Source organism: Microchirus variegatus, assembly GCF_963457635.1.
Source record: "Microchirus variegatus genome assembly, chromosome: 10".
Lineage (NCBI taxonomy): Eukaryota > Metazoa > Chordata > Actinopteri > Pleuronectiformes > Soleidae > Microchirus > Microchirus variegatus.
The window spans coordinates 7,497,330-7,641,508 of record NC_139811.1 but is presented as its reverse complement, the minus strand read 5'-3'; the positions used below and the strand labels follow the sequence as shown (position 1 = coordinate 7,641,508).

Genomic DNA, 144,179 nt, shown 5'->3' with positions numbered 1-144,179 from the left:
AACTGGAGGAGTCGACTGTCTAGAAGCTAATATACAAAATCTATGTTATTGAAATTAAACTGAGAACACAAACTTCCATTATCATTATTATTATTTCAGGTGTACTCTCTATGGTTTGTATTGGCAGAAATAGAGCTTATTTGATCATCACTTTTTGAATCCTAGACAGTAAATATTTAATGGAGCTGTATGTGGGAAAATGTCATTGAAATACTGACTTGACTAATATAATAAGGGTACATACAGTGTGTTATATAAGCCTGTGAATTCTATTTATGTTTATGTTGTGGAAAAGGGTGTAAGTGTCTTGTGAGAGGATGTTTTAAACTCTATATCATCATATACATACTAGCCCCCTTTTAATAGAAAGGAAAACACTTTTAAATGATGTCACAGATGACTGATATAGTAGTATATAAAATCCTCAGTTGCGCAAAGGGCTCTGACTTCAATCATACGACTATTTTCCCCTCAGAAATATGTATTTTATTCACTTTACAGTCATTTAAGTTGCGTCAAATGGCAGAAAAAAAACAAAATAACACATGAGGTGTGAGTGATGTCTTGTTTATGGGGAATGTAAAGTGCTACTCGTGCATGAAAACAAAACACGTGAGCTGTTCTCGACAGTGCTACGTGCTCGTACTCCACCACTCTCGCTCTCTCTCTTCAGTCGTGTAGATGACGACTTTTATTCTGTGCATTAGTCTGTTGTTAAATCTGTCTGTTGTGATGCTGTGCCGTGCAGCTGGGTCTATAATAGAGGATAACATTGTGCCGAGTCATGATAATAATAACAATAATAGTGAATGTAACTTAGGTTTATCAAAGAGAAACCACTGGCCTGTACGTGTACAGTATGTGATAATGACAATGGAAGGTGAGCTTAATACCGGAGTTCAGACAGTATTCACACCAGATAAGTGGTTTGATCATCATCAGCGCTCTGTGGTTGTCGGTCCTTTTATAATCGTGTCATGTCATTTCTAGAGCGAGACACTGTTAGATGTAAATGTTTTATTATAATGTAACACTGGTTTGTGTGAGTTATGGTCAACTTGATGAAAAAAAACGAAAGTGCTTTTCTGTGCTTTTCTTTACCTTCTCAATAAAGACATTTCCAAATGTCATCCTGAGCCTGTCGCAGTTTTTTTTGTTTTTTTTAGTTCGACTGAACTTTTGTGGCCGAGCCTCTGATAATAGACGATGATGATGATGATGATGATGATGGTGCATTTGTAAATGTGACTCTTTATGGCAGGAAAATTGATGGGTAGCTGTCTGTAAGAGGAACACATAATAATCAAAGTAATGATGAGCAAGTTCATGCTGGGTCACTGTCTCATTGTCCTGAAAATGTATATACATATACATATATACATATATACACACACATATATCAGATTATATAAATGTTTTTCTCTATCCATTTGCTGTTTTGCAACTGTTTATATTATCCAGTCCAGCTTTTTCAAACATTGGGAAATTAACTTTACATAATAATTTAAAAGTTGGTTGTCTTAACTTACTCTCTGTCCTTTAATTTAACATATAACTATTAAACTCTCTCATTGTTATACATACAATATAATTTTTAATTTAAATTAATGTTTATTTCATGTTTCTTTTACTACTTCTGGCTCTTAACCGGTTGTAGGCTACACTTTGCTTGCATACTTTCAACAATTTCTCTGGTACTTTAAGGTACTTTAAAGTCAGTATTTTTTCACTCAAATGCAAAAACACGTTTACATTAGAGTCAGACAGCTTTAAAGGTTGTTATAAATCTACTTAAGGATGGGACGATACAAATTTTTTAATGTCTGGTACGAACTTGAGTATCTGCTGATGCTGCTGCTATTAGTCCAATATGGTGTTCACAACACATTTGTGCCGAGTCATTTCAAAGACATGATTCTCCAAATGTGTGACAAATATTGTAATATATATAATATTGTACTATATCTAATCCAGAGATAGTTCAGGTGAGTGGATTAGTTGATCTTTAAATGTACCTGCTACTCAGTGCCTGAAATAATAATAATAATAATATTATATAATAATAATAATAACATTCACAGCGAAAAGCCTGTGAAGTATAATCTACTTCAAAACTGCAGTTGTTCAAGGCATCTTTCAAATACCAATACCCTCGTTCTGAGCAGAGCCGTGTATGAATGTCTCTGCATTATGAATCGGAAACCTCACCGTTCTATTAATGGGTGCACTATATTGCAGATATAGCTTCACGTCCTCTGTTCTTTCTCTTGTTAAACTGCTATGTTGCACACAAATATCAAAATCCACAATACCAAATTTTGGGATAAGAATGATTATCTTCATGTTCAAAACACGGCCACTGCACCTCTGAGTATGAGAGCAGACAGTGTCTGTGGAGTGTTTTCTCACCAGTGTCAGCCTCCACGTTACTGATCCACACTGACTTGCGTGTTTACTCCTCCCGGTTGACAGCCGTCACTCAGGCTCACCCTTCCTGTCAGAGAGAAATTCAAATGTTCTTAGATTCAAATAGGTGTCAGGGTGGTTTATTTTAAACACAGTCAGATTTTCAGTACATGAGCCCTTTGGGATTTTGAGACAGATTTTAAGTTCCTGACATTAGCCGGCGTCGCGGCAAATGAACTGACAAGCAAGACTCATCGTTTGTGCCTAAAGACACACAAATAATGTGCAAATTAGCCAGGATACGGAACACAATGTGGCATACATCTCTCTAAAATGACCTAATTAAAAATGACTAATAGATGGAGTTGTGCTTCACAGAGGGGGCAGTGTGTGCCCTCTGCAGGCGGAAACGCAGCAAACACAAGCTCTACGTCTCCTCTGTCTGTTCAAAGGCGACACAATGAGGTACAATAAGTGGTGTGTGTGTGTGCGTGTGTGTGTAGTGCAGCTATTTTTGTTATCAGCTGGTTCTCCATGATGTGAAATTACAGGCTTACGTGTTCTCTTTGAAAGTACTCATCACAAAAAAAAATGCCAGAGTCGTGCAGAGGGTCGCAAATTAGTGTCATTTTGCACAAACACACACACACGCACATGCACACACACGTTACCTATGATGCCTCTTGGTATTACTGTCACACCAAAGAGGAAACAATCGTACAGGAGACAATTCAGTCCATATGTGGAGAATACTGTGTGGAAAATATAACAGTATTCTGGCTTCACTACACTGGCTTCCTGTCCTGATCCTGCCCACAGGATCTAGTTCACAATCGTAATTGCTTGTTTTTAAACCATAACCATTGCAAAATGACGTGCCATCCTCTCTGACTGAGTTGTTGCACGACAATACAGCAGCTATTGGACATTCCTAGTTCCTAGCAATGGCTACAGTTCTTATTTTTCCTCCATTGTTGTTATGTTTTGTTTCCATTGCTGTGTTTTTACTCATTTTATTTGCATTCCTTACTGTATTTTATTACTACATTTAAGCATGCAAAGCACTTTGGGGGGCAACATGGGGTTTTTAAATGTGCTATATAAATACATTTGACCTTGAATGCCATTTTGCATTTGGTTAGACATTTCAAAGAAGCTGCTAAGCTGTAGTTTTTGGTGAAAATGGTGGAAAAAAAGGATTGTGCAGTGATGAAAACTGAGCAGAGCTGGCCCTCAGGCTCAGTCCATTATGTATTTGACAGGAAAACTCTCAGTGAAAAAAGGTGCATTAGACCAAAGAGTGGTCATTTTCAGAGGTAACTGGTAACTGCTGGGGGGGGGGGGTTGCTGTTGATGAGAGGACATGATGGTTTTTTTTCCCAGTGAGCAGGTCATAGTATTCTGCCAGACAGCACCACCTACTGGAAGAACTAGTAACATGTACTCATAATGAAACGAGTACATCTCTGCAACCACAAGTCAGTAAAATGGAGTATCTCTCTGAAATGATGCAGCTGCAGCTCTAAAATCAATCAAATAAAAGTACAACATGTGAACATCATCTCTGCAAAGTTTGACATTGATCAAGTGAAGCAGAACAAAACTATAGAGGTTTTAGTACAGAAAATACAGACATTTGGCACATTTTAGCAACATCTGTGCCATTTGTATTTTCCTCATGTATTAAACTACTTATTTCACTTTTATATCACTATTAGTGTTCAATAAAACAGTTCATGGCTTTATGGCTCCAGCAGAATTTTATATATTTTCCATTCCAAAAACCGACACCAGGTGGTGCAATTGAGCTGTGTCTCTCTTTATTGGCCTGTATCTCAGCAAGGGATGGGTTCTGTTGCAGAAGGGAACTACTCAGCTACTCAACTAGCAGTGTTGTCGTGAAGTTAGTCGGCTCTCGTGTACGAATTCAGACTGCTAAAAAAAGGAGATGATTTCCTCGTACTACACCAGCTTATCGCCTATTAATAAAGCAAGTTTTGCTCGGAAATTAACCTTGGTGAATGGGATAAAGCTTGATGACACATATGATTTAGGCGCCCGTGAGTGGATTAATGACTAGACGAAGTTGCCCCGTCTACAGTGGCCCGATATCCACTCGTACCTGATCAACACTAGTCGAGACTAGTCGAGTCTTTATTCCAAGGAGAACTTAAAGTCCTACACGACTCTGGATGCTTACGAAAGTGAACGGTTACAGTTATAGCAACACAACTCAGTGAACTACACTCCGGGTAGGGCGACCAGAACAAGTACGGCGGACAACTCGAGTGTCTTTAAGAGGTTTTATTCTAAACACAACTTAATACACTACTTAATAGGTTATAAACCGACAAAGCATACAGGTTCTGATGAACAGTTACAGATGAAAAACTGGAAATAAAAGATTAGCATGCTAGCAAAACAACCGGAGTACATTAGCTTCTAAGCTACGGTACTTTGAGTTAAACCCAAGTTTAATTACGCTGTTGCTCTCGAACATTGTTTTTTTTTTTTAACATTGTTATGCATAGTAATAATTACTTAATTCATGTTAGCTTGTTACCTGGGGCCAAAAATTATCGTAGCGTTACCTGATACAAGTGAGCACTGACAATTCTTCTTCTTTCATCATTTGCTCGTTCCAGTCACTCCTCCTGATGGCTTGCAACCAAAGACCGTATCCGGTAAAACTTCAGACTTTTGTCTTGTTTGTTAAAATGATTTGTGCAACAAACGACAACACTGTTGCTCACACTAGCGCTTTCTGCAACCGACATGCTCAGTAGAGAGAAGGATCTCATTGGCTCGAAAATTTGATTGACAGCTTTGTTAGCCAATGAGAAGCAGCAAGAACACCCGGCTGTGACTCGACTGGCTGCTGCCTTTGGATATGAGACACCCGGAATGTTTTGAGTGCAACACAGGAAGTCCGTTTGTATAGTAGTGTAGTATGAAGTTTTTGTCAAATTTTGGACAAAAAAAAATTTCAAAACAATTGTGTAATAAAATGGCATAACTCCCTTCTTCTCCCTTCTCTTGAATGGTTCTTTAAATATCTTTTCACACACAAAGACAAATAAAACACTTAACACAAGTTCTCAAGATCCCATTTATTTGTAGTGCAAAAGTAGAGCAGAGAGGACTACAAATGTTTGCCTTGCCTCAGATCCCTGTGTGAAGTACAGTATGCTATAATCGACTAGACCGTTATGATACAATAACCAAAAATGTTCAACCCTTCCAGCCATGCAAATGTGCAGCAAAGATAATGACACACCACCATAAATATGAACTCAAAAAGAATGAAACTTGAGTAGAAAAAAAAAAAAAGCATGTGCACACAACAGCAGGATTCTGGTCTTTGTGGATCATAGCACACATGTTAACAGGGACAAAACCAGCAGCTCTGACATGGGACACACAAGTTACTACATCAGCTGAAAAGTAAAAGTACCAAAAGTGGATAAAAACTGATAAGAGTGCAGATAAATGAGCCATCTATTACAGGCTCAGCCTTTTGTGTCTGCCGCTGACTTCCTGTCAACAAAGATCAAAAGAATTCCAGTGTATTGATGAACGTAATCCTTCCACTTCAGTTGAACTATGAATGAGGTTAGCCATTAGCCACGTTTTGATCATTTTTAGTCTGATTAAAACAATGATATGGTGTTTTTCCAGCTTTTGTGATAAACAAAGAGGTCTTCAGTTGCCTCAGTGTAAAGTGGAGAATAAAGTGGTGAGTGCCATTAGGTCCAACCCACAACACCCTGCTTCAGTCTTTGGGAAGAGGGCACGAAAAGAAAAAAAAAATCAAAATAAAATCCAAATCATTAGCAACAAATGAGAACATTGTTGAGAAAACCATTCATAGAAGTCACGTTAGCACTCGACATGATGAAAGTGACCCTAGAATCTTTAAATAAAATGACACAAGAGTAATGTATGCAGTGAGGCAAAGGTCAAACCCACCCAATCTAGAGAGAAAGTGCTTTGGTGTACCTTGTAAGATTCTAATTAAATGTATTATTGTGAATAATCCATTAGAGAAAAAAAATATACGTAAGTATAAGACTAAAGCCATTAAACAAACCTCCTGGTTTTGATATACTATCAAAGCAAAACAAAACACACACATACAACTAAACAAAACCAAAGAGGTGTGTGCTAATGGCTAATGTCCTCAGCTTAGTTCAAATACGCCTTGTGTAGCTTTACAGCATTAAATATACAGTAGTAAATGTATTGCCTCTACCTCGTCTACCACATTTCACCTGTAACCTTGACAAAACTAATTCACATTTCATTGTGTATTTAAAAAAAAATTATTAAAACAATAGGAAAAATTAAAACAATCGGAGTGTTTGTGAAGCTAAAGAGGAAACAAGTCACCTTAAAAGGTGACAGAGTCTCTTTTTAAGGCTATGACTCCTACTCCTCACTCACTCTCCTCTGAGGCTACGCAGAGGTTAAAAAAGAAAATAAAAAAACACATCTTGTACCATTACGATCCAGCAGGGGGCAGCAGCAGCAAGGAAACATTCTCTTTGAGGTGCAGCAACCCAGTGAAGGCATTAAGGCAAAGTTACAAAGGTTCAGGTGAGGATTGCTGTATCTCCAGTCAGTATCAGCTCTGTGTTTATTGTTTTGTTCACCTGCCAGAGCGTTGTTTTTTATTTTGTTTAAATTTTTTTTTTTTTTTTACCCCATTATCTTGGGTGGTTTCGAATCAGGCCTCTCCTGGCGTTGGTGGACTGTCTCTGCTGGGCGAGGAAGGACATGGCCTGGTTCGACTGTCCCACGCGCTCGCCGGTTACTTTCTGATGCAACGCCATGCCCTGAGGAAAAAAAAAAGAGAGTGAGGTCATACCAAGTGTCAATCAAAAGTCTTTCATTACAGCACATCTGTTTTCACACAATATAAATCCACCAAATGCTTTGAGAGGGCATTCAAATGCATCTTTTAAAAAATGCTCAACAAGTCATGTGATTTGACTTGAGTCTGACTTAAGTCGCAAATTTCACATTACATTTTGTCAAATATTGAGCGGTAAGTATGGATCAAAAATGACAAAACAATAAATAAATAAATAAGTGTAAAAATACAGAAATAGCCCTTTTCATAATGAAAATGTATTGTTTTTTAATGTATTTATTCATGTATTTAAATATTTATATCTGCATTTATTTATTTATTGTTTTGTCATTTTTGGTCCTCCATAGGAAACATCACAATTTGAATACGTCTGCTTTTTTAGCGGCCTCGCGTACAAACCCGGCAACGCCGCCACGTGAAATTCCACTCGAGACTTCAAATCCCACAAAAAGGGGAAGGTAAGACAGGAAGTCAGCCGGTTGCTATTTTAAACCAACGCTAGTTAACGTCTTGGTGGGACAAAAGCTGGTTGTGGGAAGTGTGCGGAATGAGCATTTTTCTGACCGACTAATATTTGAAAAGCATTTCCGTGGTTTAACGTAGGCCTAACGTCAGTGTTCTTTACATTTTAGGCTCTCTAGTTTTATTTATATTCATGTTTTTGGGACCATGAAGTAGTCCTTCGATTGTATGAGTAATACAGTGCCTTTTTTTAGCATAATAAACTGGAATATTTGGAAATCATCATCTTCTACATTCAGGCACCTCGACTTGTAACTTCCTTGATTTGAAGCAGTGACTCGACTTGACTTGCTTGATTCTTGCTAGAAGGACTTCGGACTTGTTGGAGACTTGAAGGTTAAAGGCTTGAGACATTTGCGTATGTGTGACTTACTCCCATCTGTTAGCGAGCAACAAAAACCTGGGAGCTGACGTTGACCGTAGGATTTCCCCTCACCTGCTGTGCAATAACACATGTATGGATTTAAACAAAAGAAAACCTTGCAGCTTCCAAGTGAATACGTCTCCTTCAGCGACCGATTCATGAGCCTCATCTGGACGATGGACGCCTTTGGCCTCATTATTAAAAGACCATGTTATGTGCTCGTACGCTGGCTTACCATGTTGTACCACGCACTGATGATGAGCTTCTCCTCTTGATCGTGTCGGACTCTGCTCTTCTCATGGTCGTGCTGAGCAAAGAAACATCACATACACATTAGTGAGATCATTTTTTTGTGTGGATATACAAGTATATACATATAAATAAAATGTAATCACCTCCAGGTGATGGATCCTTCTTTCCTTCTCCGTCAGCTGGTTCTTCAGAGCTTGAATGTCAGGAGCACCAGTCACCGGCTGCTGCTTGGGATCCAGGGTTTTGATCACCTGCACACAAGACAGCTTTAATGCTTTGACATTATATTTAATGCAACTCTGTCACACTCATGAAGGACAGTTCTTTAAAAAAAAAGGTCAAAACTAATGCAGCACTAGCACTAATGACTTTTGGCAAGATTGGCGGATAAGAGTTTGACACTACTTGATCACAAAACTTCTTCATGTAGTAGCAAAAAATAAGCAAAAGTCCACTTAAATAAATGCATTTTTGTACAGACATTGCATATAATTACCCATGAGCATGTGTGTACAAGTGTTGAATAGCTTTAATATAAAGATCGTTTGGTTTGGTTTTCATCAACTTGGAATAAGTCTTTGATGAATGTGCATTTCGCGTTCTGAGGCATAAGCTTACCAATGAAATGAAGAACGGCTCTTGCTACATAAACCAACAAAGAAGAAGAAAGAAACAGCAGAAAGGGAGAAAGAATGGACAGGAAAGGCCACCGTAGTTCCCTGATGTGCTTTGGAAAGGACTTTGTTGCACTCACTAATTCTTACACACTTGACCTTTAACTCACTGAAAAAACACCTTCTTCTTTTAAATTTAGAGCTACATGCCGAGAAGGACGAGCTGTTCAGTGAAGGCGTACTGACCGTTCTCGCCTTCTCCACATAGCGCTTGTATCGCTCCTCCATCTGCTTCATGTCGGCGTCCTTTTTACGCAGGCTCTCCTGGAGTTCGTCGATCTTCTTCACCACTGAGAGGAAGGAAAATGTTTTTAAAAAAACGAGCGTTTAGAGGAGAAGGAAGCAAGGACAGAGCAAGACGACGACGAAAGAAGAGCCAACTTACTGTTGCCGTCCACTTTGGGCTCGAGGTCATCGATGACCTCTCTTTTCTTTTGGAGGTCGGAGTGAGCTTCGTGGAGCTTCTCCCTGCAACGAGCACAGAGCAAGTGAATGTGATTGTAACTCACATGATGCACGACGCATAAGAGAAGTACGGTACTTACAAATGCTCCTCAAGCTTCTTCTTCAATAAGGAAGACTAGGTGGGGAAAAAGAACAGGGAAAAAAACCCTATTAAAACCAGCAAGGTTTTTGTTTAAATAGCACACAAACACAAATGAACAAACATGGTACATGAAGTGAGGGCCAGGCTGTTAAAGAGTTAAATCACGGGCCAGTTGGACAGAGGGTGGGCCGTACTTACGATAGCCTGATTTTGGCAGAGTTGACCGACGGGGGCAGGTGGAGAGAGACAGACAGACAGAGAGGGGCAGGCGTTAACGGTGAATCACCACAGCAGACTTGGGTTAAAGTCCCACACAACATGTATTACAAGGAGAACAGACACGCAAAACTTTGACAGGTTACTCACTCGGTGTACTGGCATGCAAACAAGTGTGCTCACACAAAAAGAGGACGGTTAATAGGGATGGGTATCATACATGTATATGTATCATTTGATGCTCATGATGCCTGAACCAGGGGACGGGGTCTTCTTTTTTAAGGTTGTTTAAAAGCTCCCATGTTGTGATGGGCTTTACATCTTTTACAATAAACTTGTACTTGTTCTGAGGCTGCTGCTGCTTGACCGATGTTATCTCTGGGATTATTGAGTAAATGAAGTTCTCATAAAGATGCCAACAGTGTCTAGATAATCGCATTAACTACAGGGAGGCTTCACGGAGGACGCTGCACGTCTGTGAGCAGCAGCACAAACGTCAAATATGCCGCGCTAACCTCATGTTTATAGACCGCTGCAACTCAAATTTAGCAAAGTGAGCCCAAATCTTATAAACAAAGAAGTGCAAATTGGATGTCAACAATTTCCAATTCCCGCCTTTATATAAGCCAAATTAGACGTAGAGTAAAACAAGTATTAATTTGTCCAGACACTTATTGATACTTCTGTACCAATTTAAAGCCAGTTCTCAAAATCCATCCCTAACAAATACTGTAGCAAAAGCACTTCTAATATGATTTCTACTTCATCATAACAGCAACTATCTGATGAAGACAAAACACACAAGCTGATCTAGTTGATTAGTTGCAAGAAAAAGCAAAACTTTTCCACTTGACAACTGTTTATCTGAACTAGATCGTAGAGGACTAAGATTAGTGATGAGGAAAGTTTTAAAAGTGAAGAAGGACGCAGGTCTTTCTCCTTCTCTTCTGATCTCCGTCTCTCTCTCTCGCTCTGTCCACTCACGTCTTCATTCTTGCTGTCCTGCTCCTGCAGAGCTTTCTGGAGCTCCTCGATCTGAGCGCGCAGCTCTGAGATCTGCTGCTGGTTCAACCTGGGACACAGAGAGGGGTAAATAAATAAATAAGAGGTTATTAAAAAGACACAAAAACGTACGGTAGAAATTTAAATAAAATGGTGATGTCAGGGGTGAGGAAGAGAAGGACTTTGAAGTCAATGTGTTGTGGGATGGGGTACCGGAGGACGTTTTAGAGGACAGGATGATGTGATGTCAGCAGAGAAGAGAAGATACGAGAAACGGTGGCGATAACGAAATACAAAAAAAGGAGAGGACACTCGAGGATGTGAGCATGTGTCAAACTAGTGGCTCGCGGGCCATATGCGGCCGTCCAATCGATTACAGCGATTCTAATCATCGACGATTCACAAACTTCAAAAATCTTTTTTTTTTTTTATTATTTAAAGTTTCTCGTTTGTGTACAGTTTATTTTTGTAACTTCAGGGAGAAAAAGGCAGCTAGCCTAAGCTTTTATTTATGCAAGTTATTTTTTGTACAGTAAGTAAGTTTTTATTTGTTTTGAATGAATAAATGTTAACTTTTGTCTTAAGTTTGCCTTTGAGTGATCACATGATCACATTATCTTATACAAATTGTATTGTTTTGATGCCATAATTTGCCTTAACACACTATGCCTTGTATCCATTTTTGAATCCAGAATCGATTTTGAATCGAATCGTGACCCTAAGAATCGTAATCGAATCGTGAGCCACCCAAAGATTCACATCCCTACTTGACACATCAAAAAGTTGTCGAAATTTGTTTTTTCCACCAATTTTTGTGTCTAGGCCAGCCCCCTCCTGACCACACTAGACTCTCGTTGGCCCCCAGGTTTGACTTTGAGACAAATGCATTAGAACGAAAGAAGAAACCTAAGGTTGGTAAGTTTGGTCTCATAGTGGAAGATGTTTGCATTGTATCACATGGATCCTTAGCGAGCGAGCTGCCTGGCCAATCCCAGCTCTGCTCCGCTGAGTATGCTCCCCTCCACTCCCCTGCTCTCCTCCTGTTACTGTTGCTGAGGATGCTTCCCACACCCTGGGCCTGGTGTTGTAATACACACGCACAGTCCACCCACATGTCCACATGCCCACAGGCATGTAAACACACACACACATATATACACACACACGCGCACAGTCAAGGGACAATCTGGCTTTCTGCTGTCTGTCCTCCAATGCAGCCCACACAGCGCAGTTGAGCACACAGTCCAGAGGGTGAGTTGACATTTAGGCAGACATCACTCCTACTATCAGCCAAACAAGCAGCTTAATGTCCAGGAGCACACAATATGGCAAGAGAGAAGTGGAATGATTATTTATTTATTCATGTTGAGGACACACACACACACACACACATATACGCTTTCCTACCTGTTCTGAGTTTCCAGAGTGTTCCTGCTGCGCTGAGCTTCCTCTAGCTCGGCCTGCACCTCCACTAGCCTCTGTCTGTAGCTTTCCTCCTGTGCACAGAGCATCTTGTTTTCACTCTGAAGGCGCACAACTGTCTCTCTGTTGAAAGAATGAACAGGAAAAGAAAGTGGAGGACAAAGGAAAGAGGTCAGGGAGTGGTGAAAACGCACACACAAAAAAATAAAACATGCTGTGACGAAGCCTTCTATCTGACAATGCCCAAACCAAATGTGCTGCCATGTGTCGCTCTTTCGGGGGCCAATTGCGCAGATAAGGTCTAAAAATAAACGTATGTGGCTTTGGTAGAAGGTCTGAGTAGTTTATATCAAGACTTAGGATAACTATAATAGTTTGAGTGGGCTACTGGTGATTCAGAAGTCTAATAAACCCCTCAACGTCACACACATACAGCTTTGGAATGATAGTAATAAATAATAACAGACATACTTGAGCTCAGTGGGCATGATCTCTGCGGCAAGGTTCCCTACAGTGACACCAGGGTCAGACAGGCCTCCTGTGGAGACAAAGACATCAATGGAGAATTTGACAAAAGAGTTTCATAACCCTAACCCTACAACAAATGGTCTTGATGAGTACTGTTTTAATTAATTCATTTATTTGAATCTAGAGTACAAGTTGTTTGCTTTACAGCCATTTCAGTCAACAGCTTATATATATATATATATATATATATATATATGTATATGGAAATTTAAAACTAGCATATTGCATGGCAAAACGTTATAATGTGTGTAAAGCAAATGCAGAGATTTTCATCTTCACACATTATAAATGTCGAAGAGTAAAAAAAAAAAAAAAAGAAATTCTTGGTGATGCCATAGTTAGCATAACTCCTCAAATGCTGTTATGATATAAAACCCTCAGAGTGCTTCATCAGTGGTTTACTCTTCACTCTTGAGTAAATGTTCCTGCTCCCATTCGACTGCCTTTGGTTTGCTAGCTAGCTAAAATGCCAGCACAGGACACACAGACACATCTCCTCTATATCTCCAAAGCCTCCAAAGATGAGGACATGAAGTGCACAAGTGTTTGTTGTTTAAACTGCAGACAAAATGGTGAGAATGTCGCTTACAACCATACAGGTTTGTTAACTTTGAGTGTTTACGTTTATATTCTGTACAAACACTGAAGAACGGCGACGTTGACTGACGTTGGTCCCCACTAAAGTGTAGGTCAGTGTGTGTGTGTGTTCACACCTATTAAACACTTCATGACATTTTGAAATCATTAATCTTTGCTAAGGTGGTTAGTAACACAATTTCCTGTGGGAAAAAGTTAGAAGAAATAAAATATATACTTTATAGAGACTTCAATGTACAATTTTGTAAAAAATTATTTAACCAGATTGTGACTCATTTATTAAGATTTACGTCTAGACTGAGGACTACCAAGACTCACCTGCTCCACTGAGGCACCTCTGCTGGACTTGTGCACACCTGAGCTCGTCATTCGTCTCCCGAAGCGTATCTCTCTCCGAGATCAGACGCTAAAGAAACAAAGCACAGCACCAGTTCACAGGGTGTAGAGATTCAGTGGGAATAAAAATGAGGGTGAACCCATCTGATGTTTGACCAAAAAGAAAAAACAGTCCTTTTGTAAACATACACATGGGATATGGAACTTATTTCTACATCATGTACCAGGGAGTGCGGCGTTTCCTGGACAGGATTATTATGAATGTACAGTATATGTAGACACATTAGTGCAATGTGTATTTCTTAATTGCTCCCACAACTCACGAGGCAACATTTATCACTGCTGTCAGATTACAGAAGGTGCTAGAACTGACACTGGACGTGGGAGTCCACTGAAGAATAGTATGATATTTGCCTGGCAACAGTTTCTCCTGACGCATGTGTGTGTGTGTGTGTCGTTGTCATCACAACAAGACCTGGTATATGGTGTATGGACAATGTGAAAATGGAGGACGCAATTGAAAACTGTTGAGAACAAAAACTTTATGAAGTATGAGAAGGAAGTTAAGTTTGCCCCAATGTTGCCACATGACATAATACAAAAAATAGCTTTAGTCATTTCCTACTTCCTGTTCGCATAATATCCAGTATTTTGATGCAACATTTGCTGCTTTGAACAGGAAATATCTTTTTTTAGCAATGTCGTATGACAATATCAAAATATGTGTAATGTAAACTGTGCTTTGATAAGGAGCTATATTTACTTGTAACATAATCACTCAGCCAGCAAAGCTTGAAGCTCATTCATTCACATCCATGTCACCTGTCACGCGTGTCATAAGTGAGAGAGGCGTCTGCAGAAGGAAAGGCTGAACTCATGGCCTGTAGAAGCAATACTGGGGAGTATCTTCTATGAAAGTGGCTAAAATGTGTGGTGTTGCTCTGCGCTTATTTGAAAAAAGGTGTTCAATTTTGTAAAATATACATTCTCCTGACATATTGTGATTTCAATATAAATTTTTAAGGTATTTTTCATGGATAAAAAAACAAAAAAAAAAACGGGCATCACCAGAGGATACCATTGACATTTTAAATAGTCAACAGCAAAGATAAGAACTTCAAGATACGATTCTCTTCTAAAATTCTTGTGCTGCATTTCTTAATTGAACGTTAATAGAACAAGGTTGTTTTTTTGTGGAATAGAAGTTTCAATTGCAGCCTTTGCAATTTAGCCAATTTAATTGATAATTAATAGTTCAGAGTCATGTTTGGACTGTTTGTTTCTTCTTCTTCTTTGGGAGAACAACAATTTGTTACACAGTTGGAGAATTATATCTTTGAAATAACTGCATTGGTAACATCTTAATAGTTCATAGATGGTCTAAAACGACTGTATTGGACTAATATCGGTAACTCGAGTTTGGGATAACCGTATCAGACATGAAAACGTGGTATCGTCCATATGACAAGACTGTAGTGTATGCCATACCATAGACCATACACACAGATGCTACACATTGCTAAAGCATTACAGTAAAAGCACTGTGCACCCCCTTCACAAGAGAACTTTTATTTCCTGACGGTTTTCACCGACTCACTTCTTTCTCCTTCAGCTGTGCGTCATACTTGTCGTGAAGGTTCTTGTACTCAAACTGCCACTTCTCAGCTTTCATGGCCTCTGCTGAGTGCTTGGTGTGAAGCTCATGAGCCTGCAAGAAAAGGAAGCATAGCAACAGTCTGGTGTTGGCGGGAGCTCTCCATACAAACTGCGACGTTTCCCGAAACACGCGCAGAAGCCAAGTGATGTGTTTAACACCACTTGGACGTCAACATGACAGCAAGTATCTGACGCCCTCTCCCCTCCTTGCCTGTCTCTTGTAGGTGTCCAGCTGGTTTCGGGCGGCGTTCGCCCGGCGTAGCTCCTCCTCCAGCTCACAGGTGCGCTGCATGTACACAGTATTGCGCTCCTCCAGGAGGCGCACCTGTCTTCGCAGGTCTCCCAGATCCTCTAGCTTCCGCTTATACGTCTCCACCAGTGTTTCGAGCTGGTTCACGCGATTAGACGAATGCCTGAGGGGGAGATGTGTGGGATGTGTTGAGCCCCAAGCACAGGAATACGGAATTTCAGTAAAACACAATTCAATACTGTGTGGGTATGTACTCAACTGCAAACCAACAACTGTGGTGGCAAGCCAGAGTCCATGCATAAAATTCATATTATCAACACAGATGCCTGAGAGGAGCTAATGGACGTCGGTGTGTGGGAGTTGTTTCTGTCGAGTTAATTAATTATAATACTGCTTAAAAGATGAGGCTGGGGATTTGTGTTGATGGTGAGTCTGTAATTTTGGTGTGTGACTTTTACCGAAACCATAAATAAAAGGCTACAACCACCATGACAGTCAGAAAATTGCAATATTCTCTCAGGTTTGATCAATATTATCTCGGGCTCAGTCATGGGCAGACTCACTCTAATGCCAATTATTGTAAAACACCACCAACTAACCACTAATTAATTGCATTTTGAGAAGCTCCTTGTCCCACCATGCATGACCAGGGTCTCTGCAGGTTTCAACAAGTCAAATTTAAGACTTTTTAAGACTTTTTTAAGACCATAATGAATACAATTTAAGTCCCATTTCAAATCCATACTGGCAAAAAAGTACAAAAGACATGTACTTTTCCTTCCGCTGAAGGAAAATTGGAGCCACAAATTGTTGAACTTGCACTTACTCATCTTATGCAAGCAATTCCGCTTCGCTTTCATGAAGTTATTTCAGCTGCTATGCTGAGCTGTAACACACCGTGACGCGCGCACACAGCACACTAGCTAGTGGTGCTCGATAAATTCTCACTGGGCAGCACAGGTGGCCTACTTTAGTTCCATGTTGTAGTTATGTTATCGCATCATTGAAAATAGAAACATTTCAAAGCGAGACTGAAGTTTATGCATGTTTTGAATAAAAGTAACATTAATAGATTTTTAAGACCTTTCAAAATTGTACTTAAGACCTTTTAGGAGATTTTAGGAGAATTTAAGACATTTTAAGGCCTTAAATTTAAATTAGTGGATTTAAGACTTTTTAAGACCCCACGGATACCCTGATGACATTGTGAAGTTAAACAGAGTACAAAGTTCAATTTGAATGTCATTTTCAAGAAAAGGTTGACTATCATAAATGCAGCTCAGCGCTAGTTCTCTCACCTGAGGATGTCCATCTCGTCTTTGAGGGCCTGGGCCTCCTGCGCTAGGCTGGTCAACTCTTCATTACGCAGCTGCAGGTCGGTCACCTCCCGCTCCAAAATCTCTTCTCGCAGATGCAAGTCATCTCTGCTGTTCTCCAGTCTGAGAGATAGAATAGGGGAAAACATGGGTTCATTATATGATTAAAAAGAAAGAAACCATACACACTACACTTGTATTATGTACATAAGTATGGGTCTAGTTGTCCAAGTAAAATGTTTTCCAAAACAAGAAAGTGTGTGTGTGTTTGTGTTTGTACCTGTAGTTTTCTTCTTGCAGCTGCTCCATCTGACTCTGCAGCAGCAGCAGCTTTTTGCCGGTGATGGAAGTGGTGGTGGTGTCCAGGGAATCACGGCGGCTCAGCTTTTCCTTCAGGGCGCGAGCCTCTGCTTGCAGGGTCAACTTTTCCTCCAGCGCCACCGACAACTGTCGGTGAAGGGGAGTGGGGGTGAAATGAGGCGGAACAGAGGATATTAGAGAGAAGCGATGAAGGCTCACAAAATAAAGATCTATAGCTGTATGAAGGAATAAAATACTAGAGGATAAAAGAGTTCTCAATCCAAAAAAAGAGCCACAGAACTGGCATTCAAGTAAGTCAAAGAGGTAAAGAAGACTGACCACCATTAATGCAGGGACTAGGACCTCCAACACATGCTTGCTCTCATTTCACATGCTCAGTCATAGTCAGTCAGCTGGTGTGATTGCTTTCAAACAAATGGAACTTTCTCAACAGTGCTAGTTGTTAGAATTAGCCTTAGGGTCCAACCCAGCCTCTCGTGATATAAATAGAAAAATATACATAGCTTGGGAGCTTTAGTGATACTGGTTGCACTGTTACAGTAGGAGAAGAGAAACGTTCTGAATTCGGGCTGAAGGTTTTGGACGGAGACGTAGAGAGAGGGAGACTGTGCTCTTCAGAGATGCATTACTTTGAGTCAGGCTGAGCTGAGGTTACAGTTAGAGAAGCTCGCAGTACACTATTCAAAAGAGGAGCGTATATTTACCTGCTGGACATCTTTTTCCCGTTTTCAAAAACATCCACTGAACTTCAAGGACAGATTGCATGCTTTAGCACAGGACCAGTAACGGTAAATAGCTTTGAAAACAACACAAATGACTAATCCCAAATGCGTGGGCGTGATGCAAGTAAACAAACAGGTGGGCTGGTAGCGGTACAAATTATTGTTGGCTACTGCTCCATCCCAGGGCAATGTGTCAGTTTTATCTTGATGTTATGCAACTATTGACAAGAGTGTTGGAAAAAAAAAAAAAAACTAAATGAATCCTTTCTCGGTCAGTACAGCAAAAACAAGCAATGGGAACACAAAGTCTCAGGCGGGATAATCAATAAAGACCATAGCAGAAAAGCTGCAGGCAAACTGCAGTCAAAGGTTCAGCAACAACTACAGCCTCTAACAATCTGAATGCCATGTACGTACACTTTAAATATCTTTTATCGCCACAAAAACCATAGAACACTTGTGCTGAACACATAAATACCAACTCATCACCTCCAAACACCTCTGTGGTCTGAAAGGTACTGGATTCCTGCTCTGCATAGCTCAATAGGAAACAATGCAGCATATAATCCCGTTTTCTAATTGACATAAGACAGCGATTGTTTGCTACAGCCACAGTTGCTGCCAATGCATACCAAACATTTCCTGCTTCTGCCGTTTCACATCAACAGCATTCAGCCAGTGAAACATGTGATACAGAATGGGACTGACTTGACAATTATCTTTTATCATAAACACATTATTCCACAACATGATGCCATGGTAATTGTCTGCTTTTTTTGTTTGTTTCGTTTCTTTACGGTGGATTATAGTTTTTCCTTCAGCAGATGATGATTCAGTTATGGGGAATTGTGGTCTGCAGAGGACAGGCTGCATACCTGCAACTCCTTAACAAGCCCACAAAACTTTTACTGAATTACTGCGAGTTTGTGTGGCTGCACTGTAAAATAACACACAGTCTGGGACAGCTTCCTGCTACTAGAGCAGGGTTCTGCAACCTCCAGAGCCTCATGTGGCTCTTCAGCCCCTCTGCAGTGCAATGTATTGTACAGATAAAGGCATATATAAAAATGTTTTGAAAGCCATTAAATTACAGTAATGTGTACATAAAGTAGTACACATTTGAGGTCCTGTGCATTTTTAGATCCATGTACTTATGCCAGGCAGGTTTTCTCCAGCATAAACTACATTAAATAGTTTTATTTCATTTCAAAGTCTTTTTTTTTTTATACACTTTGTAAGAGGTGGGGTATAAGCAGCAATGAAATGTCAACAGTTTTCTTTTTGTAGTTCTAAAATGTCATAAATCGAACAAACTGTAGTTCTTTAAATATTGTATATATATGTACAACTTTATACATGACATTAACTTAATTTTAAGATTCAAATAGGTTTTTTTGTGGCTCCAGATTATTTGTATTTAGGTGGAGGAGTGACAATATGGCTCTTTTCATTCTAAAGGTTGCAGACCCCTGTACTAGAGTAACTCAAATCAACAAAATCAAATCATAAGATCAAGGTTGCAAAAAATCCTTCCAAAACATGACATTTACTACATATGCCAAAGTCTCAGGCCACCATTAGATGTGTTGCTTTAACAATGCTATAATGATCATACAGTATAATTATCTCTTAATCACTTTATTGGAACAATAAATCACCAATATTCCAGGAAATTGTGACCTGATCTTAAACTTATAGTATGGTCCTGGGCAGTGATCACAGAATTTGACTTTTGTACAGTACTGTAAACCAACTTAATTAAAACCAACCTGATGTTCCAGGTTTTGACAGCGCTGACTCAGGTCCTCCTTCTCATCTGGCTCCTCACTCAGGAAATAGTACTTCCTGGACTGCAAGCATACAGCATATAATGTTGAAAGAGACCAGTCAGTAATATGGAGTAAATATAATTAAATTAAAATTAATTTGTGACATGGGTTTTCAGTAACAGAAATAAAAGTTGTGTCACAACATGCCTGATTGTTCGGTCTTCTATGCAAAACAAAAAAGGAACTAGTACATGGTAGGGATGAACAATTCATGGAAATTGAATCAAAATGGCATTATGGCCTTCTGTAATTTTCAAATCGTAGGAGGAGCAATATTTCTTATGTGCAAATATTGTCCTGACCGATACATGGCTAAGCCCTAATAGATGGTAGAAAACATTAAAACCTTTAAATGCTCATTCTCTCAGAATGTAGAATAGTTAATGTGTGTTGTGTGGTTAATATTTAATGATTTTGGCAAGGAAACTTAAGTCTACCAACTAATCTCATCTATGAAATAGGGAAGTATAAGGGAATAGTTTTCATAGATTGGCTGTCTACTACTCAGGCTCTACTTTTTTTTCTGTTAACTGCATTAATGTGAATTAAACACAAGCCTTGCCATGGTGAATTGCAGAATCAGAACTCTACTGATGTCTGCTAGTTTTATTCACTGACGACTGAGCACCAATGATCGGCTGCTCTACAACGGGGGGGAAACGAATGGGATCCATCACTTCAGAAATCAATGAGCAAGTAAACACCAACTATACAGAGAAGGAACCAAAGTGTTCAGGTTTTACCTGGTGGTCAAAGTCTCCGTAGGTCTCTGGGCTTCCTGGTTCAGATGAAGGTTCCTTTGACAAAAGCTAAAAAAAAAAAAGGGCAAGAGAACACAAGATTATTCCCAAAACCGGGATTATTGATTTCATGCCTAGCTTTGTCGGATAAAGAATGACAAACTTCTTTTTTGTGCAGCGTTTTTTTTCCATAAATTTGAGTGCGGAATAGTATTAAAGAACTATTAAAGATTTGGATGTTATCCATTTTCTAAGATTACTTCAAAGGAGAGGATAAACAAAAGGCTCACTCACCTCCTGAATGGCTGTCATCACAACATGCTGGACTGATTCCTCAAGTGTCATTATTTGTTGTATTTGTTCTGCGTTTACAAGACAATAACAGAGTACAATGACGGCGCTGCCAAATACAGATCGACACGAAAACAGCATGTGGTCGTTTCAAAGCGATCTTTGCTTTCAAGCCACAAGTGACATTAAACAAGAATCATGTGAGCTGACTTTTGAGTTAATCCTGTGTGTTTTCTTCACAGATGGCTGCATCTGCTTGGTTCTTGGTTCTGTCAAAGCCGACAACTTACCTTGTTTTTTCTCACAACTAACAGCACAGCCCAGTACGAGCTGCACCAGCTTGCCCAGCTCAGTCTCATCGCCCATCTCTCCGATGAGGTTAACATCTGGCAAGTGCTCATCTGACACATGATGACCGAGCACCTGTTCAGATAAGACAGAACTGAGTGTAAGTATAGCAAAAAACAAACAAACAAGAAATTCATACAACTGCAAATTTAATTAAAAAAGATTACTATGTTCTTACATCATGATAATACTCCATCATACTCTTCAGAATCTTCTTCAAGTTGCTGACCTGAAAGAACAAAACAACAGTTAAGACCCATATTCTCATCAGGGGAAGAAGTAAAAAATAAAAACCTGGACATCTTGCGCACTTTTAGTTGCTGTACAGTTTTATGTCACATCCTGTTGTTTCACAAATTACCTTGAGGCGCCAGTTGGCCCCGCTCTCCTCCTTGATCCTGCCCAGCCATGTCACATTAAACCAAGAGGAGTCTCTGTTAATGAGAGCACAAGAGAATTCCAGTGACAAGGACAACAAGTCTCTGGACATCAGTATTCACAGGAGGCCACAGTACGACGGAGTTTGAATAAGAGAGTTCAGTAAAAGTCACACATCGCACAAAGGAATAACGCTCAATAGGCAATTAAATTGACCTAAAAAGTAAAATAATTGTATGTGGGAGGGCAACGTTCATTAGGCCTGGACACACTGGTTTACTTTGGAAAAATAAAAGTATGGGTTTCAAGGCTACAGCTGGGTAAATTCACTCTGAGAAAACAAAGATAACCTAAATAATCCAGCCTGTATCAAAATGAGATTTAAAATTTGAATAGCTAATGGCTGTGTGCAGGTTTGAAATCAGTTCAGTGCAAACCACACAAGATAAGCAAATCTATGTGAGCATAGGGCAGGGCACTTTGACCAAAAAGGCTATCATGAATTAAATTAAATTATTGCCCAGCGCCAGGCAGATTGGAGAGACATGCCTAAGCAATTTTGTGTACCATTTGTTGCTATTAAATAGCATCATTATCATCCATCAGCTTCCCTGCTTTCTGAAGATCGACACGTGCCACAGAATTACCAGAATTCATCGGGTTCCATTCTTAATAATACAAAGCATGCATGTGTCCTTACATTCTGTGCAGCACATGAGCAATGGCCACGCCGCTCATGAGGTCCTGCTTGCTGCCGCATGACGGCACCTGAAACGTCTGCAACTGAAATTGGGAAGAAGAAGTAAAAAAACAACAAGAATGTGTTCATTATTTGTGTCACAGATCACATGTGGTCCATAATTGATAAAATTGTGATGGGACCAGCACTAAATCACATTGCAGTAGAAGAGTTATGAAATTATAGGTCAGATACTGACACTAAGCCCTGATAACAGCCCAATTTAGCAACCTATTAATATGATAGGCTGTCTGTGTTTTGAAGCACCAAACAAGTGGATTTTCCCTGAGCTTCAGGAGTGACTATTTTGGACAGCCTACCATTACTGCATAAGACTGCGAGCTTACACTGAGCTATGTGGGCTTGTTTTTGTCCCAGCCAACGTTGCTGACCCTGCAGTCAGTTTGTCAACACAGATAACAAGCTAACAGACCACAAAGGGCAAACTTTCAAGCTGGCTGTTTAGCTTGTTAGCTTGGCCGGCTAGCGACCCTAAGCTACAAAACACACAGCATTGACGCCTGGCAACTGCTTATATGTTCACTTCACATATGCAATGAATTGCGTGGGTGTGTGTTCACCGTGTGAAGCTTTAACTCGCAACAACAACGGTGTTTTACCGCTTACTTAGCGTCCACCTGCTGTCACCTGTTAGCCCCGGCTGTTAGCCAATGCTACTAAGCTGCCTAAAATCAAACTTACCCAGGTAAACAGTGAGTCACAGAGCTCTGCTTTATCCACACTCATTGTGTTGTGGTCAGTGGATCCTGGGCGAGCTGACAGAGAGGCCGAGACTTTTTTATTCCCACGAAGTTTGTTACTCACTCCTGACACTGTCCACGTCACTCAATATCGAGCCATGGCCTCCTCCTCCTACTCCTACTCCTCCCGCTGCTGCCTGCTCCTGGCTGGTGCTGCTTCGCGCTACGGCTCCCGTTATCGGAGCGGGCTTCCGTATTAATAGTGTTACCATGGAAACGCATTATTTTATGCGCGAGCTTCCCGGGTTAAAATGGGAAGAGGAAGTAGACGGTAAGCTAGTCGTTTAGTGTTGTTGCACTCTTTTATTGTTTTGAACGTTAAAACAACATATATAAGATATAACATTTAGAACGTTCGAAATGTAAAATGTTCTTATCACTCACACAAACTGAAATTAAAGGCACTGCATACATACATATAAATATAAATATAAATATAAACATATATATATATATATTCAATAGTAAATATATACACATTTATTTGAGTTATGGTCTGGTATATTTTATTCATTATAGTCCAAACACTTACGTATACTTATATATGTGTATATATAAATAGCTACAGAAAAAGGCCTGATGTAAAACTGACAGTTTAAAAACACTGAACCTGAATATGTGTATATATATATAGACACACACACATATATACACACACATATATACGTATATATGTGAACGTGTGTGTATGTGTGTATATATACACACACACATATATATACACATGTGTGTGTGTGTGTGTGTATATATATATATATACACACACACACACATATATACACACATATATACGTATATATGTGTGTATTTATATATATATATATATGTGTGTGTGTGTGTGTGTGTGTGTGTGTGTGTGTGTGTGTATATATATCTCCTATTGAATACAACTGTGGAGTATGTTCTACATAATCCAATATATAGCATATAGATAATGTTCCATCCACTTGCAGTTCCTCAAAGCACCACTGGATGGCTCTAGTTGACAAATAGCTACAGAAAAAGGCCTGATGTAAAACTGACAGTTTAAACACACTGAACCACAGGTGTTTGCGGTACAGTGAATAAAATACACCAGACCATAACCCAAATTTATTTAGATTTTTGTTGTATTTATCTTTATCAAACCTTTTTGTTTGCGTATAATTTTCCTTTTTTTTTCTTGTTGCAATGAGGCCAACCAGACAGTCCTCAGTGCAAATATACAGACCAACCTCACACTGGTTTGTGACTTAACGTGTTCCTGTCAGAAGGCGCTCTTATATTATTAACATGCCGTCATACACGTACACTTTTTTCCTTGGTAATCTCCATATCTCCCTGTCCAGAAAGTCTCCTCCTCCTCTCCCGTGTGATTTGTCACTGTCACAGATCAAACTGAAATTGGCCAATCGCAACAGAACACTGCCCACTGTTTCCAGTTCAATCCCAGTCCCAGTGTAGTATACGGTAAGTCCACCTATACCTATGTTGAGCACCTGCACGACATGAATTCTTCACTATATGTTCAAAAACCAGTCCAGTCACCTGCACGGTGCCATCTGTTTTTTACTGTGACTGGAGTTCCTGTTTTTCTGGATGTTTTTCTATAGCCAAAGGGATGCAACATGTTTACCCACTCCTTCCACTGTCAATATTGTAAATCATACCACAATTACACAGACAGATGTTATCTCTATAGGTTACTGTGCTTCACCTTTATATCTATAATTGGAGTCTAATTTATCTGTTTGTATACAACAATCTTATTCCTGTCTCTGTATAACTTGAGGGGAGATTAAAGCTGGGCCGGGGGGGGGGGGGGGGTCTCCAGTTGAGTAACCCTAGTCTAGATTTAGACACCTCGGAGGAAGTGAGGTTCATGATATAGGGGGTTCAGCGGAGAACTTAGTCACCCACTGAGGGATGGGTCAGAGCTGACTAATGTTTGAGCAGCAGGAGGTGTGGTAAAGGGGCTTTGGCAAGAAAAGAGCGGAGGCTGACTATTTTTGGACGGCTCCTCTTCCTCCACTCTAATTCCTCTTTTCACCCGTTCTCTTACTCCTTATTCCCCAGATGTGTTTCCTTCCTGAAAGTCAAAAAGCTTTACTTCTCCTCTTTTCCAACCCAGCACTGACGCACATACATCTCTCTGAGGGGGGGGGGGGGGACTAGAAGAAGGGAGGAGGAGGAGGGAGGGCCAGAAGCTAAGATTGAGTAATTATTCCTTTTTTTGAACCTTGTGGTTTACTTGAATGGAAAAAAAAAACTGGAATAGTTCCCTTTTTTCTGATAAGTCTGTAAGAGCAAAGTGTCTGTATTCTAAACACAACAAGGTCATAGTTTTTTGAAATTCCTCCTATTTATTTACAAAACTCCAGATTCTTCACATTTAAAAAAAGAAAAGAAATCTATTGAAGCCTTCCACTCAGATATGTGTTTTGCTTACTGTAACGTCACTTGACCTTCGTCGGAAAATATGAGCAACATTCGATGCTCGAAGGCTGTTTTCATATTCATCTGATGAAGGTGAAAAGTTCCACTTCCCATCTTCAATCTCAACTTATGACATGGATGAATGTTGACTTCTTTGCGGTATCTCTTCGATGTTCTTTTTTCCGACTACATCTTTGTTTCACAACAGCCTAATTTCTCATTTTTAACGATGTGGTTTTCGCGGAGACAAAAAAAAGAACCACTGCACCTTTAAATGAATGAAAGAATGCCAGTGATGTGCATCTGTGCCTGGGCATTCAGAGCAGGAATGTGTTGGAATGCTGGCAGCGGTTTATTTCCTCCCTCAGCTTTCCCAGGTGTTACAGGGAAAGGAAAACAACAAAACCACGGGGCAGAGATGGACAGGCCTGGAATAAAAGAAAGGGGGGGCGTGGTGGAGCTGTAGGTGGAAAAAAACACTAAGCAGTCTGATCAGAAAGCCCCATTCTAGACATGAGGTCACGCATATGTAGGTACACGTTGTCAAGACTTGTAAACCATTGGGGAAAATGAAAAGCAGATTTTACAGCCCTCTGTACGTTATCAGCCGCCTCCTCCCTCTTGCTTTCAAAGCACATATTTATGTCTTTGGTCATGACAGGTAGTCAATAATAAACTCACCCTATGGAACCTGACAGGGAGCGGTCAGGTCAAGTTGTTGACAAACACCTTGACGAGGTTGTCTTGTAATTGTCGAGCACGTGTTGGACACATTTCCTCAACACGAGAAGAAGAAAATATGAAGCCACTCGTTTCAACTGTTCTCCGGTGACTCAGTGCTTGTTGTGTCTGTGTGCCACTCCAAAGACAGTAACACTTTACACATGTTACGCAACACAACACCAAGTGACCCTCACACTTATTGATCTTCGCATGAGTCACGGCGGCGGGAGCCGCAGCAGCACCAGTAAAACAAAAAAAAGCCCACGTTGACTTGGACAAACCAGAGGAGGATGACGATGGTGAAGAGGAGGAGGAGGAGGGATCAGCTGTGATGAGGCAGCAGACACCCTCCATCACTGTCACAGTATCTGTCAAACAGGTGTGCTTTGGCCTCTTTTACTCTCACTCAGAGGCGCAGTTTGTGAACAGCCAAGGCAGGCAACTGCTTGGGGCCCCCAAGCCGATAGGGGGCCCCCCGACACTCGGAGCCTGAGGGCTGTTTTTACTGAAATGTGCAGTGACCAGACGCCTCCCCGTCCCCCTTAAACAACAATGGGCGATTTGCGATGACATCTCAGTAGGAAACCTCCCTAAAGGGGCCCCACCTCACTTTAACCTGTGTGAAGTTATCGTTCTGCAAGTTGGAAAATGAAGAGGATTTATTTTATTGTTCTTTACATCTATATTTTCACATACTTTTTAATTACAGGGTTTTTCCATGTTATTTCATTCATTTCAGAAAAAAAAAAGTATTTTAACTTTTTCGTTATTTATAACATAATGGTGATGAACACTGGTTGGAAGGGCCCCCTGGGAATTTTTGCTTAGGGCCCCTACAGACTCTAGAATCGCCTCTGCTCTTACTGTGCAAATTCAGGTCGTCTGCTGCCTTGCTTACTGTTCAGACGCCTCACACACACACACACACACACACACACACTGGCAGCACATGGCCAGCGCGAGTGAGTCACAATAGACTGGTAACAAGTGCCTCTTCTCAGGGAGAGTCCCTCCGTGTGTCCTTGTGATTAAGGCCAATCCCCCAGAGTGGATCAGGTGCACAGTTTGCTGGGCAACGTGAGACTCCGGTTCCATTGTCGACCGGTTGACAATATCATTCCGCTCATGCGACGACAAAGCCTGTGACAGATGATAAATGCGCAGCACATTCAGCCGATGCGATACAAAATGATCCCACTTGAAAACCCGGCCGACAGTGGAGGTGCGGTATAGCTTTGTTTCTTTTTTGTTTGCTCGGTTTTGACATTAGACTCGTGCGTATCTAAAAAAAAAAAAAAAGATATTCCGAGGCATATTCTACGAGACAGTGAAACTCCACAGGATTCAGTTATTTCTCCAGCTATAGCTGACTGGACTCAACGGCAGTAGTCTATATATGACCTGTCAGGCACTGTGCCTGCTCCACACAATATAATACAATATATAGTACAGTAGTTTATAATGAGACACAAACATTGGGCCAATTCCTATCTTAACCCTCAACCTTAACCCTCAAGCTCAACCCAGGGTTATTTTGTCACTTAGAAATGGGACACCCCTTAAATGCAGATACGTCTTCAGACTGTAGGGGGCAGAATAACGCGAAAGCTGCGTCCAGTCTGTCAACTCCAAAAAAGAAGAAGAAGAAGAACGCATTTTTGTCACGATTATTTATTACGATCCGTTTGTCAGTCAAGTTATTAGGTTGTCAGTTAGTTATAAGATGATACTCATACAAATACCACAACCACGGACATATTCAGCTGACAGTTACCACACACCACGGCTTATTGAAAAGTAAACCATAGCAAACCATCGCTTGTCCGCACCGGCCGACTATTGACAAAAGAATGTAAAATAAAAATAAATGTTACGCAACAATGACGTCAGTAATCCATAATATGGGCCTAAACTAAGATAATACAATGGATTTTTATATCTCTATTAACAAAGAAAATACTTCATTTGTAGCGTACTCGTTTCGCTGCTTTCGGCGCCATCTTTGTTATGAGAAAACACGCAATGCATTCTGGGTAGCCCTTGCTCCCAAGGGTGGTCTCGGAAAATCTCAATATTGAGGGCGATACAGCCCTTAAACTTGCCCCTCAACTTAATTTTTCAGAGAATCAGGACAGCACTTGCACTAGAGGGAGTGTGCATTTTTGAGATTGAGGGTTAAGCAAGGAATTGGAATTCACCCATTGAGTGCGTTTACATGCACACTAAAAAAAAAACGATAACTGGCATTGATCGGGTAACTGTAATAAACCATTTAAGGTGTATACATGTGTCTCAGAAATCAGATTATTGACAGTAACCTAGGTGTGTTAAACAGGTTTTTCAAAAACCGATAACGGCAATAAACCCGATAATCGTTTTTTTAGTGTGCATGTAAATACAGGCGAAAAAAACCCCAATCTGTATTCTGCTTATGATCATGGTCGACTAATTCTCAGTCTACGATCTAGTGGAAGATCGAGTGAAAGTGAATCTTCGGGTTTCTAATTGACAAAAGGTTGTGAAAGTGTGAAAATACTGTAGAAAAACAGAAAAGGGGTTTCACATCACGTACCTCCACAGTGTTTTAATAACAACATTTGATAAGTTACACAAATGGAGGAAAAACTAACCAGAGGCTATGGTGGGAATGTCATTACTTTCCAGGTATTTGTCCATAAATTAAAGGTCCACTGTACACTACCGGTCAAAAGTTTGGGCTCACTTAGAAATTTTCTTATTTTTGAAAGAAAAGCACTTTCTTTTCCAATGAATATAACATTAAATGAATCAGAATCTATACATTGTTAATGTGGTAAATGACTAGTCTCACTGCAAACGTCTGGTTTTTAATGGAATATGTACATAGGTGTATAGAGGCCCATTTCCAGTGTTCTAATGGTACACTGTGTTTGCTAATGGCGTTAGAAGACTATTGGATGATTAGAAAACCCTTGTGCAATGATGTTAGCACAGCTGAAAACAGTTTTGCTGGTTATTTGACGAAAGGGCAAAATTATTATTTTTGAATAAAAATCATTATTTCTAATCTTGTCAATGTCTTGACTATATTTTCTATTCATTTTGCAACTCTTTTGATGAATAAAAGTGTGACTTTTAATGGAAAACACAAAAAATTGTATAGGTGAGCCCAAACTTTTGACCGGTAGTGTAAGATTTGGGACGGTTCATTGGTAGAAATTGAACCTTTGACAATTTGACACTGGATGCGTCATTTACATTTAAATAGTTAAAATGCCTCTCTGTACGCAAACTAAAAACTCAAGTACTCGCACACACGTTACACAATGAAACCTTGTTGAAGAAAAACAGAATGGAATCAGGGAACTGAAACACTCCAGCGCTTTTACTTTAAAAACAGGAACAGGAAGTGTTGTGCTTGTGGCAAAAAAGACAGAGATATACATGCGTAGATGATGAAACTGGGAAGAAAGACGGTTTTTCAATGTATATTTAACCCTAACCCAGCATGCATTTTGCATTTCAAAGTACAGAAAGTTCCCTGTCTCACCTATAGATGTCACTAATTCTTACACCATGGACCTTTAAAGTAGTGGAGAAATTAATTTCAATTTGAACTATTATAAAGGAGATTCAGAATAATAATTTCTGTACAAAATGTCACAGCCAAATCCTGTTTATAGACTCGCGTGACGAGACAGACGCTGCAGTTCATATAGAGTTAACCGCTTATTATAAATAAGTGACATGTCTGCGACAATGGAACATCTTTTCTGTCAACACGGGGTTACCGATAATCATTTCTGCAAGGCTTGCGACATTTTCAAATTGCTGCAAATCCCAAGGCCTCCGAGTTATTTGTCAAAATCTAGTTTGCATTTTTTGCACCGCCGAGCCGTTTCACTGCGGGTGTTCTCGTTTGTGCTGTGTTTATTTTATTGACACGTGGGAGATTATACATAAGACTGTCCTCAGGTGCTGAAATATGAAATGATGTTTGCAACAAAATAAGAAGAAAATCACCTCTTAGTAGTGTGGTTTAAAAAAAAAAAAAAAAAAAAAGTCGTCTGAATATGGTGTTATTTTGTGGTCATGAATGCAATAATTACCGTGCAGGTCTAATGACAGGCTAGATGCCCAGTACTTAGCGCACTCCTCCCAGCACATGTTCACAGACGATCGCAAACACACCTCACACACCCACGGTCGAACTTTTAACAATAGAGGAGTGTGCACCCGACACTCCACCCTCCGCCCCCATCAGCGCAGGCAAGCCAGGTGTAGCCTTCCTCCACCCTTTACCTGTTTGCTTTTTCAGGTGTGCTCCACACGCCCTGCACCAAAATAGTACGTCCGTGCATGGGTGCTGCAGATTTGGTAGCCTGGTCATGCCAGTGGTGGGTGGCTTGGATTTACTCTGGCAGGGTGTGTGGTTAACAAGACGAGGCCTGCTGACAGGCCTGTTGGCCCAGTTTGACTGGTCCTCAATGTCAATACTGCGAAGATCTTAAGTCAGGTGTCTCTGTGTTCTGCTCCGGTGTGTAATGGGAGAACTGTGTACAAATAATAATTATGGCGCTCTGTATAAACGTTAATTAAAAGCTAATATTAAGCTTGGGAAAATGGCAGGAATTAAACTTACATTAGGCACTGCAACCAGGACGATGATAATGGCAGCCGCTGATATTTGTTTCACTGTACACGGGCATATGAGACAGTAAAAGCTAAAGATTATCAACCTTTTTGAAAAACAGCAGTTGTCACGAACCACTTTTGATAGACCTGTAGGGGAGGGCGGCACCACAGAGCCGATGGTTAAAAAGAGTAATTCAGCCCTAATCGCTTCACACAAAACACACAAAAGTCAACACTGAACTCACCATCGGTGCTGAGTCTCCAGCCTGCAGCGTTATGTTGTGTTATGTATGTAAGTGATAGAGTTATAGAGACTCACGCACATCGAAAGTTATTATATCTTTCATGTGAGTTACTGTCTGTCTCAGCAACATACAGTCCTAATGATTTAATTTGATGTGCCACAAGGAAGAGCCTAAGACCTCATGATTTATGAGGATCTGAATTATTCTTGTTTTTCCGCACTTAAAAATATTCATTACAAATGATCTACATTTATTTTTTATATGTTTTTATTTAAAATGACAATATTTTGCAACATGCTTGGTACATGAACAGCTTTTTCTCATATAAGTACACTCTTAGAAATAAGGGTTCCAAAAGGGTTCTTCTACAAGGGCTGAGGTTCTACCTGGAACCATTTGCTTCTGAAAAACCCTTTCCCGAACAAAGGGTTTTTCAAGGGTTCTTGGTAACACTAATGGTTCCAGTAAGAACAATTTTGATCCAGAGAACCCTTTAAAACCCCTTTCCTGAATAAAGGGTTTTAAAAGGAAAGGTTCTTGGTGGAACCCTCCAAAAGAGCACTTTTATTTTTTAAGAGTGTACACTCTTAGAAATAAGGGTTCCAAAAGGGTTCTTCTACAAGGGCTGAGGTTCTACCTGGAACCATTTGCTTTTGAGGGTTCTTGGTAACACTAATGGTTCCAGTAAGAACCATTTTGATGCAGAGAACCCTTTAAAACCCCTTTCCTGAATGAAGGGTTTTAAAAGGGTTTTAAAAGGGTTCTTGGTAACACTAAGGGTTAAGGTTCTACCTGGAGCCAAAAAGGGTTCTGCTATGAGGACAAGCCGAAGAACCTTATATGGTTCTACTTAGCACTTTTATTTCTAAGAGTGTACCATAGTTAATCTGTTTAAAAGAATGTCTTAAGCATATCATTACAATTATGTTAATAATATTGTATGAATTGCTTCTATTTTGAGTGACAGATACATAACCCTACTAACAGCAGGTTTTAAATATCCGTTCTACTTGAGAGTCTTGGTTTGGTTTAGTGCTTTTGAATTCTGATAAAATGACCTGATGACATGCAATGCAAAGTTTTCCAGAAATTAATAGTATTAATTGCAAAACACAACGTGTTGGTAACACGATGAAAGCAATCAATTTATATCCGACTTTATATCCTCACTGTGCTCCTAGCTAAACCTCACATAGGGTAAGGACTGAGTTCAAGGGTGCAGAGTTGAAATATATACGCCATTCTCCTGTTCGTGACCATTACAGTGACCAGGATTCTGTTATTTTAGCATAGAAAAGGTGCCTCGTTTTTGCTATAATTTGTCACTCATCTGACAGTTTGCTGGGTGTGAGTTGTAAACACAAGCCAAAAAAATAGCAACCACACCTTCAGACCTTGCACAACTTCCCGATTCTTTTCACGCACTCGCTCCAAGCAAACACACCCAAGGCGATCCTCACCCTCCAGTGGCTCGCTCAGTGTTCTGCAGCCAGCCCCTAATTGATGCCCTTCCCTAGAACAGCCTAAATTACACAGCTGGTTCTTTTTGAGGCCAGAGAGTCGCTTGTCAACAAGTGTGGCCTTGGATGAAGCTGCGGCCCCCTTCACCCAGAGTGACACTCGGCCTGACTCAGCAGCACCAAAGACTCTGTTTACTGGACCTGTCCACCGCAATCAGCTCGCCCGCATCTGCTCTGACTCCACTGTTACCCTCATCATCAGTGCTGAGAGGAGGAGGAGGAGGAGGAGGAGGAGGAGGAGGAGGAGGAGGTGATTGCACTCACCTTCCCCCCCATCGCTCTGTCCTTCCTCATTCATTCATCCACTCGGGCAACACAGAACAAATTAGGCGCACACTGAAAGCATCTTCATAAATCATCTCGGCACAGGAGGCCAAATTGAACAAAATTATATCAATTCAAATTATGGTCAAAATGGTAATAAAAAGTGTGCATATTTTACCATATATTACAAAACATGCCATTTTGTTTATTACTGAACAGTTAAACTGGGAGACAGTTTTTCCTCACACATTCACAAATGGAGTAAAGTAATTGAATTCAAATGCAAAATACATATCACAGTATTTACACTAATAAATACACCGTTCAAAAGGTTGGGGTCACTTAGGAATGTCCTTAAAAGCACTTTTTTTTCTTTGAATATAACTATTCTAGCTGCAAACGTCTGGTTTTTAATGGAATATGTACATAGGTGTATAGAGGCCCGTTTCCACTGTTCTAATGGTACATTGTGTTTGCTAATCGTGTTATTAGGCTATTGGATGATTAGAAAACCCTTGTGCAATGATGTTAGCACAGCTGAAAACAGTTTTGCTGGTTCTTTTGACGAAATACAAATCTTTATTTCTAATCTTGTCAATGTCTTGACTATATTTTCTATTAATTTTGCAACTCTTTTGATGAATAAAAGTCTGACTTTTAATGGAAAACACCAAAAAATGTGTATAGACTTTTGAACTGTAGTGTATGGCTCTTCAGCCACTCTGCAGTGGCTCCTTGTAGCTTTAGAGATCAAGGCGACAAATAAAAGTGTTTTAGTATCTTGTGCAACATCCAATGTCGACGTAAAATGCAATATTCAGTACATGTTTGGATGTGTCCTGTCCATCTTTGGATCCACATACCGTTTTTCTTGAGCACGAACAACATACAATCCAAATATTTGCTTCATTTATTTCAAAGTGGGTTCATTTTAATTTCTTTAATTTGCCTCAAACAATGAAACAATGGAAGAACCAGGTCTACGGGGTATAGATGTTGGGTATAAACTGAACATGTTGTAGTTCTTAAATGTCAGAAATGAAAGAGACTATTACTATTGTATATAGTTTGTCTGTATAAAAACCTTTATATGTGTTATTATCTTCATCTTGTGGGTTTTTTTGCGGCTCCAAATGAATTTTTGGGTGGAGAGACGACAAAAATGGCTCTTTTCATCCTAAAGGTTGCAGACCCCTGTACTATACTGTACTTTATGTACTTACACTGAATGGTCACTTTATTAGGTACAGAAAACACCTACCCATGTGGCAAAAGGGGCATCTGGTGTGGTCTTCTGCTGCTGTAGCCCATCTTCTTCTTCATTTTCAGACCATTTAAATACACTCTTAGAAATAAAAGTGCTAAGTCGAACCATATAAGGTTCTTCAGCTTGTCCTCATAGGAGAACGCTTTTTGGACCCTTTTCGAGGTTTCCACCAAGAACCCATTTTTTTAATTCGGGAAAGGGTTTTTTAAATGGTTCTCTGGATCAAAATGGTTCTTTACTGGAACCATTAGTGTTGCCAAGAACCCTTGAAAAATCCTTTCTTTGGCAAAGGGTTTTTCAGAAGCAAATGGTTCCAGGTAGAACCTCAGCCCTTGTAGAAGGACCATTTTGAAACCCTTATTTCTAAGAGTGCACACTCTTAGAAATAAGGGTTTCTAAAGTGCTAAGTAGAACCATATAAGGTTCTTCGGCTTGTCCTCATAGAAGAACCCTTTTTGGTTCCAGGTAGAACCTTTTACCAAGAACCCTTTTAAAACCCTTTATTCAGTAAAGGGGTTTTAAAGGGTTCTTACTGGAACCATTAGTGTTACCAAGAACCCTTGAAAAACCCTTTCTTCCGGAAAGGGTTCCAGGTTAAATGGTTCCAGGTAGAACCTCGGCCCTTGTAGAAGAACCCTTTTGGAACCCTTTTTTCTAAGAGGGTGGTGAAGTACCACACACTGCCATTCTGTAACATCACAAAATATGACCTTCTGTGCAGTCCATTCTGTTTTCATGTTTATGTTTCTTTGAGTCTTGAATCCTCTGTGTCTTAAAATCGACTCAGATGTACAAATTATGCCCAAAGTCATTAAAAAACCTTGTTTGCAACATACAAACTTCTCATGGCGACTTAATAACAACTGAGCCAAGGAGTCAAAAGGAAGTAGTAGAGGCCAAACTGCTCATGTAAGTATGCATTCATAACACTAAGACTGGACAGTGTTTGTAAGTGTTAAGTTCATATTTTATAGATTTTATGCAGAGACATTTCTTTTACTGTGTGCGTGACAGTGCGTGTGTGTGGGAAACCTGTGTCACAACACTAAAATCCCTGCTGAACTCCAACTCTCTCACTTCGACGTTGAGTAATAATTCAAGCACGCAATCCAGATTAGCTTGCTCGGCATGTATAACTCTGTTTATATTATATCAAATAAAACAGCGCTCACTATTTAAAGTGAAAAGATGACAAACATATGTTGAATTAAAATGTGTTATGGAACAAATCATATTTGATTATCTTAATTCCTGGTGTTTTATAGTTGTATTTAATATTGAACACTTTTACTTTATAATTTAAATGACTAATTATTCAATAGTAAATGTCAGTTATTAACTGCCTTTTTTTTTTTTTTTTTAAAGCATGTTATTATTTCATCAGCAACAAAATCCAGTGTGATTATGGGGAAGTTATCCCACAGATAACAGTAACCGTGGCGTAACAGCGATGCTGGGAGTGCGAGCATCTGGCTCTTTGTGGTTAGGGAGAGCCGCCGCTCGACGTTCTGAAGAAGAGGCCGATCCACTCTGACCTGAAACGGTTGAAAGGTCGTCGGAGCGATTGCTTCAGCGCGGCTCTAATCCCACATGACAACTCCCTTTTCAAACACCTTTCAAACTGAACCTTTATTCACTCTTCTTCTCCTATAATTATCTCCCAAACCACAGGTGCTGCTATCGCTGCGTCTCTTGTGTATGGATCTCTTTGTAGCAGCAGTGTGTGTGTGTGTGTGTGTGTGTGTGTGTGTGTGTGTGTGTGTGTGTGTGTGTGTGTGTGTGTGTGTGTGTGTGTGTGTGTGTGTGTGTGTGTGTGTGTGTGTGTGTGTGTGTGTGTGTGTGTGTGTGTGTGTGTGTGACCGCTAACATACCTCTTTGCTGTGTGTTTACCTTGTGATAGCCATCTCCTCTTCAAAGGAGGTCTGTGGATTTGTGCTCCGTGGTCTGGCTCAGCTTCTCACTCAGCAGCAGACTGCAGGTTTTGGGAGTCGCGACGACGACGCGTTCGACGCAGCGTTCAGCGCTGGATGATGACGGATCCTGAAGAAATGAGACAAAGTGTGGGGTCAGCAACTTTCACTCTCTCAGGTCATCAAGCAGCCAATCGGCCCTGTGTGTGTATATGTGTGTGTGTGTGTGTGTGTCACATCCATAACTATTGGTGTTGTCTGAAAAGATCAGTCTCAGCATAACATTGACTTTGTGCTGACGGTGCTGAAGAGAGAAGGGTTAGCAGCGACTAAAGCACAGTGCTATGTACTGTATGTACGCTCACTAACCACTTTATTAAGCACACCTGTTCACCTGCTCGTTAATTGAATGCATCTAATTAGCCAATCACGGGGCAGCAAGTTAATTGATTTAGCCGTATATGGGCGAGACGACCTGCTGAAGTTTAAACCGAACGTGAGAATAGAGGGGGAAAAAAAATGAGTGTTGATCTACTAGGATTATCAACACACAACCGTATTCCCTACTTTCTTAGAAATAAGGGTTGGGTTCTATGAGGACAAGCCGAAGAACCTTATATGGTTCTACTTTGCACTTTTATTTCTAAGAGTGCACACTCTTAGAAATAAGGGTTCCAAAAGGGTCCTTCTACAAAGGCTGAGGTTCTACCTGGAACCATTTGCTTCTGAAAAGCCCTTTTACCAAAGAAAGGATTTTTCAAGGGTTCTTGGTAACACTAATGGTTCCAGTAAGAACCATTTTGATCCAGAGAACCATTTAAAAACCCTTTCCTGAATAAAAAAAAAAGGGTTCTTGGTGGAACCCTCCAAAAGGGTTCTCCTATGAGGACAAGCCGAAGAACCTTATATGGTTCTACTTAGCACTTGTATTTCTAAGAGTATGACAGCCTTCAGGAAGACAGTGTTGCAGTCAAGGTAAGTTTTAGTCTGTGTGTTGAAGTTTGATGGAAGATGATGCAGCTGCAGAGTCTGCTCATGTTCCTGTGCCTCAGTGACACGAGGAGAAAAAGTGGCACACTGAAAAATAAAGTAGTGGATGACATCATCACGACATCACTCGAGGACCCTGGTCAAGAGAAGTGAGGGACGATATCGGCGAACAACTACAGTCTGACTCACAGGTTGTAGTCTGTGGGTATGTACAGTCAGTGCTGCACGTCCCATGAGACGCTCTCCTCCCCCTCAGCTTCCTGCCTGCTACGGTTTTCAAAATCCCCCTTTTTTTCGCTACAAGTAGCAACAACAAGCTCCAATCTTAGGTTTTGATGAAGATTTTTTTTTTACTTTTTTGGATTGAGCAACCACACTCTAATGAAGACCAGGGAACGCCGTACAACAACCATGACTGCAACAATTGCAAGAGTGTTTAGAATGGGTGCAGCCATTTTGACCATTGAGGCACCAACTGGTAACACAGAGGTCAGAGGTCATCACCAAAAACCATCTTTATACATGTAGACACACTTTACTTGCTCATTATTTCATTAGCTGATGAAAACCAAAGCCCTGAAAAGGCTATTAAGCAGATTGAGTATCAGGTTTCACACCGGGCGTGTATTTTACTCGATTAAATTACCGTTACTGCTTCTTTAATGTTGTCCCCGCTCTTATAGACGTGCACATACACATATAGATATTTACCAGACCTCTGTACAATTTCCCTATTCGTTTGTATATCACTCTTTTTAAGATAAGATAAGAGAGTCCTTTATTCGTCCCGCAGTGGGGACATTTACAGCGTTACAGCAGCCAGACAGTAAAGATAAGGATAATAAATAACAACCATACATTAACAAGAAAAGATATTAACACTGAGACTACATTAAAAAAAAGTTAAATAGAGTTAAATAGAATAGAATGTATAGTGTACATAATAAAAAACACAGCAACAGGGCAACAACAAGCATAAGGTTTATTTAATGGTCCCATATTATACCCTATGAACCTAGTTCCCTGGTGTCCTAATGAACATGCTTTGGTCAAAACACCTAAATGATGAAGCACCACAGCAGTTCAATCACCCTGCCAAAACAGCCCTGTTCAGAACCCTCTGTTTAATAGTATCTCTTTAAAAGAAAAGAACGAAACAAGGGACAGAAAATGACATCAGCCACAGAGGCTACTGGGAGCTAACAGCAGTTAGCATTTGGGAAAAGTGATCATTTGCAGGCTCTAGCAGACACATTGCCGTCATATATAACATGTATCCACTGGACAGATAAATCCTCTGAGGTTTGAAGTTTGTGTAGAACTCTGTGCTGCACTGTGGAGCCAAGAATAGAACTTTTTGCAGACTTGCAGTCGTTGCCCTTGCCGGCACTCTTGTGTATTTTACGGACAAAGCAGAGCTCCACGAGACAACAATTCCAGGACCACAAAAACACGACTGAGTCGTCTTTTTTCACACTTTGTCGACTGATAGGGCCTCCAGAGTATCAGATATAAGGGTTAAAATGATTAAAAAGTTGATTTTGCATAATATGGGACCTTTAAGAGTAAAACAGCTAAATAGTAGCACGAGCTGCTGCAACAGGCTGCTGATGTTGGATGTTAATTTATTGTTCTTTGTTGTTGTTGTTGTGTTCTTTCGAGTTCAATGTTTATGTTTAAAGGTGCCACATGTAAGAATGTGGCCAAAAACGGTAACTACATTCAAATTCAAAATACCGAGGTCTTTTAGGTTTCGTTTTCTGACCTAACTGGCAACCCGTGGTTGCTCGGCAGCTGAGACTCTACTGGCTGAAATGACTGGTAGACGGCGGGAGGTGGCGCCACATGCCAAAACATGATTTCAAAACATAAACATGATTTGCAGTCTGCAAAATATTATTTTTAATGCAAATATTTTGTCTGTACTGTTGTTGTTGGTGAGTTCAGTTTGTTATATGAACATTATTCCTGAGTCTCTGTCACATATTAGGAGGATTTTATGGCCAGTTGCTTTAGATTTATTACATAATGTACCTTTAATGCACAGCATGTGCAAAGAAAATCAAAGATCATTGTATGTGTCCTCATACTTGGCCAATAAAGCTAATTCTGAAATATTCTCAATGGTTGTGTTTCTTCCTGAAGGAGCTCATGAGTTTGTCTGTAAACAGCAGCTTATAAAAAAATCCCTTAAATGGTTTTGAATGGAAACGTGTGGTTTATTAAACTCTCATCAGGAAACGTTTTACACCAAACAGCTCCTTGCCCCTCCTCCCTCCAATAATCCCTGGGAGATTAACAGTGAATTCCTTTGGCGGTTGGTAAATCCCAAACTCACCGAGTGTAAATCATTGGCATAAAAGAGGTGGTAAACGTGGACGGAACAAAGGCTTATCTGTGAACTCCACGTCTATTCACGCCCCCCCCGCACGGCACAACAAACTTTCAATAATCGCCGCTGCCACCATCTCATATAATTAGCCCCCGGTTTGTCGGATTGGCTCCCGACAGAGAGAGCGATGGAACGATCCCACAGACAAACATTAACCCAGAGGCTCTGACCTTGCTGCCTGTCAAGAAGATGAACGTTTGAGACGAGGGAGAGAGAGAGAGGGAGAGAGAGGGAGAGGGAGAGAAAAACAGCATTCCATTTCCCGTAAGCCAGGATGGGGGAAGGGAGGGGGATTTTGGGAAGTTTGGTGAGTCATCACTTTTTCTTTTCTACCACCACCCACCCCCTTGGCATCACAACTTGCAGCCTGAATACCTCCATTGCAGATTGCCGTGTCATACTTTTTTCAAATCGGCCCCTGTGGACCGTTGACAAGCGTCTCTCCGCCAGAGTCGCAGCTGTGTGGCAGCGTGAAACACGAGGAGATAACACGTTAAGACCTGCAGCATTAAACAACAAAAAAAAAACAATAAGCACGCAACAACTTGAACCCTTCACTTCATCACAATTGAGTTTGTTCTTGTGTCAATGTGTGTTGAAGTGAGCAGGTCAGACGCAGAGGGCTGGGATGAGTCAGCTGATATCTGCAAACACGGCTGAAAGTGTGACATTAACCTGCTGACGAACGTGATTTTACAGCGTCCGATTATGGAAAGCGCTTAAAATTCTCATCGAGTCAAACCCGCTAGACTTTTTTATTGCTCTACTTTCTTTTCCTTACGTCAGCTCTTTTTGCCTGCGACCGCTCGTTCAGGCCTGAAAGTGCCTCCGTCTCACTAAGCGATCGTCAACATCGTTTTTGTGGTCGGGGGACTCTCCCCAGAGGGCCCCCCCTGCACGCCGCACAATAACACCCTGGATGGAAGCCTCCATCAGTGGTCGTTTAAGTCCTCTCAAATCTCTCTCTCTCTCTCTCTTTCCACTGTTCAACACAAGTTATTTATCACGCTTTAATGACAGACTTCACACAAGATGATGTCACCCCCCTTCCTCCTCCTCCTCCTCCTCCTCCTCCTCCTCCTGCCGCAACAACAAAACAACGCTCAACAAAGAGGCGGCCGCCCCACTCTCCCCTCTGTTGGACCACAGTGACCTCATTTGATTGATAGGCCTCAGTCTTACTGGGCTCTTTGTGCCTGTGCAGCTGTTGTGGTATGTGGCACATGAGGCCTTCAATGCTGCTGCCGCTGCTGCTGCTGCTGCCGCTGCTGCCGCTGCTGCTTCTGATGACTAAGAGTGACTAATGAAAACAGTCGCAGAAACCAGCCTGCTTCACAAAGACGGTTGTTACCATTAAAATGTCTTTGAGGCCTTGATATAAGGCAGTGTTTACTCTTGTGGAAAAAGAAAAAAAAAAAAAAAACGTCTTATCGCCTTCAACTGTGGCACACGGCCCATTAACTTCTGAGACTTTTTAACCCATCGCGCACTGTGTACACGCAACAGGTGCTCGTCTCAACCGCCTCCCTGTCTGTGCTCTGTGTGCGCGCGCTTAACAAAGTAACGATAATCAGTCATAAAAATCCCCTTTATACACAAATATTATCCGTAATAACTGAAAGTGAAAAAATGAAAATCAAGTTCAGTGGAAAATGCTTGAAATAATTCTCTCTCTCCCTCTGTGTGTGTGTGTCTGTGTGACACACAACTCACCACAGGCCCATTGACACACACACACACACACATCATAGTTCATTTTTGGAGTTATTACATAGACTTACTCCAACACTAACCACGTCTTTATTTCCTCACAGTAAATTTAACCAATGACCCGGCTACCTGTACCTTAATGTGGACATAAACTGTGCAACCATAATTACTACTGACCTAATCCTAACCCTAACCCTAACCCTCAACCTAACCTGAAAACATTTATTCACCTTAAAATATTATTAATTAATATAAATTATTTACATTGTGGGGACAAGTCCCCATATGTGACTGTGTAAACAGTTTTAGGTCCCCACAACATTAGTAATACACGGGCACACACACACACACACACACACACACACACACACACACACACACACACACACACACACACGCCCGCCACTGACCCGGCTACCTGTACCTAAGTGTGGACATGAACTTTGTTCTTATTTACGTGTAATTTTTTTTTCAGCAGGAAATGTGTTCCCAAAGACCGGCTGTGACACACACACACACACACACACACACACACACACACACACACACACACACACACACACACACACACACACACACACACACACACACACACAAAATCCACAAATCCAGTCACACAGCCATTACCAAAGCTTCCTCCAGTTTCCAGTAAAGGTAAATAAGATCTAGAGCGTTTCTCTGTGAAAGCGTTCCCTTGTGCATAAACACACACATTTTTAACTCGCTCTCTCATCAAAGACCTTCCGCCGTTAATATATGTGAAGAAGAAAAAAAAACTAACAACCTTTACAGTGATTTATGAAAAACAAAATCCATTACTTATCCTGCTTGTGGTTTTTTTTTTTTTTTTTTCTCTCTCTCTCTTCAAATGAGTGCTTTGCTGGCTGACTGACTCACTGGCTGAAGTACGGCGGATTTCCACTTCCACTTTGGCCCATTCATCTGAAACGCTGCAGAATAACAGCAAGATGTGGGAAGCGAACACAGGGAAGAGGAGATGGATCTGGAAGCCATTAGACGCTGGCAGCTGCAGCACTGGAGAGGCTGATTCAGAAGAGGGGAGAAGGGAGGGGGGGTTATACTGCACATCAGTGCCATAATGAATTCAATATCTGTGCCATAAATGAAGAGTCTTGTGATTTCACAGCAGGGGAAGATTCCAGGATGTAAATGAAGTTAAAAAGAAGTGTGTCCTTATCATCACGTCTACTGCTTTGCCTGCATTTCCTCCTGAGAGTATTATCACGCTGTTTATCCATCGTCCCAAATCGCTCATCTGTCTTTAACCAGCTTCCTTCCTCCTATCACACACACACACACACACACACACACACACACACACACACACACACACACACACACACACACACACACACACACACACACACACACACACTGAGGACCAGCATTTCCACTTTATAAATCCAACACAATTATTAATATCTACTTCATGAATGACATCTATAAAGAACTACTGGGTGCAGTACCATAAATTGTCTGTAGGTGGAACCAGGTTTTGTACCAAATTGAGGACCAATGTTAAAAACACAGAGTATAGCATGTTTACGACCTAAGGAAGTGATTTTGATGAAAACAAAGTGAGGACCGGCCAAAATGTCCTCACTTTGTTGGTTAAAAACCCTCACTGGTCCTCAGTATGCCACAAGTACAAGAACACACACACACACACACACAGGTCCTTGTACACCAGGGGAGGGGAAAATCAGCATGTGACTTTTCTTGATAATTTTAAAAATAGTTTTCTGGAAGTTCTGTTCTGTATCGTTGTTTCCTGTAATCCAGGGTTTTAGAAAATACTTTTTTTTTTCTCAGTTTCATTTGAAGCTTGTACTCTGTTCCCTTGCTCTGAGAGGCTCTATTTATTTTTGGCCCAGTATTTTATTTTATTACTGGACTGGCTAAAAAAAAAAACACTTCCTGATTTGGCCAGATTGTATTTTATGATCTGTTATTATAAGCAGGTGCAGCAAATGTTGCAGATAACAGATTCAAAACATTCCGTTGTTCGTGTTTTGTACACTCTTAGAAATAAAAACTCTTATTTCTAAGAGTGCATGAGTCAGGTAGGGTAGTGATGAAGACAGCACTGTGTGTGTTTGTGGTGTATCTATAACAGATGCTCCCCCAGTGGAGGATCAGGGGAAGTCACATTGTCTCCAACAGGGTTGTGAATGTCCTCTGCTCTGGAGATAAATGCCATCCCATAGTAGGTGTGTGTGAGTGTATGTTGTCACACACATTATCTACATGTGTGAGTCTCTGAGTGAGACACATGATCTTCATCCTCAACTTGTGTGTGGATGAGTCACAGGTAAAAAAAAACTAAAAAAAAGCCCACAGTCTGATTGTTGGCCTCCTGTCACATCTCCATGGGCTTTTTGAGTTGGAAATGTCCCTGCACGTGGAACATGTCTGCGTTCTGTCTCATGTGATTCTCTATCATAGTAATTATAATATATATATATTATGCCATCTCTTCTCCCACAGTGCAACGTAATTGACCGTAAAGTGAATTCTGGATGCTGTGAAGTCATTTTCTGACTTCATAATGATGTCATGGTGACATCATCTCAAACCACACGGTTATAAACTACACGTGTCGATCTATAGGTTGTGTTTATAGCCGGACAAGAATCTCAATCGCATGCGTGACGATATTTATTTGACTCCTTTATTGTCATAATTTCTTCACTCATCACATTATATAATTTTCCTATCAATCTAAGCTGTTTGAAAACTAAAAGTTGGGCAAAATACAATGTCATTTTTAGCTCAATCAACAAATCTCAGACTTTGGCCAATCAATTGGTTCAATTGGTCTTTTTGCATTTGTCGAGATTTACAAAAATAAGACTTTTGGGGCCATACTTTTTGTTGACAGTGAACTTTTAACATTTCCAAAACGTAATCATATATCAATCAATATGTCAATATACCTGCGTTCATGACTGTAATTACATGAACGCAGGGTAAAATACAGGAGTTAACTGTTGACAATGTACTCATTTTAGTTGTAGTATTTTTTTATATATTTAGGTGCCAATTTGATTTGTATCACGATTCTGATTTATTGAGATTCTACAAGTATTGCAATTCAGTGTCATAAGATGTGAAACTTTATTTTTATTTTATTTCTTGAGATGATAAACCACAAATCAGGTTTCTAAAATGACCGCACATCTCAAGACAGACAGTCAATCAATCTGACATTTATCTAAACTAAACGAGACAGTGGTACACTCTTAGAAATAAGGGTTCCAAAAGGGTCCTTCTACAAGGGCTAAGGTTCTACCTGGAACCATTTCCAGAAGAAAGGGTTTTTCAAGGGTTCTTGGTAAAACTAATGGTGCCAGTAAGAACCATTTTGATCCAGAGAACCCTTTAAAAGCCCTTTCCTGAATAAAGGGTTTTAAAAGGGTTCTTGGAGGAAACCTTTTGGAACCCTCCAAAAGGCTTTATAAAAAAGGTTCCACCTGGAGCCAAAAAGGGTTCTCCGATGAGAACAAGATGAAGAACCTTATATGGTTCTACTTCGCACTTTGATTTCTAAGAGCGTATAAGCAGAATTGAATATTGTTAATGAACTCTCTCTATAAGTCACTGTCCATAAAAATCAAGGATCTCCACAGGAGATGGATCAGTGTTTGTCCCTCCTGAACCACTTTCTGCACGGCTGATTTTCAGTTACAGCCTCTCCCCTATCGCCTCTCGCCTCTGTGATGTTGAACTTCTCCTCTTTAACATCTCTGGTGGTCTCACATCATCACCACTGAGGTGGTCCGACACACACCCGTGTGGTCCTTCAGGTCATCCAGAGGAGCATAGACAGTGATTGGGTCAAAGAACACACGCACAGAGAGAGACAGAGGGATGAGGGTATTATGTTTTTTTTTTACCTGCTTGGGCATGAATCACTTTGTTGGCATAGAGGAAGAGTCCTCATGCTTGTTAGGTCTCATCTATATCAAAGCGGTTGTTTTTTTAACAGTCCATTTAATCTTTAACACTTTAAAACTGTACTGAGTAACTTATTTGAATACAAATAAATGTCTTTTAGAACCCACTGTCATGAGTACTCATGTCATCCCTTTAAATTCCTGCGTTTCATTTCATTTCAGTGATTTTAAAATGCTTCCATGTTACTCTGTTGCTCTAAAATCTGTCTCGGATTCGGAGGAAAGAGAGAGAGAGAGAGAGAGCAACAGTCTCAGTGCCAGAGAATCTGATATTTCTGACAGCAACATTTGAGAATTTCTTGTTTCTTGGCAGAAGCTTCATGACTCTCCTCTAGGGTTAGGGTTAGGAAACAAAAGGTCCTGGGTTAAGGTCAAGAAACATTCTGGTTTACGTTATATTACTTTCCTAGAGCTCACTCACTAACCTTAACCATAATTACTACTGGCCTAATCCTAACCCTGACCTCAGCCTAATTTCAAAAAAATGTCTTCACCTTAAAATATAGTCATTTACATTATGGGAATTCGATTTTTATCCCCATAATGTGACCGTGTAAACAGATTTATGTATGAATACCAGGTAAACACACACACGCACGCACACATTAACTATGTAATATTAATTATATTTCCACAAGCAGTGGATAAACATAGTATGTAGCCGTGTTGACAATGGAAAAAAAAACAAAAAAAAACAAACAATGAATTGTCACAAACTAGTTTCAGATCCTAGAGTGATTTGCATACAACAAACTTGGCATTTACAGAAACCTGCTGCTCTTTTCTGGAAAGTAAAGTACTGTAAATCACTGTATTTTTCGCCTAAAGGAAATGTGTATATATATATATATATATATATATGTATATGTATATGTATCTATATCTATATATGCATATATATATGTATGTCTAATAAACATATATACATATATATATATGAACAAATATATGTATATATGTATGTTTATATATATACATATATATATTTCCTGAATTATATATATATATATATAAATATATATATATATATATATATAATTTCCTGAATTTCAAAAATTCATTAAAATTATTCCTTAAGATGTATGCAAATATTTTCAACGGATCCTTGTTCAGGGCGATGCCGACTATTATGATGGTAAATTTCAAGTCATTCAGAGACACTTTTTGTTTCTGAGAAGAAAGTCAGCTCACTATCAAAGTGGCAATATACATATACATATATATACACATATACACACACATACACATATATAGACATATATATACATATGCGTCTATATGTATATATGTATATATATATATATATATATACATATATATATATATATACATACAGATACACATATATACATACAGAAATATAAGTCGCTTGAACACAACAGCGGAGTCGACAAAAAAGTTTATGAAAGACCAGGAAATATTAACAAAACTTGATTACGACGTAAACCGGAAATACAAACTCCAAGCCACGTCTGCAGTGGTGTATTATTTCACTTCAATTCGATTCCCTGACTGCAGCATTGGAACACACTTCTACATCTGTCCAGTTTTTGAAAATGCCACATATTATACTCATTATATACTATACATAATACGTTCATCTGCACACGATGAGAGGAGGTTGGATGATCACAGTGTAGAATTGAAGAATTGTGTTTGTGAAAGAAAGGCTCAGCACAAAATTATGAAAATCTCAGCCAGATTGCGTTCAGTGTTTGGATTCATGAGGCGATCTTTACTCTACACTCCACATCGATCATGTGTCATGGGTGGACTTATCTCGACGTTGACGTCGGAGCTTAAAAAAGGAAAGATATCAGTTCCTTTTGCGATTATTTTTAGAATGCGGTCATGCAGCTTTGCCAAAAATAACCCTCGTTGTGGTCAGCTTGACGGGTCAGATAGTTTGTGCGTGTGCTGACGAGGTTTATATACTAAATATGTGAAGTTTTAAACGTACAAAACTCGATAAATATACACATTCAAATATATCAAAGTTGCGGCGGCTGATTTTCAGCGTTTCAGTAAACACAAGAAAACCTCTTTCCATTAAATGTGCGACTTCTTCTTCTGATTTCCAATGGAAAAACAACACAACAGCTTCGTGACTCACATATAGGATGTTCTTCTTCTTATCATTCTGTTTCTTTTAGGAAAATGTTCAGTTTTGCACGTCGCCCCCCATATAGATCTCCTTCCTTGGTGTTTTTGCACAAAACCTGAGGTCACTGCCTCCTTGGCTTGTGGTTTGTGAAATGATTGAGCAACCTCTTTCATTGACGTACGCGACTTAAGACTTGATGAGTCAACTATTGAAAACTCCTGCTATATTGCATTATGTGTCAAGGAGCGGAAACCGACTCCAGTAAAAGCGCGACGGTTGAAGAATAATTCCTTTAAACACAGTCCGGTTGCATCAGCCCGGACACAGATAACCTTCACAAGCGTCGCCCACAAAATGAACAGCGTAAATAACAACTCCTTCACAATATTTACTTACTTATCTTTGTCAAATCTTTGAGCAGCTCGAACAAAATTTTATTTATACAGCCTAAAGAGTCACAGTCACAGTTTGCTTTATAATGTGTACATGCATAGAACGTAAGGAACAACTCCCATAAAACAACTTGTAATTTTCATGGAAAATCACAGCAGAGAGATCCTTGTGCAATTGATGTGGCGTGTGTACACAATTATGACAATAGTATTTGGTATGTGAAGATGTTACACAGTACACATACAATACTGTTACTTTAATATATATATATATACACATACATATATACACATATACGTATATATACGTATGTATATAGATATATATATACACACACACACACATATATATATATATATACACATATGGTTGATTGCCATTTAATTAGAAAGAGACGGCACTGTCCATCTCAACATGAATTGGCACCACCGTCACATCAGACTTTTAATTTGTTAAATATTTTTTGGTTTTATGAAAATTTTATTTGCCTGAAATTTTATTTCAGGCAGGGGTAGCCTGCCTGAAATAGCCTTGGCCACCCCTGGCCACCCCAAAGTTAAAAGTCTAGCTCCGCCACTGCTCACATACAGTTACTGAAATTACCTACACTGTTCTTCATATTAACTAGTGCTGTGCACGTAAGAAGTATGTATTCCTATAGTGGGAGCTGAAGAAGATTTTTCAGTTATGGCAATGCATGATAAGAGGCTAAAGTAATGCAAACACTCTGCAACCTCATTAGGCACAATGCAAATTTTGCATTGTGCTGGCTACGCTAATGCTAATCGAAAATGAAAACATTTGCGTTGTGCCTAATGAGGTTGCACAGCGTTTGTATTGCATGTCAGCCCTACGCTTATGCTAATCATCGAAACAGGTTCGCTAGGCTAGCCGCAAAGTAGTAGCATGCCAACTCCAGACAGCGCAGCTGCTGCCGATGAGCCGCTGCCTGCCTGGTGTGGTGTGATAAATCAGCAAAAAATAAAAATTCCTGAAAACCAAGTGCGCACACCCTTGGGTCATGCACAACCCATATTCAGTCTTAGGGCGATCTGACTAACGGTCAGCGAGATATGCCCGTCACAGACACACAGACACACAGACGCAACTTGCTTTATAGATAGATAACCTCAGCTTAAACAATGTTAAAGGGCCTCTGGGGGAAAAATATGTCTGATGTCAACTGCAATTCTGGATGTTTGTTTCAATGGCAAATGGAAATAGAAGTGGTTCATATCCAATTAAAAATAGTTCCTCTGCTCTTCACAGCTGGACACCTCTACTGGTGATGTGAGAAAGTCGACGCGGGGGCTTTCCAAAGCTGTTTGACCACCCAACAACAACTTTAATCCGACAGCTTTGTGTGACAGCCCTGCTGAAGTGCACTCTGCCTCTGCCTGCGCTCACGGGCACAGTGAGAGAGTCAGTATCAGACCTGGCAACCTGCCACTAAGAGCTGCTGCTAGCCCGGGCCTTTCTTGTAAATTCCACTGTAAAGCTTTGGCAGCACTGACCCGGACAATGAGGAGTGAAAATGAGAGGATGTGTCCACTGACTCTGAGTTCACAGGAAAATCTGTGTGAACTTCTTCAGCTCCTGAAGGCAAGAAGACAAATAATCTGACTGAAGGACAGAGGCGCAGCTTGTGAACAGGCAACTGCTTGGGGCCGCGAGCTGATAGGGGGCCCCCCCGACACTCGGAGCGTGAGGGCTGTTTTTACTGAAATGTGTAGCGATTTGCAATGACATCTCAGTAGGAAACCTCCCTAAAGGGGCCCCACCTCACGTTAACCTGTGTGAAGTTATCGTTCTGCAAGTTAGAAAATGAAGAGGATTATTTACAGTGTAATGCATATATTTTTTACTCAGTTTATATATGGTTTATTTTTCAGTTATTTACAGTATTTTATTGTTCTATATATTTATATTGTTTTATAATGTGGGTTCTTTACAGTGTAATGCATTTTTAACAAGGTTTATATAGTTTTTTTTAAAGCTATTTACAGTATTTTATTGTTCTTTACATTTATATTTTCACATACTTTCACATAATTACAAGATTTTTCCATGTTATTTCATTCATTCCGGGGAGAAAAAAAATTTATATTTTGAACTCATACATTTTTCGTTGGTGTCAGATTATTTCTAACATAATGGTGATGAACACTGGTTGAAAGGGCCCCCTGGGAATTTTTGCTTCGGGCCCCTACAGACTCTAGAATCGCCTCTGCTGAAGGATAACTGTTCGTCTATTGTTCAACAGTGATAGTTAATACAGTTAAATGAAAAATAATACATGACACAAAGGTCTGACATATGGCATCAGATGAAAAAGTATTCGACATTCCAGGCTGCGCCATTTGCCTGTTCTATTGTTTGCTGTCCCTGTCCTGTATGTGTGTGTGTGTGTGTGTGTGTGTGTGTGTGTGTTCTCAACCACGGAAAGCTTTAAAGTGGTTACCTCTTGAAAGATTCCTGTTTGTTTTCTCTCCGTGCGCGAGATCAAAGTCAGGTGGCCTCACAACTACAGCTCAGAGAGGTTTGCGTTTCATGCCACCGCTGAGCAAAGCCCAGGGGGGAGCAGCTCTTTAATGTTGATCCAAAAACCAGACTTTCCTCTTTTGTAACACCCATTTCACAGGTGAGCGTCGAGTCGGCCCCGCACGGAAACTAATCCCCTCGGCGAAGGCCTTGTGCCCGCCGCTAATATAATAAACGAAAGGCTTCACCTTGCTAATTCGCATTGCTAGGGAAATTATGAGAGGCCTGTCGAGGCAAAAAAAAACAAAACTATTCTCAGCGAATCGGATTATGTGGCAATCCGTATGCAATCACTGCCAGAGGAGAGACGTGGAGGGGAAACGGCGAGAGAGAAGATGAGACGCAGAGGTGTGGGGGTGTGCGAGCGAGCGAGGAGAAGGAGGCAGAGGAAGAGGAAGCGGCAGAGGACGATGGGAGTGAGAAATAGCAGCGTTGCCAGGACTCCAAAGCTTGTCTGTCATTCTGTGCGTCAGTCAGCCTATTCCCAGGCTCACACGCAGGTACAGTATCTGCGCAAACCAGAGTGTGTAACCACGCGCAGAACACACATTTTCTCACTCTGTCAACGCAAGCTGGAAATATCCCTTTTTTTTTTTTACTTTTTTTTATATCCGTTGTCACAGTCTAATTAGATTCCACCACCACAGCGATCCTTTCCCCCCCACCCCTCCACATTTCTCTCCCTTTTCTTTCCTCACACTGTAACACTTCAGACCTTCTGGCTGTTTCCCTGGTAACAGCTGCTTCCTGTTTGTCTGTCTGAGTTGCCATGGAGGAAGGCTAAAGGGGGGGGTTAGGTGATGGTGGGCGGCTAATGACAAGGACATTGGCCTGAACTGGACGTCAACTTTACTGACCTCCCTGATATTATACATGGTAGACATTGCTCAGAATAGAAGCAGAGTGAGGCTATTGACACATTAACCCATTAAGGTCTGAAGCACCTGGAAAAAATGCCTCAAAAACCTGAGCTTCAATGGCGACTAAATGACTGATTTCTCAGCCTCTGTAGCAGATATAGGAACACCATTCACAAATAAGTATTTGAGAGCTTACACCTGTGGCTCTCCTGTGAAATTGAATTTATTTAGACACATAAATGTAAAATTAAAGTGAATAACTATTTTCAATTAAAAAACAATGACAGCTTCTGAAAATGGGCTGTCAAGCAAAACTATCAGCCCTGCCTGAAGGAGCATTTGTGTGTAAATAATAACCAGGTTTTACTCCAACCTGGGCATATCACGCTGATTTATCATGATACACCAGCACCCTACGCCAGGCAGCGCATCTGACAGCCATTTTGCGGCTAAATTGGCGAACCTGTTTCCAATGGTAAGCTAGCAAGGCCACGATTAGCATTAGGGCAAGTGGCTTAGCAGGGCCAGTGGCTGACAGTCACAAAACAGCTAGCTATGCTAATGCTAATCGAAAATTATACAATTTGAGTCGTGCCTAATGAGGTTGCACAGTGTTTGTATTATGTTAGCCTTTATCGTTCCTTATCACGCATCACCATAACTGAAAAATCTTCTTCAGCTCCCACTATAGGAATACATACGGGCACTGCACTAGTAAAACATAAAAATGACTTCCTGTGTGCAGTGCAGGAATGTCACCAGACAAGGAGAGAGATTTCAACACCAACACGCTGCGAAACAGAGACAGAGTCGTGTGGAGTCGAGAGGCTTCATCGGCATTGTGGGTACTCAACTGACGATGGTTGCATTTAATAATTGTGTGCTGCAGATTTAAAGCAGAAATTTCAACTTAAACTTGTTATTATGATGTTACAACTTGATGGAAAAACAACACCATCTGCATCCCCTATAAGCCTGTTTTTCGCCTGTGTTATTCTCTTGGCTACTGTTTTTTTCCCCCTAATGCATCACTGTAAAAAAGGAAACCATGCACCCAACGTGTGCAACATTTGTGCAAAGGTTCCTCATGTTGTTTTTACAATGCAATTACAACATTTTTTTTTTTTTTTTTAAATCAAAAATTTTACTTTAGCTGCAGGGGTTGACAACTTTCCCAGGAGTTTAAAAAGAACGGGGGTGGTGTTTTTTGACAGTGGTGCTTTTTTTTGTGTGGCACAGACTCTGAGGAAAATTCCTGGGAACCCTCACGGTGCTGTATCAAGTTCTGGTTATGTGTTGGGATGTGTTTACAGTTGATCCTCTGCGGTTAGGATTGATAAGGTTAGATTCAGGTTAAGATTAGTGGGGAAACCTATCTCGACAAAACACCTGCATTAATCAACTGCTGGGGAAAACGGCAGGTGCATGTTGGGATGTCTCTGTAACGGAACTGACTCTGTTATTGCAGCTGTGTCGTCTTAATCCAGTTGGGATTTTTTACTCAACACCCTTGTTCTGTGGAAACAGTCGTCCGAACGTTGCAACATCTCCATCACATGACATGTTTAATTTCTTATTAACCTATCCAAGCAAAACATGTGTTGTAACGCTCAGCTCTGAAATGGGGCCCCCGTCAGCGTCAGTGAACTGTTTGGTCTTGCACTTTTTAAAGGGAAAGTTTTTTTTTGTGTGTTGTCATCTCCAATTGTGCATGACTCTCATGTGTGTGTGTAGGTGATTAGCTTAAGTCTTCGGCTGCAGCATCCAGTGCTTTGAAGTGATTGTCTTTGTGGAGCGAAAGGGCCATTATGACACCTGGCATGTTTGTCGAATGAATTCCAGACATAACTGAGTGCTGATTCCTTCTCGGTGTTTGATAAAGGAACCTGGAACAACATCAAAACTTTTGGTCTGCAGGCATTTGTTTAAAGAGGAGCTGCTCGCCGAAAGCAACCGCAGTGTTTTGGCAGGAGCTGGTGGTGGTGGTGGGGGGGGGGGATATACCATATCTCACGAAACACAATAGGCCTCTATTGTCTGAACTTCTCAAGTTCATAGGTACAACATGCGGTAAATAGTGTATATGGGGTGAAGTATCTTGTTCCCTTTACCAGCCCTGTTTTCCTCACAGCTCGCACACACACACACACACACACACACACACACACACACACACACACACCGTCTGAAGATAAAAGAAGAAGCGCAGCAGAGAGAGAGAGAGAGAGTGGGAAACACAGAGCGACTTCAAAGCTGCAGAAGAATTTCTTTAAACATGGCTCTCCAAAGACCACATCAAACACGAGGGGGGGGTGATGGGAGGGAGAACCCGGGCTGGTTTCGTGTGTACGCACAATCACGGATGGCATGTGCACACACACTTACACACACACTTACACACACACAAGTGTCCGTGTGTGAGGGCATCATAACACGGGTCATAGAAACGCACGGAGGCTCAAACTTAGGGAAAAAAAAAGAGCTGTCAGTTTCAATAAAATATCTGGTGTGTGTGTGTGTGTGTGTGTGTGTTCTTGTGTTTGTTATCTCTTTTACTGACCTTCTCAGGACCAGTAGGACCAAAAACCTGGTCCTAATGAGGCAGAATGAGGTCATTACAGAGGAACTGGTTAAAGTTTAGGGCTTTAGATTTACATTGTGGTCAAGTTCAAGGTTATGGTTCATGCTTTGTTGAGGCCGTCCTAAGACAAATCGCTACACAAACCTGTGTGTGTGTGTGTGCGTGAGTGTGTGTGTGTGTGTGTGTGAGTGTTTGTTTCTTCTTGTTCTGGGAGGCCTCTTCAGCACCCAGAGAGCACTTCAGCACAGCGGCTGCCAAGGAGATGATCAGATGGTGGCCCCGCAGCCCACACACACGCTCACGCATCCTCACCCTGCCGCATCAGAGCTCCCATCATCTAAGGACACGGACTCACACACACACACATGCATACACACACGCGCACACACACACACACACGCTCTTTTATTGTGTATAAACCCGAAGTGGGTATTGATTGTTTTAAACAGAGCATTTATGACACAAATGCTATTCCGAGGGCTTCAAGTACACCCACACACTTTTTTTTTTTCATCCACCATGATGTGATGCACACACACTGAGGCAAATACGAGCACACGCACACACAGAATCACACACACACGCACAAATAGCAAACATTAACACAGACATTCTTGACAGCCTTGTAAAACACCCTACTATCATCACTATATCATCACCTCTGACACAAATGCCCGCTGAATGGAAGAACACAAACAAAAACAATAAAAGACTGTGACCTTTGCCCCTGCAGAGGCTACATAGATATATATTTTCAGGACTCACGCGCTAGCAATGACTTTGAATAATAATAATAATAATAATAATAATAATAATAATAACGGCTTCTTTGATGGCGAGAGTGCAACAGTTTTCCAGTGTCAAATCAGTTTTCCGTCTGAACCTGTGGCAAATCTGTGGTTCCTTTCCTTCCTTTCTTTTCATGCTTCTTCCTATTTCTCTGTGATTCTGACTCTGTGGCAGACAAGCCTTTGTGGCCCTGTATCCTTCCTGTCTGCCTGCTTTCATTGAGGTCTGTGCCCGTCTGCCTGCCTGTCTGTCTCCATTTCTGTCTGTCTATCTTGCATTGTTTTTTTTTTTTCTTTCTACTCTCTGGTAATCTGTATGGTGATGTTTCTACCTATTTTATTCTGAGTGAATGCACAGCATATGGTCCAATTAACTGATATGCACAAAGTCACCAGTGAAAACCTATTGAGAATCATTTCTCGGGCACTGATTAATCTGATATAGAGCAAAATATATCATCATATCATTGCCTTTATGCACAATATATAGTGCTTTTTTTCAAAGTGACTTAAAATTAAAGCTACACACTTAGAAATAAGGGTTCCAAAAGGGTCCTTCTTCAAGTGCTGAGGTTCTACCTGGAACCATTTGCTTCTGAAAAACCCTTTCCAGAAGAAAGGGTTTTTCAAGGGTTCTTGGTAACACTAATGGTTCCAGTAAGAACCATTTGGATCCAGAGAACCCTTTAAAACCGCTTTCCTGAATAAAGGGTTTTAAAAGGGTTCTTGGTGGAACCCTCCAAAAGGGTTACCTGGAGCCAAAAAGTGTTCTCCTATGAGGACAAGCCGAAGAACCTTATATGGTTCTACTTAGCACTTTTATTTCTAAGAGTGTACAACACAAAGGCTTCAGTGCATTAGGAGGCAGAAATGTAAGAAATTAGCAGGCGCTTGGGCTAAATGCCCCATAGAAATATATGACGGGAGCTTTTAATGACCCTGTAAAGCCCGAGCAGGAAATGTCCAGCTATAAGCATCAATCGCAGACACAAATCCTGTCCCTTCCATTGTGTTCTGTACATGTATAAAGTATCTCAACTAAACAAAATGAAGTAGAAAGTGGAGAAGTGCAGATGAAACACATAAACATGACCGAAACAGTCACTTTTGATGGTCTCACATAACGAAGTCCGAGGGCTCGACCTTCACCCTTGTGCCTTTACACACCAACATTTAGCCTGAATTACACCCTGACTTATTTCACAACATCACCAACTGGAGATGGTGAAATTCCTACATTCTTTGCAATCTTGAGATCCTGAGATTCTTCGTCTTTGAACTGACGGACAATTCGGTAGACGATCCGTTCCATTCTGTTACGACGAGTCAACCTGATTATTGTGGAATCTGCCGCAGCAGCATTACTTGCATAACCTATGGTTTTGCTGGATGAAAACGCTGACAATCTTAGGTAAAGTAAAGTGGGCTGAGGTAGTTTAACAGATGACATATTGAGGACTTTATTGCATTTCGAGAAAGGGGCATAAACTTTCTGGAAATGGGATTAACAAATATGTACAAACACCGCACCATGCTGTGAGAAGACAATGTCCAGAAAGTGTAAGCTATGATGGCGTGTGGAGTATATGCTTACGGTCTTCAATTTGCAGGGTTCTTTTGTGATGAACTGGTGGGCGTTTGGAAAAGCTGACTGGCGGAAAAGGCGATGTTAATAATCTGTAATCTCTAATGGCAGCGATGTCAGATGGTGGAACTTATTACAAGCACAACCAGTTCACACATTAGAGGTTATGTCTTTTTCTTTATTAAATTTACACCAAGTTCCCATAAATCGGACGTAAACATGAATACACACAAACACACACACGACCACAGGATGCGATCAAAATTCAAACATCCCCCCCCCCCCCCCCCCCCAAACATCCTGTGTTAAACAAAAAAAAAATGACTTGCTACCACAGCATCACAGGAAGTCACGTTTGAAAGAAAAGGACACAGGGGTTGAATAAGGATATGATGGGGTCTAAACTGCAGCGAGCTGAGCTGAATGAAAGAGTGACGCAAAGATCGCGAGCGACGGCGTGAGAAAAGTGTTTAGGTTTGAATGCAGCTTCCTTTCCTTTTCTCGCCGCCACACACACACACAATCCGGGAGCTTGAAAAGTGACTGACGAGCGTTACAGATAACATCCGTTCATTAGCGCCCGGAGACACTCGGGGGTGGGGGGGGGAAACCGGCGGAAACCGGCGGAAACCAGCAAACGCACCGAAAAAAAGACTCTGTTCCAAAGTGATCAGGTCTGATGGTGCAGATGTTTTCCTCGAGGACATTGTGTTTGCTCTCTGATCCTCCTTTAATTGATATACACGGATGTGGGTGGAAGGCAAAGGATGGCTGAAGCGGATGGGGAGAAAGGGAGGAGGAGGAGGAGGAGGATGAAGAGGTGGAGGCAGTTGCGTGTATGCAGAGGAGAGAGGGTTTACAGAGGCACCTGCTGAGTCCACATGGCCGCGTTTAAGTGGCCGCACTCACGCACGCATCGGTCCGACGCGCTGCTCCCGCTGTGAGGAAATGTGACGGTGAGCACATGGTGCCTCTGATCAAGGCTATTGGCAAGATGGTTTGTGTTATCGGGGGGGGGGGGGGTGAGAGATAGTGGGCACGACTTTTTTATGTTGTGATGAAGCACAGGTGCACGTTGTAAAGAACTGTAGTTACGAGTGGAACAGGCACAGAGAAGAAAGGAACGAGTAAGTAAACAGAGAGATCGGGGAGGGCGAAAAAATCTACAGGTGTGTGCCAATTCTGTGCTTTGTACAAGATCGGTACATCGCAAAAAAGAAATTGTATTTATTTATTATTTCAGGACAATGCAAATTAATGAACATATACAAAAGTACATGTAAATGTGCCAGATTATAGCCCAGGGGCTAATGTCCATCTGTAGTCCATATTAGGCAGGTTGATGTTGGAATAATTGAATAATTGAATTACAGTTGATAGTTTTAATCCAGGAGCTACAAAGCTTGTGAAATGTTTATTGGACATTACTGGATACAGACCAGTGTAAACAAAATTTTTGGGTATATACCTGGTTTCTATATGGTGAATTTTAGTGTATTATTGGGTTATAAGAAGGTAATAAGCAGGTAGCTACAGCCCCCAATTACTAGCTATGTACCCAGTAAATATATGGTAACAGAAATGTGTTACTTGATATTAACCTGTAATTAGAAGGAAGAACAAGGGCCAAAATACTGGGTAATTACCCAGTAAATTATAAAGCGTTATTATATTAACGCTTAAATTACAATATATTAACGCTAACTTAACACTAAACTGCAGAACTGCAATCTGGTCATTAAAATTATTACAAATGGGGTTCTTTCTTTTTTCCTTTGGCGGCCCTCAGTCCAATGTTGGGTTCCTAAATTGGCCCTCAGGTATCAAAACTTTGAGAACCCCTGCTTTAATAGATAGTACACTGTGGCTGAAGGAGGTTTTCCTAAATGGAACCTCAATAAGGCGTGGTTGAAGTTATGGAAATATTAGTGTAGCCTAAGGTCAAAATGGACAATAGCTATGGTGTAGTTCTATAAATCTGAATAACTGAGTGACTTTGAAGTAGCAGGAGTCATTATTTTGTCTGCTGCAAAGTTGGCAGTTGTTAGCGTGCCGCGTTAAGAGTTTTTAGCATTTTCATGATCTTAATTACAGCAGTGAACGTGGATCAAATGCAGGTTGTAAAAAACCCAGAAGTTTGAGCTGGAGGATAAAGTACAAAGCTCAGCGGAGCTGGAGCTCACTTGCAAACATGTGGCAAATAATCCCTTTTTCGCATGCAAGTAGTCATGAGAATATAACGACGACAACAACAACAATAACACACGTGCGTCTAATAATATAGCGTTCTTTCTCTATGGAGTTTCAGCTGACCAAGACTCAATGTTCACCTTTCAGTCGTTTCTTGAAATACTCAACTCTATAACACCTAGTTAGTAAGATCATTGTTGTTGCCACCATTTCTCATTTCAGATCACTTCCTGTGTTTTTCCCGCCTCTTTCTTCACATGCTCCTCCCCCCATTCGTTTCAGCTGTGTTCAATTACTCACCTCACTATTTAGCCTCTGCTCACCTTCCAGTTTCTGTCTCGTCAGTTTCAGTATGTGTACCAAGCGGTTCTTTCTGTCTGATCACTTCCTGTGTATGACCTGTTTATTTATTTTTTTTGGACCTCGTCACCTTTGCTATAGTTTTGACTGCCTGTCGTTTACGTTGTTGCCTCATCTACTTTCTCTGGTGTCTGCATTTGAGTCATCTGTCAGTTGTTACACGAAGAACTGTGACACCTTCAATGTATGGGAAAACGTACTGTTTAGTGATTATAAATTAAATGTACATCTAAAAGTGATTGATATATATAGTTTTAAAAATAAAAACATATTTATGATGCAAAATGAATCTGTAAATAACAAAAACATTCAATAACATAAATAACATGTAGACAATAGTAATTAAAACACTAGACAATGATTAACATATACAGTAACTAGTGCTGCGTTAATGCATGACGCGTTTCCATGACGACTGACCGGAACAAGACGCGCGCAACGTCATGTTTACGTGACTTTGGATTGTTATAATGAGTCTCTAAGGTAACGCTAAACTTTAAAAACAGAGGCACACATACGGAGTACACAGGTACGCTAGTTATTTGTAGCGCTGCTCTTTTGGTTTAATAAACAGGCCGCTCCAGTACGACTGTTAACGGAGCTAATGCAGCTAACGGAGCTAACTGGTAAACGGTGCCTGGACTCTGGTGTGGCGGCACGTAAACATGGCGTCACGAGCGTCTTTTTCTGGTCAGTCGTCATGGAAACGCGTCGTGCGTTAAACTACATATAACCTAATGCAGTGTTTTCCAACCCTGGTCCTCAGGGAACGCGGCCATGCCATGTTTTAGATGTTGCCCTGCTCCAAAAAATTAATTTTTACAAAAATTTTAACTTTTTTAGATTTTTTTTTTGATAAAATATATTTTTGTATTTTTTTTTTTTAACATAAGTTGAAACATTACATTTTTGAAAAAAAAATAAAAAAAAATATATATATATAAATATATATATATATTCTCTATATTTTTTAGTAAGACAAAAGTTTAAATATACATTTTTTTTTTACGAAAGTTGAAATTTCTGATGTTTAGCTGAGGATTCAGGTGTTTTTGGAGCAGGGCAACATCTAAAACACGGCAGGGCAGTGTTCCCTGAGGACCAGGGTTGGGAAACACTGACCTAATGTATTATTGCTGTTTTTTTTTATTTTAAAACAAGTATAGGGCCACAGGACATCGACTGGGCCCACAGGCCACGCTTTAACTGGTTAGGATTAGATATAACACTTTGTTTCAGGCTTTCCAAATAAATGAAAGTCAGAGGAGTCAAATCAGTGTCCCAAGAAGAACAGCTGCACAAACCTGTGTGTGTGTGTGTGTGTGTGTGCGTGTGTGTGCGTGTGTGTGCCCGCCAGGCAGAGAGGAACATCTGCGCGTGAATCCACCTGCATGCAATCATCTGCCGCACTCGCACCATCTGCGCTTATCCGTCACAAAGAAACACATCTATGTGTCCGTATATCTCTCACTTAAACACAGACTTTTGGCTTCTCCGTTTCAACACTGTGCCACCATACACACGTCCACGTATTCAACATCAGATACACACAAGTGTGTGTGCGCCTGAGTCACACACACACACTTGTGTGGCGCTTGTGATCTTGGCAGAGATTTACAGCCGGATTACATCAAATGACCAAACACACACACACACACACACACACACACACACACACATGCACACAAACACAATCTTGTGCTTCCATCAGGACCTTAATGTAACCTGAACATAAATCCTAACTCTAACCCTTACACTTACACAGAAGGATCCTCACAAAATATACACACAATAACACACTCACACTCTGCATGGGTGGGCTGAGAAGTCAGTGACTGAGTATTATGTGCTAAAAAAGACAGAAAGAGATGAAGGCATCTGAAGACACCAGCTCTTAAAGTTCCTTTTACATCTAACACTGAAAACTCTAAGAGCTGAATGAAGATACTCTCAACGAGTCAATTGCAGCCGCGTCGTCGTCTTCACGGTGTCAAAAGGGACGAGAGTGCGACTCCTGCTATTACTCACAGCGGAGGAGAAAGTCGACGACTCTCTCTCTCTCTGCAGCTGCTCCGCTCAGCTCGGTGAATCCTGTGAGTGAGAGCGACTTAGATGAACTGAGATGCATGAATAAAAATGTCAAACTTGTTAAACGCGTAAAAGTGACACTGAAGTCCAAAAAAAACCCCACAGTGTCGATTCAGAAATAGAACCAAGAATCTTTTAGCCAATTAAGATGCATTTCCACCGAGCACTTCAGTGTATTTCATGCATTACAGTGCATTTACTATGTAAATAGCGTGATATAAAACTAGCATACAAGTATAATACTAGCTACGACTGTTAATTTATTCCAGGAAAAAGGAAACTTATGGATCAGGAGCCGTTCACATCGAGCGTGAAGCCCAGAGGCGTCTTTGCTTTTGAGGTTGTTTTGCGCGTCCATCGTTGCTAAGCGACCAAAACCTGGGAGCTGCTTGGACGACTGAAACTGCTGCACAAACACAGACAACACATTTCCAGTGTTTGCTTTCCCCTTATCCCAGCTTATCCAAGGAGTTTGATAAGCCTGTGTGTGTGTGGGGGGGGGGGGGACCAAAAGGGAAACTTGCTGTGTCTGCGTCATGCATCCTCTCTGTCGTTTCTCATTGTTGCCTGGACGTCTACTCTCTATCAACCCATCAAAAGACTGCAGAGTCTATAGGTCGACAGTTTAACCCTGGGTTTCCACTGGACGTGTTACAGCAGCGTCCCAGAAGCGGCTCGCCGCGCCGCAGCGCTATCGATAGGTAGCAGTTCTATTTTTGCCGTTGCCGCTGCTGAACCACGTAAATTTCAACAGAGCAGATCGCACCAGACAGGAAGTGCGACACAGAGCCAAAGTGAAACATTTCCGCCCCCCTTTCAAAATAAAACACAATACGCAGGTCATATAGCCTATCACAACTTCACATCAACATTACGTTGTGACCGGTGCTGCTAGGTCAACAGTCAATTAATCAAAGCGTCTCGGAGAGTCATGATGTACGACGATTGTTGAAGTGGAGAAACATTTATGACACCAGATCAACAGTTCTTTCACGTCGGAGAATGAAAAGAAGCTGTGTTGTTGTTGTTGTTGTTGTTTCCTTTATACGCACAGTCTATCCCGGAATCTCGCAAAATCACGTCCGTTCGAGATTATTGCGCGATCTTACGTGAATACCGCTGGCTCCCAAGGCACCGTGTCGCTGCTGTAACGCGCCCGGTGGGGATTGCCGCCATGGATGTATTATATGAACTTGATAGAGCTCCGCCCCTTCCCTTCCGTTCATTTCTATGAAGCTGCTCACCCAGCGCATATGCCAAAAAAGTTTTTTGACTTCCTCGTTTATTTCTGGGTAATGGGGCCCATAGAGCATGCGCAGTAGTGTCACTACCATATAAAGATCTATAAAAGTCCGTGTCCATGTCTCCAGGTGTCCTGTGGACACTTTTACAGGCGTCTCTTTTACTATTGCGGTCAATGGGAAAATTGCTTTTGGGGCTTTTGGGCTTTTATGGGGTTTTCTGTTGCAGTACCCACAGTGGCCACCATGTAAAAATTGTCTTCAAGGCAGAGGGGGCGGGTGCTCTATCCAGTTCATATTATACATCCATGATTGCCGCCAGGCAGAGGTCGAAGCAGAAGCCGGTAAGAGCTTCCTAAAACATGGGGTGGGATGGTAAGGAATGATTATTTTGGGGCACCTGACCTTTCCTTTCCTTCAGTGTGTTTCAGTAGCTGACGCTGCCATTCTTCATGTGTATACCTTTAAAAAATGTGTGAGATCGATGAGGTAGCAGAGTGAAAACAGCAGCAGCACATGTGTAGCATGAGTAGAGCAGAGAGTGCTGGGGGGGGGGGGGGGAGACCACCTACACTTCCACCTGCTCTGGGCCTCTTCAATCACACAAGACTGGGGTCAGTATGGATGCGATGCCTTTGGCTGCCAGGCATCGTTCAGCTATTTCTGTCCTCGCATTTTACGGTGAAACGAATCGACGCTTCAGAACACGCAAGAACGGCCTCAACGGGGAAACATCAGTAAAAATCCTCAGAGGTGATTTTTTTTGGGGAGGCTACGACGGGGAGTCTGAACGATTATAAAGTAGCAGCACAGCAGAGTTTTTCTTGAAACGCGGAGGTACACGTGATAATAAATGGAGACACCTCTGACTGTGCCCAGACTGACACGGTGATGAGGAATGACAAAGCAGTGAACTGTTTGACAGGCACTGTGAAGATGACTAAGTCCAAACTTTCAGAGTGAGATACGAACAGGAAAGATGTTGTTTGTGCTCGAACTTCAAGGAAAAGTATTCTGAGGCGCTGCTGCTGCTGCTGCTGCTGCTGCTGCATGGGCTTTAGACCTTTTCCCATGTTTTCTTGGCAGCCTGTGCCAATTTTTTAAGGCTTGGGGGGGTATAATCAAGTTGTTATATAATCAAACTATACATTTATGCTGTTCAAACGGAAGACAGTGGCGCAGAGGTGTGGGAACCCATGATCTTACAGTATTGTAATGTAAAGTATCTGTCTATCCATCCACCCAGTGTTTCTTAAAGGTGCATTATGTAATAAATCTAAAGCAACTGGCCGTAAAATCCTCCTGAACTCACCAACAACAACAGTACAGACAAAATATTTGCATTAAATAAATATTTTGCAGACTGCAAATCATGTTTATCTTTTGAAATCATGCTTTTGGCATGTGGCGCCACCTACCGCTGTCTACCAATCACTGCAGTCAGTAGAGTCTCAGCTGCAGAGCAACCACGGGTTGCCAGTTACGTCAGAAAAAACGAAACCTAAAAGACTTTGGTATTTTGAATTTGAATGTAGTAACTGTTTTTGGCCACATTCTTACATATGGCACCTTTAAATCTCCCATACACGGGCTGTTTTTGTTGGTGTGTATCTGCGTCATTAGCTTGTTTACGAAGCCCTAAAGTTTGGAAACAAACAGTTCAGCCACTGCTGAGAACGCTGGGTTTTATTGTATTCTCGGGCTCTGCAAGCGCTCTGAAAAAGCAGTTCCTCCTGCTCCGGGCTCTAGTCTGAGCACATCCTATATCGTACATTGAACCTTCAGAAGAAGAAGAACGTCCGTTGTGGAGGCGTTTCACTTGCGACAGTGTCTTCTGACTCATTCCAGAGGGGGGCGCTGCACTTCTGAAAGCTGACATGCTAATTACCTCACTTCCAGGTACCTGGCCAATCACAACACAGTCCTGTCTTCTGGGGGTGAGATTTCAGTCTGAAACAGCGCGACTCCGGCTCGTTTCCAGGAACTAGGAGGTTTTTGACCATAAAAACAAGTTAATGCATGTAAGCAGACCTCCGTAACTCAGAATAGGACCACTCTATGGGAGCTTTAAAGTTGTGCCTGCTTCTAAAAGCCAGTCAGATATATTTTCTCTTTGAATCCCCGGTAAACAACTCTACCATGAAAACAATTAAACAGTAATTTGTGACCAAAGGAGACTCTTAAATTGCCCGGCGAGAGTCTATATTTGGCACCACGGCTTCCTGAACACACTACTTAAGGTAAACTACATTAAATGTGAGGTAATTAGCGAGCCACATAACAGACCGCAAACTGCTAATTGTGCTGCCTGTGGTTGTCTGTTACTCGCCGACACCCAGGGGAACCTGCGAGTCTGCTCTTAATACCAACCTCAGCATCTATTCTGCAGCACAAGGTCGCTGTCCCGGCGAAGCAAGACGCAAAACAATAATTGTCAGCTGAGGTGAGATGCAAAAACATGCCTGATAGCAGGCTGAGCTGATGCACGGGGTACATGTACGAGTTAGGTGAGAGTGTGTTAAAGCAACAAAAGTGCATTTGCATATGTGAGTAAGAGTGTGTGTGTGTGTGAGAGAAAGAGAAATAATAAAATATGTGGGTGTTTGTGGGGGAGTGGGATAAATTTTACAGGCACAGATTCACTCCAGGGCGTCTGTGTCCAGGCCTGTTTAAGACATGCCAGGTCTCGGGCGTCGGGGAACGGCGCTCAGTTACATACGATCATTCAAACTCTCCCCGAGGCTTCACAGGAGTTGCGGATGCAGACGAAGTAAAAAGATACACACACAAAAAAAAACAACAACAACAACAACTAAAAAACAACGGTCTTTTATGTTGACAGTAAAAAAAAAAAAACCTGAATATGAGCGTTTGCCCCGAGAAAGTGCTGGCACTGCACCTTTTCTCCGAAAGAGCGAATCCCTGTGGATGATGTGCGAGTCGGAGCCAAGCACTTTCCCAATAATAATGAGTAATAGCACATGTGCGTTAAAATTCTGATTGTGTTGCTGTTTGTTTATTTAAACTTAATGAAGTCTGAGGGCGTGTGTGTGTGTGTAAAGCGTGTAACTCACGCCGCAGTCATCACCTTAAACTCTTCTCGTTTTTTATTTTCACCGACCAGTCACGGCCACTCCCCTTCGACGAGGTCCTGACCTTCCCCCTCTGCTCACGATCCCCCTGAAGGGATTCCCTGGTCTGGCTCTACCTTCGGCGTGACGTGACGGCTGTCTGGCCCCGCAAAGTTTCCGCCTTATTTATGCACTTGGACGCTATGACTAAGAGGGGAAACCGGGAAGAGGCCCAGACGTCGGAGAAGAGACTCAACACAGACACAAAAACAACAACTCTGCTGACAGGGGAGGAGGAAAAAAAGGGGGTTGTTTTTAAAGATCATATGTGATTGTTCAAATACAGACACAGACACAGTCGCAGATTTGTGATCGAGACGATGTTATTGGTTATCTTTGAGGTGTGGGCCGCACAGTGAGAGCAGCTGGCTGGAGCAGCTGCAGATGTACAACAACTCCACAGAGAGGAAATAACTGGCTGAAGGCTGATGATTTATATGATGTTTTTGAAAAAAAAATGACTCGGATCATGAGCTTCTCAGAGGCTGACATGGCAATCCTCGGGAGACTGTTTGTTTAAATAAGAGCCAAAGCCATGTTTGGACCATGTGTTGGGTAAAGCACCAAAAGGAAACACACACACACACACAGCGGCGGCGCGGCTGTGGCTGCCCCGACTGAGCCAAACCAGAACTGAGAGGACCCACTCAAAGGAAATCTCAAAGAAGCTTGGCAGACGCCAAAAACACTGGGATCAAATGTGCGCAGACTTTGGTGGGAAGGAGGAGGAGGAGGAGGAATTCAGACAATATTTTATTTGCCACTTAAAGACTGTGAGGATAAAATGTCAGCTATCTCCAGTCCCTGCCCTCCTCCTGCTCTGAGACACACACACACACACACACACACACATGCAGAGGAAAGATCTGGAGCCAATTGTTCTCTCATGCCACAACACTCTCACCCCCGCATTCCCCTCTGTTACACTAAATGTCCTCTTGTGCTTCAGACTCTGTAGCTTTTAACTTATAACCCCCGAATAGGGCCGAGATCATTAAAAGCACATTCCTGTGTTCATTACTGTGATTACATGCTCCTGCACTGCAGAATAATAATGAACGGAGTGAAGACAATAAGGGAAGTGAAGGAGGACAGAACAAGCCACGCAGCAAAAAACAAAATGTTGAATGGAAACATTAACATGTTGGCGTTCAAGGTCCAGTGTGTATTGGGCTTGATATTAAAAGATTTTGATTGAGTACGAGTTTCAATATCTGGACTTTGATGGCTGTTCTGTAACGATGTTTCTTGATACCAATTTTATTAAATCAAATTTAACAGAAAAAAACTTTAGCTCTCAGATTTTTTTGTCAAATTTTAGACGACATAGTATCGTATGATGTTTTTGTCAAATTTCGTACCAACGTTTTTTTTCACAAAAATTGTCATATTTTGGATGACACAGTATAGTATGACGTTTTTGTCAAATATCGTACCAAAAAATTTTTTCACAAAAATTGTCATATTTTGGACAACATAGTATAGTATGACCATTTTGTCAAATTTTAGACAACATAGTATTATAGAATAACGTTTTTGTCAAATTTTGGACCAAAATTTGTTCTCCAAAAAACTGTCAAATTTTATTTTTGTCAAATTTTGTACCAAAAAAAATGTTCTCACAAAAATTGTCATATTTTGGACGACATAGTATAGTATGACCATTTTGTCAAATTTTGGACGACATAGTATAGTAGGTTTTTGTCAAATTTTGGACAAGTCAGTCTCTGTGACATATTAGGAGGATTTTATGGCCAGTTGCTTTACATTTATTACATAATGCACCTTTAAGGCTACAAAAACACCACTTCCACACGTATACAAACATGCTTATGCGTCGTATGTTCAATTTCTGTCAAAACAAAAACCCCTTTGACATCAGTGATCCACACCTTTGACCGACTAACACCTTTCCTCACACTCGTCCTCCCTCTCTGTGTGTCTGCAGAGCACGGCCTGCTGCCTGTGAGTGAGTGAAGCTGCCCACCTGAAGCTCTGGTCACTTACCTGACTCACACCTCCTACAAGCTGTTTCACATTCAACGAGTAGGATGGACGTGGGACCTTGCCAAATAGTCAGAGTCCGTTTTAGTGAGCACGGTCACGTACTCGCGGTGTGTGTGAGACGTGTGGTCGCCACACAGGGGTTGTTTTTTTTTACCTCCCTCCTGTTGTCATGAAGAACTGAGCAAAATATTGTGACAAGGACAGAATGGGGCTGATGTATGAGGGGCCGTGTAGGCCATGATTCCTTTTTTTACCACTCACATACACAATTTTACCTCTCACATGTAATGTGTGAAAACATGTAATGTGAGCGGTAAAAACATTTAATGTGAGAGGTAAAAACATGTAATGTGAGCAGTAAAAACATTTAATGTGAGCAGTAAAAACATTTAATGTGAGAGGTGAAAACATGTAATGTGAGCGGTAAAAACATGTAATGTGAGAGGTAAAAACATGTAATGTGAGCAGTAAAAACATTTAATGTGAGCGGTAAAACTTGAAATGCGAATTTCCTGTGATTTCCTGATGTGTGTTAAATGTTTTTACCTCTCACATTAAATGTTTTTACCTCTCACATTAAATGTTTTTACCTCTCACATTACATGTTTTTACACATTAAATGTGAGAGGCAAAACAATTGTATGTGAGAGGTAAAATTGTGAATGTGAGAGGTAAAATTGTGTATGTGAGAGGTAAAATTGTGTATGTGTGAGGTAAAAAAAGGAATTATGGCCTAAAAAGTCATCATGTGTCCTGTTTGACTCTGAAATGACAAAAAGGTTTGACTCGGCGAAAAAGAAAGCACGGATTCCATTCAACCTCACACATTTTTCCCCAGTGACACGTTATAGAATGTGTTTCCAGATGAACGGCGGACAGATTTTCCACTACATCTCATTTGGCCTTCGCTGTCATGCGAACACTGCCATGGAACGTGGGCGTCGTCTATTTCTCTTCCAAATATCCCCATCGCATACGATTACCGTGGTCTTTTTTTAATTCCGCTTTGGCAGAGCTCGTTTGGATCTTGCGGCTGATATACATGAAGGGCCTGCTGTTGAGGCTGGTGTCAACTTCAGTCCACCAATGTTTTATGCCTTTAAAAACTAATTCAAATTATAATAAAGGCCTCTGATATCACAGTGGATGATTCACTCTTGCTCTCTTAATGACTTAAAGTATTTGCGCATCCTTCCTGTTGCACTACTGCCTCCCTTTCTTGTCTCCTTATCCTTATCTCATGTGTTGTGTCTTCATATATCAAATTCGAACTTAAACCAGTGTAAACAATACAGTGATAATTAAATGAAGTAGCTTTTTGGCTCTTGCCAAAGGGAAAAAACAAGGAAACAGGATGTTTTTATAAGCAATTGAATATTTGGGCCAAAACATGATGTCTTCATAAGGCAAATGTGTGTGAGATAAGTACTCGTGACAATTACAGCTTATTCTTTGAGCCTAACATGATAATAGTTATTTTATATGGGACATTTACTCCCCAAACCTGGTTGTTAACATTAAAACTCCCATAGAGTGGTCCTATCGTACATATATGTGAGTTATGGAGGTTTATTTTACATACATTAACTTGTTTTTATGGTCAAAACCACCTCAAAACCTCCTAAGTGCTGGAAACGAGCCTATAGAAATCTCTCCTAACTGAAGCTCTCGTCAGTCACGCTGTTTCAGACTGAAATCTAACCCCCAGAAGACTGTCTTGTGATTGGCCAATACCGGGAAGTGAGGTAATCAGCACACTAGCTCTCAGAAGCGCAGCTCCCCCCTGTGGAACGGTGGATGCACTGCTACTCATTATCAAAACATACAACACGACTTTGACCCAGAGTCAGAAGACACTGTCACTCGTGAAACACCTCCACAACGAATTATTCTTCTTCTGCGGTTCAATGTACGCAACCGGATGTGCCCGGACCAGGAGGATCTGCTGTTCCGGAGAACTGCCGTTTACGTAACAGGACCGGGTTTTTTTCAGAAATCTCTTTGAGCCCGAGATTACAATATAACACAGTGTTCTCAGCAGTGGCTGAACTGTTTGTTTTGAACCTTCAGGGCTTCTTAAACAGGGTAAAGGCGCAGATACACACTAAAAAAAACAAGTCCGCTGAACAGCAGTGTTTTAATTTCATTTTTCAAACCAAATATTTAATTTAGGTTAACTGTCAATTCTAGCAAGATAATCTATTTGAGTAAGATCATATGTTTTCAGAATAAAAGCTCTGAACTCCAATTGCTGACCACTGGTATATAGTCATATATACAGCAGGTCCAAAATTTAGTGCTTAGTAAATCTAACTGACATTCACCATCCAGTTTTCAATGATGCTGATGCTGTCCTGGTCAAGCATCTCTGGTTAATAAAGCTCATGAACTTTGAAATTGGTGCCACAATAGGGCTGAACAATTAAACAAATTTTAATCAAAATCGCAATATGGCCCACTGCAATTTTCAGATCGCAGGAAAGCGCAATATTTGTTAAAGCCAAAATGTGTGTCAAAATATCATTTTAGATGAATCATTTTCTTGATATATACACATCATATTCTTCAGACTGCAGGGAACATCTTTGTTTCTCACAGATCTGCACAAATATCACACAGTAAATCATTTCAAATATGTTTTTCGAAATGAAAATGAGTATCGTGATGTCAAGATTTCCATTCCCTCTGATATTGTATCGCAATCGCAATTCCTGTTTAAAGGTGAAGTAAGTAGTTTATAGTGACATCTAGAGGAGAGGCTGAAATGTACAACAAAGAACTGCTCCTCTGCTCAACCCCTCCCTTACCTGAGCGCTACGGTATCCTCAGCCGGTCAAATGTCGTCCTCGTCGTCTTCCGCTACAAGTAAAGCGACGCTTGATTTGTTCTCTCGCGTTTGTCCTTACAGGCTCCGGTAGAAACATGGCGTCTCGCTGCTAACAGTGGCTATGCAACCGCGGCCCGCGACCATGTTATTTTACAGGACTTTTTGAAACACTACTAAAATGAAACAAAAAATATTATACAGCGACTAGACAATGCAGGAGCACATAATATGTATAAAAAAGTGGATTTTGGGTTATATAAACCCATAAATACTACACAGTGTCCCTTTAAATAATCGCAATTAAATATTTATTCAAAATCGTTCAGCCCTATGCCACACAGAGTTTGGACGAGGATAAAACCGTAATGGAGGAAACGGTCAAGCTGTCAGGTCTGATAGTTTTGCTTCACAGAGCCCGTTTTCAGGTGAAGGACACAATATACAAATAATGTAACGCGTTGTTTCTTTCCGGGAAGACGACCAACAACACCATCAGCACTGAAGCACCGCGGCTCCAACACATCAACATCGGTTGATTCACAGTCGAGCAGAACACCGCCGAGCCATCATGTGATGTTGACAAGGATGAAGATGACGACGACGACGATGACGATGATGTATATATGATGATGGATCGCTCTATTAATAGACGCGGCGATAGTGACCACAGTGGCCACAGTCGCAAAGGAGAACAACAACGCTATGGATGAGAGGCCCCATTATGTCCAAATGAAGGAGTCAGCCGCGGCTGTCAAGAGGGCACTTCACAAACAAACCTCATCTGACTGAGCCTGTCTTTATCTTTCCCCTCGCCCGCCTACCCGCCCGCTCTCCCTCCGCTATAACCTCGACTGCTTTCTGCTGAGTGGGTGTTTTTGCGGAGTTGTGAAAGTCAGGGGAAAGACTCGGGGGGGGGGGGGGGCAAAGATGCGAGGAGGGGAGCTCGAGGCTTTGACCTGCGATTGGCCTCGACGGCCTCAGCTACTCTGAGTCACGGAGATGGAAGCAGCCAGAAAGGGTCCGGCTGTGGAGAGGCAGACAACAAGAAGACTGCGAGACGAGGACAAAAGCAGAGTTGTGCAGAGGTGGCGAGGCACAATGGGACGGTTTGAGGGGAGGAGGAGGAGGAGGAGGAGGTGAGGAGCGCTCGGTCCACACCATAAGCACCTTATTGTTTAAAAGAGAGAATCCGTAGATTGAGGAAATTAGGGGATTTTCCTGTGCGTGTAGGAACTGGTGACATTGTGCGAGAGCGAAGGAGGGAAGAGATAAGACTCTTAACCTTTTCAGCCGTGCTTTAAACTGCACTCGTGTCATGAACAACCTACACAACCGGTCAAACGTTTGGGCTCACTTAGAAATGTCCTTATTTTTTAAGGAGAAGCACTTTTGTTTCAATGAATATAACATTAAATGAATCAGAAATACACTCTGTACATCGTTAATGTGGTAAACGACTATTCTAGCTGCAAACGTCTGGTTTTTAATGGACATGGACATGAAGTTTGGGCTCACCTATACAATTTTTTTGTGTTTTCCCATTAAAAGTCACACTTTTATTCATCAAAAGAGTTGCAAAATGAATAGTCAAGAAAATATAGTCAAGACAAAACATTAGGAATAATGATTCAGGATTCAGCTGTGCTAACATCATTGCACAAGGGTTTTCAAGGGTTTTCTAATCATCCAATAGCCTTCTAATGTGATTATCAAACACAATGTACCATTAGAAGACTGGAAATGGGCCTCTATACACCTATGTACATATTCCATTAAAAACCAGACGTTTGCAGCTAGAATAGTCGTTTACCACATGTATAGAGTGTATTTATGGTCCATTTCATGGTATATGAATTGAAAAAAAAAACTTTTACTTAAAAAATACATTAAAAGTTAGCCCCAACTTTTGGCCGGTAGTGTATAGAGGCCCATTTCCAGTGTTCTAAAGGTACATAGTGTTTGCTTATGGAGTTAGAAGACTATTGGATGATTAGAAAACCCTTGAAAACCCTTGTGCAATGATGTTAGCACAGCTGAAAACAGTTTTGCTGGTTCTTGGACGAAAGGGCAAAATTATTATTTTGAATAAAAATCATTATTTCTAATCTTGTCAATGTCTTGACTATATTTTCTATTCATTTTGCAACTCTTTTGATGAATAAAAGTGTGACTTTTAATGGAAAACACAAAAAAAATTGTATAGGTGAGCCCAAACTTTTGAACAGTAGTGTATTTCTTATACTTGTTTTAGGCACAACATGCCGCAGGTTCAACCTCAACCTTCAGAGAACGAAGCCACTTTACTCATAGTAAAGTGACAGATGTGGGAGACAATGGATAGAAAAAAGAGTTTACTCCACCCTACAAGACACACTGTATGTGCTTATTGGCACAGAGAGAGAGAGAGAGTGAGAAAGAGAGAGAGAGTGAGAGGGAGGGAAACAGACACACACTCATGCTTTTTCTTAATCTTACCGTAAACAGTTTCCTTTCATCCTCGGGCTTTGCCTTTCCCAGGATCAAGAGCAGGTAACTCTCGCTTGGTTTTTTTGGCGCTCGTCCACACGATCCCGAGCTCCTACAACCGAAATGTGTTTCCAGGCAGCTTGACCTGACCCAAACACCACGGACAAAAACAACAAAACAAACAAACAAACATCAACACAAAAAAAGCAGAACTCAATTCCTGTACTCGAGTATACAAGACAGTTCTAAATCTAAACAGACTAAACAGAGACGTGACTAATCGCTATGTGACAAAGACGTCTGCAATTTTTCACAAACGTTGATTCAACTAAGTGATTCAAAATGTTTTGAATCGGGAAATCTTAAATCAGACCATTGTATGTCATCGCTCACACTGCTCCATAACACACACCACGGCCGTTACAGTCAGCGTGGTCATTATTGAAAACATCATCCTTGGTCATGTAAAGTTTTAGGTGGTTTTTGGGGAAGATTCTGTCAGAGAACTGGCAAATATTTTTGGCATCTCTGTTAATAAAAATCCACTTAGTTGAAAAACTTCCAGAAAACATTATAGGAAGAATGATGTATATTTGTTTTTTAATAATAAGAGTAGCATTAATGAAACAAATTACAAGAAATTGGTTAAAAGATGAAAATTTAAGTCATCCCAAATGGAAGGATCTTGTAAATGAGATATACGTGACAATGAGAATTAGAAATCAAGTTTATATTTTTGAAAAAAGTAACATCTCTAATGATTTGTAAAATATGTTTCTCATAGATATTATATATATGTGTGTGTTTGTTGTTATGGTACCTAGTGCATATATTTCCGAAAATGTATCCTCTGACTGAAACCTTATGTGATTTTTTTTTTTTTCTCCGTTGTCTGTCTGAAGCAAAAGATAAAAAAAAACAAAAAAAAAACATCCTATATTAATGTGTGCACGTCTCCCTCACTGTTCTCACTTTTGTTTCCCATGCACTGGTCGCGTAACCAGTGTTTTGGACTTTTAACATTTGGCAGAATGGCATGTTGCCACCTCACAAGCGTTCCCGTAAACACTCGCCGACCTGCTCTGGACCCTCTGCTGTTTGTGCTTTTGCCAAAATGTCACAGGGACTGTGGTCAAAAAAACTCCGCCACAAACGCTGAATAAAAACCTAAAACACAAACAGAGCAGGGCTGCAGCGGGGGAAACAAGGCAGCTGCACGCAGAATAGAATTTATAAGGGAGGTGGCGAAGTGGAGGCACAAACACTGCCAGGAACTGTTGTTTTCCCTCTGTTTATTCATATTCCCATGGATACTCACAAAAAGGCATAGAGTTAAAACTGTGGCTCTGGATACCAGAGAATTACCTTGATGAGGTAATTAGGACCAGGCATGGAGACCCTAAAAAAAAGTGGTGATGTGTGTGCGAGTTTAATTTCTCCACGTCACTGCACACAGCACGGTTAACAATAATGTAATCTGTGTGCGACTGTTTTTGAAAGACGTCGAGCAAGTTATGTCGCGGCAGCGTTTCTCCGCCTCTAGGCCTGAACATGATAGCAGGGTTTGTTTGGGCAAATATCTCTGAATATGCTTTTTTTTTTTCTTTTTTTTTACGACGAGTACATGTTGTTACAGGGTAAAGTGTGACTGTTGACTGCCAAAGGGAAAACATGTTGAAAGCTCCCCCTCCCTCCCCTCCTTCTATAGCACAAGTTGGATACACACAGTCTGGTTAAGTCAAGGTTAAACCAACAATGGGGCTGCACTTGTTCTGAACTATTTTTAAAAAGAGTGTTTACGGTTTGTTTCACTTACTTTATATACTATAAATCCATCTAGAGCTGCAAGTAACGAATATTTTCGTAATCGATTAATCGATGAATGGTTTGGCCCATAAAATGTCAATAAATGTTTAAAAAAAAACGTTGATGAATGATGTTTTCGAAAGTCTTGTTTTGTCCACAAACCAACATGATTCAGTGTGGAGCAAAGAAACCAAGAAAATATTCACATTAAAGAAGCTAAAATGATCAGAAATCTTGTTTTAATCATAAAAAAAGCTTCAAACCGATTATCGATTATCAAAATAGTTGGCGATTAATTTAGTAATCGATTAATAATCGATTAATCGTTTCAGCTCTAAATCCATCCCTAAGTTTCATTTATTTATACATACACTGGCCACTTTAATCTGTTTCACTGTGTGAACACAAATATCTATCAGCCAATAACACGGCAGCAGCTCAGTTTATTTAAGCGTGTAAACAAGACGAGCTGCAACTAACCATTATTTTCGATATCGATTAATCGGCGGATTATTTTCTCGATTATTCCATAAAAACGTTGAATGACGAATGTTCCCGAATGTTTTGTCCACAAACAAAAATGATCCAGTTTTAACGATTTCTTTGTTATGTGGCGCAAAGAAACGAAGAAAAATATTCACATTTAAGAAGCTGAAACAATCAGAAATCTTGTTTTAATCATGAAAAAAACGATGAATCGATTAATTGTTTCAGCTCTAATGTAAACAAGACGAGCTGCTGAAGTTCAAACTGAGCATCAGGACGAGGAAGGTTATTTATTTATTTATTTGAATTATGCGGTTCATGGCGGGGAAAACACGACCTCCTTGGCAAAAGGTAATTATGTCAAATCCATTTATTGTTGAGATACAATGATCAAATCTGCCAGTTTTAAAGGTGCCATATGTAAGAATGTGGCCAAAAACAGTTACTACATTCAAATTCTAAATACCGAGGTCTTTTAGGTTTCGTTTTCTGACGTAACTGGCAACCCGTGGTTGCTCGGCAGCTGAGACTCTACTGACTGCAATGATTGGTAGACAGCAGGAGGTGGCGCCACATGCCAAAACATGATTTCAAAAAATAAACATGATTTGCAGTCTGCAAAATGTTTTTTTTAATGCAAATATTTTGTCTGTACTGTTGTTGTTGGTGAGTTCAGTTTGTTATATGAACATTATTCCTGAGTCTCTGTGACATATTAGGAGGATTTTATGACCAGTTGCTTTAGATTTATCACATAATGCACCTTTAATAAACATGAATTTTGCTGTGTAACAATATGCATTTTACTGCAATGGTCTTGTTTGGTTAGTCGTGTGAACATGATAGCAGGCTGCTGGGCATGAACATACATTCGCCTCTCCACAACTGATAAAGGTGCAATCGCACACTTATTAAGAGATTTTACCTCATCTTTACTTTTGCTTCCAAATGTTATGTATGTTATTTTTGTCGACCTTGCAGCTGAAAAGAATTAATAACCGAACACTAATCTCCCTGTTTGAGTTAATTAACTGGGTGTGGTTCTTGTTGGACAAAGTTTGCTCTCTATTTGCCGTTTGGGATCGAGGCGTGGGATTAGTGTCAGGAAACCCGTAAAGGTTTGTCCTGTAACTGTAACACAGACTGGGCTCATTTAATGTTATCTTTTTGTGTTTTACGAGTAATTTGATATGCCAAATGTTTACGTTTTCAGCGACTGAGACGCATAATATTCATATTCAGTCTTGTTGCCTGGTACCTGTAAGTATGTGCTTAGTGAACATCACTTTTCAGAACCCCTGGAGGGCAAGAGCCAATTTCAATTCCTATCTTAACCCTTAATCTTAACTGGCCTTCAAAACCAAGTGTTGAGGGTTATTTTGTCACTTAGAAATGGGACACCCCTTAAATGCAGATACATCTTCAGACTGTAGGGGGCAGAATAACGCGAAAGCTGCGTCCAGTCTGTCAACTCCAAAAAAGAAGAAGAAGAAGAACACATTTACGTCAGTTAGTTATAAGATGATACTCATACAAATACCACAACCACGGACATATTCAGCTGACAGTTACCACACACCACGACTTATTGAAAAGTAAACCATAGCAAACCATCGTTTGTCCGCATCGACCGGCTATTGACAAAAGATCGTAAAATAAAAATAAATGTTACGCAACAATGACGTCAGTAATCCATAATATGGGCCTAAACTAAGATAATACAATGGTTTTCATCATTTTTATATCTCTATTGACAAAGAAAATACTTCATTTGAAGCGTACTCGTTTCGCTGCTTTCGGTAACATCTTTGTTATGGCAAAACACGCAATGCATTCTGGGTAGCCTCGGAAAATCTCAATATTGAGGGCGATACAGACCTTAAACTTGCCCCTCAACTTAATTTTTCTGAGAATCAGGACAGCACTTGCACTAGAGGGAGCGCACATTTTTGAGATTGAGGGTTAAGCAAGGAATTGGAATTCACCCTAATTTCTACTACACATTACCTCATAAATTATGAATTGCTATATGTTTCAATACAGACAGACAAGTAAATATATAATATATTTATATTGAGCAAAATATATTGTATCTGGCTCACGATTGAATTAAACCACTTTTATATGTAATGCTCAAGTCTGTCTTGAAATAAACCTGAAATAAAGCTGTTTTATTTGTTTTTCCTTTACCATTCTCTGTTACTTTGATATACTGCATTCATAATACCTGTATTTCCTGCTGTAAAGAACAGTGTAAAGTCACTGTTTTAGGAACAGGTTGTTGGTGATCAGTGTAACTCAGACGGTTCTGCTCATTTCTTCCTGCTGTGGCGCACAGTCCCAATAACTGGAGCAGCAAGCGCATGGATTTGGGTTCGGACAGGAGCTGGAATGCCGCTGGAATGAGCCCTCTCGGGTGGGCGTGTCTTCCCGGTTCTCCCAGAGAGGAACTGCTACGTCACGCCGATGCCCATATAAGGCCTCCGGACTTCCTCAACAGCCTGGATCACAATAAACACTGCAAGTAGCAACGGGAGATATACGGCGCAGAGAGTCTCGAACACGAGGCTGATATCAATGATCTAGATGTGCTGACCTGTCATATTTGTTTTATCCACATACGCTTTTATTACAGAATAAAAATATTAAAAAAACACACGAACAGCTGATTATAGAGTTCTGGTTCGAACAACACAGCCACGTCACGCCATCGCTTCTTCTCCAACAACTTTATAATCTTTAATAACCACGTAATCAACCGAGAAAGTTGTGCGTAAAACCGTGCGTTCTTCTATTTCTGTGCCTGCTCTCCTCCTCACCGCGCTCTCTCTCTCTCTCTCGTGCCTACAGGCTTTGCTTACGGTCCTCTCTTCCCGGCATTTACGTCACTCGACGACGCGCTTCTGTGGGCGTGGAGGAGCGAGCAGCTCGGGCCAATCGCGGCGCCGCTCTCGCCTGTCTTGTGCGGTGCGTTGATAAAAGCCGCGCAGTGACAGTCCTGGAACACACCTCAGCAAACTCCAGGACGCGGCACACTAAACACTATAGGACTAAAGAGTTTTTTCCAGTTATCCCCTCACTGAGCTGCGGACAGACCCGGCTGGAACACACTCAGACCCGCTGACACTGATCTGAAGACAGCTCCTACCGATACTTGGACTTTCACTCTTTCCTTTTTGGAGTGATTTTTAATTCCTGGACACTGTTGAGAGAGAACGAGAGACGACCAGAGGCTGAATTGATGCGCACTCTGTGCTGACACTGACATTTGTTGATTATCCAGAGTGACAATAAACAGCTGGTAAGCTCCCCATCACTTGTTTTTGTTCCTCCCTACGACTTTATGTCTACAAAGATGGAACAGCCTTTTTATCATGACGACTCTTTTCTGTCACCTTACGGCCACTCAGATGCAGCAATGCACGACTACAAACTGCTAAAGCAGAGTATGAATTTGAACTTGACAGAGCCTTATCGCAGCCTGAAGTCTCAGCTGAGAGCCGAGGCAGACGCGTACCAAGCAGGGCAGCAGGACGTGGGGTCCCTGAAGCTCGCGTCCCCAGAGCTAGAGAGGCTCATCATCCAGAACAGTAACGGGGTGATCACCACTCCCACGCCCGGCCAATACTTCTACAGCCGCGGCATCACCGAGGAGCAGGAGGGCTTCGCTGAAGGCTTCGTGAAAGCGCTGGACGAGCTGCACAAGATGAACCAAATGGCACCTCCAAATGTGTCCCTCGGAGCCGGCGGGGTTGCCACCTGCTCACCGGCGGCATCTAGCGTCTTTGGCGCCACGCTGCAGCCGGAGCCTCCCATCTACACGACACTGAACGCATACTGCCCGAACACAAGCCTCTCTTCCGCATCCAGCTACCCCACAGCCACCATCAGCTACATGCCGCCTCACCAGCAGAGCCACCCGCAGTCGACGCTCGGCGCGCACCCCTTCCAGCACAACCTGCCCGGCTCCGGGCTCCACCCGCAGCGGCTCCTCGCGCTCAAGGAGGAGCCGCAGACCGTGCCAGACCTCCTGAGCAGCGACTGCTCGCCGCCGATGTCTCCCATCGACTTGGAGACGCAGGAGAAGATCAAGGCGGAGCGCAAGAGGCTGAGGAACCGACTGGCGGCCACTAAGTGCCGGCGACGCAAGCTGGAGCGCATCGCCCGGCTGGAGGACAAGGTGAAAGTGCTGAAGAACGACAACGCGGGGCTCTCCAACACCGCGTCGGTGCTGCGGGACCAGGTCGCCCAGCTCAAGCAGAAGGTCCTGACGCACGTGAGCAGCGGCTGTCAGCTGATGCTCACCAGCAAGATGGAGGCGTTTTGAACCACGAGACTTTTGATTTTGACTGAAAAGTAATAACACTGGAGTCATGTTCTGCATTGGCAGCACTGGAATAGCGGTTGATTGTGTTGTCAGCGTTGTTCTGCAGCACAGGGACGAGGGGGAGAGACAGAGAGAGAGAGGGCAAGTGTAGACAACTCTGTAAGGCTGTCTGTAAGGGTGAAAGACCTGAGTGAAATGGTACTTCCGGATGCTGGACACCGTTCAAGGGACCATTCGAGCCTAGAAAGCAGGGCAGCATCCAGACTGAGCAGATACTGACTGAGCAAACACAGTGGGCACTGAGGGGCCCCTGAGCCGGGTTTACTAATGGTAGAAAATGGGAACGATAACTTTGTACTTTTTGCAAACTGATAAGTATCATGCAATGCTGCATTTATTTCCTTGTGTAAATTATTGTGTTTGTCCGGTTGATCCAGACAAAAGTTAAAATGTCCAATGTTTACACTGTCTTCTTTTTTTTTTAATTTGTCCTGTGTATTTAAGTAAAGTGTCTTCAAAATGAGACGGAAATATGATATGATCTCGAGTGTTTGTTTACAACCACACACACATTCACACACTATGTTCATTTAAACACACATATGAATGTGTGTATTATGGCATATATACATATATATATATATACAGATACACAAATATATATATATATATATATATATATACATACACACACATGTACATATATACTTATATATATATATATATATATATATATATACACACACATACACACACATGTACATATATACTTATATATATATATATATATACACACAAATATACATATATACACACACATATACATATATATATATACACACACACATAAATATTTATAACTGTTATATAACAATATAAAAGAGAACACACATAAACATGTGTGTACTCTGAGCTGTATACGTACATGTGTGTAAACAGAGAACACACACATCAATAAACAGTAGGGATTAAAGCTGTTCCAGTGTTACTGTAACCATAACAAAGTCATTGTTGCTCCCACCGAGAAGCCCAACCCAAGCTGGCTTCCGTGTTTTTACGCACGGAGCGTCGCCTGCGTAATAAGGCCGTTCCCATTATTACGCACGAGGCTTTCCACATATGGGCATGTCGGTGAATACTTTAACCAAAAGGGGAGGATTTCTGGGAACCCCCGCCCAGGAAACACAAGCAGGTTTCACCTCAGTCTCTCTTTCTCTCTCTCTCTCTCTGGTGCGTTGATACAAAGGTCTGTGAGCTTCACGAGGGTGGCGGAATTTCCTTTTTCTCTATTGTCAACAAAGCGTAATGGGGTTATCAGTGTAGACAAACAAAAAGTTGGTCAGGCGTTCTGAAGGTCAACAGGAAGTGAATATTCATATACTCTACACTACATGTAATTTAGCAGACCCAAAGCTTCAAATGTGCCAAACTACACCATATATCCATCTACAACGCATAACGTTTTGAAACCACTTTCAATAGCATGAAACACTTATAAATCAATCATTAGAGATCCAAAAATCACATCCTCTTTCATTCGTCACAGTCATTGAGACATATTTAAGGTGTGGGTAATATAATCAAAAGAGAATTTCACACTCGGGGGATGTGACAGCGGCTTCAGGAATGTCGGGGGCGTCTCAAGATGCCACACCGGCTTGGCACAGCGCTGGGCGTGAGTGGGCGTCCCAGAACGCGCACGCAGAAGCATCTGTGTGGATGGACGGAGAACGTGCGCGCTGCCAAGGACAACATTCTGTTGGGACGCATCACTGTCCAAATATGTGCGGCACCAGAGGCTGAGAGTATGGATGTAGAATGGGGGGGAAAGTCCCGGCGTTAAACCGCGTGGATGAGTCAGTAAGAATTATTCCCGCTATTATCCAGGGGCCAGGGGCCCCAGACGCGCTAAACAACAACGGTAACAGAAGGCGATTTAGAGAGTCATTAGTCACATACAAGGAAAGTCTGGACCTTCCATGGAAACTGAAGTGGTGCGTAAAGACGAGTCTGTGCCATGACCGTTGACCAAGAGATACATTGCGCAGTGACATGCATGGTCTCAGGAAAATCGAAGGGGTTTTCTGTCCTTCAAACTTCAGACTCTGACGTAGAAGTAAACAAGACGCTAAAAAAAGAAAGAAGCTCTACCTCACAGTGAAACCACTTCAAAGAAGTGTGTGAATGAAGGCTGCGGTCTGAGCGCACTCTCACCTCAAGCTGTTTTGGAGAGGAAGCTGTAACCTCTTGTCGTTTTAAATAATGATCAATTTCCATCAATAACAACTCCCCTACTTATTTTTTATTTTTTTGCCACGAACGTGGAAACAAAACCGGGTGCACCCACGCGACCTCTCCCTTTCTGCGACTTTTTATCAAGAAACCTTTATTTCAGGGGATGTACATTTTTGAAACGCATGCTCATGTTTTTGCTTTGTTCAACAGTTTTTTTAAAAAAAAAAGGCTTACAGATAAGAATCAGGGCCTGACGCGCGGTCACAGAAAAAACACTCCACTCTGCACTTTAATAAGAGGAACACTTTTTTTTCAAATATTACCATATCTCCACGCAGGCCTACACATTCTAATGCGCACAGACTCTACAAAGAAAGAAGCCATACCGGCTTCACACGCCTCGGCCTCACAGCCCACACTGAGTGTCTGTGGGAACATCTGTGATGTGAACAGTGACGTCTGAAGAGCTCTGGGTGGGTTTGTTTTTCCTCTCTCCACGAGCCCCCTTTCCCTCCCACAGACACGCGCGCAGAGAGAGGACCTGCGTCGGCTCTGTCACTCACTCTCTCTCTCCATCTCTCTCCTCTTCTCGTGGACCATGAATATTCCTCCCACCTCCCTCTGCCATCTGAGCTTCACATGCAGGAGCTGGACTAGTTTTTAGACCAGTGATGGAGAGCTGATGTGGGTGTTTCTTTGTCATAGTTTGGGGGGAGGAAAGTTTGCTGGAACCATGAAAACTACTTTATTTCTTATATTAATGCATCAGTTTCTTGGAGTATTATTCTTTCGTTTGCCTGTTGTGTGAACTTTGTTTGAGGGGGACTGCATCCTCCTTTCATGGTTGTTGGTTCAGATCAGTTAAATGATTGGATATCTGTTATCCTAATAATACTGAAAGACACAAAATATACTTTTTGTCAGAACTTTCCACTGTTGTTGTTGTTGTTGTATTATGATTTGGTTTATTCATGAATGCTAAAAAGTTATAAAGACAAGTTGATCTTTTTTAGGAATCTTCATTTTTCTCACGACAAATGGCCACAACAATGATGACGACAGTACATTTTCTCACTTATTCGACTCACAATTAAAAGTGAATCATTCATCATCCCATTAATTCAACACAGTCACACTCACCACCTGCTGCCATCAGTGTACACTGAATCAGAAAACGACAAAGAGGTGTGCAAACTGAACTTTGACATATTATTATTATTATTATTATTATAGAGAAAGAAAACTTTGTAACATTTAAAACTGTTAAATGACAAAATAATTCACACGTGTTCAGGTGCAGGAACACAACAGCAAAGGATCAGAGAGCAGCAGCCAGAGTAACAACGAGAACCACGTGGGAGGATTTCTGTAGGCTTACATCGCCATCTAGTGGACGAACGCTGAAACAGCAACTAGAACTCAACTAAATGAACTATTTCAGATTATATAAGGAAAATACATTTACTATTGGTACGCTGACAGCCCCCCTAGTGTGTCATGGACCCCCATTTGAGACATTTCACTATTTACTTATTCACTAATAAATATTTGCTTTTGAACAGGGAAATAAACCTAAGCCTTAATGTGGACGATGGACTTAATTTGGACACTTTAACACCATATTATGAAAACGATGAACTGTAAAATATGCAAATAATTAAAATACATATTTTCTGTTGACACATCATCGTTATTATTATTATTATTACTACAATATGTGAAATCTCCGATTCTGATTATTTAAAACAGAGTTACCTTCACTTAATGGCTGGTATGTAATGAAAAGGAGCAGCTTTTACTAAATAACTTAAAACAGTGCAACAGGAGTTTACTTTTGGTCCATTGTTTTACACTCAAATGTCAAAACCCGCCTTCCACTTCCTGTTTGCTTCCTGGATGGGCGTAACTCTGAAATGTGCGGCAGCATGGTCAAACTTGTGGAAGAGTTTGATGTGTAAGTTCCCTGACTTTGTTTAAACTGCATATTAAAAAAAAAATACAAATAAAATAAAAAAAACTTTATTTGTCCCCAAGGGGCAATTGAAGACATATTAAGTAATCGTTGTGTCAGAATTGTATGATAATTATAATAATCATAATCAATATTATGATTATTATGATTATAAGATTCCCCGATTGGGAAAAATAGTGTTGTAAATAACACTCAATAAAATTTATTGAGTGTTATTTATGTAGTTTGATATTTAATATCTAACTACATGTCAAACTTCGTACGAAACCGTTGCGTCAACCCACTAGCCGCATTTAACTGTCCGTCACCTTTTTCCAGAACACACTCCGTACGACAGTCTACTAGAAAGCATTAGGGAGATCAATGCCAAAGAATTAAGAAAACAGAAATTAAAAAATTGTGCTTACCTTTTATATTTATCCGTGAAAAGTTGATTCTTCAGTGAAAACAAAACCGTCTCGTCAGACGGACTTCCTGTGTTACACTCAAAACATTCCGGGTGTCTCATGTCCAAAGGCAGCAGCCAGTCGAGTCACAGCCGGGCGTTCTTGCTGCTTCTCATTGGCTAACAAAGAAAGCAGAAAGCGCTAGTGTGAGCAACAGGTAAACGACATGTCTTGTGCTGTCGGTTGCACAAATCGTTTTAACAAACAAGATAAAAGTCTGAAGTTTTACCGGATAGCGTCAAGTTTCAACTGTGGTCACACAATGGTCAAATTTTGAATGACATAGGATAGTAAAACGTTTTTGTAAAAAAAAAAAATACTAATTTCGGATGACATAGTATAGTATGACGTTTCTGTCAAATTTTGGACGACATTGTATAGTATGAGGTTTTTGCTCAATGGGAAAATTGCTTTTTGGGCCCCATGAGTATTTTTGTTGCAGTACCCATTGTGGCCACCATGACAAAATTGTTTTCAAGGCCGAGGGGTTCTTATAATACATCCATGACTGCAGGGGGCGCCAAAGTCGACGCGTGACGTTACAACCGGAAGCTAAAGATGGCCGACGGTGACTGATAAATGGCGAAAGTTAGCTTCAAGCTTCGGTAAAGTCTCGGGACCTTTCAGTGTCTGCTGCAGGTATTTGAACCGTGTAACGCGTTGCAGCTGTGTTTAGAGTCACAACGGGATAAATCACTCCCAACAAGTGGAACCTTGCGTTGAGTTTGTTCGCCGGTACAGGCCTCACCAAAGCGGGCGCTCGTTAGCCCGTAGCCACGTTAGCTGCCTTTGTTTTTGTCATGGCTTAGTGCTAAACGACTGGCATCGTGAAGCGTTTTTCACTATTTTCTCTCTCTTTATCCAAGTAACCGGAGGTTTATTTATCCCAAACCCCTAAGTGTTGGTTATATTTTAGCCATTATCGCAGTGTATCTTCATAGGCCAACCTCACATCAAAGTCATATTTTTTTATATTAAAAATACGCAGGTAAATATTGTGACATTTTTGACATTCCGGGCTGAACCAGTGTATGAACATTACGCCCTGGAAACATGGAATCACGCCGCGCACACGGCAAACCTCCAGCGAGCGGCGGCGACGACGACGGCGGCAGCAGCAGCAGCGGGGACTCCAGCCCCGCGTCCCCGTCCAGTACCACCGCACCGGGGACGAGCAATGCCTCTGGGCCCGGAGGCAACGCGTTCGCCAATGACGGCAGCTTCATGGAGATGTTCAAAAAGAAGATGGAGGAGGAGCAGAGAAGGAAAAAGGAGACGCCGCAAACAGGTGGAGCTGGGAGAGCCACAGAACAAGGACAGACATCAGTGGAGAGGAAGCCCCCTCCCGTGACGAGCTTTGTAAGGGGTTTGCCAGTTGTAAGATGAGATACATACAGCAGACATCCAAATTTACTGATTTAGTACATCCTGAAATAATGGCCAGTATCATTTCGTTTCACATATGCTAGTGCCAGTGTTGCATTTGCAATATTTTTCACTGTGACAGCAATACATAATATTACATGTAACAGAGCATTCATGCAAGTGTAGGGATGCTCCTTACTGATGATGACTGGTGGTGCGGCAGGAGACTTTCTGCTCTGGTGTTGTCTCCTTCATTGACAGTCCACCTGCAAGAGCTCCTATAACGGTTTCAGTCTTCTATCCCCTAACCCAGGTGGGGAAGCGCCGAGGCGGTGTGTTCCTTAAGACCGGCGTGGTTGCAAAGAAGCAGCAACAGGACTCGGAAGTAAGTGTGGATTCTTGGTTGGTTGGTTGGTGGTGGTGTTGACATGTGCCAGTTCTGGAAAGTCCTACAGTTAACGATGTGTGTCGTGGTTTTAGGCTGTGCCTGGCAAGAGCGATGCCTGGTCAAAGTACATGGCTGAGGTGAAAAAGTACAAAGCGCACCAGTGTGGTGATGACGACAAAACCAGGCCTCTGGTCAAGTAAGCCTCACGAGGTGAACATGACAAAGTTGAGAGGGGAAAAACCACCTGGGAGAAGCTCTGCGAGGGCCGGTCGATCCTGATCACCACATGCTGCCAGTTACCCCTCACGTCTTTCTCAAACAGACTTGACGCTTTTCTTTTTTTGTATTGTTTTTCTTGTGTATTTTGTCAAACATTATGATCTGGTGTCAAGTGTTTTCTTTTATGTTTGGATTTCATATGGTTTAATAGCCAATTTAAGGTTTCAATTAAATCAACACTGCCCACTTGTGTCGTCTGCTGTGCCTCAGTTTGAGACTGTTTCGGACGTCCAGTATTGTATGGAGTACGCCTCCACTTGTGTTAAATGAATCAAATTAATCCACTATGAAAGCAAAGATTTAATTAAGTCAACTTGAGTTCTGTACAGAAGAGAATTCCTTTAAGAATTCAAGTATGATGAAAAAGTGTTCATCTTTCATTGAAAAAAGCTCAAATCCATCAATTTGCAGTTTACATTTCTTACAGGTATCAGTGATAATTACATTAGGATAAAAACAGCACCAAATAGACACTGACCATGCATCAGAGAGGGAGACGTACAAAGGCACACTTTCCCCACACAAAACGCACACATTCACACACCCTCGCTTTAAAAAACTCATTCACTCCTCCCTGTCCACAGTGATATAGGTCTATCTTGTAAACATTGACAAACTGCGTTTGTCATTTCATTTAACAACTCTATGAATAGTATTTAAAACTTATCAAACTGTTTAAAAAAAGTTATATTCAACTGCGGTACTCGTTAAAACTTAAGTTGATTTCAGCTCAAGAATCCCAAGAGTAGTTCAGTCTGTATTAACAGACGCACGTCTGTTCATGTGTCGCCCCCCCAAAGCCACGTCCATCCTAATCCTGACATTTTGTCTGCTGGGTGTAGAGATCCTGCTGCATCATAGCGTCTTCCTCTTAGAATCTCCTCCCTGGCTTTGAGTGACATCTGGACAAGAACAGTACAATTCTTGAAATTAGTGAAACACAATGATGGGGGGGGGGGGGGGGGGGGGGGAAACAACACAGAGATCGAATGACAGCTGAAACGACTACGTTAAAGGCATGCTGCCAACAAGTGACGAGCGGAGAACACAACAGGACCAGACAACACTAGACACCTGGAAAGACGACAGAAGAGGGAGTAAATGGAGCAGGCTTTGAGGGTGGAGAGAGGGTCAGATTTTACCTGAGAAAGCGAGCTGCAAGTGAGGAGGCAGAGGAACCTGAGACCCTGACTGGAGACTCTTATACAGATCTGAGGAGACAGGACAGGGGGGGGGACAAGGAGGGACACACGCCAACACAACAGGGAGGAGGAGGAGAGGGTAAAGAAGGTGAGATAAAGGAAGAGGAGCGGGTACAATGCAAGCGATGACAGCCAATCAGAGGAGGAGTTAACAGATGAGGGGATTCAGAGAAATGAAGCAAACAAAACAGAGTAATGTCAAACAGGAGGGAAAAAACAAGCTTAACATCTGACAAACAATATGATAAAACAGATGATATTCTAACATGTAACACAAAAAACAGCCTTCACAGGAATAGACGACAGCAGCTGGTCACATTCACAGAGAGTGTCATATGTAAAAAAAAAAAAACATCCCAACATTTATGTGTCCAGTGTGTAAGAGTTGGTGACATCTAGTGGCAGAACTGCAGACTGCAGACTCCCTTTACCAAGCAAGTCTGAGAACAATATTGGCCTTCACACATGCTATGCTATGAAAACCAACCAATATCTACTAAGAAATTATACAAACACACTTATGGGTAATATATTCAGGCTTGATAAACCCTTGCGAAGACATCCGTACATGAAACGTTGCAGTCAATTTTAACAGTTAAATTAAAAAGTGCAGTCTTTTTACTGACCATCAGCTCATTAACAGAGGCTAAACTTGCTCACTATTGTTTTGTCGGACACTCGAGGAACGTCCTGTCGGTTAGTAGACCGTTTCAACTGTGCATAAAGCATTTTTAATGAATTATGTCCCATTATCAACAACACACAGACTGATTGGTAAGACCCATACCTGTGGGAAGTGAAAACCAACCTTTGTCCCAAAGAATAAAAGGTCAGTGTAATCTCGTAGCTAATGTGAAAGCTGCACTGACTGGATACAGGTTAGCAAAATGATTATATAGCATCAAACCCCCACCATCCCACACACACACTGTTACACACTGGACCTACAAATCTACAAATCTATAAATGTGTGTGCTAATTTAAATTACTATCATAGTGCATGACGTATCCATCATGATTGTTCCTGGTGTTGATCATCACTCACTCTGGGTCAGGGTGGAGAACGCTGCATTGCTACTGGCCGTGGAGCCGCCGGCTGCGTCGCTGGAGCCTGCTGTGGCCAGTGAAGGCAGGTTCAGTAGCGGGGGGAACTGGAAGGGCAAGGACACGGGCACCAGGCCCCCGAGCATCCCAAACCCGAGAGAGAGAGACGAGGGTGTCCCGAGCAGAGTGCTGCTACCTGTTGTGGAGACCTGGACACAAATGCGGCAAGATCTTAATTAACAATGTCAAACTATTCAATTCGATGAAAGAGTTCTACATTAAAAGCCTTTGAGTATTACACTGGTCAACACAACATAGTTTTTTTTTTTAGCTGATTTAGGATCATTTTGATGTGCTGAATCCAAAAATCACATTGGTTTTGCTCAATCAGGTCAACTTTCTGAACAAAGCTACATATTGTTTTTTAAAGTTTTTGTTTAAACATGTACGGGTATTTTCACGTCATATGATGCCAAATTCTTTTATATATCTTGCAATAAACAAATCCTGAAGATGTTGCATGTGGCAACTTATGACTAATTGTTTTTAATATATATTAAAAGTGAATGCAATGGCTTCAACGAGCAGATCTTGCAAAAATAAGCCTGACGTATTCTGCTACATCAGCGGTGAAAACAGCATTGTTCTGAACAGGAATCTAGTCACAAGTTTCCTAAAGCGTGCTTATTTTGGTATTCAACTTGGTGACCAGGATAAAACTTGGGCTAAATGTAATCAATTTAGTCAGAAGATCGGATTTTTCAAAATCAGATTAGCATAAAAACCTGACCTTATTGAGAAATCAGGTTTCTGAGCAGCATAAGTCAGAAAGTAACAGATCGACTTATAGAGAATATTTGAGGATGTAAATGATTACATTTTGGTGTCAGACATCCAGATTCGGGACGCTTTCAATGTTTGTCTTCTCTGCTCATTAAGAAAGAGTGTCTTCAACTTTCACGTTAAAACTTTAAAGTTTTTGCAATAATTATTAATAGTAATTGATGAGGGGAAAAAAACATTCCACACATTAATCAGCTGAGGGAAGCTGATAGAGTTTAAAGTGTGGACTTTGCAGAGAGATAAATCAAACTGAATTGTCTGAAACAGAAAACAAAACCAGGAGTGAAGAACAGTTGCAGTTAGTTCCTTTTCAATCCGTTCTCAAACTAGTTTCACTGGAGGTTTTCATTATAGTAAAACAAGTGAATCATCAGATATTCTGAATAATGCAGGTCACAAAAGCCCCGTTTCCACCAAGTGATACAATCCCATATGTTGCACAACATTGAAAAGAGAACCAAAATAACTCGCACATATTGTCCCACTTTTTGTTAACCGTCTGTTTGTGTAAACTGGCACAGTTGGTTCAGCACATTATGGGCGGAGCTAGAAAATAGTCTCACCTGAGCAACAACGGGGGAAAAAAAGGTTTTAAATGAACTGTGCATTACCACACAGAGGATCTAAAGCAGATTGTTTTTTAATAAAAAATGCCTAAGTGTAGCATTGTTTAATGCATCATGTTGTTCTACTTTTTTTTTTTTATCAGGCTACACCATGTCACACTGTTTACACAGCTTCTGCAGCTATTGCCACCAGGCTGACACACCCTGGAACACTGGAAACTAGCCAGATTAGGGATTATTGTTGCAAACCGACTTGTGCTGAACTGAACCGATTGTACTACTTGGTAGAAAATGCTTTACCCCAACATATGGACAGTAAGTAACAAACCTGTGACAACTGAGACGACACGGATGACGACGACACAGAGGCGACGGACTTGGCGCCCTGAGGTGTCACGCTCACGGGCCTCGGGCGCTGACCTGGGTTAACAGAGGCCACTATGGGGGAGGCACTAGACCCTGAATGCTTGCTTATGGACGAGGTGTTGATAAGGCTGGTGTTGTTGGTGCTGTTGTTGCTGGGGGTCTTCTGGCCGCCTGGAGAAGCGTAGCTGCCTTGCCCCGGCTTGGCTGTTCCTGAGAACGTAGGGCGGAACCCTGCTGCGGTTTGGGGAGAGTAATGGAGAATGGTGGGCGTTGCCTGAGACCTGGGATTTTGAGAGATGGAGGGCGAGGCCGAGGTGGTGACGGCGATAGTGGGGTGGGGCGTTCGGGGAGTAAGTTTGACAATAGGCGGTATGCTGCTGTGTGACGACTTGGTGAGAGTGGCGTGCATAGGGGTGATGAAGTTAGACTGCGGACGGGGCTGAACGCTAGAATGAGTCTGAGAGAGGGAAGGAGAGGGGGAGGATTTACTCTGCGGGGCGTGGGGCAGGCGAGGAGTCTGGTAGGTTTTGGGCGTCAGAAGCGACGCGGATGAAATGCTGTGCAGCCGAGACTGGGGTGACGTGAGGATGAGCGTGTCACTGCTGTTGACTTTAATATTATTGCTGCCTTTGAGGAGGCCAGACAGAGGGGTGGAGACCCCCGTCTTTGACCCTGGGGGCACGAGCGGAGACGCGGTGGGCGGTGGGCGAGGTTTAGGTGACGGCGACGAGGCAGACATGTTAACTTTTGCTGCACCCATAGGTCTCTGAGTGTTCAAAACTGAGTGTCTGTGTGCCTGCGTTATGGCCTTGACGACCCCCATCGCATCCACCCTCACAGAGGGCAGAGGCGAGGACATGGTGGAGAGGGGCCGAGACAGAGAGGTGGAGGAAGACAAAGAGGTAGAGATGTAGTGAGGTGTGCTGGAGGTGGGAGTGCCGACGGCGTTCTTTTTCTGCTGCTGAACTAGTGGCAAGGCATGGGAAGGCGTGGAGGGTTTGGTGGCTGCCCTGGGTCCTTCCGGGGACGGCGGGCTTTCCCCCTGAGCCAGGCCTTTGGCTGCGTTGCCGAGGATGGCAAGGGCCTGGGAGATGGAGTCCAACGAGGGAGCCGTCAGATCCTCGTCGAGGGAATCCACACATATGGGCTCAGACGGCGTCGACGGAGGTGGTCGCCTGGCAACCTGGGCAGCAGGGGAGGGAGTGGCACCTGCTAAAGGTGTGGCTCGAACCCAGACGGCCTCCTGGAAAGATTGAGCAAAAATAACATTTACAGTCGATGTCAAGATGTCACTTCAGTGGTATTCAAAACTCTAGTGAAAAATAAACAAATGACCCATTTAATTCTAACCATTATTAATGAGATCATTGAGTAAGCCATCAGACTCTTATTATAGTGGTGTTTAGTAGAGCTGAAACAATTAATCGATTACTAAATTAATGTTTTTAGATAAAAGGAAGCAGCATAAGAATAATTTTTGCCATTGACGAACACCAAACAGACAGAATAATAAAATCAACAACAGGAAATCTGCAAACATTACGCCCTGCAGCTTTAAGTTTGGGCTTGTACTTTTACCTTTAACAACATTACACACAGTGACATGTGCACTTAAAGGTTATTATAGTTGCTGTAATTCTTTATATACCAGCCAATTGTAGAGTCGTCAGTGTAAGATATGGAATACTAAATCCACTTTCTGTGCACAGAAAATTTATGGTTGACAAATTTAGTGGCTTTTTACTTCCTGTGCTACACAGCTACATGTTTTAGCTTTAAAATACATCACAGTTGCTATATGGAGACATCTGGAAACTCTACTGACCCCTTTTTTGGTTTGCAGTTATCCAGTCACTTCCTGATTGGTTCTTATCAAATGCTTTTACTTCTCACCACAGCTGTTTCTCATTCACAGTACTCAACCAACCAACTGCAACTACACAAACCACTTCCTGTTTGCAACGACGCACACATGCCCTACTGTACATAAATGGACAGGTGTGTTAGACACAAATGACTTCTGGTACGAAGCGAAAACGCCGACCTGGAGACCATTTCGATGCTGGTGTTAAGAATTTGAAATGTGAAGAGAACCAGCCAAATAAGGCACAGTAACATCCTATAAACTAAACTGTGCAAGATTGATCAGGAGGCCAAGCTGCTAGCAAGCACATACACTACCTTTCAAAGTTAGGCTCACTTGTGTCCTTATTTTTGAAGGAAAAACACTTTTTTTCAATGAATATAACATTAAATGAATCAGAAATACTCTCTATACATTGTTTATGTGGTAAACTATACTAGACTATTCTAGCTGCAAGCGTCTGGTTTTTAATGGAATATGTACATAGGTGTATAGAGGCCCATTTCCTGTGTTCTAATGATACATTGTGTTTGCTAATCACGTTAGAAGGCTATTGGATGATTAGAAAACCCTTGTGCAATGATGTTAGCACAGCTGAAAACTGCTTTGGTCAAAGAACCAGCAAAACTAAGTTTGAAGTTTGAATAAAAATCCTTACTTCTAATCTTGTCAATGTCTTGACTATATTTTCTATTCATTTTGCAACTCTTTTCATGAATGAAAGTGTGAGTTACGATAGTGTAGACTTCATCACTGTTTAAAGAACAACTGGTTTCAAAGTCTGACCTTTGGCTTTGCCTTGGGTGGAGGAACCATCTTCTTCTTTGCTCTGAAATGACAACAACAGGAGTGAGAACTAAAGCTAAACCCATCAGTCACTTGTGAATAAAAGGTTACAGTAAGTTACATGACTCACGTGTAACCTGTGAGGTGACCATGAGCCATGATGCTCTCTTTGAACAGCATCCTGTAACAAAAACAATAAATAAATCTATAAATGGTACATTATGCGGCTAGCAGGTAAAGGTTGAGAAATGTCTGCATATAATCTTTTTTTAAGATATGATGGCAAATAAAGACACACCTGGCCTGCATCCAGCCTTTCGGCCACAGAAGTTTGACTTCAGTCTCCATGAAGGCTTTGAGGTAATCCTCCAGAGACTGCGTGTTCTTACCCTCCAGCTCGTAACAACTCAGTTTCACCCGCACCAGGTTACACAGCAATAACCTGGAAATCACATACGATTACCCAAATGCTCCATCACGTAAGCGCCAATATACACATGTACGGCTGCTTCCCTCCTCTGTGAATCTGACCTGAGTTTGTCGTCCCAGATAAACTTCTTCCGAGGTCCCATCACTCTCTTCCCCGGTTTCTCCTCGTCGTCGTCCTCTGACCCGTTCTTCTCTCCCTCCCCAGATTGTTGCCTGGCGACACATGAAGAACAATCGTTAACGTTAAATCACGCTGTGTACCGAAAACACGACGCGAGACGAGTTCTTACTTTGCCACTTTGGCAATACAGTCCATGTTGAAACGAGCAATCTGCTCAGGCATCACGCTGCACACGGCTAGCTTCAGTTTCAGCAGGGGAGCGCGAAGACGGTCATCCTGGACGACGGAGATAAACAGAGTGAAAACGGTCAGAAATCTCACACTCGTGCTAAATTTAGAACAGACGCACAGAGTGCACACAACAAAATATGCTTTCACACAGCGAGCTTAGCATCCAACATAAACCAACTGGGATTATTTGTTAACCAAACTAAAATAATTTCTTAGGTTAAACCTGGGGTCTCAAACTGGCGGCCCCCCAATTGATAGAATAAAATATATGTTTGCTAGCAATGTTTATTATAACAGTAATAATAAGACATTTGGTCATAATTATCCCATTATTAAATGTATCATATACAACATTCAAAGACATATATAAAAACATTTGTTAGGGCTCGAGCCACGAATGGCAGTGGCTGAAATGTCTCCTGGTACAAATTTTAATTAACACTATTATTTATGTAATTTAAAATAAATGTATGTTTTTGATATTAATACATTAATTTTGCATTATAAATAGTATTATTAAGTATACATGTGATATCATGATGCAATATTGTGTTTTTTGTTCTCTAGGCCGGCCCCCTCTTGACCAGAATAGATGCGCATTGGCCCCCTGGTCATTTGAGTTTGAGACCCCTGGGTTAAACCATGTTTTTATCAGTCCTGGGATTCCAATATTATGCAAATACTGCAAAAAACAATTGCTGCCACACACCTGTATGTTGAGGCTGAGCTTCTTAAGGCGTTTGAGTAGAGCTTCTTTATTGCAGGGCACAAAGGCCTCAAGGTGAGTGTAGACAGCTGAGCGTACCTCTGCAGGCTGCTCCTGAACCTGCAACTCGATACTGACACAGAGAGAGAGAAAGAGAGAGAGAGAATGTCATTTACATACAACTAGCTTTGTTGATTTGCAGCCATCTGCAAAAAAAAGAGAAAATGTGAAAGAGACTCACTCTAGAAGGATGTTGTTCATGTCCAAAGTGAAGAATTTCTTTCTGCCCTCTTCGTCAAACAAACGGGACGCCTGTAAGAACACAGTCAGGTGTTATTAAGACTTTAAGAATGCAATAACATTCCTGACTGCACTTCCTAAACATGTCATTCCTCATTCCTGGCTCAACTTATTCTGCAATAAACTTGTATTTCAGTATGTTCCTTCTGTCTGAAATCTAAAAGCAGGACAAAATGTCAGAAAAAACCTTTTCTCTGTCCATGACACTCAAATGAAAAGTAAACTCGTACCGCTCTCAGGTCCTCAATGCGTTTTAAGAGGGGGCCTGGGAGTCCACTTGGCAGAGGGGGAGGAGCCATCATGTTGCCCTGTGGCGCTCTGCTCACACCTGCTTTATGTCCCATCCCAAAGGAACCATTCTCTCCCTGCGCTGGACTGGAGGGCTGAGGAGAGTCCAGCATTCCAAAGTCCAGGTCGCCCATCATGTCCTGCAGGATGTCATTGTTGGCCGTGCCCAGCAGTGACATCACAGCCGGGTCGGCACTCAGGTCAACCATTGTGCAGTCGTTTCCACCGGCAGCCTTTGGGTGGGCGTTGAGGACAGCGCTGTTGGCATGGGGGACTTTGGCGTTGGACCGCTGCAGACCACCAGCAGCGATATTCTTCTTGCGCATCTCCTCCTTCTCCCTGTTGAAACGACGCAGCATGTTGGCCAAGTGGAGAGAGTCCTTCATCAGCTTCTTCCGCTTCTTCTTTTCTGGACGATGAATACTCAGGGCTGAAACGCTGCGAAATAAGAAGAGAGATGTTTAACCAAGTAGCACAGGAAATATGTTGTCACACTGAACATCCAAACTGAGGAGCACACAATTACTCTTTGGAATTCATCTGTAATTCAATTCTTAAAATATTTCATGTCAAAGCATGAAAGAAACATTTCTTTTTTGGCCATTTCGTCAAGCCCTCACAGAACACAAAAACAATGGAGCTGTATTTAAACAGTGAAGAATGTTTAAACGCATACCCAGGCTTTGGTACTCTAATCTTCTTGGGTTTCTTTTCCTCCAGGATTCCATCTGGCTTTTTCCGTCTTTTCTTAATCACCCTCTCTTCGCCATCTTTCATCTTCTAAAACAGGATAAAGAAACACCCGCAGACGTACGCGTTGATGTTTAACCTGCCTGCATTTGAAATGTCCTGAGAGAAGTGCAGAGAAGCGACGACTTACCTTGAAGTGATTCTCCGTGCCTGCGTTTTCCCCCTCAGAGTCAGACGCTGCTCTGAACTGCAGAGTGCCAGTGTTGATGTAGAAGCCGCCGTGTTTTGTGGTGAGCGAGGCCGGTACCAGCTCATCATACTGAGGATAGAGGAGAAGAACAATTACTGCTACAATCCCATTTATTCAGAGTTCCTAAACATTTTCCATTTAAAAATTCCATACTTTTCCAGACTCAAATTCACAATTTTCACGGAGGATTTTTTTCAGTCAATATGAAACATCTGAATACCAAATGTTGGATGCTTATTATGTAAATAAATGGTATTCGTAAGCCAGGCCTAGGAAAACTAGCATGGACTCGTGACAGATACGCACTGCAATTTCCCGCCCGTTCAGTAGGGGTCGCGACGCAAAGTTATTGTGCTTTTGGCTACAGTGAGCAATGGCGTCCGAGAGAGAGACAGACTGTTGTTGTTGTTGTTGCAGCGGAATAACATTGAAACAGTGGCCGATTCTCGCTTTTCTGTGTCCAGGAGCGCAGTTTTAAGATCATTTGAGGCGAGAAATTTGCCATTTAGAGTCTAAAAATGCGGTTTGTGTATTAAGATATGACATATTTATAGTTTGGCAGCGACGTTGTCGGCGGTGAACAGTGAAATGCTGATCATCAGTTATCGGATCAATATCTTCTCCCCCCAGAGAAAAAAAGATTCAGTTCATCATACATTTCCATCATAACTCAACAAGTTTTGAACAAATAAAGGGTTAGGGTTAGAACTCACAGCCTCTGAATTGTCTATGAACGGGTCAGTCTCATCGTAGCCGTATCCAATATCAATAAGATCCTGCATTCTGTCCTTTTTCTTCTTCTTGGGGACCACGCCCTACAAACAGAGGGGGGAAAACAAACAAAAGGGTGAGCATTCAATGTAAGCATACAATCCAAACAATTACAGCGGTTATCCAAGTATCTTGAGCATACAATACTTACATATTTGCTCTCAAATTTCTTGGCCAGCGCCTCAACCTCACGTCTTTCCTTCTCGTCGTCAGCAAAAGGGTCATTGGGGTCTAAAGGAGGAGCGAGCCCTTTAGGGACTGTTGGAGGTGCATGCTTTACCTGACGTAAACAAAGAAAGTGAATTAGAAATAAAAGGAGGAGGCAGGCTTTACCTCATATGGGGGTGCCGATTCTCACATGTCACACGTGTAAGAAAATGGGTATATCATGGTTTAATGGCTCTGAAAGCAGCCATTATCACTTTGAAAAAATAACCCCGGTGACATCATCGAGTCTTACATTTACTCCAGCCTGAAACAGGACATTTACAAAAGAATGTTTACAGCTAAACCTGAGGGCAGGGAGTTTGAAACTGACATGTTGCTGCATTCTTGTCATTAAGCCATTTCCCCAGGGGTCAATAAAGTATTTTCTGATTGTGAAATCAGCACAACATTAAAACAAATGTAAACATTAGATAAAATATTGAGAATTAAAGCAGTAGGAAAGAATACATTTCATCATCATTGTCACTCAACCTGCTCTTAAGGGGTTTGTTTGAATTGGGTTGTATAGTTAGAGAGTCGGACTTTGTTGGGAAACTATTGATCCTAAGAGAAAGGGTATCTGACTACATGGTAAACATTCAGAATTTAGCATTTAGACAGAATGTTGATCTTTTTGGGGGCTGGGAGACATTATTAAAATAATAGGTATAATGTGATCTGTGTGCTCATCTATGAAACACAATCATTGTGAAATTCTACATTAAAGCAGCAGCACTTTCATTTCCGGTTCTAGTAAATCACTGCAAACTTTGACAAACAGATAAAAGTAAGTGAAACCGGAGCGTAACAATGGAGTTAAACAAACGAGCGTTACATTAGCACCGCGCATGCACACGTTTGTACTTTTAAAGTACAGCATAATTGTTGTGGTATCTCAGAGCTGAGCCGGTGCCAGGTTACCAGGCTCCAGGCCCCTCCTCCTCCTCCTCCTCCTCACATCATGGTGCCTCTGCTCTCCTAACCTGAGAAACTGTTGTTGAGTTCACCAACTCGCCGTAGTTGAACTCGGCGGAGCCTCGTTCGCTCGGCTCCGTCAGCGGGAGGATGAGGCGGACGGTGGGTTTCGCCTCCTCGGTCTCGGCGTCGCTTCCTTTCGCGTTGCCGAACAGCCCCCCGCCGCCGCCACCGCCGGCGCCGCTGCCTCCTCCTCCTGACCCCAGCGCCGCCGCACTTCCACCTCCATCTTTCCCAAAAGTGATGTCGACGGCCTCATCTTCGCGGCGACGCTTCTTGCTGGACTCGGGGGTCGGCGGCGAGGTGGCGAAGGATGAAATGGTGACAAAGGGCACTTTCCTCGGCTCTGCCATTTGACGCTCTCCGTGCGACGAGCGGGCACGCGAAACGGGCAGCTCCGCACTCCCGTGCCGCTGGCTGGAGAGCTTAACCTGCAGATGGTCGACAAGTACAACTAGCTAGTAGCTCGGCTAGCTAGCGTCCTCGGAATGAGTGCTGCGGACAACACAATCACTTTTATCTCCTCTTAACCCGTTTTAATCCATATAGTATAATCCCAGGCGCGGTCCCGTCGCTTGCGGGGGACTTAAAAAGTGAGAAATCGCAGTTTTGAGCGCTTCCATGAAATTGGCAGCTCGCTACCGCAAGGAGTATTCTGTAGTAGCCATCTTGATCATTATTATCATTATTCAGAGTCTGGGCGTGCGTATGAAAAGAAAGCGGAAGCCGGGGAGGAAAAGGAAGAGCGTCCGACCAATCACAGCGCTGGAACACGCCCACCTGACACACGAGCGCGAACGTGGAGGACACGGTTGTTTCACACAGCGGCGCTCGGGCTATCCACGCTGTCCTCAATATGCCCCTAAACAAATAACTCGTACCATTTCATTCTTCATCAGTTTCAAAGCATTTAAAAAAATAAATAAACAATGAATGACGTATAGTCCAGTCCAATCCAACTTTATTTTAAAAAAAACACTTTAAAACAACCACAGTGGACAAAAGCGCTGCACAGAATAATAAAGAAAGAAGAAACACAAGGCAATAAAATACATCTAAAACAACTAGAATGAGTTAAAAGACATAAATAAATGTAAAATAACATCAACAACTTAAATAGTGTCAAAGACCAATGAAAAGAGATGAGTTTTAGATTACCCTAAAAATGTCCAGAAGTGATTAAAAATTCAATCACACAGTCCATATTATTCAGTGCCCTGTTATTATGGGTCTCCAGACCTGAGAAACAAACTCCGTTTAGAAAAAAGCCAAACAAAGAGTGTGCAGGTACTGGTGTTGCACCGAAATATGTGACCGCAGGGGGCGATGTTGCACACGTTCTGCATGTGCGTGTTCAGCAACAGTTCAGCAAAGAAGATTTACGTAAACGGCGTAAGCAAAACATTCTTTTACGCTGTTTTTTAAGCACTTACAAGCACATTTTGAGATAGATAAAGAATATAAATAACTATACAACAGACAGGTACGAAACATGGAAACGGCCATGTACAATATAAAATAAATTGATTTAAATAATGAATATAGACTTGGTATGGTTATATATATATACACATTTTTTTTTTTCAGGAAATGAGAACAAAAAGAGTTGTCATTCTTTAGAAATGCATAAAGGTCTTTGGCACATTTTGATTGAATTCATTTTAGGGCCTTAATGTAGAGTTGGCTCTCATTATAAAAGCATGTGAATATGACAGTAGAATCTCACATCATGTGCAGTTAATCTGACAATGCATTAAACCAATACTTAATTGCCTCGCAATGTCCTCATGTCTGCCATTAGTCTGAACTGAGATGAATTACTCTGAAAACTTTAGTTGGAAACTGATCCAAGATCACAAACCTAGAAACAGATGAGATTCTGATAGCACAGCCATAATCACCTATAACCTCAAGATAACTAGGTTGGCAAGTTTTAAGAAATCAGATAATTTCTGGATAAAAACAGCTAAATTTATGTTCAACCAAACTTGCGTAAAAATGTACATTACAGGTCAGATGATGATCACTAGTTTAGAGGGTGTGGAATATACATCTTCAGTTTCGCTGAATTACTTTCAATAGCATAATTGTACTCCTTAAATATTGTTTTCATGTCTTAAAGATGAACAGGATAATGTGCTGCGTTCACAGTATTGTAACCTTTAGTGAAATTGAAATGAATAACGAAAGGTAACAAAGTCAAAGTGAAAAAAACACTTTTATTGTTGCCAAAGATGATGATTTAAGACCAGTCAGAAGTGGCGCCACCCCAGTCAGATGCCTGGGCAGTGGGAGCAGTGGACCAGTCATCAGTGGCAGGCTGAGTACTCCAGTCCTCTGCAGAAAGAAAAAATAATTCAATTGAGCATAAAACAAGGTAATACTAAAATGGTACATATGATTTGGGATTCTATAGACACTCACCAGTAAAGCCCTCTCCAGTCTTTACAGCAGGTGGAGCAGCAGCAGCAGCCGCAGCAGCAGTTGCTACAAAGATAGAACATTTTATTTGCACAGTTCCACACAGATGCACTTAAAGTTTACGTAACTTGATCAGAGTGACAAATCTTACCTGGGGCAAACTGCTGGATGGGCACAGATGGCACAGCAACACCCTCAGACCAGTCAGCGACCTCTGGCTGAGTAAACTCAGCTGGAGGAGCGCTCCATTCGCCCTGGAACTCTTCCTTTCCAACAGCCTTCTCAGCTGCAGCCTGTTCCTCCTTCTCAATCTGCGATTAAATTATTATGCATTAAAATATGAAAAACAACATGAAACTACGTTACACACAATGATTTAAATCCGTCTCACCTCTTCAGGGTCCCTGTAAAAGTACAAATCTGGCATGACATCCCATGGGTGTTCCCTGGAGATGGTTCCCCTCATCCTGAGAACCTCCCTGGCCAACATCCACCACATCAGACCCACTGAGTGGTGACCCTGTAACATTTACAGCTCACGTCATGGAACGGTTGACTTCCCACCACTGTATTACGTTTTAATGTTCACAAATGGCATCAACAAAAACTGTGGCACAACCTTAACTCATTTCTTCTGTGTAGTTCAGAAAAAGGAGTTTAAAGGTCAGGCACATTGCTCTAGCACACGTCCTACACCCAGCACTGCACTGACAGGACAGCGCCGGGCTCTAACGGTGTGCAACATACATGGATTCACCAAGAAAGGGCTGGAATGAGAGCTTATATTGTGTTTTTTTTCCAGTTTGACGCACCTTGTTGTTACACGGGATGGAAATGTCAACGTATCTCAGGGGGGAGTCTGTGTTGCACAGGGCAATGGTGGGGATGTTGACGTAGGAAGCCTCAGTCAGTGGCTGATGGTCAGCACGAGGATCGGTCACAAGCAGGAGGCGAGGCTCCCTGAAAGCTGCCTGGATCTGATTGGTGAAGGTACCAGGGGTGAAGCGACCATGGAAGGTTGTAGCACCGGTGGCAGAGGCGAACTTCAGCACTGCTCTCTAAAAAAGGGCCATGGAGAATAAATGACTCAACAGATCTGCTAAACTCTGATTAAATTATAACAGATTGCACTGTGGCTCAAGTTACTATCAAACCCCATTCATGGGACAGCAGTCCTCATGGTGTTAGCGAAAACTCGGCACATTTGCTATTGCACACTTCCGACACCTGAACACCGACATCGGTGCCCGGCTTTAATGGTGTGCGTAGTTTGAATGACAGTGAAATTGCTACGGAACTGTTCCAGGACAGAATGCCAATGTTTTTTACCTGTCCAGTGTTCCTGGAGGAGATCACACACACATCAGCTGGGTTCTCAATGGCAACAATGGCCCTGGCTGCCAACAGCAGCTTCTCCCACGTCCTCTTCAAGTTAATGATGTACACACCTGAAGATTTAAGAGGAATCCAAAAAGCAGATATGGCTTGTGATTATTGATTAGAACATAACTAAAACTGGAAATACACTTTTTATTTAACAGATTGCACTGTGGCTCGAGTTACTATCAAACCCCATTCATGGGACAGCAGTCCTCATGGTGTTAGCGAAAACCCAGCACACTTGCTATTGCACACTTCCGACACCTGAACACCGACATCGGTGCCCGGCTTTAATGGTGTGCGTAGTTTGAATGACAGTGAAAATGCTTATGATATGACCCATCCATGTTCAAAAACACTTATGCACCCTGTTCATGTTATGAATAGAGAAATCATGCACGTTTTAACTTTAACAGGGTTTCTTCTTATGTGAGATATGATGCATCACTATATGATGTCTTGCAATACATTTAATAACACATTACTGGTCTTCAGGACCATGTGTCATGTATTGTGAGGTACTCCGTGATTCCCACCCAACACTTACCGTCACTTTTCCTCTTATAGACGTAGTGCTCCATCTGGAAGTCCAAGTTGGTTCCTCCCAGGTGGGTTCCTGCAGCCAGGAACTTCAGCACATCCTCCTCCTTCATTTGAAGGACATCCAGATTTCCGGACATCGTGACCGCTATCCCCGAGTTACGAGTTATGGGAGCTATAAAAAAAAAAAAAGATAACCCTGGGTCAATTAATCAGGATTACAGTTCATTTTATAGTTATTAACTATTGTTAAAGGGAAAATAAAGTTTCCATCATGCAACTACGCTCAACGAGTACATAGCGGGCAACACCGTAGGACGCGTTGATGTTTTAACGTGCCGCTACACGACACACAAGCGATTCCATAAACGTACGCTCTCACTTACAAAACCGTCTAATAGTTTGTTTTTATAGCACTATATTCGTAAACGAGTGTTTAGACAAACTGCGACCGGTAAAGCTAATCAGTATTTATAGTCAGGCGCGACAGGAACTGCGAGATGAGCGCGTGTCAGAAGCTAGCAGGTTAGCTCAACATGTTAGCATCTATTCTGCGTAAAATACAGACGAATTAACACGCAACAGACGACATTTTAACGGCCCTACTGCGAGACTAGACGACGGCGAGCCAACGTGTCGTGTTTCGGTGACCATTTGATGTGTTTATAAGCCGATTATATGAACTTAACACTCACCACGAAACAACGCCGTATGGAAATCTGACCACACGGTGAAAAGAGAGCGTTTGGCGGAAATGACGTAGTACATATACCAAATTTTCAAGGCGTGTGATTGGCTGGTGTGTTTTTTGACTCCGGGTTGCTGTAGTTCTGTGATCAGGCCGCCAGGTGGGGTGATCACCAATGCGTAAGAGAGGACAGGCGCAGGTTACTAGAGGCCGAACCACACAGGTCGGATGGGTATCCCATATTAAGACAGTGGGGATGTAAATACCATATTAAGACAATGCTGAGACGCTGACTCCTCAGTGAAAGACTGACCTGTGTTGCAACTGTGTTTGCCAAAGATAAAATGTTCCAGGCAAAGGGATCATACCGCGTGTGCACACGGTTACACAACAAAGTGGAGAAGATATTTTACTGAAACGTGTCTTATGTTGCAGCGTTTGGTATGATCATGGATCCCCAATAGTGTTGACCAACATGTTGCGGGGACACTGAACAGACGAGTGGTGTTGGCTGGAAACGCCATGTTGACTCAAAACCTGGCTTTGTGTGAATGCCAAGGACACAAGAGGTGGTGGATCTCACAAATAAGGTCCACACAGTAGAGTGGGGCAATGTGTCACATGAGGGGCCCAACAGGTTTAGGAGATGTTTTCCAGGAAGTTATACACAGTAAATAAAAAAACAGGCTGTTGCCCTGGTGGGCCATATTTAGCGCTTGATGTTTTATAAATGTCCTCACATAGAGACATATGGTGCAATCAAATTTATTTATCTAAGCTGCAGACTCATTTCTTCAAATCTCATGTTACATGACTGAGTCATTGATCAACAGTGTGAAAAAGCACAGAGGTGAAAAAAGTACTACAATATTGTACTCAAGTAAAAGTACCAATACTTTGATGAACTATTACTCAAGTAGAAGTAAAAGTAGTCATCGGAAAATGTACTCAAGCAGAAGTAAGAAAGTAGTTCATTTGAAATGTACTTTAAAGGTGCCATATGTAAGAATGTGGCCAAAAAACGGTTACTACATTCAAATTCAAAAATACTGAGGTCTTTTATGTTTCGTCTTCTGACGTAACTGGCAACCCGTGGTTGCTCGGCAGCTGAGACTCTACTGACTGCAATGATCGGTAGACGGCAGTAGGTGGCACCACATGCCAAAACATGAATTCAAAACATAAACATGATTTGCAGTCTGCAAAATATATTTTTTTAATGCTAATATTTTGTCTGTACTGTTGTTGTTGGTGAGTTCAGTTTGTTATATGAACATTATTCCTGAGTCTCTGTGACATATTAGGAGGATTTTATGGCCAGTTGCTTTAGATTTATTACATAATGCACCTTTAAGTAAAAGTTACTTAGTTATTTTGCATGGGGGTGTGAGGGTAGTAGAAATATGACAAGGGGTCAGAAATCCAAAACTATTTTGGAGCTCACGCGCCCGGCGCAACACAGGATATTAAGTCACTTTTGGCGCGCGCCCTCTATGTTCATGCGCCAGTGCTGGTGCTAATCACATCATCATTCCTCTGGTTCTGGTGTATATTTTAATAATCTAAATTTTTATTTTTACTCAGTAACAGATAGGATTTATAAAGTAACTAAGTACAACACTTTAGTCAATACGTACTCAAGTAAAATACAAAATCCTGATTTTAAATTGTACTTAAAAAACACAAAATACACAAAAAAAAATATTCAATACAGTAACTAAGTAAATGTATTTAGTTACGTTCCACCTGTGCACAGTGATGCCCAGCCTGGAGGAACAGTTTAGCCTTTACAAATAGTGGTGTAAGCACTGCCATGGCTGCAGCGTTAACCCGCACACAGATCAAAGGACGGTGAGGGCGGTGTCCGTCTGGACAGAAGCCTGTTGCTTGGCTAGTGGGAACACAGAATGTGAGAATGTATTTTTTTTAACTGAAATTCATGTAAAATTCAAAGGATTACACCAAATCTGGATCACATGGAAGTGTTGACCGGTCCTGAGTTTTCATGCATTACAAAGGAGCCTGACACTCCTGCAGTGGTATACTATAAATGTTCGTTATCTCATAGAAGTGCGTCTGAGACTTGTATGCCACAGTTCAACCTGAAAGCCATCGCCCCTGGCAGAATCTACTGTATGATATAACTTATTGTTAAGGTCAGAAATTGTGCCAGTGTAGTGTTGCTCTCCAAGTTAATGTATTACATTTTTCCAACAGCAATATCTGACCAATACATGAATGAATGAATGTATAAATCCAATACACTAACTACATCACAACATGGTGTATGCTCACAGTTAACAAGCCCCTCCTGGAAAGTGGAGATACAGTATACTTTCTGAAGTCTGATATTTACAACAAAAATTAACACAAAGGATACAGAATACTGCGTTTGACAGTGTTTAATGTCTTACTTAAAAAGATCGCAAATATGTGAATATTAGCATCAATGTCAAACAAATATCAAAATGTGTTAATATTTTAAGGGAGATTAACATACTGAGAAGCACATATATTGTTTCTATTATAAAAAAAAATATTACAGTATGTTATCAGAAAGGCTCGAAAAGCCTCTCCAGGTCGTAAAAGATGCCGTGACAGAACTGGAGAGGTTAAAGTGCATTACAGAAATATGAACTTTATCTGGGACAATGTCCCGACCCCAGAGGACAGACAGTCATTCCTACTGTATACGTCTCAAACAGCGGAGTCCAAATGCTCCTGACATCAAACACTTTAGCAGAATGAACGTTAGTAGAATGTCATTATGTGGCATTGCACAGGCGTAAAGTCGGAAAACCTGAGAAAACCTCAGCCAAAGCCCAACGAAACACTTCACTTCACAGAGAAAACACCTTTTGTAATGTCCGTGCAGCTCATTCAGACCAGTGTCAGCCTCCTTTGCTCAGCAGTCAGCATATTCTTGATGCGGTGAAATACTTTAAGAGCATTTAAAAGCATTTGACTCTTCACAGCAGCAGCTCTTATTCTTCTCACACATTCCTGTCTTCACTCAGTGACGTGACTTTTTTACACAAGCTTCTCATCCACGTATCTCCTCAGGACTTCAGTCCGATGTGGGTCATCATCTTCTCGTACACGGTCCACGCCATGGCGGCCATCATGGTCCTCCTGAGTGACCGAGGTACTGCCCCCCTGAAGAAGCCCTGGAGGCCATGTTCCTTTGAAAAGAGGACGATGAGGACAGTGGTCAGAAGGAAACAAAATATAACTTTATGACCTGACAAACTGAGTAAACTAGGAGCGAGATAGTTACCATGTAGATGTATTTGACAGCTTCTGCCGTCCTCAGCTGGGGATTCACTTGGACCTGAGTTTTGACCACATCAGCCGGCTGAGTCATCAGTGAGGCCAACACACCCGCCAGGATCCCACAGCTGAAGTTAGCCAGCGGGGCCACAGGAGACTTTCTGATTTCTTTATTGTATGAAGAGAGAGGTGCTCATTAGAGACAACAACAGGACAGACTGTATTGCAATTTGCCATGTACGTAAATATCTGTCAAACGTGCTTTTTAGTAAAATGTGCACTTTACTAACCATCTGGCAGGAAGGCCTTGCTCTGACTGTAGAACATGACGTAGATACCAGAGAAGGGGACGTCTCTGAGGAGAGTGGCCATGAGGCCGGAGAACAGAGCGGCAGGACCCTCAGTCTGACACACACTGCGCAGAGCTCCAGCCACGCTCCTATAACCGTACCTGCCACACTGAAGCAAAGTGATGCAACCAGTCAGTTTAATACAATAGTCATAACAGTATAAAGGAACAATATCTTTACTCCTCCATGACCAGTAACTGAATATCTTTGGTATCAGACTCCATGAAGCTTTTCTTCTTTTGTATTCATTAAATCTGCATTTAATGTATAATAATCTGAATCAGAATTTATCTGGAAGCATAATATAATATAATATAATACGGGTCTACGCTTACTTCAAATCGTGCCTTGATGACTGTGGCGGGCAGCATTAAGACCCCTGCCACCGCCCGGGCCCCTCCTCCCAGCAGCATGGCCTCCATGGCTCGTGGGCTGCTGTCCTGTAAGAAGTGCTGCTTCAGAGAGTAGTAAGTGCTGAAGTAGATCCCCACACCTGGGATGGTCCGAACAAATGACTGGAAGCACAAGAGAGAGAGAGATAGAACTGTGTCAGAAACTGATTTTTACCAAGAACAGGATGGAGAAAATGTTGGCTGCTTATAACTTCATAATAGGAGCAGAATATTACACCATTGGAACATAATGTCCTGAAATGGCTACATTGACAGTAGTTAACACAAATGTTATACATCTGCTCCCCACCTCTCCTCTCTACCCCATTTACTCCTTTCACCACAACCAGCCGAGGCAGATACACTACCGTTCAAAAGTTTGGGGTCACTTAGAAATTTCCTTATTTTTTTGAAGAAAAGTACTTTATTTTCAATGAATATAACATTAAATGAATCAGAAATACACTATGTACATTGTTAATGTGGTAAACGACTATTCTAGCTGCAAACGTCTGTTTTTAATGGAATATGTACATAGGTGTATAGAGGCCAATTTCCAGTGTTCTAATGGTACATTGTGTTTGCTAATGGCGTTAGAAGACTATTGGATGATTAGAAAACCCTTGAAAACCCTTGTGCAATGATGTTAGCACAGTTGAAAACAGTTTTGATGGTTCTTTGATGAAAGGGCAACATTATTATTCTGAATACAAATCATTATTTCTAATCTTTTCAATGTCTTGACTATATTTTCTATTCCTTTTTTGCAACTCTTTTTGATGAATAAAAGTGTGACATTTAATGGAAAACATTGTATAGGTGACCCCAAACTTTTCAACAGTAACAGTGTAACTGCATCATTTTATTATTCCCCACTGATGCCTGAAGAGCATCCAGGCTGATCTCTGTATCACTATTGGACATGAAAAAGTAGCATCAAGAGTAACAGGAGAGAGTTCTAACCGCTGAAACTCCTTTCCACAGTCCCAGCAGCCTCTCTGTCCGCACCACACTCAGGAGCACAGTGACCATCCCCACTCTGCCTGAACTGAAAAAGAAACATCCAAACGTGATAAGTGCATGCGCGCGACACAAGACACAACTGTTCCTGTTCTCTTCAGCAGTTTTTTTCACGAGGTCACGTAGCATGTGACGCAACACTGATAAACCGGTCTACTCACCCGGGCTGCGCGCTGCTCTGCAGCGTTTGCAGACGAGTCTTAACCAGGTCAAGAGGCTGGAAGAGCAGGGTGGAGCAGGTCCCACTGAGAGAACCACACATGAAGGCCTTGATGACCGGGTGAGCCTAAAGTCATGAACAAACACGAAAGCACTTTAAATATGTGTCCCATCAGTGAAAGAAGGGTAAAAAAATAGTGTTAGCAGTGATGTCTTTGTCAGGATGCCCTGACATCCTCCGCTGAGTTATGTAAGCATGATGATGTTCCCTCCACAAAAAGGGAAATCACCACAGCTACTGATTCATATCAGGTTCAAAGAGCACATCATTATATCATTAATATAAATTCACCAGTGTCAGCTCCATTGTGCTTCAGGATGAAACTGGATTTTGCTTCTCCCGTCACTCTGAAAGGCGCCAAGGCAAATTATTCCTATAAAGATAAGAAATGACAAATCATTACAAATCAGTTATAGGTCAGTCCACTACACAGGGCAGTTGCAGTTTGCACCCATGGAGTTTCTCCTGAACGTAACCAGACTAATACATTGATCTCCCGACTGAAAATTGTGCTGCTTCTTATTTGCAACCGCCTGACTCAGCACACGGCTACTCATTAACTAACCCAAGATCGTCCTGCTGATGATGCTAATAAGATGGAGTGTTCGCCGTATGCGTTTCACGTGAGTGTGAACACATGGTGAATTAATGCAGTCCTTGTGTGGATGCTTTAAAAAAAAAATCTGGTAATGATGTGTGTTCAATTTTCTGAATTCTATTTCTGTATATTCTTATATTAATATAGATGTAAACACACCATCCTGTACAACAAAATTGTAGGAAAGTGACATAAACCTGCTTTTTTACCTACAGCATAATTGCATGAACCGGTTTTTGCTGGTGTTCTGTTCTCTCCTCCTAATGCACTGCCACACACACGCATACTGGTTTACACTCTTTAGTGGGGACCAAAGTCCATGAATGGTAACGTAAAAGCTGTGGTATCAAATCACTTGTTTAATATGGAAGCAAATGTGTCCCATTATTCAAATTAAAATGCATTGACAGAAATGCTTTTTTCATTTTCAAAAATGTAGCTGCATTTTTGGAGTCATAAATTAAATTAAAAATCTATATTCCAAACTGCATTTTCATTTTCTTATTCAAGACCGCTCATTCTGGGATTTAATTAAAATGATAAAGAAAATGACATTTAAGATTTAATTTTCAAAACATCCTCCAGCAAAAAGGTAACAAAATACAATTTGAAATGTCAATTTTCCTTTTCAACTTCAAAACTGCTTATTCTGTGCCTTAATTAAAAGACAAAGCAAACAGAGAAATGCTTTTTCCTTTTCATGCTCGCCCGCAAAAAGTGTCCCAAAATTCAAATGAGTTGCCAATACGGAGCGGCGCAGGATAAGACACATTTTCAGGATCTCAGCTGGCTATTAAAATAAAACAAAGGCAGTATTTTTTACATTACAAGAACGTTTGAGGAGGAGTTCTATTTTAGAAATGCCTGAAAAAGAAGTGTGGAGAGAAACTGTTCTCAGTCTTTACTACATATTATTTTCTCCACATTTGTAAGATGTAAAATGTATGTGATATTTCTGGTACTTGGCCTATTAGGATTTCACATTTTTCTTATCCAGTGGTTTTAACCAGTGCTGGACTGATATGGAGTGGATTATATCAGCTCATCAGACTATAGAACAGGTGTAAAAAAAAACTTCATTATAGACAGAAACAAGTCAAAGATCATGAGTACATTCTTATCTTGATATTGTGTTCCCATGGAAACACCATGTTGGTAATAAAATACCTCCAGTTTATCGAATTCACCGAAACATATATTCATTGTTCATAAATATATAAAACGCCTCATTGTTATTTACAGTCATTTATAGACAAAGTATGGCTTCTCAGTTATATTATGGCCAAAATGGTATAATAATTATTCCGACCTATCTTAACATAATGATTAGTCTTTGATAATATGAACAAATTATCTCAAAATTAAGATTGTTTACGCCACTTGTGTGCCATATTCCTGCTAATGCACAAATTATGGGCTTATCAAGTTTCTGCAGGATTTCAAAGGGGCTCAGAAAACCCTCAAATGTTGAAAGTCTAGTATTGTGAGACAGTTGCAGGTCTGCATCCATTACACGAATATACAGTAACACGGTTAACAAATGACATATAAACTTATATAATACCTGACAGGCTTCAGGAGTGTCACTTCTTTTTCAAAATAAAAGAAGAGATGAGGCGTTCTTCTTCTTCTTCTTCTTCCTCTGACAGACGGTGCTCACACTGTCAACCCTTTTCTCTCTTCGAGTCTTCCAGAAGTCTATAATAAGTGTCACCGTGACTCTGTAGCGTCGTTACCGCCAAACCCCGCTGGCTCACACACAGCTGTCCGTCTGTCTGACCTTAAACCAGCCGGTTCCTGTTTTACTGCAAAGCATGAGACCGGTGTGACGAAGCCCCGCCCACAGGAGCAACCCATCCATTCTGATTGGCTGACATGGGGGCCTGACGCCTGTTGGGAATATTAAAGATGTGACACAGGTCAAACACTTTAGGTGTAGCTACCATTAAATAAAGAGTCTGCACATTCTCAGTTTAAACAGCAATATTAAAAAAAATAATAATAATAATGTTCACATACGAATGATTTGAGGAAGCTTGTTTCTCACACTGTTGTTAAAAGTTGAGTGTTTTATAATTACACAGCAGTTTCTAAGAGCGTGCATAAGTTAGCATGAGGTTTGATATTCGCTGGATATTCATTTTTTAAAGACATTTTCACAATCAACAAATATAACAACATTTTCCCATTCTGATTGCTGTAGTAGTTGCCAATGGTGGACGGCTACTTACTACAAGTGAAGTTTTGTTGATATTTACCGTTATTGTGAAACAGTATTAAATTAAATATTTAAAAAAATCAACAAAAATCAACAAAAACATATTTTCTCATTCTGATTGCTGTAGTAGTTGCCAATGGTAGGCGGCTACTTACCACAGGTGAAGTTTTGTTGATATGTGCCATTATTGTGAAACAGTATGAAATTAATTATAATAAATATTCTTCTTCTATTCTTCTGTAGTAAGTAGCCCCCTTCCATTGGCAACTACTACAGCAATCAGAATGAGAAAATATATTTTTGTTGATTTTTGGTGAATATTTTAAATATTTAATTTAATACTGTTTCACAATAATGGCAGATATCAACACAACTTTACCTGTAGTTAGTAGCCGTCCACCATTCGCAACTACTACAGCAATCAGAATGGGAAAATGTATTTTTATTGATTGAGAAAAGGTCTTTCGAAAACGAATATCCAGCGAATATCAAACTCTTCGAAGCTTGTTTCTCACACAGAATAGAAAATTAAACATTGTGAAATAAAGACACTGAAACAGTGCGACAGTGCAGTAGAAGAAACAGTACTTTCTTGCTAATACCATTTGGCTAGTAACGTCTATATTTAGCCGGTTGAACACATCGGTCTCGCGCATCATTAGTTAAAAAGTTAACGGTGCAGCTTCTTTTTTTTTTTTAAACGGCTCGACTCGATATTTCCCACTCATTTCGTGAATGTGTTCTAGTACAGAAATATCATTGTTATGATAAAACACTTACAGACTAACTCACCCAAAGTGTCGCAGTCCGTGTTTACTATATTTTTTACTGGAAGGTGAAACCGGTTAGGACCTGATTGTGGTCCAACAGCTCCTCGTGGGAAAGCCCGACCGGCGCCCTCTGCTGGTGCTCAGGGTCTCTGCAGGTTTCAGCACGTCAATTACGTCATTGTTCTTTTCACCTTACTGTATTCTGTAGTTTTGCCATTTATTTACAAATCCATGGTTTAAAGCCGTTATACATCCATGGCGCACAGTGGTGCTCGATTAATTCTCACCGGGCAGCACAGGTGGCCTACTTTAGTTCCGTGTTGTAGTTCTGTTATCGCATCCTCAAAAATCGAAACATTTTCAAAGCGAGACTGAAGTTTATGCATGTTTTAAATAAAAGTAACGTTAATATATTTTGAAGACCGTTCAAAATTGTATTTAAGACCTTTTAGGAAATTTAAAGGCCTTAAATTCAAATGATTGGATTCAAGACTTTTTAAGACCCCGCGGATACCCTGGTGCTAATGCTAATGCATAGTTAACACAAAGTTTTAGAGACTTCATACTCAACATATTCACAAACCTTTTTTTTATTTAAATCTCTGCAAAGAAAACATGAGTGATAAATGAAGACACAGGTCATCGTGTAGCAGTTTAGAAAGCCTCTTTATTTGCAATAATACCAACATGTCACAACATGATTTCCATTCCAGAGGTGCACTCTGACCAACATTACTAAAAACGAGGAGATGCAGGTTCTTTTTAAGTTTTGAGTTCCTTTTGTTTTAAGTGCGATAGATGCAACCTTTTTTTTTATTATCATTATTATTTATGAACCGTTATTCTTTAGGTAACAAATTCCTCTCACTTCCCAGCAGTGTGAGCCAAAAGCTGCCCCTGGGCACAACCTGATAAGGGTTTATATCGAGACATGATGAGCACGTCTATATGAAAGCTCTATAGGGCCAGTCAAGACTACAGTGAACACAGATTAGAGTAACATATCCTTAATCTGCCTTTGGTTCCGTTACACCCTCAGCAAGCTGTGCCCTGAGAATACAGTGTGTACTGTGAGTACTCGACTACCCCATCACCCCCCATTCAACTTCACCCTGAACATAACAAAAACACTGATAGTGATAAACATAAAAATCAATGCATGTCCAGACATAAGCCAACATCCCCGCCCAGTGGAAATTCTGCTGCGTTTGAGGCCTTAGTGTGCGTTGGCGTGTGTGTGTGTGTGTGTGAGTACATGCACATTCTGTCCAAATATCGTTTTAATTAAACACACAACTGCAGTGGTTAATGATGTCGAGGCTAAAGTTTCTTTTCCACGTCAGTGCAAAAATTAAGATATTTCAGCACAGTCACAATCAAATGCCTTCAATATACGTCAATGAGTCGGATCGTTCACTCAAATTTTCCACATGAAATGTGTGTCACAAATTATTAAGTCCAAAAGCATAGTCTCAAGTGCTAATCGCAGCTAAATTGATAGAATACATTTCAGCATATAAACCTTCATTATAAACTGAGGCAAGAGCGCAAGCGTAATAAACATGAAGCACTTCCATTCTTAACCATTATAAAAACTTCAGCATAAAATACATTTCTATAGATCGAGATATTACTTTGGTCCCCTTCCAGTAATCGGTCTTCATTCGTTTATACTTCTTTGTTTTCCTCTTTCTTCAATTAGAAAAATAGATCCTTGATCAGGACTATCAGAACTGGAATGTTTCCTTATAAAAAATATCTTTTTTTTTTTCGCTTCTTTAAATTTTCCCAGAGAATGTAAAATGAAACAAACACAACAAATTTGGCCCGGAAATAACGTGTGTGTGTGTTTTCATCAGCATGTGATTGTCCAAAGTGTACTGGCTTCTGTACTTGTTGTGTGAGTGTGTTAAAGAATGCATAGATTGTCAATGTTGTCAGGTGGTTGTGTCGGGGGTTGTGCTCCCTCCCTGTTCAGCAGGTACAGTAATGTGTGCTCATGTGTATTTGGGTCGGTCTATTTATGATGCAGGTTCTAACAAATCAAGTGTTGTCGTTGTTGTAGCAGCGGCGGCCGCTCATTCGGGTTTGGGCTCGGGCGTCTCGGTCTTGGGCTCGCTCTCCTCGTCGCTCTCGATGCCGACGCGTGCAACAGTGCGGCGGGTGGTGAAGGGCAGGTCTCCGCGCCTACAGTGGAAGAATGAAATAAGTGAGTGAGTGAGTGTTTATGGCGCCATCTGGTGGTGAACTCGCCCTGGATTAAAAATAAAAGCTGCCGTGTCACTGGTGCTAACCTGAGCTTGCTCTTGAGAGTGGATACTTCGCGGGTCATGGCGTCTGCTGACTCGCTGGCGTCCTCCAGCTCCCGCTGCAGTTTCCTTCTGTTGGCATTGGCTCTCTGAGCCTCTTCCTCAGCCTCCTCCAGCTGACGCTTCAGCTGTTTCATACGGGAGTTCAGCTTGTCGACCTGAGACATTAACAGATATTATGGACATCTGTTATTTTTTTTTTATTCTATGTATATTTTATTATACACAGTACTCCACCAGCTTTATTGATATATGGTCTGTCAAATTCCTTCGGTATTTGGATTGGAACGATTAAAAGTTGGTCTTATATTGAGAAATAATGATACTGTATGATGATCATAGCATTGCTAAAACAATTCTAATGTGGCCTAAGGCCCACTTTACATCACGCTTTACATAAGTGCGTATAAAGAGAACACGTTGGGCTCGCGACAGTGGGAGGTCAGGGATTAGCATATAACGCGTGCTAATTAGCATATACCGCAGGACTTTTGTTCCAAAAAAAATGGTGGGGTCGAAGGAGGGCGCTGGACGCTGGACGTGGAGCACCTCCGAAACCAAGTGCCTGATCAGTATCTGGTCGGAGGACAAGATCCAGAAGAAGCTGGAGTCATCCAGGAACAAGATGGCCTACGTAAAAATGCAACAGGGGATGCGGGAGGCCGGCTACGATCGTACAGTCGAGCAAGTAAAGAGGAAAGTTGTAAGCGATGCGGGTGTCCTGCCAGAGTGTCTAAAGACGTCGCAACAGCGAAAAAGCGTAATTTGTAAAGTGGGCCTAAGACTTTTACACAGTACTGTATGTTAGAAAATATCTTATTTCATTTACAATTCCTAAAGATGAGATGAATTACATCTCCCCTTGTTTATAAATCAGCATAATATATATAGCGTAGACCGCCCCCCCCCCCCCCCCCTATGGTATTGCCAGATTCTTGAGTTTGACCACAGTGATGGAAAACCTCTAACCTGGTCCTTGTACTGCTCTGTGTTGCGTCTCTCGTCGTCCACCTGCAGAATGACTTCCTTCAGTTTCTTTTCCGTACGTCTCACGATCTTGGTGGCAGCCTGCCTCTCCCTGAGCCAAGAACACAACACTGATTAGGATAAAGAGTCATGACATAATACGTTCTATAAAACTGTATTCAGTAACATAGCATAGCGTGACAACCCTAAATCTCTACGACTTATCTCATGATATATGAGGTTACATAAAGCCGTCACCTGGTCTCCATGTCCAGCTGTTCCTCCAGCGTAGCGATCTTTGACTCCAGGGTGGCCATGTTGGCCTTGTACTTGGACTTGATCGCTCCCTCCAGCTCTTGCAGCTTCAGCTTCAGCTCCTTGTTCTGGCGTTCCATCTGAGAGCGAGCCCCCTCGACGCGCTGGCAGGTGCTGCGCTCGGCGGTCAGCTCCACATTCATCTGGTCGGACTGCGGAAGAAATGAGAACAAGGACTCGTCTGTCTGAGCTGAACTACTTGGAAGTTGAAACGCGGTATATTTCACATGCTATAAAATGACGAAACGTGAGCCTACAAACCTGCAGCATTGATTTCTTCAGCCTGTCATTGGTCAGCTCAGTGTTGCACTGCTCTTCCTCCAGCTCCTCCTCCAGCTGAGCGATACGAGCCTCCAGCCGTCTCCTCTCCTCTGCAACCTGAGCACTGAGAGACAAAAGAAAAGAATAAAAACATAGTAATGTACACGAGTGACACTTTGTGACCATTGTACGGCGCACTGAAGGATTTCTTACTTCTTGGCGGCCTGGTTGTTAATCTCATCCTGCAGCTCATCTCTCTCCTGCTGGGCCTGTCGTTTCACTCGTTCTGCAGCTGCCAACTCCTTTAAATATGACACAACAAACAATAATGTAATGTTTTCTATGGAAAATATGTTAGTATTATAAATAAAAAAGATGTAATGGCAGTTCTTTCAGCCTTTTCTTTCTTTTTTTAAATCAGGCCTGATGGGGTAAGTGTACAAGGCTTTTGCTCATGTAACTCATAGTTTAGTGAAGTTTCAAAAAGGTGTGCATGCCAACCTCCTGCATCTGGATCATGTCAGCCTCCATGCCCTTCAGCTTCTTCTCGGTCTCCTTGCTCTGAGCAAGGATTTCCTCCCTGGACATGCGAGTATCATCTAACTCGCGGATAAGATCCTTCATCTGGGCCTGTGGAGGGAAAAAATAAATAAAGTCAGACGAAAGTGGAAACGCATAGCTGAGAGAACGCAAAAACGACAAATAATTTGTTCAGAGTTTAACTCACTTGGAGTTTCTTCAGCTGCTTCAGGGCCTCGTCGCGGTTCTTGTTGGCCATGTCGATGCCCGCCTCCAGCTCCTTCAGGTCCAGCTCGAGCTTCTTGCGTGAGGCCACGGCTGCAGAGCGCTGCTTCCGCTCATCCTCCAACTCCATCTCCATCTCGCGCACCTGAAAAAGGGAGGCACAAATTAATGAAAGCACCACAAACTTCTATTCTTCAACAGTCAAGAGCCAAAGTTACCACAGGGAGCAGATAACCATTATATATTAAGTAGAGTCAGCACCTGTTTGACCAATGCTCGCTTCTTCTCCTCGCCCATCTCATCACGTCCTGCCAGGTCTCTCTCATACTGAGCCTTCAAGGCCTGCATGTTGACCTCAAGACGCAGCTTGGCATCCTCTGTGGCCTGCAGCTCGTCCTCCAGCTCCTCCAGCTGAGTCCTCATCTCTTCTCGCTGCTGCTCCATGGCACGTTTAGACTTCTCCAGCTCATGGACCTGTGCGACAAGGGAGGATGAGAGACGAGGACAATGATGGGAGGGGGACTGCAAAGGTACATAAACATCTCTGCAAGTGACATGTTTAACACTTACGTTCTTGCCGGCATCATCCTTAGAGGACACCAGGTCCTCCATTTCAGCGCGCAGCAGTTTGTTGTTGCGGTCCAGTTCTTCCTTAATGTCCATCAGAGACTCCAGCTCACGAGTTAAAGACAGAGTTCGGGTCTCCTTCTCGCGGGCCTCAGCTTCAGCGCGGTCACGCTCCTCGGCATAGCGGGCAGAGATGTTCTTCTCCTCAGCCAACATCTAAAGAAAATCAAAAGCTTTTTAAAGTTGAAGAAATACATGTGATCCAGCCACCCTGAAGTCCTAATCCTAAATATATGTATGCAGTTTCAGTATGAAGGCTGTCTGACCTGGTCAAACTTCTTCTGCTTCTTCTCCAGGTTGGAGACAATCTGTCGAAGATGATCCTGATCCACCAGCAGGTCATCCAGCTCTTGCTGGAGACGCGTCTTGGTTTTGTCCAACTTGTCGTAGGCTGCACATTTCTCCTCCAGACGCTGGTTTGTTCCTTCAAGTTCCCTTTGATATCTCTTCTTTCCCTCCTCGGCGGTCTCCAGCGACCCTGAATCCTGCTCCACCTTCTTTCTCATTTCAGCAAGCTGCACAGAAAGAGCGGGTGTTACTCAAACATTTCTAAGCCATAGGTTCTGAATAAGAATATTTACATGTTTGTGTGTTTTACCTGAGCCTGCACAGTTTGAAGCTGCTTCTCGACGTTTTTCTTGGACGCTTCTTCTTCCTCCAGTTGTTCTCTCAGGTTGTTCTGATCATCCTCCATCTGGCGCATACGCGTACCCAGGGACAGTTTGTGGCGCGTCTCTTCTTGCAGCAGTTCCTATTGTAACCATAAGACGCATACAAGCTGAATTATGAGTCGTTCGATTTGCACACATACGCTTTGGTTGTTTGGTTTGTCCATTTCTGATTTTACAGAATGTAACAATGTGTGCGCACACCTGAACGTCCTGCAGCTGCGACTCCACAGCAGAGCAGTCTTTGGTTGCTTTGATGGATTTGCCTTCGACATCACTCAGCACGCAGCTGACATTATCCAGTTCAGCCTGAGGAAAGAGGACGACAAATTTACCATTCAACACAAAATCAAGTGATTGAGTGGAATTATTGTTTTAGAATGTTTAAATCAAAAAGAGCATCCAGTCACAATTCCTTCCACAAAGCTCTACCTGCACTTTGAAGAGTTTCTCAGCCTGCTCCACCCTCTGACGCTCGCATTCAGAAAATTTGAGCTGCAGCTCCTGGACCAGGGCTTCAGCCTTCTTCCTGCGGTGTTCGGATTCTCCTTTACCGTGCATCAGTGTCTGCAGCTCAATGGCCAGCTCGTTCCTCTCCGACTCCAGAGCCTGCTTGGTCTTCTCAACTGACACTTTGTTCTACGAGGAAGGACGGTGCAGATTTATGCAAATGAGAAATAAATTGAGCATTAAGGAGAAAACAGTGGTTGGGTAAAGATCACTTACCCTCTTCGACTGCTCCAGCTGCTCATTCAGCTCATCAAAGGCCTGACCGTGCTTCTGTCTAATATCAGCCAGCAGCTGTTCGTGGACTTTGGCCTCATCATCCAGAGTCTTTTTAAGATGAGTCACCTCAGTTTCACGCTTACTCCTAAAGAGACATAGCAGAGGTCAAGATGGACTTCAAAATGTTGACGAACGGTTTGAATGTTGTAGTTATGCCAGAAACAATATCTCTACCTCAGTTCTTGCTGGGCAGCAGTAAAATCGTGAGTGTCCTCAAGCTCAGTCTTCAGGGCCTCCAGCTCTTCTCCCAGGTCCCGGCGGTGTTTCTCTGCCTTGGTTCGAGCTTGCCTCTCCAGATCCAAATCCTCCTGCAGTTCAGACAGCTGAGCCTCCATCTCACGGATCTTTTTCTGGGCCAGGTTCTTCTGCGCGGCCTCCTCCTCAATCCTGAAGGAAGGTTTGAATAATTGAGCAAAAAAAATCTATACAAGTAAAATGAGCTCTACCCATCACCTGTTTGAATAGAACGCACATGCAGGGAATAAGAATAAGTAACAATAATAAAACAAGGAGCCGTAAAATTCATACACACCTGGCCAGAGCCGCTTGGAGCTCCTCCTCCTTTTTGGCTAGTTGGGCACGGAGCTCAGCAATCTGGGCCTGCAGCTCAGCAATCTGGTCATGTGTGTCGGTGAAGTCACCCTCAAGTTTACGTCGGTTCTTCTCCAGCTCCTGACGCTGCTTTTCCTCCCTACGAAGGCGGTCTGACAAAGAAAAGGAACACAAATGAAAAAAACTTGAAAAAGATGCTTGGAAACTGTATAAAATCTGCAAGATATATTCTCCATTATGGCCTCTTCTTACCCTCTAGGTCTGTAATCATGGCCTCGTGTTTGGTCTTGAGTTTCTGCAGGCTCTTGGACTTTTCTTCCTCCTCTGCCAGGTTGGTGGTGAACTCGGAGACCCTCTCTTCCATCAGCTTCTTCTCCTGTGATCACAAAGATGGCAAAATTCCACATAGTTATTATTTTATAATTTATTTATACTTTATTATTTTCAACACTTGCAGTCAGATAGAATAGTACAGCTCAGCATTACACTAAATGATTGAAATGGTTTCCTGACCTTGTTAAGTTTGTTGTTCTGGTCATCTAGAACCATAACATCATCCTCTATTTTCTTCATCTTGGCCTCCAAAGTGACCTTCTCCAGCTGAAGTTTCTGTCTGGCTGCCTCCTCCTCATCCAGCTGCTGCTCCAGGTCCTGAAAACATGATTGAGTGACGTGAGTGTTAGTACCTATATGTACAGTACCTGTAGCTATCAAATCAATGAGTGAACAAAGCAGCTCAACTTACACCAATGTTCTGCTGCATCTTCTTTTTCTCCGATATCAGATGAGATGCACGCTCCTCTTCCTCCTCCACACGGGCCTCCAGGTCATGGAGAATCTCCTCCAGCTCCTGCTTCCTGGCAGATAGACGGGCTCTCATCTCTTCTGCTTCAGCACAGAGCTCAGTCTCGGCTTGAAGCTGCTCCTGCAGGGCCATCTTCTCAGCACTCATCTGCAAGGAGAATAAAAACAACGACATGAGTAACAACGCACAATGAGCTTTCTATGAACAAAGATAAACATCATTTAAAACTCCTGTAACGTGTCACGTTACCTGCTGTTGCTTCTCCTCCATCTCTTGGACTCGCTGCTCGGCGTAAAGATGCTTCTCCTTCACTTTAACCAGCTCGTCATCCTTGGCCTGCAGCTCCTCCTCCTGTCTGCTGACTTGTAGGAGAGGCTTCACCTGAGGACAAAATAGTGGAGCATAAAGAGCATTAGGATAAAAAAAAAAATAAGGCATAAAAATGTGCACAGTAGTGACACATGTCACATGTTCAATAAGATGCTGCAGGATGCTGAGGTTCACCTTGGTGAAGAGTCTCCACCACTGCCAGTTCCTGAGTTTAAGGTAAGCGGCACAGTTTCTTTGGATCACCTTCATTGCAGTCAACTGCTGCTGTCTCTTGGCAAAAGCCCTGCAATGCAACAGACAAGAAATGTCCTTTACTTCTATTAAAAAAAGTTATTTCCCCATGATTAAGTTACATTTTAAAACAATAAAACAAACGTTCCATGACTCTTAGTAATGAAGACGAGGATGCAGAATTCTTTTCCTTGAAGTCTGAATATTGAATGTGTTTTAAAGTATATTATACACATCTTCCACATTAGTTTTTAAGCAGCTACTCAACAGGACACCAATGTCAACAAAGTCAGTGAATGTGAGGATTTTCTTGTCTTACTTGCGGGCCACGTAGCCTCTACACCAGGCCTGGAAACTAATGATGATGTCTGTGATCTTCATGTCTCTCTCCTCCTCCAGGTGAGCCAGGACACCAGCCCTGAAGAACACTTTACTCTGGCCCATGCGGTACAGATTAGGATCCAGCTCCAGGCTTTTGATCTGACAGGAAGGAAAATGCACTGATTGAAAACACACTTATTTTTAAATATTTTAAAATAATATTTTTTGTAAAGCACTTACCATGAGCACACAGGCCTGCTTTCCATCCATGAAACCCTTGGGGATGGCGTTAGGAGTGAGGATCTCATACCTGTAGGAGGGGGCAAATGATAAGATTTTATGTTTTCTGACACTTTGCTGAATGACGACGTTAATTCGCAGAGGGAGTTATTTTTCCATTACCTCTGCCTAAACTCCTGGAAGACGATGCGGTTAGGGAAGCCCTGTCTGCAGATACGGATGCCCTCCAGCACACCGTTACATCTCAGCTGGTCCAGAACCAGGTGTGGGTCCAGTTTACCAGCCTGTGGAGGAGAGGGGGGGGGGGGGAGCATTTGCTGATCAGTTATTTTGGCAAAACAGAGAAACAAATGGTTCTAATCTGCATGGTGGCTTATGATTGTTCTGCAATAATAAGTTCCAGACATGGTGAACCCAGAGGAAAGAAAATAAAAAGGAACTGAAAGCGTCTTCTAGACATTCCTGTTTTTAAATCCAATTTCAACCATTGCTCGAAGATCTGGCAGATTTTAACTGATGGATTTTTAAAGTGATATCATGTCAGGAAATGGACAATTCTGGTTTGAGTTCAGTCTTCTACTTTTGTCCCCTTTTATTCACCATCTAGCTCCATCTAGCTTATCCCACTAAAGCGGTGTGACAGCCCAGTATTTTTCTGATACCTTTTTCTCGTGGTTGGGTATGATGCAGCGAACAAAGTTTGGGTTTGTGTTCCTCAGCGTGGCCATGAGCTTGGAGAGTTGCTCCTTGTACAGCTGGCCCACTGTGCGGAACATGCCCTTGCGCGTCTTAAAGGCACCGTGCATCTCGGACATGCCAGTCACCTTATCCAGACCCACGATGTGGTCCACTGAAAAGGACAGGGAATAGAGAGAGGAACAAAATTATAAAAGAGGTCTGGAGAATTCAATTCAATCATTCAAATATTCAACCAGGCAAAGTCAAACCAAATGCATGTCACAAATAAGAAGGAAGATGACCATTGTTTCTCCACCATCTCTTGGGAAACTTACCAGGAGAGAGCAGAGATAGGATCAGTGAAACACCAAACAAACATAGCGTGAATGTGGAAGGAAACAAATCAGGAGCAGGATGAAAAAAAAAACGGTAGTCACAAAAAAATCAAGTGAAGTGTGGGGAAGGTTACACACCATAACCACAAAAAAACACAATTAGTGCAATATTTATGTGTCGTTCTCTGAGTGAATCTATGTGTGATAGTTCACGTAAATATATGCATGTGTGTCAGGGTGGTGACAAACGCTGGCACTTGCAGTGGGGCATGTAGAACACAAAAATAAAAACAACCAAACCCATGCAAGTAAATACCCATTGCTGCAGTACCCATGACCAACACCAGGGGTCCCCTTACATTGCTATTACACAGAGGGAGAGAGGGGAGAGTTTAAAGAGAGCAATAAGTGCTGAGATGACCACAATACTTGGTTACTGAATACAGAGCTGAATTAAAAGGCAACGATACAAACTGACTGGACGATGCTTTTGGAAAAGATTATTGTAGGAGAAAATGGCAACAGGATTCATGATTAAAATGCAGTATAAAAGGTCCAGTGTGTAACATTTAGGACAGTTCATAAGCATAAAGTGAATTTACTGTCCATAAGAACTTCATGTTTGTATAAGTGTATAACTGTTATTATTATAATTTTTTTTCTGATATGCATAGGTACCCTAATTCCCTGACACTCTGAGCAGTCTCACCATTACACATCTGTAATTCATGCACACTGGACCTTTAATGGGAGAGAGTGGGAATGAAGAAAATAATGAAAAAGAAACCTGATCATCACCTGAGTCTGAGTGCAGAATAGGAAAACGCTGATAAAAATAGCCTCTCTGACAATTCTTTATCTCTGAGACCCAGTTCAAGAAAAAAGATGACAAACAAAATTGGGGCGGTACAGAGGAAGAAATGGGCAGAAATAAGGTAATGGAGTGGACAAGGTAAAAACAAAGGTCCAAACACAGTAAGAGAGAAAGAAAGCATCATGAAATGCCAAACAGAAATTAAATGTATCCCCACAGCAAGCACTGCCTCTAGACGAGCAGTGACTCCTGGTTATTGCAATCAGCCAACATCTGCCTGAACTCACCGTCCTTCCACAGCTCAGAGACAAACTTATCAGTGGACAAGTTGAGCAGCGTAGCCACATTGTCGTTCAAGGGGTCCATGTTCTTCATCAGCCATTCGTCTGCCTTGTAATCCACCTGAGAGGTAACATTTGACAGGAAATAGCAATCAAATTTGAGGACACAGACACATTTACAAATCTGAGAATCCTCATCAATAACTGTGCAGTTTTACCTTGCCAGCATAATGGATGACAGAGAAGTCGGCCTCATCCTTCAGTTTCTTGGGTTTGAAGAACTTGGGGTGCGTTCCCTGCTCCTGCAGTACCTTCTCCACAAAGCTCTTGTCTGTGGCCTTGGGAAACCAGCACTCCTCGTCCAGCAGAGCCAAAATACCAGGGGGACTGGCCTGGAAACACAGGTAAAGCACAGATGTTAATATTAATGTAATATATAATGTAAATAGAGGCCTCTTGGACTGGAACTAATATTTGATATTTGAATAATAAGAACTGCTGTATTTAATACTTAATTAAACAAAGATGTAGAAGCACACTCACAGGTTTCTCGATGAGGTCGATGCAGGGCTGCAGGTCGAGGCCGAAGTCGATGAAGCTCCACTCGATGCCCTCCCTCTGGTACTCCTCCTGCTCCAGGATGAACATGGTGTGGTTGAAGAGCTGCTGCAGCTTCTCGTTGGTGTAGTTGATGCAAAGCTGCTCAAACGAGTTCAGCTGGAGACAAAAAAAAGAACGGTTCAGAATTATTTTAAAATCAACAACACCGATGCAGAGATTTGTGGATCACTCGTTTACCTCAAAGATCTCAAAGCCAGCAATATCCAGGATGCCGATGAAGGAGGCTCCTTGCCTCTTGGTCTTGTCCAGGGCTTTGTTGATTCTCATGACGAGCCAGCGGAACATCCTCTCATACGTAGCCTTGGCCAAGGCCTCCACAGCAAACTCTGCCTGCTCCTGAGTCTGGGCCTTCTGGACATAGTCTCTGCCCACCTTAATCCTAGGTGTCAGGATGGCTCTGCTGAAGTCTGTGACATTCATGCCCATGAGGTGGCAAACCTTCTGAGCAGCTGGTGTAGAAGAGAGAGAGAGGGGACAATGATGTTTAAGATACAAATTCTAGATCTTCTGCTGTTAAGACTCAGAGAGAGTTGTGGTGTAATTACCTGTGTTGTCAGGCATGGAGGCTTGGTCTGTGTGTCGCTCCTTTTTGAAGCTCATGTTCCCCATTTGCAGTACAGACGCCACCACCTTCAGCAAACCTACACAGAAACCACATAGATTATTATGAGTTTACGATGCACTAATAATTACATATACACATAATGGTTAAGTTCCACTTACCGATCTGCTCGTCCTCTGGGATACTCATGATCCTCATGGCCTCCATGGTCTCCACAAACAGGTCCTTGTCCTGCTGCCCAGGAATTGTGACGTTCCCATTGGAAAGGAAACGGTAGTTGTTGTAATTTTCAAGGAGGAGCTCCTCTGAAAGGACACAACAAGGTGAGAGATGAGCTTCAGTCCTGCTTTGGCTTTTAGATTGAAATCTTATGACATAGACTGTGTACAAGTTCCCTGTCAGTTTTTGAAACAGGAAATATAAAGATGATACCAGCTTGTGCTTTACCCTCCATTTTCACAAGACTAACATCGTGTTCTATTGAAAAAGACCTGAAACTAGCAACTGAGACCATACACATAAAAATAGGTCAAATTTCTGTCCTTTTAGAAACAAAGAGTGGCCCCCTAATGGATAACTGCCAGCAAATGTTTAAGAAATCCTCACTTTGCCTTAAAACATTACATATTATGTTGCTTACTGCGCAGTTTGTCTCCAGCCCCCGTGAGCAAGTAGTAGAAGACGTGAAAGGTCCTCTCATCTTTGGCCTGGCGAATGGCACGGGATTTCTCCAACAAGTCTAGAGGTCAATCTGTTAAGGACAACTTTTTCTGACCAAAGTCAACAACATTTTACATCAGCTGTAGAAAGAAGCAGCCCAGCACTTTTTCAAGGATACAAGTTTCAATATTGGCACCAACGATGTAACCGTTGACATCAAAGTTGATCCGGATAAATTTTCCCTAGAAGAGGAAAGGAACATTTAATAAAATTCTGGTATCTGCAGCAGTTAACAAAACATGCATCATTAAAATTAAGTCTTACAAATCTGGAAGAGTTGTCATTTTTGACTGTCTTGGCATTTCCAAAGGCTTCAAGGATGGGGTTAGCCTGCAAGAGCTGTTTCTCCAGCTCCCCCTGGTGGACACGAGGAGAAAACCAAAACACAATATAAAAGTACACTTTCTTTTTGAGATCTTAGAGCAGGGGTACTAAACTATTATTCAGCCATGGATTCTGATGTAACGAGACCTTGGCATCAAAGTAGATGAGTCGGTGTAATATACTGTGAGAAACTCAAATTATATATGCTTTTTTTTTTTTTACGATTATGCTTTGTCATTAAATAAATAGATTACTTTGCTCTTTTTAAAAAGCAAATAATTATGCTGACAAATGAGATAATAGTTTACAAAACAAAACAACACAACACACAAGCATTTTACCCTTCACACACAACATCAGGTTAGTGCCCAAATCTGCCAAACACCGAAAAACCCTGTGGACCCTTCGTCAGTAAACCCATCACCTGTTACCCAGACAATAATCCAGAGAACAACGAGCACAAACCAATGTCTTTTCAGCTCCACTCTTCCTTTAAAATGATATATATAATATAAAATCATAGCAGCTGTTTGTGTGTTTAGTGCTGCGGTGTCTGTGTGCAACATTAATTTACATCATTAGTGAAGTGCGTGTAACTTCAAAACTTAGTGCAAGAAAGGCGAAAAGCAATTTTTCTCTCAGTTTGCTGAGCATGTGCGCTTCGACAGTGTTCAGCAATAGCATGGACTGAATTTAACTGAACTCAATTTTAAAGTTCATGAAGTTAAAACTAAAAGAAGCCATTCAAAGCAGTGACATTTCACACGTGTGTAGTCCATGTATAAAGTCTGTATAAACTGTTCTCAATGAATAAAATGAATTTCCTTCTGTACATTATTTTTCTGGACTACTGTTCTTTCACCTTCCTGAATAGAAAATAACTTAAATAATCACGTAAATGTATGTTCTGAGCTTTTTCGCGATTGGACATTGTTCAAATATACAAAAGATGACGAACATTTTATGCAACAAAAGACGAAAAAGAAGCAACTTTGCTTCACACAAGTGCACGCATAAAAATAGCGATACAAGATGTGAAAAATTCAACCAGACACAATATAAGAATACTTGTCGTATGATCCCACATCTTTCCTTTTTTTCTCTCCCCCCACCCCCTCATCCTACTATTGTCTGGCTGGATTTTTCACAGGAACACATAATGCTGCCACCGGTCTGCAAACAAACTTCCTCTTTACTTCCAATTGGCTGGCAAGTGGCAAGACATCGCCTCTGCCCGTAATATAAGAGGAGGGGGATTGAGGGGTGAGGGTGGGGGGGTGATGACAGAAGCAGGTGGGGGGGGAGGGGTGCATGGAGGGGAGAGTTAACTCACATGTGACAGGAACGAGCTCTGTTGATGGGAAGAGAAAAAATACAACAACCTCAAAAAAAGGGATGAAAGACGGGGTTTTTCATCACACTCCACTGTTGCTTTCAGCAGCATCTACGAGGCGACTGGTACAGCCAGATAACAGCAGTGCAGGAGTCTAGACTGAGTTTTATTTCTCATGAAAAGACATGAAAAAAACATCAGATAAAAGTTAAGGCCTGTGCTCTGTTTAAAAATGTCAGAACACCAGGAGTTTAACATCTGCACGACTGTTTTTCTACGTCTGCAGGGCTGTTATCGTGGTTGTCACAGCAAATACAGTCTACTGCTGAAAACACGCTGTGTTTGAACATGGCAGTGTGATGACGGATTGACCAGTCATGTACACAAACAACTGTACGCTACATACGCGCGCGCACGCACACACGCATATCAAATAAAAACGCTGATGTGGAGCGCGGACACAAATGTTGATCCTGTAAAAATGAAAACACTGGAGACTGAGGGGAAAGTGATGATGACAATAAGTCACAGCAGGAAAGGGGGAAAAAATGAGACATGAAGGTAATGAGGTAACAGACAGAGGGAAGTAATGGAGGATGTAAAAGAGTCCTAGATGGAGGTTTTTAAAGATGAAGTGTGTGGAAGAGAGGCAGAACTAACCTGATCTTTCTTGGTCTTATGAGATGAGGCCACATGAGCTAGATACTGGATGACCTTCTTGGTGTTTTCTGTCTTTCCAGCACCAGACTCTCCTCTATATGCATAAGACAAAACAGAGATAGTTTATCATTTGAAAGTCTGAAAAGGAGAGGAGAAGAGGTGTGCATCTGAAACTCACGTGCAGAGAATGGACTGGTCTTCACGATCTGCAAAATAAAACGTGCAAAGTTTAACGATGCACTTTCTGCAGCAGCAATTCTGCATATACATGAGCAGCGCGTTATCACCACAGTGCATAGAGTTTGTCCCGGTATAGCAGGATGTACATTAGCCACAGACAGGAAGTGAATATCCGGGCTTCCAAAAAGTCAAACTAACCAGTTAATTACCCAGCAGCTCCTGTAATGTGGTCTAAATACTTAAGAACATAGGACCCAAAAATTACCAGAGGGGATTAGTTTAAGTGTTTTGCATAACAGATGACAAATCAGCACAAAAAACAAAAAGACAGGCCTCAAAGCAGTTAAGCTGTAAGGCTAAGAGAATGCAAACAGGAGGTAAAACTAAACGCACACACACACCTATATAACCCTGTAGGGCAAAGCAATGAAGTGTTTGTCAAGTTTTTAAAATGGTAAATGTTTATTTATATCTGAAAAATGCATGCAAATGTCAAAGAGAAAAAAGTCTCTATAAGTCGCATAACAGGAGCAGCACTTTACAGACATAAAAGCAGCTCATTCAACCTCAATAAAAGAAACGCAACAAGCTCTAGATCATTCATATCTTTTGATATCTATCTAATTTAACTGCATTCCGCCCTCAAGATTGAATGACTGAACTAGGCGATATAGTTGGTTTTAACTAAGATAGATTTGAGATAATCTGGTATTTTCTGTGAAGTAAACAAGGTAAAGATCAGATACCACCTGTGTTTCATTCTCACGATAAGATAACACCGTTACAGTAAGGTACAGGTACTCACCCTGCATCATGCTTCTGTAAGAAGTGTCAGTGATGGCGTAAATGTGAGGTGGCATTTCATGCCTTTTCTTGCCCTTGTACATATCGACAATGTCCTCAGAGTAGATGGGCAGGTTCTTGTAGGGGTTTATGACCACACAGAAGAGACCAGAGTACGTCTGCAGAACACACACACACACGTAGAATTTAAAAAGTGGCAATGACATGTGAAATCTAAAAAGAAAGGGGGAATAGGACTTGCATTTTTAAATTGAATCTCATTTATTTAGACTTCTTCATTTTATTTTCTTAATTTATCTTCCATTTTACCTCATTCACATACCCTTTTTAGATAAATATTGTTTACAATATCACTATTATCTTGTCCATTCTTAATTTATTTATCGGATTATATATATTTATTGATCTGATATGTATGTGTTGATGACTGAGGGCTGGGCTGATGGGTGGGTGTGGTAGGGGGTTGTTCCTTGTTGTGTTTGTTATCCTGTAAAGCGCTTTATAATTTAAATCTGGTTAACTGACTGAATCTAGAAGTGGACAGGAGAAACTAAAATGCATCTTTCTACAAAGAAATGGATAATAAAAGCCCAAATTTCAATTACAGAATTGTCCAATAACGCAAACTTTGGACAGTTTCCTTTGACATGTCCATGTCTAAAGATAATTAATAATCTGGTACACAATGGTGACCCCTTCAAAGGGCACATTCTGTATGTTAATGTATGCTAAAGTGCTCTCCATAATAAAATAAAAGTTTGACTTCATTTATTAATAAAGCCGTTCTCTCCTCCATCAAGAGGAAGCTCAAAGTTCCTTGAACTGCGATTCCTTATTAAGCAATCTTAACCCCACCCTGCATCAAGTTTAAAAACTGACGTAACCTTAAACTACTTGACTGGTTAGCCAAGACAAGTCTGAGATCCACCTGATAGAATTATGTTTTCTACTTTAAGGCCAAGTTCTTAAATCCTCTTCCATTCCTTTCTATGAACTCCAGTAAATCTTTATACTTTAGTGCGTCTGGACTCATTCCTCCTCCTTATAAGTGTAGGATTTTTTCTTCCACGTGCTGCATTCTAGTGCTGCCCTCCCCATGTCTCTGCACTCTCCCTCCCTCTCTGCCTTTCCCCAGGGAGACGGTCAATCTAAAGCTACAGCGAAGCCTGGAGCCTCTCAAATCAACAACCCCTGGGAGCAGTGAGGGGAGGGGACAGCAGCTTGTGTTGATATGACCGGGTCACACCACGGAGACAAAAATCACTCCCAGCCCAGGACACGGGGAGTAAATAACATTAATTATGGGAGCGGTAATAGCAGTTACAACACATTTAACATTCCGTGTCCATCTGCGTAAAAAAAACGAGCTGCTCCCTCGTTTCCTAACGCTGCTCTTAACTGCTCTCAAACTCTGCACTGCATTGTTCCCTTCAACTTCCTGTTTGTGAGATAACTCTAAACACAGAAAAGAGGGGGAGAGGGCAAACAAGACGGAGAGGAAGAGGGTGAAGGACAAGAGTGCTTTTGTACCACGAGTTTGCGACACGTTCTGTCCTTGTGACAATTTGAATACAATGGATCGTCTTAAACCATACATTTTAATGAAATAATTAGAAGGCTGGATGGCGAGATATACTGGTTTGGAAACTGGCCAATGTCAGATTGTTTTTCTACAAGCTGGTGAGATATTAGACGACCAGTATGTTGGATTTTCTATTGGCACAGAGGTTTCACAGAGTTTCCCCACATGTAAAGAGTTTTCTTGTGGTGTTGGGTGGCATGGCATGGAACTACTGTGCTTGCACATTCTCATGCAACTTTAGAGGGGGGAGACTGTGACCCTGATTTATTTTTCTAAAAGATACCATCTACAGATGTCAACTAAAGAGGTGTGTCTAGTGCCTGTTATTTAAGTGGGTACAACACAGGATGGTGTGTAGCCAAAGATTTATTAGATTAAAAGAATGGAAACACAACAGGTACGTGTCAGCATTGTCTGAACTGAAATCAAATGTGTATGCAAGGCTGCTCCATACTCACATATATGAGGCCAGAGTAGTATCGCTCCTTCAGGTTGTGCAGCACGGACGCCTCATTCAGGCAGGTGAGCTCTGCCATGTCCTCCACCTTGCTGAACTTGGGGGGGTTCATCTTCTGGATGTCGTCCTTGTTCACCTTGATCTTCTTACCGGAGTCAGTCAGCTCCACCACACACTCGTCGCCGCGCTCCTCCTTCACCGAGCCGGCCTCGAAGCCCAGGCGCTCCGACGGCACCCATACCAGCTTCTTGGTGGCCCAGTCGGCCTGTGCCAGTGGGTTGTTGACCATATTGCGGTCCACATACAGGAACTTGTCTGCGTCTGACATGGTTGCTGTTTCGGAAAGATGGAGAGAGGAAAAATACATGGTCATCATCACAGTTGCTGCAACTTAGTCTCAAATTATTTCTGCTAGAAAACAGGCTTAGTGTTTGTTAAGTAAATAAAATTGACAAGGCCAGACGTTTGCCATCTTTCCATCTTCATACAACCGCTATGGCATGCGAAGGTTCACTACTAATGTGATGTAAAACAGGAAGAGCCTGCTAAAGTTGGGTCGGGTCAACAAAACACACGGCCATGTCAAACAAGGCCCCCGTGTTAACTCCCTGGCTAACTGCTGCGAACACTTAATCAAATCTCCAGCTGCCGGCCCATCCGAGTGAGAGCAGAAACATTTGCTCACAGGATCACAGGGATCTAAAGTTCATATCTCAGTAGCAGAAACGCCTCGAGTTTGGCGGCGTTTTGTCCACTTGCTGGTGGAAAGCATCACGTTGTTGTTGTTGTCATCCCTGCCGGTAGCTCAGGCAAGAGGAGGCAATTCAACTGTGGATGAACACAGCATAAATCTCTGCAGTAATTATGGCCCTAAACAACCAAATAGTGCAGATGACTAAAATCATTTCAGATGAACAGTAAAGATAAGGAGTAAAATGCAAGTACTGGTGGAGACAGCAGAGATGCCCTACTCTTTTTTTACTTTATCATTTCTGGCTTTGTTGAATGAATCCTGATCCATTTCTTGGTTATTTATAAATTTAGTATTTAGCCATATACAATTGTCTTGTCCCTGTCTTACTCTTGGTAGCCTGCCATCTCATTTTTAACCTTGCCATTATCTGATGAATGTGTTTGTTTTGATGTCACCAGCATTAAAAGAAAAGCCTTTCCTGACGTCATAATAAGAATACCAACTAAAAAGCAAAGAGCAGAAGTCAAGGATTGTGTTTGATCAATCAACAACATTCAATTCTCCATTAAACCTAAAATATTCCTGATCATGAGAAACCATTCTATTGGGATAATGACATTTTTGAGGCAGAAACAAAATATAGCTGGCTGTTCCAGAACAAACAAAGATAATCTCAAAAGATTTCAGCAGTGGAAATGGGCCTTCAGTGAAACTTCTGGCAGTGACGGGGAAAGAGTGAGCAGATCTGGCACTGTCGGTTTTATTTTAGCTTATTTTGCAAGACCGTATGAGCAGATTGAATAAAAACATCCCATAGAGTGTCAAGCAGAACAGAATCAATCCAACATGGGCACATGTCTTTCGTAAACACCGTCTTATCCAGGCATGCACATTAGAAAACAACAGCCCCTGCAAAAAAAAAGCTGTTCTTGCTTAATACACCAGTTAAAGCTAATAAGTAACATGTTGTTGACGGGCAGGGCTGTGGTTTAACCCCTTTACAAGGTGACTAGACAGGTTTAACCCGTGTGACTGAGAAGAAGAAAGAAAAAAAAGGGAGAGAGTGAGCTTGAATCAAACCGCCCAACTTGAGTGAGTGAACGAAAGTAGACTCTGGCCAGTCAGCTGCACACGGTGTGCATTCACCGACACTGGTGCCCCAGACTTTACAGTCTCAATTATCATTCCACCGCAGCAGGAGCATGACAACATATTCCCGAGAGTGCCAGGGTCATTAGCCTCTCGCAGTGTTCCCTCACCTCTGAGGCACTAAAGGCAGCCATATACAAAAACCTTGAAGGTTTTTTACAAAGAAAACAAAAAAAGAAAACTACAGCAGCCAAGTTCAGCCTGTACACTTATCATTATGTCAGAAATAATCTTACCATAAGTGTTTTATATGCCACAAGAGTCATTTCACAATGCAATGTGGCCCAATGGGACATTCTGGGGTCAAATTCTCATGCTCGATATTATAAAACACTGCTTTTACATAACAGTGCAGAAAAGAACATATCCTGTTTCCCTGTCTAAGCAATACAGTTAAGTTAAACTATGTTTCCAACAGTACGTCAACTTAGCAATGCAACTAACGATTATCTTCGTAATCGATTATTTTCTCGATTAATCATTCGGTCCATAAAATGTCAGAAAGTGTTTGTCAAACCTGGAATTGACGATGTTCTCGAATGTCTTGTTTTGTCCACAAACCAAAATGATTCAGTTTTAATGATTTCTTTGTTATGTGGAGCAAAGAAACATTTAAGAAGAACATTTAGAACGATCAGAGATCTTGTTTTAATCATGAAAAAAAGCTTCAAACCGATTATCAAAATAGTTGACGATTAATTTAGTAATCGATTAATAGTTTCAGCTCTCAACTATCACGTGATGTTGCATGTCAATCAAAAGTCCCTTCATTCATTCAGAGGGATTTTGTATTATTCAAGTTATAATTTTACATTTATTTTGTCCAGATTTCATCAATCAGGGTGACGCTGCTGCCAAAATGCATTCATAAAAACGTAGTGAGTAAATGCGACGGACACGTGAAAAATCTTCAGAATGACAGAAAAGTTGCAGCATTTAACACAAGCTCGAGTCTGTTTCAGTTCATTACCCCCCGATCTGTGAGAAAGAACGCAGAGGGGGAGCCATTCTTCTCATGACCCCGTGCATCCCTCCACGCCGCCAGGCTGCAAAGCAGCTGCCCCGAAGCAGCTCATCCCACATCCCCAACTCATCTCTAGTGTACTGACCCACATCCAGTGACGGAACACGGGGGCAGAATTGCTCCTGCTGTACCTCTCAGCTGACTCTACACTCCCTTCCTCTGCCTCTCCGGAATCACAGCACCCACCACCTCCCCCTCCTCTTCCTCCTCTGTTTATCCAGTCTTTTCAGGGTCGCATTCCAACCATAGTCACCCTTTATCAGGGAGAGACAGCGAGCAAAGGCATTCCACACATTTCTCTCCACTATCCTGTATGCCTCCTCCCTTACATCTTTCTCAGACTTAGGGCCAATTCCAAATCCTATCTTAACCCTCAAGCTCAACCCTTAATGTTAACTGGTCCTCAAAACCAAGTGTTGAGGGTTATTCTGTCGCTTAATAAATGGGACACCCCTTACGATACGTCTTCAGACTGTGGGGGGCAGAATAACGCGAAAGTGCGCCAACTCGAAAAAAGAACACATTTACGTCACGATTATTTGTTACGATCTGTTTGTCAGTCAAGTTATTAGGTTGTCAGTTATAAGATGATACTCATACAAATACAACAACCACAGACATATTCAGCTGACAGTTACCACACACCACGGCTAAACGATAGCAAACGTGCCGCACCGGCCGGCTTTTGACAAAAGATCGTAAAATAAAAACATGTTACGCAACAATGATGCACGTAATCCATAATATGGGCCTAAACTAAGATAATACAATGGTTTTCATCATTTTTATATCTCCATTAACAACGAAAATACTTTGTAGCGCACTCGTTTCGCTGCTTTCGGCGCCATCCTTTGTCATGTCAAAACATGCAATGCATTCTGGGTAGCCCTTGCTCCCAAGGGTGGTCTTGGAAAATCTCAATATTGAGGGCGTTGCAGCCCTTAAACTTGCCCCTCAACTGAATTTTTCTCAAAATCGGGACAGCACTTGCACTAGAGGGAGCGCACACTTTTGAGATTGAGGGTTAAGCAAGGAATTGGAATTCACCCTTATTCTACGGCTCTCCTTCCCATTTCGCTGTATGTCTACAACGTGGTTGCACGGATTGAGGAGAGCAAAGGATTTCTTATTTACTGTATGCATGCGTCGCAGTGTTTTCAGAAGCTCCACTAAAAATCACTCAACCACTTCTGCTTTAGTACATTTGCATCAATCACGGGCTAGATCAGATTTATGACTGAATGAAACCCCTGTAGCTTTTTTTTGTTGCTGTTGATTTAGCTTTCTATGTTTAAAGAAGGAAATCAGCATCTCAAAACACAAATACATCATATTTCCAGTGTTTAATAACTCAAGAGTGGAGTCTGCTGATGTGTGCCACAGTCCAACGCACATGCTTGACACAGATAACTCTGTGACACACTTCAAGCTGCGTCTCCAGAGAGCGACAGCGGGACTAAAAATTTCTATTAACAGCTATTCTAGTTTGACAAGCGTTGATCTATATTGAACGCAGAAAGTAGAGGACGAATAAAGAACTCCCATTGGACATTTTTTTTAGACCTTGGCCTTCCCTCATGGAGATTAACATCTGTGGTAAGACAGGGCTGTTGATTTGAGGTAAAAACAGTATACATTAACATCCGTCACACCCACACGCTCATGAACCAGGTTTTTGCAGCCTCAAGTCTCACACAGACAGATACCGAAAATAATCCACGTTTCCTTGATTTATTGTTACTTTGCAACACTGCTCGGCTATAAAAAAAAAATACTTCACTATCTATTCTGTAGAGATCAATCAACAGTGCGATTAGCTGCTCTAGATAATCTTTGCAAAGGATTACTCATTGACAACAGTCTTGCCAAATCTTGGCAAAAATCCCTTAACAGAATGGAATGTATGTGCCAAAAACCATTAAGGGAGGATTATAGTCCAAGACTTCCCAAATGACAGCAGCCGTATCCTGTCAAAAGCAGCAGCAGCTTGTTTGAAAGAGGAAGAGGAACCACAAAATAAATAACACCAGGCCCCGAGAACAAAGGCCAGTTTTAGAAAACCTGTCTCTGAGACCAGAGTGTGGTTACAAACAGAGGAAGTAACACAGTGGTCTGGTCTTTTAGGAAAGATGTGGAGGAGGAACAAGGAAAGACACAGAAAAGGGATGAGCTGCAGAGAGCGTCCTTTTCAGGGCAGTGTGTCCTGTTCAGAAAGCAGGTCAACGCTGGTCTTTATAGAACGGAGGCCATCCGTCCATCAGTCAGACTCCCTCTCATTCCGTTCCACCTCACCGACTCTCCCCGAGTTACTGTAAAACGCAAGAGTCCAGACGGCCTCCACCACTTTATTACCATGTACAGTCAAACCCTCCTGCAAAACCCATGAACCAGCTGTGCCATGTTGACACTGACGTGTATAATAATAGAAGACCAACAAAGTCAATAACACAGTATTTCTGTCAACTGTATTTCCTGGCTCAGGCAGAGCCATATGTGCTCATCCTCAGCTTCCCTCACCATGCTGTGGATTAGTCGTTTTTCACTCGTCAGTCTAGTTTGGTTGGCTTTTGGTGTTTATATTGAACAGGACAAAAACACCCAGTATCTACATTTTTACCACTTCACTCCATTCACTGCTCAACGATCCACTGACTAGTTGCCACGACCAGACACAGATGGGAAAGGTCCTCCTGAGTCAGTCAAAAATCATTACAAGCTCACTCGGATGTCAACTCTTGCTTTCCTCTCCTCCCTTTATTCTCCGAATGTGGGAAGGGTGGGGCAAAGAGAAGAAAAGAGGAAATGACCAACTGAGAAAACTATTTTGCCATTTGTGGAACTTGTGTGAAAATCTTTGGAGGAGGAGGAGGGGGGAATGTGGCATTTCCTTGAGCACATGCAGCGCGGTTCTGAAAGGAGTGAGAAGTAAATTAAGCTTGCGCTGAAAAACAGCAGCACTGCATGACAGATCTACATCACTTTCCACATTAGCTTTCACATTCCTGCTGCAACCGGGATCCAATTTCTCTTTGAACTGAAAGCTGGCCAATGCCATCTAGGAGTGGAGAGCTTACTACCAGCAGATCTAACTAAAGCCCACAGCACACCACCTTTACCAGCGGCTCCTTCTCTCTGATGAACCCTTGTGCTCCAACCATGTTCAAAACATTTTGCAATCGTCGGTGGAAATGTCCAGTATTCTTTTTTTAAATAAACTGGGGAACTTGTATTCTCCAATGAGTGAATACCTATTTTTGTCTGGCGAGCGCTGCATCCAAATATGTAGTTTAGAGGATAAAACATGGCTAACACAGCCAAAGATGTTATCATAACAAATGTATTTTATCATTAACCGTGAATAACTAATAACCCAAAGTGAAAGTTAAAAAACTAAATTGCTGTTATAAACATTTTATGGCCAGTGAATGATAAACCGAAACATTTCTAAAGCCTGAACACTCAAACAATATGTGCAAGATTATTTATGCAATGCATATATATATTAAAACGTATTAAACTTTTGTTATATTGCCATTGTAGAAAACGTATTGCGATAGCTAGTGGGATTTAACTGTTGTACCCAAACCAGTGCAACCTTAAGACCAGTGTTAATTTCCTGGTTCAAAACTATCGTGATGCCACGTCCTTTGTGTCCTCCTTTCTTATAAGGAAGAGAATATTTTTCTAACACTATTCACGGATAGTTTGACAAAAGTTGTGCCGTGTGTGTGTCTGCCAGGTTCAAATATGTGTGTTTCAGTTGAGAGTGAGATGGTCTAGCTACTTGCCTCGACTTGCATTCAAAGACCTCTGTCAATGGAACAGAAGTTTGAGGGCACCCAACAGTTGCCACCAGGTATTTCTCCCAACATTTAATAGTGGACAGTTCAATCTAAGCATGTCAAGTATGTTCCTTTACCTCTTGACTGTTATCAGCGTTGTTAATCCATTCTGTGTAAACCTATGTCGGTTTAAGACAAATCACAAATATGCTTAAGAACTGACAAAAGTTGTTGCGTTGACAAATTCCATTGAAACGGCTATGCAATGACATCACTGACTTGATTGGTTACCGTTTAAAAAAACTGGGCAGATTGATGTGCACCACCAGTTTGCTTACACTGAAACACTCCGACAGTATTGATCGTTAGATGCAGGGTTACGTAAAGCCTTTAACAGGCAGCGAGAAAGTGCAGTGGAGTTTCTGTTTGTCATGTCAGCAGTATTTTTTTTCCTTTCCAACAATACATCACTGTCTGGCAAAGCTTTTTTTTTTCCTAACAGAGCCAACGAATAAAATCCCCCACCTCACCTCTATCTCCTCCTGTGTTATAATACTATTAATACTATCACAAGTCAGCCCTCACTTTCTTTATCCAAGCGGATTAATATGTCACTTTATTTTTTTGCATTATCGCTCGTTATCGCCACCTGGGACACTCCCTTTGGGTTACTGTGATCACACAAAGCTATCTTGTTTTAACGATCATCTACTCAAATAACATGCTCTCAGAACTGAGAGCATAATTGAGCCTCATGATAGAGGCCAATAACCGACGTCTGGTGGACTGGACCGATACTGCAAACACGTCCAATAGGAGGCCGGAGATAGAACTGACGGCACATTTCAAAGTTCACAGTACTGAGGGTAGGAAGTCTCTGCGGTAGACATGTTGCACACTGTCGGACATATTAACCACTTGTCTGCAGTTTCACAGGTGTGACGCTCACTCACACACACACACACACACACACACACACAGATACACCCATCTGTGGTCAAAGTCTGCTTTTGACACAAGTCAACTGCACTACAATCACCACCAAACGCTAAAGTTAATTCCGCTTGTGACTTAACTTCACTTGTTTTACTTTAATTTAGCATAATTCGCATAATACTTCACAGCAGCTTTGATTAAAAAAGTTAACTCGAAGAAGAATTGACAATTTTTTACCATATTGTATTTTTATTTTATTTTTACACTCATCTTTACGCTTTATTTCTTTTTTACTTATATTTAGAGTGTAATTTTTACCACATTGCATATTTTTGTTTTACTTTATTTTATTCTAGTTTTACTTATATTTAGAGTGTAATTTTTTGTACCATATTGTATTTTATTTTATTTATCCTACTTTTACTCTTATCTTTACGTTTTATTTCTTTTTACTTATTATGCCCTTGCACATTTCGGCACCTCTTGTCACCTTAACTGAGCTGTTGTAAATGTGTGTTTCCACCCCCAGGGGAGGAATAAAGTCATCCAATTCAATCCAGGCTTGAGTTTCACCAAAATGCAATTTAACAGGAAGCTTCACCGATAAACTGGCATACCAAGGACTCTGGGTCAATAATCTGGATTAAGTGCTCCCTCATTATCTACACCACAAATGAACAAAAAGCAAGCAGTTACCAGTCTACCATGTCATCAGCAATCGTTATACAAAGCAAGGTTACGGTCCGTTCTCCGAGATCAGAAAATGGACAAAGTCAGAGTGCACACATTTCCTTGCATTGTCTCAGCCTGATTGTATTGAAATCTTGCAGGTGTGTGTTTGTGCTGTGAGGGGAAGGATGGAGGAAAGGATGGGGTGTGGCAAAAAAAACCAACACACAACGAGAGGAAGAGACACAGAGCAAAAGGAGGAAATGAAGGAGAACCAACAGAGAAGAAATCAGTGAGAGAGATGTTCTAATGAGAAGAGAAAGAAAATGTAAAAAGGAAAGAAAGTAGCACAGTGAAAGGAAATGGAAAAGCCACAGCAGAGACTGCTGCAGATTCATCTCGAGCCCAGACACTTCAACCATTCTGACAGAGGCAACGTAATTATGCTGTGCATGTCAGCCACAAGAAATACATTTCAGCAAAAACCAAAATAGACAAGAAGATATTCAAGAAAACCTATCCGTTTAAAAGTATGAATTAAAGGCAAACAATAGTGATATACGGCAGGGTGTAAAGAGCACATTCAGCATGTGTGCAGATACTGTTTGATCGTCATCGGTTTGAAACCCCACTGACAACGAGCAACGCAACAACTACATACTGAGGAATTGCACGATCGGCTCTGCCACAGCTGATGAAGAATTTCATCCATCTCCACTTTGACTGGAATGTTTAGCCTGTGTGAATAAATCTCAGCTGACTACGTAGGAAACATGCATGACACTTAGGCATTACTGCCCCATCAATCAACACAAATATTCACTGTTACTTATAAGAAGTATGTGCTCAGAAAATACAACCCACAGCCCCCTCCTCTTTAGCACTTTAATCATGTTAACATATTACGGCTTAAACTGAGCATGTAGTTTATGACTTATTTTATGTCTAATTATTCACATTTAAAAAGCTTTAACCAGACATCATAAAATACACAATTAATGAATCAGCAAAAAAAAAAAAAACTTGCTTTGTTTTGGATATCTTTCAACTCCAGCTGAGACAAAGCAACTTTTAAATGCTTCCAAGTTGTGTTAGCAATTCTGTTTTGTCAGTCTGGTTAGCCTGAGGTAAAGGGGATTTTTGTTAGGTTGCACAAACGGCAGATAAAAGACTGAAGGCACCTTATGTTTGTTAAAAGATCCTTAATAACAGAAGACAGCTGTGGGTTGGAGTGTACCAAACAGTGTCACGCTGCTCTCTCATCTGCAACAAAGGCATGGTGCCTTCAAGTAATGTGGGACAAGTGTCCTTTCAATAATATGCAAACATCCACAGGCTTGCTCTTCGAGACGCCGTTGTTTTCCCGCTAACTTGCAACAGCCTCGCACACTAGCTCCCCTGTTTAAAATGTTTTCATTTTGTCTGTACTGCAGCGCATAACTCTCCTGGGAGGCCTCATATGAGGACATTGCTGATACATGAACGATGGAATGTAACAATCTCTGCAGGGGGGGACTCTATAACTTCACTGAAACAGGCAATCAGTCCAGCAAACTGGCCCCCGGAGAGGCTATTACACAATCCACTGCCGAGACTTAATTCAACCAAATGACTCAAATGCAATAACAGGATATGACATACTACATGTCACCAATTGTGTGCCTTTAAGGATAGGTATTGACAGATGCGTCTTTGTAAAGAATGTAGATAAAGAGATTCAAACATGCCCCCCCCCCACATACGCAATTTATATCCTGCCCGATGTGTATCAAAAAGTTTTTTAGTTATGTGGTAAGCTCACACTGTGATTTAATGGCTTCTTGGCTGAAAACAGATGTGTGACTCCGATTACAATACGTCCGAGCAAAAAAAAAAAAAGGTGCTGCTCTCACTTTATCCAAGACCACTAACACTAAAGTGCAACGAGAAGCAGGTTTGGGTGGAGAAATGCCAACGTTGTGAGTGCTAGAATTCACAGTCCAACATGAGGTAAAGTTCATGAGAACACTGCTAACGCTGAGCCACACAGCTTGTACTCAACCTCAGGAAGGGTGTGCAAGCAAGCAAGCAAGCATACCAGACTCTGTTTGCTCCCCACAGTGCAAACACTGATGATGATGTACAATATAACAGAGTGAATGCAAATTGTACAGACAGGAACACAACACCTACATGGCACAAACACCACGACGCTGCAAAGATAGGGGAAACGAGTATGTGACACTTGGATAATGTGATTTAAGTCTGACATTGGTCTGCATCAATCAGTGTGTTTTATACAGGGCATCTGTGGGTTTCAACAAGTCGAATTTAAGACTTTTTTAAGACATAATGAACACAACTTAAGACCCATTTCAAAAAAGTACAAGACATGAAGGAAATCGGAACCTCAAATCGTTGAATTTGCAATTCGGCTTAGCTGTGGGCTTTCGTTAAGTTTTCTCCGTTGCTATGCTAAGCGGTAACACACCGCGGGCGCGCGCACAGCACACTAGCTAGTGGTGCTCGATAAATTCTCACCGGGCAGCACAGGTGGCCTACTTTAGTTCCGTGTTGTAGTTATGTTATCGCATCCTCAAAAATAGAAACATTTCAAAGCGAGACTGAAGTGTAATTTTTAAAAAATCAAAGTAACATTAATAGATTTTTAAGACCTTTTAAAATTGTATTTAAGCCCTTTTATGAGATTTTAAGACATTTTAAGACCCTGTGGATACCCTGTTATATTACCCTAGGGAAAAAAGATTTAAAAAAAATAATAATACATCAACATATTAGTCTGACTGAAATGGTACTAAATCAAATTTCCCAGTTTGACGAAAACACCCAGATAACATGACTGGGAGTCGAGCCACTACTGCTCGTGTACCTTCAGTCGGACTTTAGCTAACCCTCGCGCAACAGTTCCCACCTGCAGCTAATAAACAAAATGACTAAAAGAAGCTGCAACAACACAGAAGAATAAGACAATGATGAAATAACATTACAGAACTACATAAATGAAGTATTCACATGTGGCAACAATTGTCTTCTCGCGCTAAATACTGCATCACCTTCAAAAGAACCGAATAGTTTGAAATTAATGGATGATGATGATCTCTGCTCGATATTCTCACAGTTAGCCTCAAGCTAAGATGAGTAGTGTCTTATTCGAACAAGCTGTAAGTGGAGCAGTGTGCACTGGGACAAGTCCAAATAAAAGGCATAGTGGACTTTGCATGGGAATATACTTGGCGACTACATCAAAAGTGTGCCATTATATCATATGGACTTGTCTTAGCCTGACAAAATATTATACGAGTAACCTAAATATTTTTTTTCCTTTCAATATGCGCTTCACTTTCAAGACTGGAAGATTACAGGGACTTGTGATTTACAGTGGGTGAAGCTCTCAGAGAGGACGATTTGAGACATTTGGGCTGAATAAATAAAAGCATAAAACTCAACTGAGCTGGATGTTAATACAGCCCATAAAATATCTTAAGCTGTGGAAAACCCATGCTGCCAAGTTAATGTTGATCACAGCGCACACCACATTCCCAAGTAGAAGGCAAACCTGGTCATTTTGAGCTGGCATCCCTCAAAAGCATTTCACCAGCCATTCAGGGTAGAAAAAAATAAAAATAAACCACTTTTCTGTGACTTTGTCCTGTTTTTAACGGTTATCAGTTTGGTTTTTTTACGGAAACACCACGTATTTATCATAAAGAAAACATATATACTCTCTTCTTTACTATTAACACAATGTCTTTTATTAAATAACTTCGATTATTATTACAATATTCATTAAAATGAATAAATAAAAATATGCTTGGACTGGTGACTAGTGGCTTTTTTTTGGGTCCACCGGTGCACTAGTGACGTCATACAGGCAAGACAGACACATTGCCGGCCACACACGTCGACTGCGTTCGCCGCAACAAACCCGAGAAGTTCAACCGCAAACTAATAACACACTCCCCGGTGTCCGTGTGCTCCAGAAGCCCCCCTTTATCTATTCACACTCCCGTGGCTCAAAACTCTTTCCCCGGCCTCCAACTGCAACTCATTCAAGCGAATCACTTCCTGCCTCCGCACTTTGAGCGTTTTAGCTTCTAACCGGCGGCTACAGCATTCGCTGCTTTCATGTCTGGTGTGCGTTACTCATGCGTCTCTGTTTGAAAAACGGAAAAATAACGGACACGTTGAGGCAAAAAAAAAGCCCGGGTTAAATCTGTTTTTAAGGGAGGTCCCAGTCCACTCTACTCCGCTCCACCCTGCGCGGCGGCGGCAGCAGCGACTAGCAAAACCGCTGCTTCCTGGTTCCCCGCACTAGCTAAAAGTGACGTACGGACCGACTGAATGAAATAAAGGAAGAAAGCGTGAGCGCAGAGTGAGATAAAAGAGGGTGTTAAAAACGACGAGTGTTTACCTGCTTGTAGGGTGCAGGACGCCGTACACAGAGAGAGGGGTGGCTAACAACAACCGAACCGGGCTCAGTCAGCGTCACCGGGAGTCAAACTTGTGTTCCTGTCGACAGCAGCTCCGCAGAGAGTCCGGGCTAAACTACAGCACTCGCTTCCTCCCACTCTTTTCTGTGCAACACTCACTCACTCACCCTTTTTTTTTTCTCTCACCCTCCTTCTTCTTCTTCTGCCCTCCCTCTTCCACGGCTTGCTCACTGGTTCGGGTAATTTCACTCAGTACGTAGACAGCCGGCGCCGGGGTGCGGTCCAAGTTCGAGGCGGATCCACAACCTTCATGTATCCGCCCCTGTGACTAATGGCTGCCGCGCTTTCATAGTCGACACCGTGTGGACCAATCACGTGAGCGCTCACATTTGACGCATGACAGCGACGGGGCGGGGCCAACAGCGCAGGGGCAAAAGACGTAAGTTGAAAGCGAGTGAAGGAGGATACAGACAGAGGCTGTGTTTAATGGCAGAGGTATGTGCATACTAAGGATTTTTATGACCATATAAGTAGCAGCCACTCTCTGGATGTGGACTGCATCATCCAGGGTCTATCACCCCGCCCCCCCCCCCCCCCCACACACACACACACCCATGTGTCAACAGGATCTAGTCTGACCACTGTCGACTTAAAAACAAGTTGCCAGATCTCAGCTGAAAACCCCCCACTCCGTCAATCCACACACTGTCACTTCCACAGAGGCGATTCTAGAGTCTGCAGGGGCCCTTAGCAAAAAATTCCCAGGGGGCCCTTCCAACCAGTGTTCCTCACCATTATGTTATAAATAATCTGACACCAACGAAAAATGTATGAGTTCAAAATATTTTTAATTTTTTTTCGAAATGAATGAAATAACATGGAAAAACCTTCTAATTAAAAAGTATGTGAAACTATAAATGTAAAGAACAATAAAATACTGTAAATAGATTTTAAAAAACTATATGAACTTAGTAAAAAAAATATACATTACACTGTAAAGAACCCACATTATAAATCAATATAAATATATAGAACAATAAAATACTGTAAATAACTGGGGAAAAAAACATATATAAACTGAGTAAAAAAGATATGCATTACACTGTAAATAATCCTCTTCATTTTCCAACTTGCAGAACGATAACTTCACACAAGTTAAAGTGAGGTGGGGCCCTTTTAGGGAGGTTTCCTACTGAGATGTCCATTGTTGTTTAAGGGGGACGGGGAGGCAGCTGGTCACTCCACATTTCAGTAAAAACAGGCCTCAGGCTCCGAGTGTCGGGGGCCCACCTATCAGCTCGGGGCCCAAGCAGTTGTCTGCCTTGCCTGTTCACAAGCTGCGCCCCTTCACTTCCAACACTGCTTGCTGAGTTTGTGTGACATCAAACATTCTTATTCTAAATCGATGATGAAAAGAACGAGAAAACTGTCCAAACCCTGGAATAAAGACCAAATATTCATAGTTGATGAGCTCTGACTGGTCAAAAAAACCCTCTTTCATTAGTGGGAATGTGTGACCTGTGACCTGTGGAGGGCAGCATTACACATCTGTGTACAGCCTGCCATACATTATTATTATTATTAGAAGAAGAAGTGGTATTTTATTTTTGTGAATAAATAATAAATAAATAAGCTCATTTATTGTGGAAACTTACAATTTCATAATCAGCATAATCGTCAATTAAAAAAAAAAAAAAAAAGGGTAATATTTTAGTGATCAACCTCACCAACATGCAGTCCTAGTGATTTAGCTGAGCCTGCATCTTGCCAGTCAATTACAGAATTTACTTTTCATATATTCCTTTTTACATTTATCACAATAACATTGTGAATCATGATTATTTTGGTCAGGAAATCGTCTTCGTCCCATGTCAACAGCCTCATCCTTGTATGCTTTCTT

General features: G+C 41.7%; 8 protein-coding genes across 10 annotated transcripts in view; 3 read left to right on the top strand and 5 right to left on the bottom strand.

Moving 5' to 3' along the window:
- Positions 1 to 212, top strand: part of rtbdn (retbindin) — a 12,690-nt gene extending 12,478 nt beyond the window's left edge. The window contains exon 6 of the mRNA XM_083896673.1: positions 1 to 212. This exon is cut by the window's left edge and continues 397 nt beyond it. The gene's annotated coding sequence lies outside the window, so the exon portion shown is untranslated.
- A 5,321-nt stretch (positions 213 to 5,533) lies between these two features.
- Positions 5,534 to 23,196, bottom strand: hook2 (hook microtubule-tethering protein 2). 2 transcript variants are annotated; one of them, XM_083896912.1, is made up of 22 exons: positions 23,032 to 23,196; positions 22,291 to 22,373; positions 21,574 to 21,646; positions 21,391 to 21,441; positions 21,155 to 21,287; positions 20,868 to 20,935; positions 20,577 to 20,642; positions 19,774 to 19,854; positions 17,242 to 17,408; positions 16,944 to 17,084; positions 15,607 to 15,808; positions 15,337 to 15,447; positions 13,722 to 13,809; positions 12,750 to 12,816; positions 12,264 to 12,401; positions 10,839 to 10,926; positions 9,637 to 9,671; positions 9,477 to 9,559; positions 9,278 to 9,381; positions 8,561 to 8,668; positions 8,401 to 8,472; positions 5,534 to 7,241 (listed from the first exon to the last, which is right to left on the bottom strand). In XM_083896912.1, the coding sequence occupies exons 1-22, from the start codon at positions 23,074 to 23,076 to the stop codon at positions 7,113 to 7,115; spliced, it is 2,133 nt and encodes a 710-aa protein (XP_083753038.1). In that variant the 5' UTR covers positions 23,077 to 23,196; the 3' UTR covers positions 5,534 to 7,112. The 2 variants fall into 2 exon arrangements, with proteins under 2 accessions (XP_083753038.1, XP_083753039.1); XM_083896913.1 differs by having other exon boundaries at positions 23,155 to 23,187.
- A 54,407-nt stretch (positions 23,197 to 77,603) lies between these two features.
- Positions 77,604 to 79,415, top strand: junbb (JunB proto-oncogene, AP-1 transcription factor subunit b). The gene is made up of 2 exons (XM_083897031.1): positions 77,604 to 77,872; positions 77,982 to 79,415. The coding sequence occupies exon 2, from the start codon at positions 77,990 to 77,992 to the stop codon at positions 78,896 to 78,898; it is 909 nt and encodes a 302-aa protein (XP_083753157.1). The 5' UTR covers positions 77,604 to 77,872; positions 77,982 to 77,989; the 3' UTR covers positions 78,899 to 79,415.
- Positions 79,416 to 84,123: 4,708 nt separating this feature from the next.
- On the top strand, positions 84,124 to 85,762 carry trir (telomerase RNA component interacting RNase). Its single transcript, XM_083895972.1, has 3 exons — positions 84,124 to 84,910; positions 85,230 to 85,301; positions 85,397 to 85,762. Exons 1-3 carry the CDS (start codon positions 84,605 to 84,607, stop codon positions 85,502 to 85,504), a joined length of 486 nt encoding a protein of 161 aa, XP_083752098.1. The 5' UTR covers positions 84,124 to 84,604; the 3' UTR covers positions 85,505 to 85,762.
- Positions 85,763 to 86,438: 676 nt separating this feature from the next.
- On the bottom strand, positions 86,439 to 97,802 carry LOC310932754 (ubinuclein-2-like; the record flags this gene model as incomplete). Its single annotated transcript, XM_083896104.1, has 17 exons — positions 97,231 to 97,802; positions 96,192 to 96,320; positions 95,983 to 96,084; positions 95,210 to 95,338; positions 95,006 to 95,109; positions 94,272 to 94,767; positions 93,983 to 94,053; positions 93,745 to 93,874; positions 92,974 to 93,080; positions 92,786 to 92,896; positions 92,553 to 92,696; positions 92,385 to 92,435; positions 92,255 to 92,297; positions 89,567 to 90,847; positions 87,831 to 88,038; positions 86,726 to 86,794; positions 86,439 to 86,485 (listed from the first exon to the last, which is right to left on the bottom strand). The coding sequence occupies exons 1-17, from the start codon at positions 97,573 to 97,575 to the stop codon at positions 86,439 to 86,441; spliced, it is 3,567 nt and encodes a 1,188-aa protein (XP_083752230.1). The 5' UTR covers positions 97,576 to 97,802.
- A 1,619-nt stretch (positions 97,803 to 99,421) lies between these two features.
- On the bottom strand, positions 99,422 to 102,295 carry rpsa (ribosomal protein SA). Its single transcript, XM_083896647.1, has 8 exons — positions 102,259 to 102,295; positions 101,571 to 101,738; positions 100,973 to 101,091; positions 100,456 to 100,701; positions 100,035 to 100,163; positions 99,795 to 99,954; positions 99,647 to 99,709; positions 99,422 to 99,559 (listed from the first exon to the last, which is right to left on the bottom strand). Exons 2-8 carry the CDS (start codon positions 101,701 to 101,703, stop codon positions 99,465 to 99,467), a joined length of 945 nt encoding a protein of 314 aa, XP_083752773.1. The 5' UTR covers positions 101,704 to 101,738; positions 102,259 to 102,295; the 3' UTR covers positions 99,422 to 99,464.
- Positions 102,296 to 104,637: 2,342 nt separating this feature from the next.
- Positions 104,638 to 111,210, bottom strand: slc25a38a (solute carrier family 25 member 38a). Its single transcript, XM_083895963.1, has 9 exons — positions 111,112 to 111,210; positions 109,666 to 109,991; positions 107,795 to 107,876; positions 107,445 to 107,569; positions 107,227 to 107,311; positions 106,207 to 106,386; positions 105,812 to 105,980; positions 105,529 to 105,689; positions 104,638 to 105,433 (listed from the first exon to the last, which is right to left on the bottom strand). The coding sequence occupies exons 3-9, from the start codon at positions 107,807 to 107,809 to the stop codon at positions 105,311 to 105,313; spliced, it is 858 nt and encodes a 285-aa protein (XP_083752089.1). The 5' UTR covers positions 107,810 to 107,876; positions 109,666 to 109,991; positions 111,112 to 111,210; the 3' UTR covers positions 104,638 to 105,310.
- Positions 111,211 to 111,743: 533 nt separating this feature from the next.
- On the bottom strand, positions 111,744 to 142,401 carry LOC310933469 (myosin-9-like). 2 transcript variants are annotated; one of them, XM_083896967.1, is made up of 41 exons: positions 142,261 to 142,401; positions 129,597 to 129,928; positions 127,558 to 127,714; positions 126,751 to 126,778; positions 126,573 to 126,666; positions 125,913 to 125,930; positions 124,520 to 124,612; positions 124,374 to 124,437; positions 124,176 to 124,274; positions 123,697 to 123,840; positions 123,519 to 123,614; positions 123,151 to 123,422; positions 122,896 to 123,069; positions 122,571 to 122,744; positions 122,359 to 122,473; positions 120,907 to 121,094; positions 120,407 to 120,528; positions 120,245 to 120,314; positions 120,003 to 120,163; positions 119,627 to 119,735; positions 119,372 to 119,503; positions 119,063 to 119,269; positions 118,831 to 118,968; positions 118,570 to 118,693; positions 118,298 to 118,469; positions 117,940 to 118,152; positions 117,706 to 117,850; positions 117,412 to 117,618; positions 117,184 to 117,288; positions 116,910 to 117,062; positions 116,578 to 116,826; positions 116,255 to 116,467; positions 115,946 to 116,158; positions 115,668 to 115,829; positions 115,442 to 115,570; positions 115,154 to 115,242; positions 114,941 to 115,064; positions 114,623 to 114,831; positions 114,368 to 114,476; positions 113,384 to 113,556; positions 111,744 to 113,276 (listed from the first exon to the last, which is right to left on the bottom strand). In XM_083896967.1, exons 2-41 carry the CDS (start codon positions 129,921 to 129,923, stop codon positions 113,168 to 113,170), a joined length of 5,880 nt encoding a protein of 1,959 aa, XP_083753093.1. In that variant the 5' UTR covers positions 129,924 to 129,928; positions 142,261 to 142,401; the 3' UTR covers positions 111,744 to 113,167. The 2 variants fall into 2 exon arrangements, with proteins under 2 accessions (XP_083753093.1, XP_083753094.1); XM_083896968.1 differs by lacking the exon at positions 125,913 to 125,930.
- Between the last annotated feature and the right edge of the window lie 1,778 nt (positions 142,402 to 144,179).

Excerpts from the sequence above, each read along its gene's own strand:
- hook2 (XM_083896912.1), bottom strand. The coding sequence starts at position 23,076 with ATGAGTGTGGATAAAGCAGAGCTCTGTGACTCACTGTTTACCTGG. Across the intron at positions 19,855-20,576 it reads ACGGAGACTTTGACCACCAG|TCCAGGAAGTACTATTTCCT; the intron begins GTAAAACCTGAA and ends GTATGCTTGCAG. Across the intron at positions 8,473-8,560 it reads GAAGGATCCATCACCTGGAG|CACGACCATGAGAAGAGCAG; the intron begins GTGATTACATTT and ends TTCTTTGCTCAG.
- junbb (XM_083897031.1), top strand. The coding sequence starts at position 77,990 with ATGCACGACTACAAACTGCTAAAGCAGAGTATGAATTTGAACTTGACA.
- slc25a38a (XM_083895963.1), bottom strand. Across the intron at positions 105,981-106,206 it reads TCATCAAGGCACGATTTGAA|TGTGGCAGGTACGGTTATAG; the intron begins GTAAGCGTAGAC and ends ACTTTGCTTCAG. Across the intron at positions 105,434-105,528 it reads CTGTCAAATACATCTACATG|GAACATGGCCTCCAGGGCTT; the intron begins GTAACTATCTCG and ends CTCTTTTCAAAG.
- trir (XM_083895972.1), top strand. The coding sequence starts at position 84,605 with ATGGAATCACGCCGCGCACACGGCAAACCTCCAGCGAGCGGCGGCGAC. Across the intron at positions 84,911-85,229 it reads CCCCTCCCGTGACGAGCTTT|GTGGGGAAGCGCCGAGGCGG; the intron begins GTAAGGGGTTTG and ends CCCCTAACCCAG. Across the intron at positions 85,302-85,396 it reads AGCAGCAACAGGACTCGGAA|GCTGTGCCTGGCAAGAGCGA; the intron begins GTAAGTGTGGAT and ends TCGTGGTTTTAG.
- rpsa (XM_083896647.1), bottom strand. The coding sequence starts at position 101,703 with ATGTCCGGAAATCTGGATGTCCTTCAAATGAAGGAGGAGGATGTGCTG. Across the intron at positions 100,164-100,455 it reads CCATCCCGTGTAACAACAAG|GGTCACCACTCAGTGGGTCT; the intron begins GTGCGTCAAACT and ends TAAATGTTACAG. Across the intron at positions 99,710-99,794 it reads CATCCAGCAGTTTGCCCCAG|CAACTGCTGCTGCGGCTGCT; the intron begins GTAAGATTTGTC and ends CTATCTTTGTAG.
- LOC310933469 (XM_083896967.1), bottom strand. The coding sequence starts at position 129,923 with ATGTCAGACGCAGACAAGTTCCTGTATGTGGACCGCAATATGGTCAAC. Across the intron at positions 119,504-119,626 it reads GGTGGAGACTCTTCACCAAG|GTGAAGCCTCTCCTACAAGT; the intron begins GTGAACCTCAGC and ends TTTTGTCCTCAG. Across the intron at positions 115,065-115,153 it reads AACAACCAGGCCGCCAAGAA|TGCTCAGGTTGCAGAGGAGA; the intron begins GTAAGAAATCCT and ends TTTGTCTCTCAG.